At 35.2% G+C, this 144,179-nt stretch overlaps 2 protein-coding genes across 4 annotated transcripts; one reads left to right on the plus strand and one right to left on the minus strand.

Moving 5' to 3' along the window:
- The first annotated feature begins 13,277 nt into the window (after positions 1-13,277).
- Positions 13,278-103,945, plus strand: LOC149565782 (DUF21 domain-containing protein At2g14520-like). 3 transcript variants are annotated; one of them, XM_089819265.1, is made up of 12 exons: positions 13,472-13,995; positions 14,212-14,271; positions 29,415-29,491; positions 29,610-29,693; positions 29,883-29,996; positions 30,330-30,416; positions 31,053-31,192; positions 31,284-31,371; positions 66,623-66,696; positions 80,215-80,390; positions 80,723-80,991; positions 103,566-103,945. In XM_089819265.1, the coding sequence occupies exons 1-12, from the start codon at positions 13,866-13,868 to the stop codon at positions 103,596-103,598; spliced, it is 1,332 nt and encodes a 443-aa protein (XP_089675391.1). In that variant the 5' UTR covers positions 13,472-13,865; the 3' UTR covers positions 103,599-103,945. The 3 variants fall into 3 exon arrangements, with proteins under 3 accessions (XP_089675390.1, XP_089675391.1, XP_089675392.1); XM_089819264.1 differs by lacking the exon at positions 103,566-103,945 and having other exon boundaries at positions 13,278-13,995; positions 80,723-81,116; XM_089819266.1 differs by lacking the exon at positions 103,566-103,945 and having other exon boundaries at positions 13,545-13,995; positions 80,754-81,116.
- Positions 18,387-19,077, minus strand: LOC149565783 (uncharacterized). Its single transcript, XM_089823355.1, has 2 exons — positions 18,720-19,077; positions 18,387-18,609 (listed from the first exon to the last, which is right to left on the minus strand). The coding sequence occupies exons 1-2, from the start codon at positions 18,941-18,943 to the stop codon at positions 18,387-18,389; spliced, it is 447 nt and encodes a 148-aa protein (XP_089679481.1). The 5' UTR covers positions 18,944-19,077.
- Positions 103,946-144,179: the final 40,234 nt, after the last annotated feature.

Raw genomic sequence — 144,179 nt, forward strand, 5'->3', positions numbered from 1 at the left:
CATGGTTCATTGTTTCCAAATCTTACACTTCCACCATCATAGTGTTCCATATGTTCAAGCTTTGTTTTTGAAATTTACCTTTACTAATTTTGTATGATATTTCAAGCCTCTAATCAGATCTTTAAGATCAAACAACCAATCTTTCAAAGATCCACCAATTTCTCAATAAACCCCAAATTGGGTATGCCAGAAATAGTGCCAAAAACTTCACAGCTTCACATATTATTAGTAAATCTGAAAGTGGAATTTTTTATAGAAATTTCAACAGAATAACAGCCTACAAAATGACATTTTCAGATCTGTATAACATTTACACAACAGCTCCCAAACGGAGGATAAAAACAATGCTCATCGGGCTCTCGAAAACAACATAGAATAGCTCGAAAACACCACAAAAACACTAATAATCTATCACAGAAGTATAATCATGACCAAATACATATATTCAGCTCTATTTTAACATCTAAAAGTTTTAAATCCAGCAGCAACCCAAACTGATATGAAATACTCAACCGGAAACACCAAACTCTTACAAAAAAAACACACCCAAAAATCCACAAATCTGCACTGTTCAGCACAAAGGCAAACTCTGTATAAGCGTGCACATGGAATGGCTTCAAAATCCTATCCTTAGCCTTCTTGGAAACCTGAAAACTCTCATTTTTTGGTCTCCTTCTCCACAGGTTTGGCATCCTCTGAAGAACAACAAAGAAATGAGCAAAAATCAAGTTCTGGAATGAGCCCAAAATGCCTCCAAACTCCTTAAAAGAGGGCATAACCCTAACTCACATCCAATAGGGGTTAATAAAACATATTTTAATAATAATTTTCATTTATTAGTCCATTAGCTTCCAAAGATTATCCCCTTTTTCCGAAACTTCACCTTTTTGGGCCTGCCTGCCTTAGAAAAGATTATTATTTTTAATTATTTGAAAAGGGGACATGACAAGTCCTCCCCTTCCAAATATTTCTTGTCCTCAAGTAATGGCTGAACAATAAACCAACCAATCCACCTGGATCCCAAATGTAGTCATGAACTATACTATTGTCAATTAACACAGGCTCCTGCAATATCCTCTACAATATAACCAAGAGGAATCCATAATCAAACTGACAATTACTGCTCAACCAAACTCCAAAGTCACAACTTCCATAGTCAGAAACCCATGAGACATAAACTCTTAGAACACCGAAACCCAAGTAAAGTGGACAAATCAAACTACCAACACAGTAAATACCATGAACGCATTCCACTAGCCTATACGAAATGTACAATCCAACTCTACAACAATGGTGAATGCTTCCGAATGAAATTGTACCAAGTATGGAGAAACCACACACTGTACAACTCCTACAGTCAACACAACTCTGTAGATCATCGACCACTTTCTCATAACCATAACTCCCATACACCCCTAATGGTGAAAAGCCATCACAAGATAAACAACAAGAATTGGAACCCAAACCAAATTTGCCTGCCATCAACTCCTCAACACAAGGATCAAATGCTAACTGATGTACATACCTTGCAATATAATGTTGATAAAAAAAACCAACCTCAATCAACAGCTCACCATGAACAAGTGATACAACCCACTGTGACTGATCACCAGCTAAGTCAGGAGATGTCATAGCCAAAGGAGTAGAATCAATAACAACACCCGCTGAAGCATCACTCCGAAACTCCTGCTCTAAGTCACGTATTATCAAGCTGTCAACTGCAAAACCTATCGCTATGTCGTGCCCATCACAACTCTCATCTCGAGGCATTAAACTATCCCATAACTGATGATAAGCACTAGGAACCAAAGTACATCTCTGTATCATCATCTCATCAACATAGTCATCAAAGGTAAATTGATGAGCATACCTCACAATGTAATGTTGATAGAATGCGCCAATCTCAGTCAGTGGCTTAGACTGCAATCCAAATGTAACTAATTGCAATTGATCACTAAAAAAGTTGGAACTGACTACTACCTCTAAAGACATCGCCAAGGGAGTAGTATTACTAGCAGGAACCATGCCAACTATCAGCTCACCAACATCACACATGGTCTTTGATACAACATCTCTAGTCTTCGTGCCATTAGTGCTAGAGGTCACCACCATGTTAGGTATACCACAACAATCTACTATAGCACCCAACTCAACTGAACCCGACTCTAGTGGGGATGAACCCGATATGCCAATGTTAGTATCAAGGATGGATGCATCCCCATCTCCACTATCTTTGACAATCTCGACCATGGACATCCTCGGATCATCAGACACCATAGCTTGTGACTGTACAGAATCTAGTAAAGACTGTAGTTGCTCTAACCCCATGGTCACCTTAGCCAAATGAAACTGTGACTCCTTGAAAGCCAACTGTGTACTCTCAATAATGTCAGAAGTCACCTCAAGTTGCTCAGTAAGCTCACTCACCTCATCTTCCTTGGCCAACAATACATCATATGTTGTATTGCCCCACTCCATAAGATAATCTCTGTCGGCTACCAACTGCATATAATCTTGTCTCAGAATCTGGATAGCCTCCCATAAAGAGTGGAACTCTGTCAAGGAAAGATAACTGCCTCCCTGCTCATCACTAGTAGGAGAACCCCATCCATAAATTTCTAACAATTGATGAGCAACATCGAAATGTTGGCAAACTATAGCAATGTCTTGCTCACTAACTCTCAACTGATTAGACACATGATGGCACTGGCTTGACTGTCTCCTACAAACCTCCTCTGATGCACTGTCTAAAGGAGTATCCTCAAAGTTACTAGTCTCTAGAGTATTACCACCATATCCTGTGAATCAACTCTAAAGCTCATATCAAGATACAGAGTATCAAAAACTGTAGCACTGCTATCCAACTCCTTTGTACCCAAGGAAACTAAGTCTTCAAAAGTGCCCACTGCATCCCCCTAGATGTCATCAATGCCAATATGATCCTGGGACTCATCTGTACACACTGCCAAATATGAAATATCATCAACACATTCCAGCAAGTATGGTCGACTGGATATATGAAGAAAGCCCAACACCGGTGTATAAAAACTAATACCAACATCGGACAAGCTGCTAGCACAAGAAAAGACAACACCGTGTAATTTGCTAATCAAATCCATGATAGCACCCAAACAAACACTGCTACCAAATAGTGTTAAAGATCTCTAGTCAGCTGAATCCCAAATGCCAATATAACAATCTCGAGTCCATATCTATAAACTAGAATCAACTGGTAGCTCAAGAAAAATCCTCACTTGAGTAATATGACCAATACCAACTAACTCCACATACCTGTCATGATGAGATAATGAAGTCACAATATTGTCTTTGTTCACTTTCAGTTGGCTGGACAAATTGTGTGAAGTACTACCAGCCTCAACCTCATGTGACGAAGCATCTAACTATGCTTGGTACTCTTTCTCAACAAAGTCATGAATGCTCAATGTCTGCTCATCTCTACCAGGTATCTCACCATCATGCACAACAACATCCTCATAATCATCATCTAAACCCACTACGTTGTAGTCACTACCTGTTGTAACTATACCATCCTGAATACCTGTGATATCACCCTTTAACGACCTGTATATAATTATCTCAATTTGAGTATCAAGTTGACCATTACTATCAATCTGCGTAATATCCTTTCTCACTACCTCCTGTGGCGGAGTAGAATCTGAGACCTCTGCCTGGCTATAAGCTAGTTTCTCAAACTCCTCATGCAAGTTCTTGGTAATTGTGTCACCTGCCCTGTGAGAAAATTTGCCAAATAGAAATTTGGTCAACTTATCCAACTTAACTGGGTCGGACATGATGTCATTCATCATACTTTGGTGCTCAACCAACTGTTCAGACATGTCATGGCTTATTTTCCTAAGTTTATCTCGAATGTCTAAATAACCACCCTTTCTACTATTCTGACTCTGGATACCAATTGTCCAAGATCGTGTCCTGTGAGACTCTGTACTATACCTATCCATTCTGGATAAAGTAGAGTGTAACCCCAATAGGTTATAACTTCTTCAAACACCAAGAACTAACATGCAAATGATTAGAAGTAGCATGCAACCATAGATTTTGACATGCAACTGATTAGAAGCAACATGCAACCACCAAATTCACTAAGAACTAACATGCAAATGATTAGAAGTAGCATGCAACCATAAATTTTGACATGCAAGATTTGGGTAGTTGTCAAAACTAACATGCAAACTTCTACAAACCCTCAGGCTGGCAAGATCATAGCTCTGATATGACTGAAATGTCCCTTTACTAATTTTGTATGACATTTCAAGCCTCTAATCATATCTTTAAGATCAAACAACCAATCTTTCAAAGATCCACCAATTTCTCAATAAACCCCAAATCGGGTATGCCAGAAATAGTACCAAAAACTTCACAGCTTCACATATTATTAGTAAATCTGAAAGTGGACATTTTTATAGAAATTTCAGCAGCATAACAGCCTACAAAATGACATTTTCAGATCTGTATAACATTTACACAACAACTCCCAAACGGAGGATAAAAACAATGCTCATCGGGCTCCCGGAAACAACATAGAATAGCTCGGAAACACCACAAAAATACTAATAATCTATCACATAAGTATAATAATGACCAAATACATATATTCAGCTCTATTTTAACATCTAAAAGTCTAAAATACAGCAGCAACCCAAACTGATATGAAATACTCAACCGAAAACACCAAACTCTTACAAAAAAAGCACACCAGAAAATCCACAAATCTGCACTGTTCAGCATAAAGGTAAACTCTGTATGAGCATGCACATGGAATGGCTTCAAACTCCCATCCTTAGCCTTCCTAGAAACTTACAAACTCTCGTTCTTGGGTCTCCTTCTCCACAGGTTTGGCAGCCTCTGAAGAACAACAAAGAAATGAGCAAAAATCAAGTTCTGGAATGAGCCCAAAATGCCTCCAAATTCCTTAAAAGAGGGCATAAACCTAACTCACGTCCAAGAGGGGTTAATAAAATATATTTTAATAATAATTTTCATTTATTAGTCCATTAGCTTCCAAAGATTATCCCCTTTTTCCGAAACTTCACCTTTTTGGGCCTGCCTGCCTTAGAAAAGATTATTATTTTTAATTATTTGAAAAGGGGACATGACAGTTTTTTCACAAGTCATATGATGTGAACAACCACTATCAATAATCCATGTATTATTTTGCTAACATGAGATATAAGTGCCATTTTATCTTCTTCTTCATCAAATTCATCTTTTACAACAATATAAACCATTTCATTGTCATCGCTACTATCTGAACCTTTAGCCATTAAACAAGACTTCTTACCTTTATCCTTGTAGTCTTTGAAGTTTTTGAAATCCTTCGTGCCTTTGTATTTGATGTTCTTCTTTTCATCTTTTTCTTCTTTGTTTGAACACCTTGCAACAATGTGACCAACTTCTTCACAAGAAAAGCAGATTAAAGGACTTTTACCTTTATACTTTCCTTTGCCTTTTGGATTCCTTCTTACAAGTAACACTTCAATGGATTCAAGATCACTTTCAGAATTGTCTTCCTCTTCACTTTCATATTTTTTTCCTTTAGACCTTTTATCTTTCTTCTTGAGTGACAACTTGGTTTCAAATGCAAACTCAAGATTGCTAGAACTAGAAACGTAATTATCATAGTTATCTAGCTCAAATGCAGCGAATCTTCCAACTATTGCATCCAATGTTATATCATTCTTTGGATTTCATCTCATCTCTTGAGTTGCTAATACTTTGATTGCATATATAGGAATAAGTGTTCTAAGAAACTTTCTTACCACTATCTCATCTTCAATGTTTCCTCCTGAGGCTTTGATTGCACAAACATTGGCTTTGATTCTATGGTTGTACTTTGCAATCTTTTCATCTTCTCTCATCTTTATTTGATCAAATTTTCCTTTGATACTTTCAACTTTAGCTCTTCTTACATTATCATCTCCTCCATAGATGGATTTCAACTTGATCCACAACTTATAAGCAGTACCACAGTCTTTGACTTCATCAAAGTTGACATAGTTGAGAGTTGAAGCAATATCAATCATCATAATGTTATGATTCTTCTTCTCTACAATTTCTTCAACAATCATAGCTCCAATAGGTGCCACATACTTGGAGTTAAGATATTTCAGACTTAAATCACCGATGGTTACCAAATGCAACTTCATAAGTTCCTACCATGCATTGAAGTTATCTTTGTTCAACTTGGGGATCTCCCTTCTATAAGACATCATGAACTTTAGCTTAGATCCTTGAAACCTTCTTTGCAAGCACCAAAAGCTCTAATCCCAGTAACTGAGAGGGGAGGGGTGAATCAATTACCATAAAAATAAATCTCAGATCCCTTAGATCTTAATACAAAACATAAACTCTGATGAAACTGCTATTACTCGGTTAACACATAGGCACTCGATTAACACTAACAATATGTTGTAACTCGATAGCCATTGGAATAAAAACTATTACTCAACAAATACTGAACATGCAAAACTTAATATATTATCTGTGATTAACCTTAATTAACTTAGTTGTAGGTACATAAAAGAACTAGCATGAACACAAGTGACACTAAGATTTAACATGGAAACCTGGTTTGGGAAAAAACACCAATTGCAACTAGTTACTAATTTTCACTCTTTTGAAGTGATCCCTATTAGGAGCCAACCTTAATTTCTACTACAACTATATTGCTGATTTTAGATCTCAATTCTAGCTCGAATACTTGATCCTTCCTGATTGAATGTATCTTTGCAGCTCCTCAAGGATATTTTGCTTATCCTTTTAATTCACTTCCTTTAAGCATTTTCTATTTTTCCATCCACTTACACATTCAATCCTCAACTTGACCTTATACTTATATCATACATATTGTCAATTTGTCTTGAATACATCTTTGAATAATTAGTATTCATCTCCTTAGTTGACTAGAACGAACAAACAAATCAATTCAACTCAATATGCCAAAACAAGAAAATCCTTCATTAGCCGACCCTGCTCGGTAGACACTAACTCATAAATGATTTTCCTGTGTTAACTGAGTGAACTCAGTTAACAATGCATCTTTGTTAACTTCCTTTGGTAACCGAGTGAGCTTGATTAGCATTGATTCCATCCAAAATTCCTTCTTTAACTGAGTGACCTTGGTTAACACTCAACTTCTGCTAACTTCTCTTCGACGCCCGAATGAACTCAACATTCATTGTCTTCTAAACTTAGCAAACACCGAAATGTTTGATAGACACAAGAAATTATCTTCATCACCTGAGTGAGCTCGACAAACACTGAATGGTAAAGATATGACATTTTGTGTAACATCAAAGACAATATACAATATACAATTGTTTTCAACAAGAAATACTATTATTAGTTTCCAAGTGAGAGGTTATTGCTGTGGAGTTTGATTAATCTTCAAGTGGGAGATTGTTTTTATGTGGAGCCTAACCAGACTCAAAAGTTAAATTTTCCCTACTTCATTCGGTGTAGTTCCCCCCTAGATTTGTCAATAGGGGTTTGTTGGGGGGGGGGAGGGGGAGGTTTGTAGCACCTTGAAAGCTCAACTAACTTTATTATTGTAAAAGGTGCCAGTTACTATTTTTCTATTGGATGACTTATTTTAGTCCTAATTTTGTAAGCGACAAAAGCTTGTATGAAATGACTTAGGGTTAGAGATTTCATAATGTATGACGAGATTGTAGCTTCTTGCAACAATATTGTGATGCAAGGGATTATAGATTATAATCAGGTTGTAATAACTGATTAATAAGAATATTGGACTCGTTGTTTAGTGGACGTAGCCCTGGTATTGGGTGAACCATGTTAAATCTTTGTGTCTTGTGTTCTCTTGTGTGCGATTTATTATTTTATGATATTGATTATATTTGCATGTAATTGTTATTCTATCTTGTTAATCCTAAAAACTACCATATCGTCAAGCAAATTTATATCCCAAAAGATCTACCAAAAATAACCTATAGGTAACCAATTCAAGATCAAACATAAACATTCAATCTGTTCTTCATTTTCCTTCCTGTGATTCCTTCAATCGATCCAAAACGTGCCTTCATATAAATCAAGTCATGAATAATCATAGAATCATACACATAACTGAGTAAACATCATAAATATTGAATTTCATCTCTTGAAACATCATAGATTTAACTCACCAATAAAATCATTCACTATCTCTCATAAATTGTTCAGCCCAATTGTATTATTTTACTTCAATCAGTCACAACTCCCAAGTCTCCCATATCAATTGTATACTCTAACTCAACACACAAATCAACTACAAACTTGATTTGTAACCCACATAGTCTACATCATAACCATTCTAATAACCAATACTCTTCAACCTTTGAGTTTACATCAATGACAACACAATAACTAACCAAACAATCATAAAGCATATGCTCTTACCCCATGAGCTATTGTATTAATAAAAAAAGAGAATACAATAATATTTAAATATCTTTGTATGTAGTAAATTTAATTTAAGATAGGTATGAGAGTTGACTTGAAGTTGTGGATAGTTCTCCTTGGTTTTAGATTTGAATCCATGTCTAGAACTAAGAGGGCTACATCTTTTGTTTTTGAAATTAAAAGCGACCAAAAACAAGGGGGTCGGCCCTTAACAGTCAAAAGGCTGGTAACCAGCACATTACCAACCAGTAACAAAAATAGACAAAAAGAACAGGAGTACCAGCAGTCAGAGACAAAACCAAAAACCAGAGAGCTAGAACCAGAAAGGAACCCTACCAACTAACCAAAGTCCAACAAGGCACCCAGGCCTTATAAAAACTTAAATATAGCTGATAACCAACAAAACCATAATTGCCATAACAGTATATAAAGTCTTTGGATCCTTGGACCCCATAACTGAACAGAATTAAAAAAAGACTTAGATTTCTTTTTTCCCTTTTCCTCTTGCATGAAGAAGAATTTGGGCCTAGTCATTGGCAAGGAACTTAAAGAGTAATTTGTTGTCCTCCATGTCCAAGCCAACTTCCTCCTTCTCCTGTGTCAACAATTGGAGGGTAGTTGCAGCAGCATGAGTAACTTTAAGTCCAAACTTGGAGAAGGTGAAAAACCCCTCCTCCAAAGCTTTGACCCTTTCCTCCAGGTTCATGTAATGCTCCTCCACCGTCATAGTCTCCTCTTTATGCTCCTTGACCTTATTAGCAGCAACCTCCTTCATTTTCTGTCCCTGTGGTTTATCCTGCAGCACCCGTGGGTTAGAAGAAATCTTTGAATTTTCCTTAATAGGGGAAGAAATGGTAATTGGGGAATTGTCCTTTTTGCTCATCTCATCACAAAAAGTAAAGGGTTTAAGTGAGAAGCTAGTTGAAACATGGGTTGTCTCAGTATTCCTTTCTTTGTCGTCCGACACTTGAGTTTGAGTATCATCCATCAAAATGTTCCCAGAATTGAAATTTTTTCCCCCTCCTCATTACCATCATCCTTTTTAGAGTTGGAAATACTTTCCTCCTCCCTTCTGTCACTATTATTGTCTGAGCTATCTTCTTCAACTTCCTCAATCGGGTATTTGATTGACTTCTTCTTACCCCTAGCCTGGGACTGAGCTAACCTACCAGACCTTCTTCTTGCTTTTCCCCCAATATCTTCACCAAAATCCTCTCCAACAACCTCAACCACCTTATCATCTTTAAATTTCTTGTTTCCCTTTTGTTCTAGGGCTATGTCAAGTTTTTTCTTTTTCTTAGTATCCTTACTAGGAGATGGCCTAGGAGTATGGATTTTCGTCCCCGTATTGGAGCTTGGGGGGGAAATCCTACTATGGTAGGGGTTTTTCACAACAACCTCTATGGGGGGACACAAAGCTAAGTGGAACTGATACAGACGAAAAATTAACCCCTGGTGAATAATGGTGAAGTTTAAGCCTTTACTCTTTTTTTCCTTAATATCCTTAATCATATCCTCAAGTGAATGCAGAAGGAAAAATAGAATGGAAATGAAATCCCTATTTCTAAAGTGATTCAACAAAGGAAAATGATAGTATCACTCCAAACCTGCCTTCCAGGGTGAGATACTTCATCAGGACCAGACACACATCATCCCAGGGCTCATGTAGCTTATCCCTTTTAAACCCTCCTCTGTAATGAATCGGCTCCTCGTTCTCTACAAAGAAGTTTTTCATGCTAGTCTCATCCGAGACTTTAGTGACTTTCTTCCATTTTTTCCCCTTCATTGTGAGTCCTGTTGCCATGGCAATTACCTCCACCGTGACTTGAAAAGTAATGTCGTTGATTGTAACCTTCCTATCATCCCAATTATTCACAAATTGTAACGCACAATTTTCATCATGCCCAGCCATGGAAAACATATAGGGAAAAAAACCCCCTTCTTTCAGAAGATACCAGGTCACCATCCTGTCCTTAAAGTTCTCTAATCTCGTTGGTTCCAACCGATTAAAATCACCTCCCATTTCAATTCCTCCACTATCTTGCCTCTCTTCCTCATAAATACACATCAGAACTTTATCACTTTCAAATTCTCTGTGGCTGCTCTCTTGCTCTAATCCTTTGGGGGAATAGGGATCAAAATTACAGACCCAAATATGATGTGCACCAGAATCCCATAACATCTTATTATGAGATTCGTGGGTATTAAAAAACCTAATTTTCTCTCCCCGTCGATTTCTGACATCACAATCCATAATATCTATCGTACTTCCATTTGGGAAGTGATTCAAAGCTTGCCCCGAGTTTCCATAATTGCGAAAAGATAATTTCCTTAATTCGTAATTACTCCACTTGTCATTTGTATAGCCATGCCTGTCTCTTATTTCCAAAACGCTAAAGTTAAATTTAGTGAAAAAGTTCTCCATCTTGCCAAATTTGGCCTTACTTTTAAATTTAGTGATCATCATTTTGAATTCTGCCGCCTTTTTCCTTGGATATCAACATCCTTAGATTTTCGTTGATATCAACTAAATTTTCCTAGCACATGATTGCCCTAACGTTAAACCCCATGACAACCATAGCATTTGCCACTTGATTACCCTCCTAATAGATATGCTGCAGGTGGACTATTCTCATTTCCTCCAATATATTTTTAATATCCAGGATGATATTTCTAATCTTCCATCCCAATTTTGCCTCCCCCTTTACCCAATCGATCACTAGTTTGGAGTCCCCTTCTATAGTTAACTCTAAAATGTTTCTTTCCCTAGAGAGTTGAAGACCCCATAATAACACCATAGCTTCTGCCATATTATTGCTACCAATGCCCACCTGGCCTGCATAAACCAATATTACATCACCATTCCTGTCTCTTAGCACACCACCAGCCGCTCCCTATCCTCCTTTTGCAGCTCCGCCAAAATTCAGTTTATACTGTGTGATGGTGGGTGGTCTCCATATTGTCTGTTATCTCCTCCTCCTAGCGGAGTTATCAAAAAGGAAGAAGTCCTCTTGACAACCCTAATTCTCAGCCACAATGCCTTCAAGTCTTCTGGGTTCCTCCTTTGGCATCTTGTATTTAGCTACCCTTAGATTTTCCTTCAACAGTTTGTTCATCATTCCAAAAACCACTTCAACCATCCTATTTTCTACCCTGAATATCTTGTTATTCCTTTCTTTCCATATGTGCCAGCATACATATGGTGGGATAAACTCCTGTTCCCATTCAGAGTTAAATCCCAAGCCATGACATCTTCCTGTGGCAATATTGAAATCCTCTGTTCCTTTATTAGTTCTTCTAGTTCCTCTACGAGAATACCTATCTCCCGCGGATAGTCCTCCTTAAACAGCTTCTTCCATCTCCTCCCCTGATCAATGTAGTCTCCCACTCTAACCCCTATGTCCTCCTTAAGGAGTTCCATTAAACCACTATATTTACTTAAGGCCAGTGGTTTTCCATCCGTCCACCTGTCTTCCCAAAACCTTATATTGAAGCCATTGCCCATAATCCACCTCAATCCTTCTCTTAGCAGTCCTCTATTTCTAACAATGTTCTGCCAGATCTTTGAACCACCTGGGAGGTTATTATTATACAGGTTCCACCAAAAGGAGGTATTAGACAAATATTTAGCTTTCATAATGTTTCCCCACCCCGTGTTTCCTTCTGCCAGTCTCCATCCAATTTTTGTGAGGAGAGCTTTATTAAGGTCTTTCATTCTTCTAATCCCAAGCCCCCCTTTAGCTACATCTTTTGTTGATATTAGTGGGTTGCACTTTTTACCACTTTTTCCTATAAAAATATTATTTCCTTTCTTTGAAACCACATTCAATGAATTATTTTCTATTTTTTAATAATAGAAATTTAATTTGTTTTTTTGAAACTACATTTAATATTATATATTGAAATTTAATTTCTTTTTTTTTGAAACTACATTTAATATTATGTATTTTTAATTTTTTAATAATTATAATTTATGATCTTTCTTCATATTTTATATAATTTGATTTTGGCATAATACACTTTCTAATATTTAAGTTCTTAATGTTTCTTCAAATTTTTAATATATATTATATAAAATTTAGATTTATATATAATTAAATAGTTAATAATATGTGTTAAATTATATATATATATGCTATTTTTGTTATGATTTCAATTGTATACTTAGTTTGAAAAATATTTCCTACTTAAAATAGTAAATAATATATTTAATATAAAATATAATTATATTCTTGTTATGATTTCAATTGTATACTTTATTTGAAAATATCTCCTACTTAAAATTGATTATTTAACCTATATATATTTAACTTTAAAATTAAATTTAGTTAAAACTAGTTTACAAGTCAAATTAATTACAATTTACATATTTACAATTATTTATAATATTTAAAAATATTATTACAATTAACTTAATATATAATAATTAATCACAAGAAAAATAAATAAATAAAATATTATTACAATCATAATTATAAAAACAAATTCTAATATTTTAATAATAATTTATAATTAAGAATTTTACTTTACATTCAAATTAAAATTGATTTTTTTTATTATTAAATAATATACTAAGTTGATAAGTAGGAGATAATTTCCACAGCAAGTCAAATTAGGTTTTAACTATGTGATTTTGAGTCAAACTCTTTGACCCATGAAACATGACAGAATTTCATGGGTGAATGAGTTTGACTCAAAATCACACAGGATTTCATGGATCAATAACTCAAAATCACACAGGATTTCATGGATCAATGACTCAAAATCACACAATTAAATCCTGATAGCAATATCGCAATATACTAAATTACAATTAAAAAAAAGGACCGCCTAGATTCCAGGCGAAAGGATCATTTATTATTTTTGTCTTCACAATACGAGATCTCAAATATGTTCAAGGCGAAAGGATTATTTTTAGTTTTAGAATACGAGATATCCCTTCAATCGGTCAATCGGTACAACCCAGTTCTGAGATTTCAACATTGTCTAAAGTTTAAACAAATATGTGGGTATATGAAACTCTAATAAACCAAATAGGCTCTTAAAATTGAAAGCGATGAGAGCGATCTTTCTCGCATATAAATCCTCTCGGAATTCTTTTCATGATCAAATTAGATTTCTCGTGCGCTTTCAATATTTGGGCCTGTCCGTTTACCATTTGCGCTTTCCCTGCATTTGAATCTGAGTAAACAAAATTACAGAGTATGACAGACCATCCGAGAAAATCTTTCGTTTTTTTCGATGCCAAGTTACGCATTAGCTCGTGTAATTCAAAAATTTCTTCTGATTTTCCAAGACCCAATTGTAAAACCCGTTTGAGACATGGAGTAGATCGAATATGATGCCTGCCGGACTTTATGATAATGTTAGGCGTCAAGCGTGACAGAAATCGCTCCTGCGTTGTGACCTTTAACATCAGACATTGAAATATGCGCGGAATTTGGCTTTTTACGACACATTCTCGTTTGTCAGTTCTGTGCGGCGTATCCGACATAATATCACATTATGTTTTTTCAACTCACAAGTATAAAGACTGCAGCAGCCAAGTCTCTGGGAAACGTAATTCTCTACATACTCTTAAAACTTGTCTATTAAGCAAAAAATGCGATTGCTGTAGATCTCACACTTTAATTAGAGTGAGGAGTTCAAAAGCTAAAATGGACTCCAAGAAGCATTGCTGTGATGCAGAATTCTGGCTTTATGTGCTAGTTGTAGTGCTACTCGTTCTTTTCGCTGGTTTGATGTCAGGACTGACGCTGGCTCTTATATCTCTAGGTGTAGTCGATTTGGAAGTTATTGCCAAATCAGGGAAGCCGAATGACAGGAAGCATGCAGGTTTCAGTCTCCTACCATTAACTTTAAATTGCTGTGTTTTGTCGAAATAAAGTTCACCCCTTCCTCTGGTAAATTTTAGGCGGGATTATTATGGGTTGCATTTGAGAATACCTCATCAATCGATTTATAGATTGATAGCAAATTATAATTTGAGTTTGCTTCTAACTTCTATTAGGCCGCAGTGGTGGTTGGGCCGTCTAAAAATGTATCTGCTAGTGTACATTATTGTTGCAATTGGTGTTTTGATGCCCATTTTTTTGGTTGTAAAGAAATACAAATTCTCTTCAAAATCTTGATTAGGGCGAGATAATGCCTTCAATGCAGCAATGTGGGGTGAGGTGGGAACACATTACAATCAAATGCATCTTGTAATTGTTACAACCTCGCCACGTGCTTGGGTTATTGCTAACAGTTTTGAACATGGATTGCAGTTAACTGTACCCTGTCATAGTTACACCACTGCTGGTGCTATGGGCTGCCTTATAGTGCGATGCAGGCATTTTAACCGAGGTTGTGCTTTTAGGAGTGTTTTTGCATTACCCTTACAGGACAATCCCTCTGACTTGGATCATTAGTCACCAATGGATCGACAACACATTATAAGAAATAAGATGGCATTTGACGGTTTTTGTTGGGGAAAATTTCAAAATTGGTGTCTGGAGTTGGGTAGTTTATCTACTAGATTCTGATTCAATGGTTGTTGCTATTGTTTTGTCAGTGTCCAGCATTAAAATGAATTCTCCAAGTTCATTTGAGAATTTATGTACAGAATTCGTAAATATGTGTGCAAATGTGTCTTGTATAACTATAGGTTGTGATGGTGGATATTTGTGGCTGTTTTTCATGTCATTATATCGTGGGCAAATAAAAAGAAAGAGTTTCATGCATTCATTAGTTACATCCGTTGCAACTTTTCCATTTCTAAAGCGGGTGCTCTTGGTTGGCTTTATCAATTATATGCTTTCACTGTGTAGTTAATCTGGATTGGTTGCTTATTTTATAATCATATTTCTCTTGAAGGTTAAGAGTGAATATCGATGCATAAAAGTTCATAGAAAGCAATTGTGTTGCATGGATATAACCATAGGCTGAGTGTAAATATCCAGATATTTAAATTGGTACGAAGAACCAATGTCATCTGGAAGTGTCATTGCATTTTATTTAGAATGTAGATTGGAATGCAATCTGTAGAATTACTATAGATTGAAGTTCCTTTCATTCTATTAGTACAAATCAAAAGATGTTTTATTCTTAGGAATTAAATAAGTGGCTGCACATGTGTAGAGCCCCAGAATTAAGTCTTTTATAGCTTGCCTTGAAATTTTGAAATGGATTGATTTGACATGTCTGCATTAATATTACTGATATTACTTCCTTTTCTTGATTACTATTTTTACGAAACATGTTTGGATAAACCAACATCCCTTGTTTTGGCATGCCATGGCCTTCCATTTTCGAAGTATGGTAAGGTTTGGGAAAGAAAAGTGAGTGGATATATCTAATGGGCTTGGGATAGACGATTCTCTTCACACAGAGTAGAAATCAAATGGATGATGCCTTCAAAGAGTGGTTTAAATTAAATTTTGGTGGAGCATCCAAAGGCAGTCCTAGTGAGTGGGGAGTATGATGTATAATTAGAGATTCAAATGGAGTAGTAGTGAGTGCAGCTCCACAAAAAAAATCAACCAGGAACAAACAATGAGGCTGAGTTGTATGCTTTTCGGTCTTCAATCATGCATAAAAAGGAGTATACAGAGAATTGTGATCAAAAGTGACTCAAATATTATTGTCAATGCCATTAAGGACCAGATCTTCTCAAAATTGGAAGATTAGCACACTTATTTCACGGATTTCACAATTCCTCATGTTTACCAAGAGATCAATAGAGAGTCAGAATTCCGTTCTAAATTGGCTGTTGAAGCATAAGAGTTGATAGCTGTCAAAGGAGTTTACACATGGCCTCTATTTAAAAGATTTCTTGAATGCTTTGTGGGGGATGGAAAGTAATTAGGCGAGGACCTTATAATTATTTCATTATGATGGATTTGGCCTGTGGCTTGCTCAATCTATATTGGACTCTCCTCACATTTGTGCCAAAGAGAGATTATGGAAATGCGAGAACCTTAGGACTCAAATTAATAATGATTCACATGAGAAAAATGATTTTTTGCATTTTTGGCATCTCTTTGCAGTTAAATGGCTCTTTGTCATGGGTACTCTTGTAACACTTGTTTAGTTTAAGGCAAATGTTGTTCTTGGGGAAGGTTATTGAGTTGAGATTGAAATATTTTTTTAAAACTCATAGCTGCCTTCTCCTATTTGCCGCTTAATGGGTGTTAGAGGTGTTCTTGGTATAGGTTCTGAGTAAACACAAACATATCTTCTACATTTCTGGTGGTATTGCTGGATTTATGGAAGGGTTAAGGAAACAATTAGGGTAATGGTCACCTCTCTCATCAAAAGTGTTGTCCTCAATTTTGTATTCGCAAATTTGGGGGCAACCTTACAGAATTTTTTTCATAGGATAAACTCTCTAAGACATTTTCTTAGTTATTTTGTTTGATTTTGGTTTTGTTTTTACCCTAGGATTGTGACATTTTCAATTCTGCTGGTTTTGGGCTATCTTAGGCCTAAATCAGAGTTGTATTTCAATTGTTATTAAGGAATTAACTGCATTGCAAGTGGGAATTTTAAGCCCAACAACATATCTTCATTCCTTGATTAAAATCTTGCGCAAGTGGACTTTTTGTCAGTCATCACATGACATCTTGGGTACCATTTACATGCGATCTAGATTTAAAACTCCACCGTACATATTTGCCACAAAATATGTTAATTTTTATGAAGATTTTAATATGCGGTGGGCCTTTTAAACATCATTACATGTTTGATCTAGGATAAGTGCGTGTAAATGAACTTGAGAAACCTGTTTTCAAACTTATAGGTATTAATGGGCTTTTTGAGTTCACTTACAAGGTTTGAGTTTATGTTTGTTTTTGACTTCCAAATGCATTGTAACTTCCCATCTTTCACTTTAAAGAGAGAAAGGTGGCATTTTCGGAAGTCATTACACATTCCAAATCATAGTTGGAAAACTCGCCAAATGCAAAAACTCGCCAAGCCCCCCAAAAGTTTAATCGGGAAAAACTCAGCGATTTAAAAAAAAACTCGGGAACCTAAAAAACCGCTGAAATTTAATTAAAAATACATTTATTTTGCAAAATTTAATAAGAAGATGCATCTAATAAGTTAATTAAAGACAATACAAAAGAAAGAAACGAAGTTTAGATATATATAAATGTATAATGCGTACAAAATTGCATTCTCATGCAGAATGCTCATGGTAGGAAGCAAAATAGTAAATTACTAAATAGTTTCAATCTGTCAAACTAGAAGTAAATACTAAAAGTCTAAATACATCAATACAATTTGACAATGTCAATCACATCTTCCTCTTTCCACTTGCACTAGCAGGAAAGCGAGGGGGTCTAGTCTTAGAAGAAGTGCCCTGCACTGGGATAGGGCGTGAGCTGCGTGACTGTGAACTCTGTGGCTGTGCCCCCTCGCTTGACGTCCCTACTGACTGGCTCGACGTCCTACAAGAGGAGGCATCTCCTCCTAATGGTAATGCCCGATCCTCACCTGAATCATCATCATCCTCGTCCTCATCCTCAATGTCATCCATAGTGAACTGAAAATCAGCGTTAGCCTCCCCGTCCATGGCCTGCCTCTCCAAATCAGCGATCTCATCTGGTGTAAACAATGGACTTGGCTCCTGTGTTGTCCAATCAGAATAAGGATCTAGCTCATCTAGATCAAGCGGACCAGGTAGTTCTAAAGCTGTGCCTTTTTTATGCGCAACTTAAGATTATAGTGCACATAAACAAGGTCATTAAGCCGTTTTTGAGTCAATCTGTTTCTTTTCTTTGTATGGATGGACTCAAATAAGCTCCAATTGCGCTCACAATGGGATGAGCTACAAGGTTGGGATAGGACTCTGAGAGCAAATTTCCTTAAATTGGGGGTATTGCCACCCCAACTTGCCCACCAAGCATCTGCAAAACAAAATTAAAAAAGTTATAAAGCAATAAAAAAAAAATCAGAAGCACAACTTATCAATTAGCAAAAATTTTAAAGTTTGACGCTTTACCTGGTGCTTGAGTAGATCTTACTCTCTTTGCTAGCATAGAAGAGAACAAAGGACCCCTTGATTCCACATAGATTTGTTGTTCGGTCACAATAAGGTCTCTCTCCTCTTCACTTGATATCATTCTCTCAATGCATTTAGAGAGACCTTCCATGACCTCTCCATTAGGATCTGAGTAGGAATCATCAGCCCTAAAACAAATAGAAAATGATATCAAGTCTTACTACACAACCTTAAAAAGTAAAGTAAAATAAAGACTTATTAAAATCCCAACTTCAAGGACAATCAATTATCATAGTACCTGAATTTGGGATTGAGGAAGTAGCCTGCTGCATGAATAGGTTGGTGGAGCATATTGTTCCACCTCCTATCAATTATTTCCCAAATGGGATCAAATTTGAGACTATCCCCATGATAGTAACTTCTAACAGCCTCTTTCGCCCTATCCATGGCCTCATAAAGACCTCCCATTGGGGATTGCTGCCCATCACATGTGCGCAAGACTAGAACCAGGGGCAGAGACATCTACATTTGAAATTTGAAAAATACAAATTAGTTAATAACATAGTAAGTTATGAATTGATAATGAAACTTGAATACACTAAAAATATAATGAAGTTACCTCCACAATCTCCTTAGCCTTTGCAAAAAAGCTATCATCAAACACTATTCATGCCACAACCTCTCCTTCGGGCTTCTTTGAGTAAGGTGAAGCAACCCAATCAGCACACACAAACATTTGCTTCAAAGCCAATATGTGGTCAAGAATACTTTGCAACGTCAAGAAGACCGTTGCAAGCCTTGTCATAGCAGGTCTCATCAAATCTTTGCCTTTAGTGGCTTTTCTCATCAAATTGAGAACCCATGGGTGATTATAGATATATTTTGTGACTCGCCTAGCATCTTTCACAATTGGACTCACCCAATCAAGTTTTCCTATGTCCTCCAAAAGAAGGTCAAGGACGTGTGCTGCACAAGGTGACCAAAAAAGTGTGAGATGCCTCTCTTGGAGGATTCTACCTAAAAGATTAGCAAAAAATCAATAATCAATAACAAACTTTCCATATTTAGTATTTACAAATTACATCAAATCTAAATTGAATAATACCATTATCCATAGCATTACATTCATGATTCATATTGATTCAAATATAAAATATTAAATCTACCTGCTGCCACATATGCTGCTGCATTATCTGTGATTATTTGCACCATATTCTCTATTCCCACCTCCATGACAACATTCTCCAACATTAAAGCCAATGTGGCTGCATTTTTCACTTTGTTGGAGGCATCGACAGATTTCCAAAACACCACATCATCTTTGCAAGCAATCAAGAAGTTAATAATGGTTCTACTTCTTCCATCTGTCCACCCATCAGATAAAATGGTGCAGCCATACTTCTTCCACTCTTTCTTTTGGTCTTCTATCAACAATGTTGCCTTACCAACCGCTTTGTCAAGCAACCTACAAAATTTAGGTGTAATATTAAATAAAGTGTAAGTGTTAGTAAAAAATTAGGAAATAAGTTATAACAATTAAGATTTAAAATATAACAATGAGCTAAAGTGAATCACAATTATTTACAATTACTAAATAGTAAAATACTAACCTTCCACTCATATCCTTGCGATTAGGCGGCTTGTACCCATTGCCTGATATTGTCATTGCATTCACCATATTGACCCAATAGGGACTATCAGCGGCATTCATTGAGATATTGCTGAAAAACCAAAAATCAGCTGCTGCAATATCAGTTTGCTCATGCACCTCCTTAAACCATGCAGTGCCCTCTAATGATGGCTATGCTCTAGGTGTGTTCCTGGGCACAAAATAACCACCTATCCCTGATGGGGATCCGGATGGTGATGATGAAGAAGTAGGAGATGTAGAAGAAGTGGAACCGGTAAATGAGAAATTTTGTTTGCGGATCCGTGGGCCACGAAGAGATCCTGGTATGTTCTCAAGTGCTTCTTCTTCCTCTTGCATATCAAAAGGAGCTCCTTCTGATTCAGCTATGGCTGCCCTCATAGCTAATTTTGCCCTCTCCCTATTCAATTTTTTCTCTTCAGCAGCTGCAAGTAGGGCATGGATGAATCTTTTTTCTTCATCAGTTACCTTGAGACAAGGATTTGAGTCATGTTTCTTTATGCCTGCAAGGTGGTATTTGAGGCGGTTTATGCCTCCAGAAATAATTCTCTCACAGGGAATGCATATCACCTTCCCAATATCATTTGGATTTGGAGCTTCATAGGCATATCGCCATGCCTTATCTCTTGCATTTTTAGGCCAAGTGCCTATATATCCAGATGGGCATAGTGTTTGTGGCCACTCTTCTTGCGGGTTTGTCATTTTTTTAATGGTTGACAGCTGCCCTACACATAAATATATAGAAAAATGAATAAACAAAGTTAGAACTTAGAAGCTAGGGTTTCAAATGATTCAAAGTTTCAAACTTCAAACTTCAACCATATCCTTAGCAAACAACAAACTTCAACCATATCCTTAGAAGCTAGGGTTTCAAATCAAAATGATTCAAAATGATTTTAAATGATTTGAAAACATTTACAAACAAGTTAACAACAACAAAAACAAAAGAACATTTGTTATAAAACTATAAAAAGTTTTCAAACTATGATAAGATGAACATACCTGGAAAGAAATTTGTCTTCTAAAATCGGTTAGAATCCTCTACAATCCACTCAAATCCGCCTTGAATCACTTGCAATCAGCCAAGAATGCCTCCAAACCTTCTTCTCTTCACTCCTCAAGGCTCTAAACAATCCAAATACAAGAAAAAATGAGAAAAAAACACATTCACTGCTGCTTTAATCCGTCACAGGCCGCGGGTGAAAAACTCACCAGAAAATCGCGATTTTTTTTTAAAAACTCGCCGAGTTTTTTGCGATTACTCGCCGAGTATTCGGCGAGTTTTTACCAGTCCGTTGAGTTAATTGGTGAAAAACTCGCCGAGCTAGGAAACTCGGCGAGTTTTCCGACTATGCTCCAAATGACTTGCAAATGCTTAGAAAAAGTTCATCCATGACTAAAAGTGGTGATTTTTGCATGCAATGCATATTACAATGCCCATAAATGCTTCTTTTTGAAGTTATAACACTTGTAAATGACAAACATAAGCTCGTTATTGGCATTTTAAAGCAAAGGTGCCGTTTTTTATATGCATTACATATAAAACAATGCGTTTTAAAAGCCATGTGCATAACTCACAAACACTTCATGACTATGACTTGCGAGTCATTCTAAAAAAACTCATTGCTACTAAGGAATGATGTTTTAATGTCTTAGAAGCCCATAATATATGCATTTTGAAGTGAGAATCTTGTTTTTGATTAAAAACGACATTTAAAAGGCATGCATTGTGAGTTAGAAAGCCTGTATAGCATGAAAAGCTGCGTTTTTGTAAAACAAAGTCTCAACACTATTTTTTCCTCTTCAAAAGCCTGTTTTTTCTTTTCTTTTGGGAGAAAAATTTGTTGAGCATTACACCTTACTAAAGCAGTATTTTGTTTAAAACTTCATGTTATATGCTATTAGAAGACTGTTCCTCATTTTTGCAATTCACGCAAGGCATGCAGACTCTCTTCTAAAGACCGTCGTTACTTTTCTTTGCCTTTTCAAACTTGCATTGTTAATTTAAAAGCCTGCCTAGGGCCTAGGGCACAAATCACAGTCTTAAAGAAGAAGAGTGGCATTTTTACATGTAACTTCCTTCTCAAAGCTCGTATAGGGCATTATAGCCTCGCTTTTCAAAGAGGACGACATCTGAAGCTTGCAATAGTGGACACGAAACCTGTTTAGGGCATTGAGATGGAATTTCAGAGTTTGTGAAGGCATTTAAACTTGCTGCAGATGATCAAAAACCCGTTTAAATTCAAACACATTAATTTGCAGCCTGTCTTATTCAAACAAAAACAACTTCGTCTCTATAGGGCACCATTTTTGAATTCTTTTGCATCCTGCTTTGTAATCTCATCCAAAAACCGCATTTTCCAAGTTTGAATCAGTCATTGCAGTTGCTATTCTCAAGCAAGTTGTTTCTCATTCACGGCCATTTGTCGAGGAATCATCAAAGATTGCAACATTGTATTAATGGAGGAGAGTTCTAATGCATTTTGGCTTCATTCCAAAAATGTCTGTATAGATTTGCAAGTTGGAAGATCTTTATCTGGATTTAGAGCAATGGTTTTGGTTCCAAGTGGTGCAAGTTATTCTTGTTTCAGCTGTCTTGCTATCATGTTCTTGAGCAATTTTTTTACGTGGGTGGTGATTAAAAAGAGGATTTTTGGCTTCAGATGTTTGATTGTATTGTTCTCACAACAATACAAGTTCTTCACAAAATGATGCACAAAGAGATGCAAGTTCTTCCCACAAAGAAAAAGCCCAAGCATGTGTTTTTTCTTCATATGCAGTTGGGATTAAAAACCTTGTTTGTAGGCTTGTCTTGCATAACAAGAGCAAAATTTCCCCGCCTTATTTGTACTGCGAGTTAAATGCCTACCTACAAGTGTTTTCCAAGCACTTATTGACTCCTTTTCAAAGCTGCTAGTGGACTTCAAAAATCCGTTTGTAGGCAGCAAATACTGTCCAAAATGGCTAGTTATGGGACTAAAAAGCCCCATTTACAAGAGAAAAGTCTTCCCACTTATCTGTATATGCTTGTGCAAGGAGGCGTAAAAGTGAAAATGATTTAGAGCAAAGAATGCTTTCAAGATAGATAGAGGAAGATGTAATTATGATGCAGAGCAATCAAGGATATAGATTCGTATTCCAATTCGTGATGCCTTCACCAAACTTGAACACTTCAATCAAAAAGCATCTTGGAGCAGCATGAAGACCATACAAAGGATGATGTTGTAGAATTCATGTCTTGTTAGGCACTTAGTCATTTTCCTATGCTTTATAAAGAGGTGTAGTTTTGTTGACAAATTACATGCAATTGGGTAACAAACTGTAATTGCATGTGATAGTATCATGTGCTAAGCTGTAATTGTATGTGATCATATCATGTGCAAAATTGTAACATGTAATCACATTACAAGTGCATTAAGCTTTGTAATTTTGAATAAGCCAAAGGTAGTTAAGGGTTTTCCCTTCTTTCTTCACCTTTTCTCCACTCCTCTCCTATAAATAAAGGAGGGGCCTCATTGTAATTCTTATCTTTTGGCAATGCAAGAAAACTTGCCAGTTTGTATATGCACTCTAAGACTTTGAGCTTGGAAGTAAATTAGATTGCTTTCAATAAAAGAGCCAAGTTATTTTGAGACTTTGTGCCAATCTAGGCTGTTGCGTGATGACATTTTCTTGAGTTGATTGTATGTTTTGGTGCTTTGTTTGAGAGGGTTTTGGATTCAATCTTGTAGACTTTGAGCTGCATATTGCGTTCAGAGTTATAGTTCAATTTGAACTTTTTGAAGACTTTGTGCTGCAAAAGGTCAAATTGTTATAGTTGATTGTGGCTTCGAATACATAAGGCTGAAAGACTTTGTGCTTCAATGTTGTGTATTTTCAAGAAATAAATGAATATTTCGTAAGAGACTTTGCACCTTCTTGTTCATTTAGATTGTTGAATCTTCATTCAAAATAAGCGCATGAAGCTTTGGGTTCTTGTATCAATTCTACCAAATATAAAGTAGATCACTGTCTTTGGTGTTGTTGTTACGTCAACCCCCGAGCGACCGATATTATCATAAGAATAGGCACATTTTGTTAAGTTGGAAAGTTGAAGTTGTTTGTAAATCATTCTTGAAAAAAAAGGGAATTGATTAAAAGAACCGCTCTTTTTGTAATATCATTTAAGTTCCTGTTGAAGCCACCTACTGTAAGAAGGGAGCCTCTCGTATAGTTAAGATGAGCGAGAAATCTCATAAGACATTGCCTAAAGCGACAATTTTGTAAGTTGTGGTCATAATGACTTACAAAATTTTTAGCCAATAGTTTTTAGCGACTCCGTTGGGGACACGACTCGTATTCATAAGCCTCATGCTTTTGTTTAATGTATAACCATGTCCTATTCATTGTAAATATTCCACTATACTTTTATTCTTTTGTAGTTTTTCAAGCTTTTACCAAGGACATGTAAATGGCTGCCCAAGATCCTTGGGGAAATGCTTTTGGTCCTTTAAATTTTACTCTACCTTTACATGCTCTTCCTGATGGTTGACGGAACAATTTTCTACAGTTATTCAGTGATGTCCTACAACATCCTAATGAACATTTTTCTGCTTTTTACTTTGCACATGGTGTCCATGGTGTTGAACACAAGGACGTGTCTGTAAGGCTATTTATCAAAACACTTTAAGGTGTAAAAGCTAATTGGTTTAACCATCTACCACCATAAACTATCACAAATTGGGATACTCTCATAGCCATGTTTGAAGAAAGATTTAAGCCTCTTGAAGATGCTCACACCAACTTACTTAGTCGAAGACGACACCTCATGTGCCTATGCATGAATTTTTTGCTTAGCACAACAAGTTGATATGAAGAATTTTAACTGTTGCTCAACCTACAACTACTAATTTTACGTTTTCCTTTGTCAATGATCAAAATTTTTGAATTCAGTTTCCTGTTGAGAAGAGAAGCCCCAACTACTCTTGTAGTTGCATTGACAATTGAAATTGAAGATGATCTTATTCTTGTTGTGCAGATAAGAATTGAAGCAAATGGGTTTGAAGAGAGTTATCTTTGTTTTGATTCATTTTCTTCTATTACAAGGATGAATCTTGTGGTGCAGAGGTTGGCAAATGAGTTGCTTTCCTTAAAAAAGAAAGTAGCTCAAGATATGTTCTTTGTTCCTCACGAGGATGTACAAAGCACACCTCATCCAATTGTTGCTCCTAGTCTTGCTGGTGGAATCAACAAAGAGGTTTTCTATTGATGGACCATTAGTAAAGGTAACAACAAAGCACTCTGAATCTGAAGATAGTGATCTTCTCTTCACTTCCAAGAAAAGGAAGCAGACATAGTTGATGGCTCTTATTTTTGGTTCATGCTATCTTAGAACGCCAGTGATGATAAGTTGAGGAAGGAAAATCTGTCTTCCAATGTTCAAGATAATCATGTCATTAGAATGGACATGCATGCAAATCCTAAACAAGTTGGAAATGATGCACTTGTGTCTCAAGGTCATGAATTTGAATGCAGTTTGCATGAGTGTCCTACCCTAAAGCTCAAAAAGGAACTTCTCATAAATACTCAAGACTTTCCCAAGTCTGGAGTTTGTGAGCAAACATACTACAGTATGTAGTTTAGTCATGTCATCACCAAAATCACACGAGCAATGCTATCCCAATCAACAAGATGCCATAGTTGATGAACCAGTTACTCAAGTTGCAACTGGCAAGAAAAGATCCGTATTTGTTCAATCAAGGGGATGTCCCGTAAGATGTCTTGCTTGGTTGGAGGCCAATTGAAGGCTTGATATTTCACTTGTACTTGAGCATGAAGACACAATTGAAGAAGAGGCTAAACATACATTTGTAGTTCAGCAGGAAAAACTTGAATTCTTGGACATATTTTGGGGCAGTAGTACATACGATCCATTGCAAGAAGGTGAATTGTTCTTCTCTTCCATGAGCTGTTACATCAAGCATTGACATCATTGCTCCATCTATTCGTGGTTCATCTATATAAGGTTGTTTGTGAACATGTAAGGTACTGCAAGCTTTTGAACAAAGGTAGCTATTTTGCTAAACCGGTAAATGGTTTTATTTGAAAGGTTGTATTGTCGGCTAGTTTTAATTAGGTAGGTTTTCTTTGCTTTTAATAAGTGTCGTTGTACAAGCTTGCTTTTTTTTAAACTAGGTTTGCTTTGTGTCAATCAAATCATCCTTTTTGTTCTTTTGTGTTTTTTATGTTTGACTCTGTAGCCTAATGGATACTCAGGCCCTTGGAGATTCTGGACTCTGCATTCCTCGTTTCTAAGGAAAAACAAGCAACATTCCCCAATAAGAGCTAACTATTGTCCTCAATTTTGTGAATACAAAATTGAGGCAATCTTGCATAAAATTTTCGTAGGATAAACTCTTTAAGGAATTTTCTTAGTTGTTTTGTTTGATTTTGGTTTTGTTTTTACCCTAGAATTGTGCCATTTTCAATTCTACTTGTTTTGAACTATCTTAGGCCTAAATCAGAGTTGTATTTCAAGAGTTATTGAGGAATTAAGCGCACTGTAGGTGGGGTTTAAAGCCCGACAACATATCTTCATTCCTTGATTAAAATATTGTACAAGTGGGCTTTTGTTAGTCATTAAATGACATCTTGGGTACCATTTTTATGGGATCTAGATTTAAAACTCCACCATACATATTTGCAACAAAATATGTTCACGTTTATGAAGATTTTAATGTGGTGGGCTTTTTAAACCTCTGATGTAGGAGCGTTCTGGGTGTAAGGGCAATCTTGCATAACCCAAAAATATTTCTGATTTGTCTTTCAATAAGGCTATATTAGTGCACAGTGCATAGTTACTATTTCTAGAAGCTTACTATTTTTAGTAAGTTGGTCATTCAAGCTTAGAATGTTTTGATTTCTTCCCTGGAGGTTCATTTTTGATATATCAATTTGCTGGTAAAGTTTCATTGCAATATCAAGTCTATTTGTTAAGTTATTGAAAATTTTCAGTATTGGCAATAGGGCATAAAAACTTTGAACTTAGTTTTGAAGGATTTAGAGGCTTCAAAAGGGGCTAAAACCTCGATAAAGTAGAGCTTGCGCTGATTTGGTGTTGTAGAGAAATTCACAACATTTTCAAAATTGGGTCATAATAGTCAATCAGAGCAACTAGCGATGAGTTATGGTTTGCAGAAGTTGAGCCACCTAAAATGGGCAAAAATGAAATTCCTTCAAAATTTCTTTTGAGTTCCAAAAGTTGTTGGGACCAAATCTAATGTAATAAATATGAATAATAATAATATTTTAGGGTTGGTTGGCCTTAGGGTCTAGGGTTAAAATTTCTAGAACCTTCTTGGTCAGTGGAAATTTGCCTATATAAAGAAGGCCCGTACGATTGTCTAGGATAGTTTTGTGGATTTTTAGGGTGGCTTTGGCTTACATAATATTGTAAGGAAAATGCCCATGTAGCTATGCATGTTATATCTCTGAAATTTGTAATTCCATACTTTTGGAGATAATAAGAAGCTAACTTTCTGTTCTTGCAACTTGCTATTATTTCTCTATTTCTGTTGAGTGTTTGTGTTATTGAGGGCAATACCCTTCAGCGAGTGGTATTAGAGAAAAAGTTCTTGAGCGTGTAGACAGATCGCCGAACGTGAGGCGATTTGCACAGGATTGTGGTTATGGGTTTGAGTGATAAGTGAAAAAATACCTCCACGAAGGAATCGTGGTAGAAGATTAGGAGGTGTGACTGAAGAGGGTTTTAGAGTCCTCCAAAGAAAAGTGCACCCACTGCAAGAGGAGATTCATGGGGGAATGAATATTGCAGCAAGAGATGAAAGTGAGGATGAATTCAAAGAAGGGCATGTTAATAGGAAGGAGAAGAAGCGACTAGGGATCCTGAGGAAGATAGGTTTTTCAGGGCCATTTCAAGGATTGGAAAAAGACCTAAGATTGAAGTCCCCACATTGTGGAGGAACTGATCGACTAGATCAAAGACTTTGAGTAAGAAGAGATTGAAGACCCTGAGAGGGTCAAATTTGCGAAGGCCAAGCTGAAAGGGCATGTGGAAATTTGGTGGCAGGAGATTCAATTGGAGTGAAATGAGAAAATCACAAGATGGGATCATATGGTGGAGAAATTGAAGAGACAATACATTCCTATCGATTGTGAGCTCGATCTGCTGAAAAAAATGTAAGGGTTGAAGCAAATAGGAAGATCTATTTAGGAGTATACAAAAGAGTTCTATTGAGTGCTCATTAGAATAGGCCATTTATGATAGAAATAGATGAAGACTTACTTTCTTTAATCTAAGGTACTTTAGTTGTGATAAACCAAACTTTACATAACATCATTATATTGATGACTTTCAAACATGTGACTTGAATAACCATAAAGTCAAAAATTACTCGATATCTTTCAAGAGATATGGCACAAATCTACATAAAACAGCTGATGGTCATACTACCAGTTTATGGCACAGGAGTTCCCAAAATCTTCTTTTTTAATTTTTTTTTTTGCCAAAATTTGAATTTTTTGATTGGAACAGCCTTGTAATTATTTAGACATAATTTTAGTGACTAGCTAGTTAGATATTATAGGGGAATGGGTTTCTTTTCTTGAATTTTTTCCTTGATGCGAAATTGAACCTTCTTTATTACCTGGACCATTTCTTATCATTTGGCATGTCAATTGGCAACTGTAACTGTTTTCCTTTTCATTCTATGAAAGTAGTTTTCTGTATATTACAACTCTGTACTAGTCTGTCTGGAAGCTTAGAGCCATATACAGTATAATGCAACCATCCTATACGAATCTCTTTGACTAAGATAAAAAATGCATACATTGTAAATAAATGTTGGTAGTTCTTTCATGGTTGTTGAAAACTAGGTGTACATTTTTCTACTTCTTTTGGTCAGAGACAATAAAATTGGTTGTCTTTCTCTGCCATTGTCTGTCATAATCTATGATGCATGAAATATTAAATATGAATTTGCAAATCCTTGAGGTACAGTGTTTAGATAGATTAGTTCTATGTAAATTAATATCTTCTGCAATCTGTTTCCTCTTGATTCAGTGTTTGATAATAAATGTCTAGGAAATAACTTAACATGTGATGATAGTACAACAAACTGTTTTTTCACTTGTTAATTTTTGATGTACCTTTTTTGGAGTGGTTTCTTTCAGATTAATTTGTAAATTTTCATCATCTAGCCTTTTAACTTGTTAATATTTTGGAAGGGGCGGTCACTTGATGTGGCAGGCATACCTCAAGTGGTGATTTTTACTGTTTGAAAGTTACTGTCAGAGTATTGTCAAGTATATAAAGTATTTAATTTCTTTGTCTTTTACTTCTGGCAGCTAAAATTTTGCCTGTGGTAAGAAAACAACATTTACTGCTGTGTACTCTTCTCATATGCAATGCTATTGCGATGGAAGTATGTCACTCTTTCTTTCTTTTTTAATATTTTATCATGTCTCTGAGATACATATAATTACCATAAGTGGTACAGATACTACTAATTCATGTAAATTCATCCCACTTTATGCTTCCAGGCACTTCCTATTTTTTTGGACGCACTAATATCAGCCTGGGGTGCTATTCTTGTATCTGTGACTCTAATTCTTCTGTTTGGAGAAGTAAGTTAAGGTTCTAGCTTCTTGTTATTTTCTTTTGTTTTCATTGTAAGTTCTTTAAGTATCCCTGTCCTGCTGAACTTCATTCATGCTTTCTTTTCATTTATTCACTTTGTTATACTTGTCACTTGAATGGAAAACATTGGTTAATATCTACTAAAATGATAATCCACTATCTTTTGGGTGAATCAGATTATCCCACAATCTGTTTTTACTCGTTATGGTTTAGCGGTTGGGGCAGTAATGGCTCCAGTAGTTCGTATACTTATTTGGTTCTGCTTTCCAGTTGCATACCCTATTAGCAAGGTATGATTTCTGTATCGTCTATTTATCTTCTATCCAACACTGATACTGTGTTATTACACTGTTTTCCATTTTATCTGAAATAAAGCCATGCTAAGGACGAATATAATAGGCCATTGATTTCAATTCTCATGGAGTCAAACTATCAAATTGTACTGTCACAGTTTTTGATACCTATCAACTTGTTGCACCCAAGCTTTTTATGGTTTCCAGCTCCATAAGTGATTCTGGGTATTTATAGTGAGATAACTGTAATGATTGCTGTTGGAATGAAATAGATATCTGGAAATTCCTAAAGCACTCTGCTATCCAAACTAATGGACATATAAATTGCAGATTCTGGATTATTTATTGGGTGAAGGGCATGCTGCTCTTTTTCGCAGAGCCGAGTTGCAGGCTCTTGTGACAATGCATGGGAATGAGGTAAGTAATGCTTAGAGACTGGTGATCAGTATAGTTGCAGTGCCACTTTAAGGCTTATAGCCAGATTGATGGAATTGTGGCTCTTTTGAGTTTTCATACAACTGAAGCGAATTAAATTTGATCTAACAAGTGTTTTTCCATGCAAGTTGTGGTTGATTGGAGGGCTTATGATATCAGTTCTGTAATTCTAATCATTTAAACTGGTCACCTCTTTAGTTCTTGGAAAGATTAATGCTTCTTGTGTCTATATTGTCATTTTTGGACTTGGAACATGAAAGAGCCTAGAAGCAACTATTATGATTTAAGATTCCAAAAATGAAACAAACCTAGTAAGTAGTTGCAGCAATAGCAGAAAAATGTATGAACCATGGGCTTCTGTACGTGTGCCATTTAACAATATTTTCAAGAATTGAATTTGGTAAATTACAGTTTTACATTTTAACCTTTTGTTAATAAAATTTTTCATACACCACATTTTAACCAAGTTAATGATCTACTAGAAATCTGGCAAGGAGAAGTTGTTTTACTTGGGTGAATATCTTTCTTGGTAACATGATAATTGATTTTCATTATAAAATAATGCAATTTGGGAAGAGTGAAAGACAAAAGATTTGATTTCTTTTGTTAACGTTATAGGCTGGAAAAGGTGGAGAATTAACACATCATGAAACTGCCATTATTTCTGGAGCATTGGAATTAGCTGGAAAAACAGCATTTGATGCAATGACTCTAATTTCTGAAACATTCTCTCTTGATCTAGATGAAACTCTTAATAGGTATGATTGTTGTATCCAAATATTTCTATGGCTTAATTTACAAAGATTTTTATTCTGGGCATTTCTTCTCATGCTTCATCCTCTGATTCAGGGAAAAGATGATTATGTTACTAGAGAAAGGACACAGCAGAGTGCCTGTATTTTATGGACAACCAACAAATATCATTGGAATAATTTTGGTAACTGGGCCCTATCCATTGAGTTTTGTCAAATAGGATTGCTATTCTGAATTACTAGAATCCGCATCTGTGTATTTTTACCCGCATCTGCTTTCTTGTCTTTATATCAATATGAAGCAAAAAGGAATTAAAAAAAAAGTATATTGAAGCTTTTATATCATTATTTGTGAATCTTTCTATTAGATTTAACACTAGCAATGTGTTCTTTAGAAGGCTCACAAATGAATGTTTATTTGATGAAATACAAGCCTCTCATTTGTAAAATAGACTATGTTCCGTTACATCTTAGTGCTTCTGATGGAAATCCACAATTTGTGACAAACAATTCTTTTTCTTGCAAGTGGCTTTCCTTTTTACAAATCAGGGAAGAATTTTATTCTTGGCATGCAAGTTAAACCTAATCCCAACCTTGTTGAACAAATGCTTAAGCACACAATTATTTATGGTCATGCTTGTAGGGGAGACGCTATGGACATGCCAAACCTTCATTGAGATAGAGACCCTTTCTAACTGTTAGCACATCACTCAATTTGTTTGAGAATCTCTCTCTAAGCAACTCTATCCTTTTCTCACACTGCCTTGTGAACCAAAATATTAAGCCTAGTGCCTTGGAACCTTTTATGAAATGTCAATACTTGTTGGTTTCATTCTGACGAAGTCATTTTTCATCATTGCTGGAGCTCTACGCTACTCATACATTTCAAACATCATTTATTATTTTCTTATGCATTTAGTAGGCCTATTTATATGTACATGCCATTGTATTTATTAATTCATATCTTTTTGTAGACTATTAATAATAATTTCTTCCTATGTCCTTCAACCATCATTATAGTTTTTCCACGTCTCGTTAATATTTGTTATGATGCCAACTGCAATAGTCATCTCATCAGCAACGACAAAATTACCATACTCCTTGTTCTTGCTTTGTGCCAACTTCTGTTGGACAGTCACGAGAATGGTTCATCTTTGCTATTGTTTGGTTCTTTCTCTGCCATATTGTGGATTCAGGATAACCTATTGTTTCATTCTGACGAAGTCATTTTTCATCATTGCTGGAGCTCTACGCTACTCATACATTTCAAACATCATTTATTATTTTCTTATGCATTTAGTAGGCCTATTTATATGTACATGCCATTGTATTTATTAATTCATATCTTTTTGTAGACTATTAATAATAATTTCTTCCTATGTCCTTCAACCATCATTATAGTTTTTCCACGTCTCGTTAATATTTGTTATGATGCCAACTGCAATAGTCATCTCATCAGCAATGACAAAATTACCATACTCCTTGTTCTTGCTTTGTGCCAACTTCTGTTGGACAGTCACGAGAATGGTTCATCTTTGCTATTGTTTGGTTCTTTCTCTGCCATATTGTGGATTCAGGATAAATAGTATAAAAAAGAAACATTTTTTCAGAAGAGTATAAATGCGTGTGTTGAAAAGAATGTCACTGTTGGATTTTAGTCACTAAGTCACAATGTAATATGTCCAACAAAGAACACATCACTGTCCTCTTTCAGAATTTCTAATTGATTACACTTTTGTGGCACTTCAAGAATCATTGAGGTGTAAGTGGATAATATTAGCATTTTCTAAATCATAGGTTAATTGCGGCTTTTCCAAATCACATATTTATAAACTGTAAGTTCTATAGAGAACAAATTCTTGAATATCTGTTGTAATTCTTATCAAAGTGAGTCAAACTAAGTTCCTCTAAGTTTCGGTATGATGAAACATATTTTCAGTGCAGCAGAAATTATACCTAGATTATGGGACAATACAGGGGATGGAAACATGTATATCTAAAAATTAATAGAATACAAATTGGAAGAATTTTCATTTGCATGATTGAGCATAGTTAAGAATTAAAGAGAGCAGCAGTGCAAATATAAACACAATAAAGTCAAAACTTCTTTCTTCAATGAACTTGAATATTGAAAACTATGTTTGAAATATATGAGTAGGTAATGTTTAATGGTTTCTGTCGTGAAAATAACTGCACATCTCAAATAACAACATGGAAACAAGAAACTATTATAATCCTATCTGAGCCATCGTAAAATGCTAAGATGCAAGACTGGAACAAATAGCTCAGTAATTTGAGTTTTATCAGAAATAGCTTTCATAAGCTTTAGTAGCTTGCTAATTTCTGATTCTGAATGAGCTGGATGTTCAAGTGAAACCCTATCCATGATCGACTGTGCTGTCTGATCCTCACTTACTTGGCTCAACTCCACAGTCCATCATGTGACTAGACCCTCCATGTGTAAGCACTTGTCTTGCAGCCGTGGAGGTCCAAGGTACTATGTACAACAATTAGCTTCTCCACTGTTGTAGAGGTGATTGAACTCCTGTTGGCAGAGTGGATAAATTTTTAAGAGGACCAATGTCTTTTAGTTGTAGAGGATCTAGCAACAATTGAAAGGAATCATAGGGAGAGTTTATAGCATTGTCAAACCCCCATGTGGTTGACACTATCTTCTAGGGCCTTCCTATGATAGTCCATCCTCCCCAATGGCAATCTTGTAACGGATGAGGGTAGTGAATTCATTCCACCTAGCCTAATCCAAATTTATTTCCAGATTTTCTTAAGTGACTTAAGTAACACCTTGCCGTACTCATTGTCAATAGGATTTATTCTTCAAGGGATTTCCTCAAACCACTAAGGGTCGATTGAATGTGCCCTCATGTGTAGTTAGATGTTTATCTTCTCCCACCTTCTTTAACCAATGAGTTGTGTTGAATTCACTGGTTAGAGAATGCCAAAGTCATATCTCTCGCAAATTTTGGCTTTGTTCTAGCCAAGCATGTTATCAATGGTCTTGTCATTCATGTACCTATCTAAAGATTGGGGATTCAGTTTTTCCTTGGTAAATACTAGTAAAAACAACTGCTACAAAGGATGAAACACTCCTCACATCTCCAAAACTTATTTGTCACCATCACAACTCATGATCTTGTGGTCTCCACTCGCATAGTCTACTCATGAGTCATGATCATGACTTGCAAGGGATCTTGCAACTCAATTCTCCTCTCAACAATATGAAATAAGGGGTAATTTTCTTCTCCACAAGTCTAATATATTGTCCATTGTCCAGTCCTATTAGATATGGAACTGCTTTCTTTTAAACTCAATTGCAAAAGACTTTGATCTATCTAATGAGCATCATTACCCTTATGTCTTTCAACTAAAGAGTTCAATCAATTGTGATAAAGACTAGTCTGCAGGCTGTTAATAGTTCTGATCTGAATATTGAGGGATTTAGCAACTGGTAGCTAAACCAACCTTACATAAAAGGCAATAGAAATATGAATTATGTTTATGATATATACCTTTGAATTTATGCAGTCAATGTCTAGAAAGTTGCTGCTTAAACTTCAGTGATCTAAATATGGATGGAGAAAGGTTCAAGTTTTTCAAAGTTTGCTATCTTGTCTGCTATGAATGTAGAACAATACATTTGACATTGACAATACCACTCTTATTTCCTTGTGTATACGATTTTCTCATAAAACTGTCTTTAATATGTGTGGATATTTTCCTGTTATCTTTATTGATCTTCCCAATCTTCAGAGAATTCCTAAATGTTGTTATACCATCCTATTCCCCTTTGTGGAATGAAATGATGGCAAATATATATGTTCACAACCAATTGGTTGCACTTGTGGGAGTACAGGGACATGTTCATTTGTTATGCTATAATCACATTTAACCGATTTTGTCGTTCTTTATTGAATCAGCTAACATCCTTAATCAATATTGATACAGCATGGAGCTCAGTAATTAATGGTTCAATCTTTTCAAATGTAGCCTTTGAATGGATGCTTATATTAGTAATTATCAACTACTGAGGATATTGCCGTCAACCATTGTGGGAGTTAGGTCTTCATTTATGTCTCTAAATATACTCGGATAGAATGTTCGAATGACTCCCTATTGGGATCCTTTTACTGTTTGAATCCTCATTAGCTTGCATGAGTGATAAATCATATTGGAGCCATGGAAAGGTTCTAATCTTCTCCTTATGTGCTGAGTTGACTTTAATAATATCTTTTCTTCTAACCATATGTTTCTGCTTTTGACATCTGCCTCAATTCATACATAACTGTACGAATCACAATGGATTGTTGGCAGTCTTATTATCAGGTCTGCCTAATTGTTGATATGTAGTTGTTAGTGAACAGATTGTCCTCCAAGAAAATGCGTGCAAATGTAACCCTAAATGCCCAAGTAAAGGACTAATCGGCACCAACAATTGGACAGGTTATCATTGGATTGATAACCTTCCTCTGAATTTTATTGGGTACAGCTCCCCGTGTGAGATATACAATGAATTAATTATAGGTACTTTTAACTAGAAAGCACAAAAGGGTTACAGGCATCTATCCGTAAACATAGAGTAGATGTGGAAACCTAATAGCTAAAAGGAAAGAAAAACAAAGAGCAGCAGATGACACAAGGTTCATTTGCTGAATGCTGCATTACATAATGAAAACGAATATATGTCTTCCGTCCTCTTGAGAGAATTAAAAATTAGAGCTTTAAAAGATATTTTGAAATGATAGTGTAACAAGAAAACAATGATATTGGAAAGTATTTTAGAGAAAATTGAAAATGACGCAAAGATCATGATCAGTGGAAGGAAAATACCTCATAATGAAAGTTTTAATGTGATTAACCTCCAGTCTCCCTTCCCTAACTGTAAAAGATCACAAAGACCCTTTTACACATTACAACCAAACCATTATTTAAAGAAAAACAGGAACTTTTTTCACAATATTACATCAACCATCAAAATCTTATCTCTATCTCAGAGACACAGTTCAGAAAAAGAAATCAGCCCATGCTCTGCCTCTCACAATCTCTCAAGAAAATGGAATAAACTGGAAGATTTTCCCTCCTTGCTGTAGCACACAGTTTGCAGTTCGGAAGAAGAAAAAGAATTGGAACTCCTTTGTAATGTGAAAATCTTCAATAAATAAGCCCTCCTCTGTCTTTTCAATTTCCCAGCAGTTTAAAAATAACTGATTCTTGGTGTTCCCCTCACTTTTTATTGCTCGTGGAAGCCATTCCCTTTTATGACTTTATATGACCTGATGTTTATTTAAAATTAACTTTATAAAGATAATATGATTAAGTAGAATCATTTCCAAATTTTGAATTTCCACGTGTCTTCTTGTGCTTAAACCGAACTCAATTAGTCATAGAATAAACAAGTGTGACCCGTGCATAGTGACCAACAACATCAAAATCAAAATTTGCTTGCACCATTTCACCAAAATCAAGATCTGCAGAAATTAGAGCCTCCCCTTCAAAATTGGGCCCTGCCAAGACAGTACCCGATGGAGGTATAATAACACTGCCACCTGCGCATATAACACTCTGTGGACTGGGTTCCTCATCTGTTCCTCCAAGAACATAGTCTGATGGAGATGGATAGTCTTTTCTTCTGCAGAATTGATTAGATGAGAGCACAAAGCACACGCCTTCAGCAGCTATATAAGCCATTGAAGCTTGCCATAATTCCCTTGAATCTGCAGTGGGTGCACAGTAGAGTTCTATCCCATAAGTTGCCTCATGATGCCCATCATCACACACATGGTACCAAGTTATATTAAACCCTTGGCATATATAGCAGTTCTCAAAAGAGGCATTCAGTTTTCCCAGCATATGAGTATTTATCGAAGCACCATAATCCATATGCGTATGACTTGTCATCTGCATCTTTCTATCAGCTGTATTACAAACCAAGACGCCAAGGAACTCAACAAATTTAAGTGAAACATGGGTCCATGCAGCTTGGTACGATACCATGTGCTCTTTAGTCATTTTCTGTCCATATCCGATTTGAACATGCCGTCTTTTAATACTGAAATCTCTTACTTCTTTTAAATCCGTAGGCATTTCAGATATTAACGATGAGACTTGGTTTTTTTATCCAATTAGAAGCCGTCGCCTATGCTTGGATAGGTATTTTGTTAAACAATTCATAAACACATTGCCGGTATTCCCAACTATTTTCAAATGAAGAAACCTTTGCTTCTTAAGAGGCCACCGTGGACTTAAATTGAATACATATGATGCATTCGGCCTAACAAATCCATGCATGATCGGCTTTTTTTTCAAAATTTCCATGGGTATATTCTTGAATCTCTTCATATAATGACTGGGTTCAACATTTATTCCCATCGCACATAAACGTGTCTTGATATTTCCATAATAGAATTTCTGTTATGAGAGGGATAGACCGAGGGTTCTAATATCATTCCTCTACGATGGGAGTGCTTGATGTTGAGAAAGAAGCTCCCAAGCGTGCACGTTCATTGTATGCACGTTGGTTGCCTTTAAATCTCCATCCTATATTATCATTCAAAAAAATTGGGGTCGAGCCTTGGACGTTATTTCAAACAATCTGCAGTCACCATCATGCGTCCTCTTGCGATTTTAACTGCTTCGGTATTGTGTCAAACAATCCACGTGCCCATCGGATTCACTTTAGTAATATCAATCTCAATCCACTTCCTTTCGATTGAAGTCATAATTTGCTTTCTCCCCCGATTCGCATTTTGCGAGCAACATCTATTTCTAAAGAATTATTATCTGAGCTCTATGCCTTTTATTGGGCTCGAGCATGCAATCCATCACACAATTCATGTGCTTTGCTAGTTCCGGCGACATTCAAAAGGAACTTGGTCTCCATTTTAGCATATTGTTCTTTACTGTTAGTGCTTCAAAAACAAATTCCAATAATGGGGGTCGGGCTCCTTGTTTGGGATTTTATTTTTCCATGCTTTTGGTCTGCGGCCCAAGAACAATAGTTTCAGCTTCCTCAATGATTGCATATGTCATTATTGAACTTGCTCGAACCCCTTTTCTTAATATATTTGCAAAGGTATTTATAATACATTATCAAAATTCATTGCACGCTCAAAGGTTATTGACTGTTCATATGGGAGTTCGGCTTATTCACTGTCATGTATGACCCGATCATGGAGAACGCTTTGCTCATTAATATGCATATTTTCATCACCAATATCTTTTTCCACTTGAGCATCTAGGAGGTTTTGAGCTAGAGCAGTCAAGCTCCTTTACTTCAATCAGAAGAGGCCTTTGCTTTTCCAGTGCTAGCTCCATCATTCGAGCTACTGCTTGCAAGCTTGACACTATGTATCAAAACTAGAGGGCTTTCCATTTCACATTTTTGAGTCATTGGGTTGGTAGTAAATATGGAGATATATAACCCTTGTTAAGCTTCATTCCTTGCACCACTTCTAACTCATTATACAATGTTTTCACGGATACCATCTACACTAAATTCACTACTCATATGGTCCCGTGTCTCCAACTAGTGTAAATGTGACCATTATATATATGCCATGTTCTGTTTCATTATTTAGGTGTCCTGATATGCATAATACTGTCAACTTCCAGCTCTGACTAGGTTGGTGATTTGAAGATTGTGAACCATGTTTGAATTTTGTATTTGGACTTGGATCTAACTATTTAAGTTTGAACCCTCAAACGCTGTGAACTCTAGTCTTCGAGTCTTCCAACTTCTAGATCACCTTTTGAATAATTATGAATCAGAGTGGAGTATTGTTAAACTTTCCTGAATGTCCGAACTTAATCTTTTGAAAAAGGGTTTGCACTTTGATAATTCTGAATCCAATTTGAAATATTCTTCTGCAATAAAGAATTGAAACTTGAACTCTGAGTTGCTGAATTTCTGTACCAAACCTGCACTTTCTTGAAACCGTTGAACTGACAAAATTTGAACCTGAATTATGAATTGAGACAGGACTCAACTTTTCTGAACTAACAATTCTGCTTTTCGAACCACTTCGAACTATCGAACCACTTTGAACTGTTTTGAACTGAGTTTGAAGTACTTCAGAGAGGTTCAAAACCTGAAACTGAAAGTTTAAAATCTGGGTCCATATGTGTACTAACAGTAGGGAAAGATATTATTTAGTATTCGATCTTAACATGCTAGATTATGTCCATCGATGGGAATATTCAAGTTTGTGCCACATAGTTTACATTCGACCATTCGTCATTACTTTGGATTGATGTAATCAATCTATTGTTATATGTTGCCGGTTCAGATTCTAATTCGGATGCGGGTTCGACATTTATAATTCATCCATTCTTTTTTGGGTTGGGTTTGGGCTCATCCGTACAAGATTTTACACCACTATGCTAATATTAAAGTACTTAGCAAAATACACCTCCATATATATTAACGATTTAGTTCAAATGACATAACAAAAAGTCAAAATGCACCACCATATCATTGTTTCAGTTCAAAACAATAATCTCAACAGTAATAATCAGTCACATATCATCAAAAAAAGCGTCATCATTCTGCTGTTGCAGATTATAAGCACAAACAGTACCACTAGCATCAATACTAGCAGCCTCAGGCCCAATCTCAGGATCAACCCATCAATAACAAGTGCATCAAAGTATGCTTCCAACTTCGTAGGCTCTGGTTCAACATCCCAATGCTTTGCCTCGCCTTTTTGGTAAGTATATTCTTTGTGTGTCTTGAGCCTCAAGTTTTGAATGCACAAAGACCAAGTTATCTTCCTTCTTGGAGTTTTGTTAGTTGTGTTTTATTGAGTGGATGAAGGAGTATGTGCTCCAGTTCCTCTTAGATGATGATGAATTAGCAACCTATCAAGAGTTACAATTTTGAAATTAGAGAGTTAAGAGTTTTGAATAATTTTAAAAAATAAATTTATTCAATATTCATCAACAAGAATTTATAAATTAGAATTTTAAGAGTAAAGAACTTTTTTGTGATAAAATCTTGATGGCAATGGGTTGTAGTGCTGGTACATTTGTCCATAGAAGTATCTCGGACCACCATTTATGAGCATCAACATTGTTTTTGTCTTCAAGAGCTTCAAGACCACAATTGTCAGTGCTTATGAAGCTCATGAATTCAAATCTCACTGCAGCTCGTAGGTACTTAGGAAAGAGTCTTTAAAGAGCTTCCTTGTACCCTTGATCGACTTCAGGATCTTTGTATGGGGCAACTCTAGTGGTACTCCCTTCGAGGACTAACTAGTTGTAGAATCTAGGGCTCAATACAAAGGCAAGTAGATGCAAAGGGGTAGTGTTGATGGGTGTTTTATGACTCACCAAACAGTAGAACAAAATACCGAAGTATCTTATCCTCTCTTGATTGAAGTCTCGTGTATGTTAAGATTATGAGAAGATCATATGATGGCTCCAAGATTCCTTCTATGTCAGGTCATGAATAAGGATACGCTCGGTGGTTTTTTGATGATGACAAGAGGCCTTACGTATATTCATTTAGATTCATTTCAAGTCATGCTAGATGTGAGTTATCAAAAGGTTTTGCAGTGAAGTCCTTTAGGGATTTTCACAAAACATGTAGAAATGAAAGGGATAGGGTTAAAAATTCCATTCTACTCCTAAGGGTGGTGACAACAATAGATAGATACTTTGGTGGACAATTTCTTTAATTACTGAGCTCTGCTTTGCCAAGTTATACTACAACTATGCGTGAAGTAGTGCAATCTTCAAAGGTTATGCAAGATATTTTCATACCACCATGAACCCATCATAAAGAACAATGTAATCAAATGATAGAAGTTAAGCATATGCATCAATGAGGTGTAGACTAACTTTGCAAACGATTTTGAATCACTAAAAGGTCAAAAGTATGAACCAAAGGAACTCATCAAAACACCATCATATTTTCCATTGTAATCATCGCACTTTATCTAAGCTATCTTAATCTAAATGAGGGAATTAAGAGAACAAGTACAAACTAAAAGACATCAAGTATGCACCAAACTTCAATGAAAGCTTTATTGTCTTAGTAGGTCATAGAAAAAATCTCAAAAATCTTCCCCTACAAATGAGAAGTGAGGTATTTATATCGGTCTTCAATTACAACAGGTGGCCTTGATGAAAATAGTAATCGATGGCCCAGATCAATCCACGTCATCCATAATTAGGGTTAGGGCAACATAATGGAATCTACATTAATGCAAGATGGAATCCACTACTGTAGTGAGTAATAAATGCTCACTTCACATGCTTGCTCAAGAAGAGATGGGGTGCAATAAATGGCCACTACAAACACACCCACTATGCATTAAATGCATCTATCCTTGAATCCACTTCCTGAAAGCATTGAATTGATCCAATACCGTTTATAACTCTTTTATGTTGATGCTCGGTTCTGACTCCTACTTGAACTCCAAAATTGCCATTGCCCTTTCAACTTTTCCTAAATTTTCCTCCTAGTTTGGTAGCAAGTTTTGAGTGGTATGCATGGTGTTTGAGAAAATGGAAAGTTCTCAAAATCATCTCTCTCGAAAGCATTCAGCTGAAAGAATTCCTCCAAGTTACCTTTCAAGTTGTGGTCATTGCACTGCACCACCGGAGGAAGTTATAGACTTGCCCTTCACCAACATCACCATTGATCAATGCCTTCTTGGGAGTCACCATCAGATTTTGTATCTTTGAGATCACCTCATTGTGGTATATGTGCTCATCCTCCCATGATTCATCCATGCATTGGATCTTGCAGAGTACAACTAGCGCCCTACTATGAACTTGTACCAATTCTTATGCATGCTTGAATGCTTCTTCCTAAATTCCTTTTACCCAAACCTTTGCACCTTGAGAAATGCAGTTGATCTTGTCAATATCATCTACTACTTCAGCTAAAACACCCACATGAGGAACAAAAGACAAGCCTTCTTCCCTCAATGGACAAGGCAGTTGTTTATAACTTACACAAGGTCTTGATTTCCCTCTTCTATTTCTGGTACTCTTCTTCCAGCTTCTTCATCCTTTCTTTCAAAGCCCAAGTGGAATCATCAAGGTCCTTTATTATTTGTTCACGAGAGGCATGACGAAGATTGATTTCTATACATGGTACTCATCTAGAGTTACTTGTACCTCGGTCTTATCGATTGTAGTAGTCGCAATTTGCAAAATCCTGGATCTTGAATCTCCCCTTACAACTTTGGCGAAACTTTTAGCTTTCCCTTTTTCCCCAGATTGGTTGACTTGGTTTAAAATTTCTTGTAGTCCAACTGCTGGGTCAACCTCTTTTTGTTGACTTTTTTGAATCCTTTGCCTTAGCCGTACTGGAATACGTAAGTTTTGATCCCCTTGCACTATCAACTAATCATTCACTCGTACTGCTCAATTATTGATTTCTTCTTCATCCCCTAGATACTCTACTATTACTTAAGGATCTGCAACCTTGACAATTGGAATCTCTACCATTGTTGCAGAAACTTCTTCCTCTTCTGAATTAGCCTCGATTTCCATAATTTCTCTCTCCAAGATTGCAGCAAGGCTTTCCTTTGTGGAAATGTCTTGATCTTTACTTTTCCCTTGTGCAGATTTCATATATGCATTTATACTCAACCTTTCCTGTACTAGCCTAGCCATGCCATCTTCTTGCTCCGTTCTCCTTCCGCTTATCGCTTATCCCCACTTCCTGTCTCTCAAATGTCTCTATTTCTTGTACACTAGGAGTGCTACTAGGTGAAGAGGGGACAGTTTTAGACCTTTGCTTCTTTTATTGAGGTTCCTTAATGTGAATGTTTGACCTTCTACTTGGTTGCCTTTCTTGAGCTACTTCTTTTCCTTTCTACCGCTTTGCACTTCCAGATGGATTTTCTCCTTCCTCTATTTTGGGAAATTGCCAATTTGACCATTTAACTTCATTGTGAAGGTATATCTCGTTGCCTTTCTTTTTTTGAATATTTTGAATAAAATATATTAATAACTGAGAAAAAGTCACAATAATTAATGAATTTCAACTATTTCTTCAAGCAACATTTTCTCTTCATTTTTCATCCTTTTCCGCTTTTTTCCTCTTTTTCAATTTTGGATTAATCAATTAAATATTAATAAAATTAATATTTGAATATGAATCCAAACTTTTCTCATTACTTCTAAAACACAATTTTCAATATTTTCTTTTTTTGATCCTTCGAAAATTTTGAATTTTTCAAGATTTAGAAGTTTTGCAAAATTTTAACTTTCTCCCGAATTTTCAATTTTTTGGATTCCAAAATTTTAAGATTTTTTTCGAAAAAATAATACAAAAATTTTAAGATTTCCTCACCTTACAAGATTTTCAAATTTTCGGGATTTTTCTAGATGTGATTGATTTTGCGTTTTGAATCCTTTTCAAAACAATGGTCCAACTATGTTCAGTTTTACTTTTGCTAAGTTTTTTTTGAATTTTTACCATTGTATGCACTTCCAAAAGTGATTTTGCCCAATTTAGAATTAATTAATTATAAATTTCAATAAAATCAATATTAAATAAGTTTTAAATTTAAATCCATAAAATCACTTTTACATTCTTGAATTTGTGAGCACCTTCGGAAAAAGCAACGTGTTTTTCAACTTTGATCAATTTTGGATTTTTTATTGATTCTTTTCAAAAAGAATAATTAAACATTAATATTTCATTATTTTCTAAATTAATTTCACAAATTGCTTTGTTCTTAAATTAAACTTTTCTTTTCCATCTTTTGCTTGTATGTTCTCCCATGTATACTGCCTTTGGTGATCAAGATCAAAGTGCATGCAATGACTAATAACTAAAAGTATAGTTGCATGGGTACTTGTACCCGTACCCTTGGGACGCATACAAGGTACTGGTGCACTTACCCAAGTACTGGATACTCAATGGGTACTCAGTGGAGAGCATCATAGCCAAGTACATTGATTAAGATTTCTGATTTTTGTTTGCATATCAGCTTGTTGTTTATCAAGCTTAATTTAATATGTAATTAGTTTGAAACTTTGATACAATATTGATTAATAGTAAACTTTATCACTCTTCAAGTTAAAAGTTTATCATTTGCAATATGTCCTTGTTATATGATTTATGATCTTCTTGTTCATGTTTAAAGTGAACATTTAGCATATATTATTGTTTCACACATATTGCAAATCTGAAACTGAAAGCAATACATTACATCTGCAAACTTTATCACTGTTCTTGTTTTGAAAACTCATTATCATGACTCATATTTTTAGATTTTCTATAAACTTTTTTTTTGGATGGGTAATAGGCCGAAGCCAATGTTAATTATTATTTGTTCAGCTTAAGTAGATTCGAACCCAAGACCTCTTAGATAAGAGGCTCACAATTTTCCGAGTCCCATATTTTGAAAAATAGCCATACATGTACGTGTACCTGTATCCGAAGTCCCTATGCAACTTTGCTAATAAGTTAATATTGACAGTGGCTATCCCTTTTCTATATCTGATCTGATTTTTATCTCTTTCAGAATTCGATTCACTTTCCATGTGGTCAGTATTAATTATTTCAATACTTTCTGATTTGATGCTCCCTAGTAGCAGCAAAACTGTACAGTGATACATTCAAGCTCTCGGTAATTACAAGGAATCATACTGCAGTCTAGATTCCCTTCTAATCCAATTCATAGGTTGAATATTCACTACATAAATATACCACAGTAATTGCTATGATCCTCAATCTTTATTACCTCTATTATTAGCAATACCGGCTCCTAGGGAATGAATCATAATCTTGAATCAATATAATTGGCAGAGAGAATGTGGGTAAGATGTTTTGGTATATTCTTGTTCTGTGACTGATTCCAAATTAATGCTACTCAGTGTGACCAAGGCTAGATCTATTCAAAATCCACTTTGATGAGCCGTCCAATAGATATTCTCCCTTCTTCCACATGCAATTCACTTCTAACCAAGTTTGTCGAATAGAGATCATTAACACAATCTGATGTAACATGATTGCTCTTGTCTTGAACAAAATGGGATCTTGTAATGTTTCCAAATCAGATCTGCACTTATTTCCCTTTATAATTAAGCTGTAGACTCTTATAAATCTGTATATGTGTATATATATAATTCCTGCACAAAGTTCAATTCACGAGGCTTCACTAACAAGTCTCTTTAATTACTTATATATTTGCTTTGTTGTTGCAAGTCAATGTAATAATATATCATTAATGAAGCACCCATTTTTAAATAAGCATAGACCTTGTTTTCTCATCTCATTGTAATCCCTGAAACTTGATTGTTGAGTTTGGAAGTAGAATCACCAACGTAATATGATTTAGTAGCTATACCACACTTGCTTACACCATGCATATGACTGAAAGTTTTCTCTTTAGATGAAATTGCCTCCTTATGCACCCTACTATTAACATATGCAATTTTCTTTTCATATCGTGACCCATCTCTTCTTGCTAATAGATCGCCGACTATCCTATGATATTGTCTGTTTACCAAACCTATCTTATTGCTTAGCCTTGGATGAAGCCCATGAAATAAAAGAAAGATAAATCTTTCTTAACATATTGAGGGACAGTATTATATTCCTCAAGGATGCTAAGTAAGTACTTCATCCCTTTTTATTTCCACGAACGAACAACTACAAGAGTGCTGGTCACTCAAATATTAACTGCGAATTCTATGAAATTTTAATATCCGACCCTAGCAGGATGACAGGAAATTGCTGGGATACCACTGTAAGATCTTCAATAGGTTCTAACTTCACCAATCCTCTAATTTGCGATACAGATGATAGGTTTATCTCGAAATTTCATAGTTATATGAATTTTCTTGAATTTTTCCATATAGTTTGCAAGAAAAGAAATAATAACATTGGGAATATAAAATATTCTAGAAATGAAATAGTGCTGCAATGATTCTTATATAGTATTATACACACACACCCACACACACACACACACACACACACACACACACACACTCTTACAATCCTTTTTATTAACCATTCATACATGGAGGTCCTTAAACTTTTATTTAAAAAATCTAGAAATGTATGGTAGCAGTGTAAACTTGTAGATAACAACTAGTAATGAAAATTGACAAAAAGAGGGGTAAAAATTTATTAAGACAGAAAGGAATACAACAAGGAGAGCTCAACAAGGAGCTCGATCCTGAGCAACAAGATCATCAAATTCTTGCACCATCTCAAAGGACAGTTGCCTCCTATCCCTAATATTCCAACTCGGATCATGACTAGAAGCCCATTTGGCTAAACAATCAGCAGTTCTATTCCATTCACGAGGAATATACATGAACCTAATGAACTGAAAAGAGGAAGAGAAGAAAAGAATCTGCTTAACAATAGTGGCCAGCTGCCAACTAACATCCTCAAGCTCTTGCGAAGAAAGCATGTTCACCACCACCTGTGAATCAGACTCACAGATAATCTTACTCCATCCCCGCAAGCAACACTGTTCCACAGCATATAAAATAGCCTGAGGTTCCATGAGATTGTTAGTATAATCACCCTTATGAACTGAGAAGAAAAATTTAACATCCCCAGAACTACAACGAGCCACTCCGCCAATACCAGCCGGACCAGGATTCCCACGGGAAGAACCATCAGTGTTAATTTTCAGAACTCCACAGGGAGGAGGAGTCCAGTGCCCATCCCGGTTAACTCGACCCTTCCTCTGATGGTGAAGCTGCCTGGACATAGAAGGAAACCTATGAGCTGCAGCCCCATCCTACAGATGAAAATTGAGGCGATTACAGATAGCAAGATCAACCGGATCCATACCCCCATCAAGCTCACACTTCACAAGAATAGTTTCCTGAAGAGAATGTGATATTTTCCACCAAAGATGCAAAACACCAAGCCAAACATCTTGGAATATGCGACGATTCCTCTCCAACCAGTTATGCCAAAGCATGAAAGATGGGCCAGCAATCCAAGCAACACGGAGAGAAGAAGACTTGGAGGGAGCACTACCCAAGTGGGCCCAGAACTCAAGCAAAGAGGAAGCATGTCGACAAGAGCAACCCCAAGCGCTCCACCAAAGGTGCCATATCTGAGTAGAATAGGAGCAATGGAAGAACAGATGGGAGACAGACTCCTCTCCATTACCACACAAAACACAATAAGAGGGGCCCTGAAATCCATGTTTACAAAGATTATCCCAGGTAAGACAACGGTTGTGAGCCACTAGCCACATGAAAAAATTGCACTTGGACCAAGAAACTTTATTCCAAACTTGCTTCCACCAAGGGACCTCAACATCCCCAAATAATTGTCTAGTTATCTCCTGATACCCAGCAGAGACATGATATTTGCCAGACAAGGTACCACCCCAAGCCAAAACATCTGGACCAAGCAAAGAAGAACACTCTCTAGAGGCCAGAATTTGAGAAAGCTCCTGACAATCCATGTCTGTACCTCCAGGAGGCCAATCAGAAGAATGCTTCCATCTGTAACCATCAACAGGTCCCAATTGATAAGGAGTCTTGTAATGAGCCACTTTATCCCATCCAGTGGCAAGAAAAGAGTCACAAAGAGGCTGAAGATGAGGGTATATGGATAAAATGGAAGGGAATCCATCCCAAGCATCAGACCAAAACAAAGCCTGAGAACCTCCTTTACATATCCAGAACAGACCCCTCTTCACCAACATCGCATCTGTCTTCAAAGTATGCCAAACCATTGAGCCACGACCTTCAAGAGGAAGTGCAGAAACAGAGCAAGGATCAGCACCATGAAAATATTTATGAGTGATAATACAAGCCCAAATATACTTGAAACCTTTTATTAAACTTCACAAATCTGCTTATAAATGCTTGAAACCTAATTAATAATGGCTGCAATAACATATTTAGGATCTAAAATTGATAAACCTTCAGACACATGTGCAAGCCCTCGTCCAAAATCCTCAAAACTTCATCAATTAAGCTCAAATATGGCCAGAATATGTAGCCGACCCTATAAACAATCTTCAACTGATTTTCCACAACCTCTGATAATTGGAATCAACGAGGATGGCTAACACCCTAGACGGGTCCTCCAAGCGAGAACTCTAAAAAAACATAAGTCAAACTCTTGCTCTGTAATTGTTGGTCCAAAATAAAATGAAGAGGTATGGTAATCATTAGGAGTGATCTCATCCCCATTCTTGTCTCCTGTAGGAATGGCCAAATGCACGGTGCAAGACCCTGCCTCATCCCCTTTAATTCCCCCTTAATTCCTCAAACTCTTGCTCTGTAGTTGTTGGTCCAAAACAAAATGAAGAGGTATGGTAATCATTAGGAGTGATCTCATCCCCATTCTTGTCTCCTGTAGGAATGGCCAAATGCACAGTGCAAGACCCTGCCTCATCCCTGGTGATCATATGAATCTTCTTCGCTGGTTCAGTTTCCTTTGTTTTCCCAATTCTGCTTAAAAATGTGTCAATATCTTCAATAGTAGGAACCTTTTCTTCCCTTCTTTTCTTTATGCCTTCCTTCAGCCATTCATGAACCTTGGATAAGTCCATATTGTCATTCATTTTCTCAACCCTCCTCCTGAATGTTAGGATTAGGCGGCCTCGTGTCATCATCCAAATCTGCTACCGACTGGAATGTAGGGGAAGATGGCAATATCTCTATATCTTGCTGAACCGAATACATAGATGAGGCTGCCTCTTGACTACCTTGGGGTAGTATCTATGTATCTCTATCTTGCATTGAATCAAAACTTGAAACTTGTGTTTCTCCACCTAGTCGATGAAGAACTAGGAATAGGAGGCCTGGTGGGTTTGTGCCTAGGCTCCCAAATTCCGTACTAATTCTGCCACTTGATGCTTGTGATGGTTCTTCCCCTTCATTCTTTTCTTTTAGAACTTGTCTTGCTTTTTGAACGCATAATCTTGAAGTACTACTAGTTCCTTCATTTCCTTTGGGAGAAGAGTCCTCTTTTTGCATCTTTGCATAAGTGAAGGTGATATCTCGTCTCATCAACCTGCTTACTTGCTTGTCTACCCATGCCCTTGACTTATTAATTATTTCACTCATCAAGATCCTCAAATCCGAGGGTTCGTCCCTTTGTGACCAATTTGGTGGTTCAATTGCTTTGCTCTTCTCATGCTCATAGCTTGGATGAAGTATGTTCCCATCATCTTTAACTTGATCTAGAATGGGGGAAGACCCCACATTTTCTCATGAAATCAATTGACATCCTAGACCATCTCTTCCTCCACACGGCCTCTTCATCCATAAGATTCATCCAGTAATCCTCTATATCTATCTTGTGTTTGCATATCAATCCTTTGTGGGTTTGGATCTTTTGGAATGGATCAAAATCTTTCCTTGTAGGATATGTTCCCAATTGATAAGATTGTAGCTCTGAACTTCTTGTTCCCACTGCCTGTAATGAAGGGCAAGACTCGAGCATTTTCCCCAAAGTGATGGATGAGACTACCCCTTGTTTGTTTCTTTCCTTCTGTATAAAGTTGAATTTTGAAAGTTGCCTAATCACCTTCGACAAAATTATTTTTTTGGTAGGGTACCTTGGGAGTCTGTATGGTTTGGAGAAGAATCCCTTGATCCTAATATAAGTAAAGGTAGGGAATTGGATATACCAATTCCGATATTGCTGAACCAATTTAATTACCTCCTTGGATAATCTCCTATGTGATTCTCCTTGAAGTATGTGAGTGATGTTCATTTTGAAGATGTCATTTAGCCTCCTGTAACTCGCTTCTCCATGTAATTGCAACTCAGGATGGTAGTCATAGATTTTGAATTGTCCTTTTCCATTCCCAACTTTGCCTTGACATATAAGGCCTGGATATTTTATGTTCCTTGTCAATAGGTAGACTATATAAGAATTCATGTAGAATTACTTTGTTTTCCTCAGGTCTCATAATTGTGCATCTATGTTGTCACTTATCATCCTAGCCCAATATATCATTACTTCACTTGCGGCTATCTCCTCTAGGAAGTAGAACATCTAGGCATCAAAGAATACCATAATACTATATTCGTCCTTGAAATCTTCACTTACCAACTTCTTCAGAAATTTGGAATGGTGCTTCTTTGGCTCATTGACCCATTTCTTATTTATGATATCCTTGCAAGCATTTGGTCTTTCTTTGAATAGCGTCTTGGTCTACTCCTTAGTCCTGATCCACATTCCAGAGTGATATGGGGTTCCAAAAGTCTATCTTATTGCCTCCTCACTCAGGAATGCAAGCCCCTTTCCTTGAGCCCCGATTGTCCTAGTTTTTGGATCATAGTGCTTTGCACATTTGACCATGAGCTCACTGCACTGGATGGCTGGAGGAAATCCAGTTGCTTGGTAAAGTCCATTCTTTACTATAATTGGTAAATTCCATTCTTTACTATATTCACTGCTACCTGTGAAGGTAAGTAATCTTGGTGCCCGTTCATTCTCCTCGTTACCTTCTTCAAATCAAGGTGCTCCATGTTCATGTCTGTGACCTTTCCCCACTTGGATACTATTGAGGACTCTGGATAAAAGCCTTTGGATAGCCTCTTAACAAACACCATCCTTGCTGCAAATCCCTTTGGCTCTGCCATCCCTGTACAAAGCTTGAAGTTAGTAAGGGTTAAAGAAACAAACAAAATCATAAATTTCAAACTTTGCAATCCCTGAATTAGTCCATGAATTTTGTGCAAACTTAGTGATCCTATCCCTTGGAAGGTTGTGATTGAAGTAGGTATATAGATAAGAAAACTAACACAAAGTTTGGTCAAGACACAGCCTCAAAAAATAACAAAATTAGTCTTGCATCCAAATCTGATTTTCTGAGGACAAGTTGGATAAGTCCAAAGATTGGCTCTGGATTTGGTCCTCACAACTTGTTAAAAATATTATGTTTGTGAATCCACTAGTGACTAATCAACCCATTGATCACACATTAAAACTATGTTCACCATCCAAGCCAGCTTTGAAATGTCTGAGGACATACCTGCAACTGCTTCGTTGCGAATGAATTCAAGCACTAAACCTAGCATTTTGATGCCTAATAACCATCAGGAATAACAAGCAAAGTCAAATTGATGAGTCGGAAGGACTGAGAATTTATTGTGAATTTCAAAGGGAATTGCCTATGTTGTTTATATCTGCAGACCTGGGTCTGCAATTCAAGGTTTTTAGACTTCAAAGTGGCTCAGAATGAGCCTCAGGATGCCACCATAAAGTCTGCAACAAGTTCAAATCAAATGGCCATCACAAAACAAACTCATACCTAGGTGAGGAAATATCAATTTTCAGACCTGGGCTTCAGACATTTGCATGTAGAAACCCTACCTTAAACCCCAAGTGACCGCAATTGGTTGGAAATGGTCATTTTTGGTGTGGGGATTGATTTGTAAATAAGCTTGGATGCTTTGGGGACTTGGTGATTTTATAGAATTTTCTGAAAATCACCCCTGTTTGAGAATATTCAGAGCTTAGGCCTGCAACATAGTTCTATTTCAGACCTCTCATGGCTGCAAAATGGTGTTGAGAATAATGGGAGAAGTCTGCAATAACCTTTCGATCAGGATGAAAACAAAAGAAAACCCAAATTTTTTGACAGAAAACTAGATTTTCAGACCCTATCCTTAGACTTTTATTCACGGCAGCCTATGGTTGGAAATGATGAGCAATGGGCAGGGGAAGTCTCAGCAAATGAGTTTGGACAGGTTGGGCAAAAATGGTGATTTTTAGTGATTTTTTTTTGCCCAAATCGCCCCAGTTCATGAAATTTCAGATCTGGGCCTGTTTACCCCTGATTTGGCCCTCAAATGGTTTTCAAATTGATGCCTAAGGATGGGGAATGGGTCTAGAACGCGTACTTAGCATTTTTGGACACCTGAAAAAAATCTTGTGGGTTTCTAATTCTTTTTTACCAAACTCTGAAGTCTGTAGATCTGGACTGTAAAATCTGTCTTTGGCCTTCCAATGGCTTTTAATGTCTCAGAATATACACTCTACAAGTCTCAAACTTTAGCAATGTCAGGCCTCTTCCAATGGCAGCCACCTTCCTTCTTCACCTAGACTTCTATCACCAATGTTGGATCGTGCTTCACCTCGGTCGCTTGCTCCAGATTTTCAGGCAGTTAGCCTTTGCCTTTACAAATCCTTATGATTTCTTCTCTCAGTTCATGGCCTTTTAATGGGGTTCAGCTTGTTGATTTACCTCCCACAATCAATTTGGGATAAAAGTTTGATACCCTTCTAGAGGCTTCTTACTTTACTTTATCAATTTCCCTTTATTTACTTTATTTAATGGTACAAGAGGCCCTAAAAGGGAAAAAGGACCCAGGAATGGATCCCCCCCCCACAGCAAAAAAAGAAGAAGCTTAAGTCCACGTTTCCCTCTCCAACACATCATCCATGGATCCGAAAGTCACATCCACACTCTAATTCCATCCCTACAAAGTGGAAAAATCAATCAAGGTTTGGATAGGATTCATCCTGTACTTAGGAAAATTTGATCTTGTTTTGCTATCACAAGGGGGAAAATCCACCCTTGTATGGACATTTCCAACACTTAAAAAAATTTCCACCCTTCCAAACTCTCATTGAGGGAAAAGCATCTTAGTTAGGACAAATTTGACACTTCGAAATTTTTTGGACTCCATACTTGCACCTAGGGAAAAATGACCCTAGTCTGGGCAATTTCCAGACTTCGAAAAAATTTCATGTTCTGCTCTTGGACTTGAAGAAAAGACAACCCCTATCTGGATTTTCCCAGAATTAGAAAAGATTTGAGTTCCAAACTTCCTTCAAGGGAAAAATGACTATAGTTTGGACAATTTCAACACTTAGAAAATTTTCAAGCTCACACTTGGGGGAAAATCACTACTTGTCTGGATTTTTCAAACACTTCGAAAATTTTCAAGTCAAGATCCTCCAAAGGAGTGGAAATTCATGGTATGCTTGGATTTTGACTTCCAACACTTCTATTTTTTCTTGAAAATGCCAAAATAATAAGGGAATCTCGTGTGTAGTCCGAATTTTGGCCAATACATGAAGGGAAATTCATGTATAATCTGGAATTTGTGTACTTTTATAAAGAAAAATTGATTTTCTTAAGGGTTTTAGTCATTTTAAATGTGGATAATCAATTTTTATAGGGACTTTGAGGCCCTTATGTATGAAATATGCCTTTATATTGAATTTTGAACTAATTGACTAGCCAAAATTTAAATACACTCAGGATTTTACATTCAACCCATTATAACATGATCTCGACAGACTTCAATTTTAATGTTCCCACTTCAAAATCACTCTGTTTTAAAGCTTTCAACTGCACAATGCAATTTCAAAATTTGCCAAGCCTAACTACTAGGAGCAAAAAAAGGGCGGGGGGGGGGGGGGGGCTGTCCCCATTTGCAATTGGGTGATGGTGTGAAAAGGTCACAACAAGTCCCTCTCTTTTAACCACTGACTTACTATAATTAGTCAATCTTGAATACTCGATCCAACCAATGGTGCCAAAGGTTGTTGTTGCAACTGAGATTGGCCCAGGTGCCTCGTGAAATATAGAAATGCTATATAGATGACTAATTATAAATAGTAAGCGTACCAAACTGAACCAAACGAGACAATCTTGAACACTTCAATTCTTTGGAAGAGAAAAGTCTTCTACTCTACCAATTGGCATTCTTTAATAATCAATCTTAGCTTACAAGAGTCAATAATAGGCCAATCCGCTCATGAACCATATCAGCCCAAAAAGGGGACATTACGGGTTGCACAATTTGGTTCAGCTTGGACTCATTCCCTTCCAAATTTTATTTTCGAAAAAAAATTCTGTTAGGTAAGATATTCGTTATAACAATGATGTTTCCCTAATAATATATTCTTCTAGTATTACAAAAGTGAATTATTTTGGTTTGGGTTCAAGTTTATATTCAAGTTTGAGGAAATAGTTCATGGGCTTGGCTAAATTATTTTTGGGGTGTGGGTTTGTTAGTACAAGAAAATGTAAGAATTGAGTATATAGACACACACACACACACATATATACATATACATATATTTATATACAGTCTAGAAGATATATGCAGCATAGAAGCACGAGTTAAGATTAGAATAAACAACAAAACCACCATAAACTTGAATGTCATTTAAATTATAAAGTGTGCATGACAAATATAGAATATTATTCGTTCAAACTTCAATAACAAAATTATAATATCAAATCCAAGCTTCAACAATTGGTTTTAACTTTTAAGCTTTGATCATCAAATGGGCTCTCTAGATCATCACTATCATTGTCATCATGACATTAGATGATTTAAGAACATTTGATGAACTACAAGTAATCTTGGTGCCATTTGCACTTCCTCTTTGATATAGATGAAGTATCAACTTATGAATACAAAGAAAACAATTAAGTTATACATTTATTAATAGAATTTTAGAAAATGGGAAAACTCTACATAGAACATTAAATGCTAAGAAATTAATTTTCATTAATTATCAAATTTGTGATAAAATTTTGATTGCAAAGAGTTGTAGGTTTGGAAGAATTGAGCATGAAAGTAGCATCCTTTGTAAACCTATCACAAAGAACCTCCACACTTTCACCATTTGTGCACAAAATCTATGAATGAACTCGTAATTCTATCTCCCGATTCATCTTTAGTGGAGAGTTTGAGGAATGATGCCTTGTACCCTTAACCGCTTCAAAATCTATATATGGGGCAAACCTTCCTACCAAGGAAAACCTAATTGTTGTAGTATTTTGGAGACAAAGCCAAGAATATGTAATGGAGTGTCATTTTGTTCCATCTTTCTTCACAAATCAAATGCACTAGTTTGGAGAAGTCTCCTTAGGGTTTTGTTCATTTGCATTTATGATGCACTTCACAATCTCAAGCATTGAGTCGATGCATCATATATCTCTACAATACACAGCCTGTTCATGTTAGTATAGAGAATCATGCTCACAATGGTCTTCGTTTAATTGAGAAGATATGGTACATGATCCCACCATGAATCATCTAGTATCCTTTGCCTAATTTTTGTTGCCCTTTTAGTGCTAGACCAATTTCGGCTAATCACCATATTAGTAAGTTCCTCTCTAACTTTCACAAGTCATCTCAATTAGAGGCAAAATGGGTCTTTGTAACCTATCATAGAAATTAAAGCCAAAACAATTAGAATTTCAAAACAAACTTTAAAGAAGAATTAGAGGACACAATTAAATTATGAAAATCAGAAAATATAAAATTTCATACTACATTCGATAGCACCAATTCTTTTAAGTGATCTATAAATTCTCATTTTGAAATACATTTTCCAAACATCCCTTGGATTTTCTACATCAAGTGTGGCAAAATACGGTAGGTTTTCTACTTGAATATTGGGATGAGATGGGTATTGCATTCACTTTGATCTTATTTAATAGGTTGATTTATGTTAATCTTTAGAGTGTGTATCTTTTTATTCAATGTTACCATGGAGGAAGACTCATTCTTCCTTAATATATGTGGGTGGTGCCCCATCACCAAGGAACAACACTTTTTCATAATCAAATATATTATTATACTAGGTTGTAGGGTTCAGACCCTACTAGTCGAGTTAGGGTCTAGGACCTTCTCGGGTCCGAATTCGTGATGGGTCTATGGCAGGTCCGAGCAGGGTCTATGCCACAGATTGTGAGCCCTCATGGGTCTGTGAACCCAAAGTCTGTGGTGCCGACCCTACCCAGACCTACCATGGACCCACAGAGACCCGTGAGGATCACTAAGGACCCCGTGTGGACCCATGGCCCATGAGACCAAAAAGTATGTGAAAAACATAAAAAAGTATATTTATTATTGTTTTATTATGGTACAACTTATTATATATATATATATGAGTTGTACTATTTAATTTTAAATTATATCAAATAACAGTTTACTAATGGTATTGTTATACTATTTTGGCTGATTGCATCTTATATTATTTTCTAGTAGAATTGTTGTTGTTATCTTTCCTTTCCTGTATAGACTCATTAGCTTTTCGTACCAAAATAATATAAGGTTCAATCAGCCAAAATGGTATAACAGTACCATTAGTAAATTGCAATTTGATATAATTTAAAATTAAATGGTACAACTCATACGTGTGTGTGTATATATATATATTTTCAAGCCAACCATTAATAAAATAAAATGTGACACTAAATATCAATAGCAATTGAATTAATCCAAATCCAACAAAGCTGATTTAAAATATTACACTGAATTGAAATATATATTGAATAACTGGAAACCACATTGATAGTCAAGCCTAGTCCTAAATATTGTTTCTCTTATATATATATATATATATATATATATATATATATATATATATATATATATATATATATATATATATATATATTCACAAACTCCCCCACGAACCCAAATGGAATTTTATTTTTTCCGAACCTACGAACTTGTACTCAAATTTGAGTCTATCCCCAAATCTGAACCGACAACTTAGCTATTATAATAATTATTAATTATATAGTTATTATGATAATATAATAACTATTATATTATTATATAATACAATATAATATAATTATTTAATTTTCAATTAATATAATATAGAATAAAATTATTGTATTGACAATAATTTTATTATTAGTTATATCATCACAACCTATATATCATCTTGAAGGAATCTGACCATAGCTACAATAACATCAACACTCCGTCTCAAATAGGGAGGAATCCATTTAGGTTGTGTCACAATGACTGTCCTTGAATAGGCAGATTGAATAGATTCTTTAATAATGGAGTAGTGTTGCATAAGTCAATAAAATAATTGGTTGATTAATTAATTTATTAATGTCTCAAATAATACTTTATTTGAGACATCATTGTGAATTAGATATGTAAGTCTTCTAGAGCTAACTTCAACCCTCCCTCTTAGCTACAGAGGGGCCCATGTTAGGTTAAATCATAATGAATTTATCATTAAGATTTACCATAAACATCACAATGAATTTTAGATACCTCCATATGACATCCTTGGATATCACCTCATGCGATTTGATAATTTTGGATATATCTAGTACCACATGACATATCCTTAGATATCACCTTATGTGATATTCACCATAGTAGATTTTAAAATATCTACCATTATAGTAGGGGTCACCCAACCCAATCTATATCCTCCCACTCGGGCAAGACTACACCATCCCCCCTACTATTCTAAGGGGCCTTGGGGCTCCTCTTACTATTTTATGGTTCTATGGCCCCTACTATTCTAATGGGGCCCACCCACCCACCCCAATCGAGAATTGTAGGGGCGGGGGCGATTCGGTTAGACCAGGGAGACACTAATAGATGGAGAAAACATCAAGAGCAGATGGGAAGTGTGGAGTTGCCGCATTGCTGGTTCACCCCCACCCGCAGGACTATTGGGGGGAGGAGTGAACTCCTATCCACTTCGCTTGGGCCCCATAAAATTATAGGCCATAAAAGCCCCATTATTTTGCCCTTTTAGATTATTCGACCCCCCCCCCCCCCCCCCCCCCGCCCCCCCCCCCCCCCCCCCCAAAAGAAAAAGAAGTAGATTATTGGCTAGGGCCCATAAAATTATAGGGGGGGGCGGGCTCCCTAGCCATTTTATGGGCTATAATTTTAGGTTAGCCCCATCCCTCATAAAATTATAGGCCACTGTGAATAAGGCATCTAGACGTAATACCACTGCCTATAGCTTTTGGCCCTACCTCTATAGTCCCACTTTCTATAGCCTTTGGCCATGTATAGCCTAAGTTCAGGAGAGATGAATGGGAATATAGAGAATAGAAGATTATGTTGGCCTATAGGAACTTGAACCAGCTCTTCAATCGGAGCCCATAGCCCATGAATTTTAGGGTAGGGCATCTAGATATGCTCAAACTGGATCTGCTACTACTTTTGCTCGGCCAATTGTTTATGATCAAGCCGTCGCTCTGCATGCATCCTGATCGATTCATTCCAATGCAGAGTGGCCCCGGGAAATGAAAGGTGGGTGGGCAATCAGAAGACTGCCTATCTTCTCCTATAGCTGGCCAGTTCAAGGCTTCCCGCTTCCGAGATTATGTCCTTGAATACCACTCTGTGCATTATCCTCCATAAAGGTTTTTAAGGTATCTACCACCATGTCCTTAGATACCACCATATGTGCTATCCTCCATAATGGATTTATGATATCTATCATTATGGCATGCCCTTGGGTATCACCACGTGCTAGCCACCATAATGGATTTAAAAAATCAGTTCCCTTTAGGATATATTCTTGGATACCACCATATGTGCTATCCACCTTAAAGGGTTTTAAGATGTCTACCATTATGTCCTTGGATACCACCATATGGGCTATCCTCCATAATAGATTAATGATATCTACCATTATGGCATGTCCTCGTGTACGACTACATGCACTACCCACCATAATGGATCTTAAAATATCTACATGTGTAATGAATATCCATTACTTTATGAGGTATCAATCATCATATAGTAAATAGATTCTTTAATAATAGGGTAATATTTGTTAGAATCTGAAAAGATTAATAACTCAGAAAACTAGTGCAAAGAATAAATATCTAAACTATGAATGCAAATGATACAAAATCAAAATAGCAACATAGAGTTAGTCTCCAAGAGAGTAATGCAAATGCTGGAAGCAAAATAGCATTAAGAGGATGCAAAAACAAGAGATGCAAATACAAGCCAGGTAGCATGCTTATATAGGCTAGGAAGAGGGAGGAGGTGGCAACACCAACCAATGAGGAGCAACCATCTATCGGACTAAAGATAGCAAAGTATCTTCCCAAGATAGCTAATGGATGCTCACATGTAGGAAGGTGACACCTCACAACCATTCACCTAATAAGACATGCTTTATTAACCTAAGTGAGATTATTAAAAAGTGTAGGAAAAACCTAGCAAAATAAGAAAAAAAAAAACTACACTAACACCCCCCCATAAGCGAAGCTTAGGTGGATGTAAAAATGGGTCCCGACAAGTCAAGCCTGATGAGGTACCAATGTACATAAGATTTCCCAAAAGAGAGAGAAAAAATACCCCCCAAAAAAAAAGTCAGGACTCCGAGTGAGAGGAAGAGGCCCCCCCAAAAGATGAAGCATCCCGCACCCCCAACAAAGCTTGCAAATGAAGGAACTTGCTCTCAGTGAAGGGTTTGGTGAAGATATCAGCAACTTGCTCGGGAGTCGGACAATAGCGAAGGTCAATGACATTGACCATGGATGAGCTCCCGGATGTAGTGCATGTGGACCTCTATGTGTTTGGTCCGTTGATGATGAACCGGATTCCGTGAGATCTGAATGGCAGTCTAGTTGTCACAAAATATGACTGATGGCCGTCTAATCTGGCTACCAAACTCAGTGAGAAGATGTTGAAGCTAAATGGCCTCAGTGGCGGCATTTACAGCCTCCCGATACTCAGCCTTAGTAGAAGATAGAGCAATAGCAGACTGCTTTTTGCTCGACCAACAAACAGGACCTGACCCAAGTGAGAAGGTATACTCTGAAGTAGACTTGCGATCCTCAGAATCACCTGCCCAATCTGAATCTGTGTAGCCCACCAAATCAAGCTCAATACCTACTACGTAGTGAATCCCACAACTATGAGAACCCTGAATGTAGTGAAGGATCCACTTGGCTGCTTTCCAGTGCAACTCATGGGGCTCCTGCATGAATCGAGAGACCGTGCCTACAGCATAGGAGATGTCAAGTCTCATATGAGTCAGATAAATGAGACTCCCAACAAGTCGGCAGTACAAAGTGCCATCAACAAGTGGTGAAGAACATTGAGCCTCAAGTTTGACTCCAGAAAGGAAGGGAGTCGGAGCAGGCTTACAGTCAGCCATATGAAACCTTGAGAGTAAATCTAGAGCATACTTGGATTGTGTGATGGTGATCCCAGAAGGAGACTGAAGATCTCAATCCCGAGAAAGTAATGCAAAAAGCCCAAGTCAGTCATCAAAAAACTGTCCTGAAGGGCCACTTTGATAGCCTTAATGGTGGGTGAAGAACTTCCTGTGATCAGCAAGTCATCAACATACAAAACCAAAAATAGAAGTGAATCACCCTGTTGTAAAATGTAGACATTAGGATTAGAATGGCACCGAGTGAACCCAACTGATAGAAGGAAGGAGTCCATTTTGGCATACCAGGCCCGAGGAGCCTGTTTGAGGCCATAGAGAGACTTCCGAAGACGGCACACAAGTGAAGAATCCTTAAGGAAGCCCTGTGGCTGCTCCATGTAGATCTCCTCATGAAAGTCACCATGAAGAAAAGCACTCTTCACATCCATCTGATGTACTTCCCAACGATTAGCTGCAACAATGGCAAGAACAATTCGAATAGAATTCATTCGGGCAACTGGTGCAAAAGTCTCAGAGTAGTCAATCCCAGGAACCTGGGAGAATCCTTTGGCGACCAAGCGAGCCTTGTGTTTGTCAACTGACCCATCTGCTGCAAATTTTGTTCGATAGATCCACTTACATCAAACAAGTTTTCTTCCTTTAGGAAGAGGGACAAGATCCCAAGTGTGGTTCCTCATCAAAGAACTATACTCTTCCTGCATAGCTATATCCCACTCAGGAATACCAGAAGCCTCATGAAAGGACAGTGGATCTGAGGTAGTAGCAATGAAAACATGTGGAGCATCCTGGAATTGTGAACGAGTTCGCTTGGTGTCTAATGGATCCCCAACCCAATCACCTGCAGACTGCAAGGTCTGTCTAGCCCAAAGTGGACAGGAAGATGGAGAATCTGGAGGGGAATCATTGACCTCTGAATGATGACTAGGAGAGGAAGGAGGTGAGTTCTCTGAATCACTTTCTGCATCAGAAGTAGAGGTAGAAGATTGTTCAGGTAAATCAGATTCATTAGAAGATCTGTCATGTATTCCAAGTGACTCTAATGTCAAGGTAGAAGGAGTTGGAGAAGTGACAGAAAGCGAGCTTGAAGATCCCTCCTCAAACTGAACACTCCTCTCAATGAATAACTCATGTGTAGTAGGGTGGAGCAATCAATAACCCTTCACACCATCAGGATAACCTACAAATATGCAAGGTCTGCTTTGCGGATCCAAAGCCTTACGTTTCTCTGTAGGAATGTGGGCCCATGCAAGGGAGCCAAAAACTCGAAAGTGCTTAACTGATGGTTTCTGACCGCTCCAAGCTTCAAAAGGAGTAACTCCCTTCAAGGCTCGATGAGGAACACGGTTCTGGATATAACAAGCACAGTTAATGGCTTCTGCCCAATACTGTGGTGCAAGAGATCTAGAGTGAAGCATACAGTTTGCCATTTTCTTCAAGGATCTATTCTTCCGTTTTGCAACACCATTTTGTTGAGGATTGTATGGAACTAAATGTTGTAAATCAATCCCCTCTGAAGTGCAAAATCTTTCAAACCGATGGTTGACATACTCACCACCATTGTCTGTGTGTAAAACCTTGATGGCTTTCCCAGATTGTTTTTCTACAAAATTTTTGAAGTCTTGAAAATGATCAAATACCTCTGACTTCTGTTTGAGAAAGTACACCCATGTATATCGAGAAAGGTCATCAATGAATGTGAGGACATATCGGGCCCTGCTAAAAGAAGGATGTTGAAATGGACCAGCCAAATCACTGTGAACTAACTCTAGTATCTGTGAAGCTCTCCATGCCTTACTTTTGTCAAACTTTTCCTTAGGATGCTTACCAAGAATGCAACCTTGGAAAACACCTCCTGAGAATTGAACCGTAGGAAACCCTGTAACCATGCTCTGTTGGTTGAGTTGATGCAAATAGCGGAAGTTAAGATGGCCAACCCGCTCATGCCATAATTTACTCAGATCATTAGAGTGAGTGAGCAAAATAGATGAAGAAGGATCAGGAACAAAGTGAGAAAACAGATAGAGTCATGACTGATGATCTGCTCTCCCAACTACAACTACAGAATCACTATGCAACTCATGTATCTCCACTGAATCAGGAGTGAACTCAACCCGCTTGCCTGAACCTGTGTGAGTGATCTGGTATATTGATAGGAGATTAGTTGATAATGAGGGTACACAAAGAACATCATGGAATGTGCCATCCCCCACATCAACAGTCCCTCTCCCACACATCTCAACAGGAGTATCATCACCCATCAAAATAGAAGGCATAGTACATGGCTCCAAGGATGCAAGTTCTTCCTTAGATGAAGCCATGTGGTGTGAAGCACCCGAATCAAGAACCCAAGTGGATGATCTGCTCTCCCAGCTGCAACTACAAAATCACTATGCAACTCATGTATCTCCACTGAATCAGGAGTGAACTCAACCCACTTGCCTGAACCTGTGTGAGTGATCTGGTATATTGATAGGAGATTAGTTGATAATGAAGGTACACAAAGAACATCATGGAATGTGCCATCCCCCACATCAACAGACCCTCTCCCACACACCTCAACAGGAGTGTCATCACCCATCAAAATAAAAGGCATAGTACATGGCTCCAAGGATGCAAGTTATTCCTTAGATGAAGCCATGTGGTGCGAAGCACCTGAATCAAGAACCCAAGTGGATGGTGAGGAAGCAACTGCAACAAGAGCCTTGCCCTTTCCTTTCCCCTTGTTGTTTTCTTTTGCCTTGTTAGACTCTTCATTAGAACTTTGTTTGATAGACTCAGGAACACTAATATTATTCTTCTCAAGAATGTATGTCAAGTGATCAATTTGTTTCTTCAAACATTTATGTTCATCATGACCGGGTCTTTTACAATAGACACATTTAACCTTTTCTTTCTTAGGCTTATCGCCCTTAGAGGATAAGGTATCAATAGTTGCTTTTGAAGCAATTGGTATCTGATCCTTCTTTTCCTCACTATTATTTTGTTTCTCATCCTTACTATTGTTGTTACTACTTTATCCTTTTTGTTCTTTTGTGCCTTGGTTGGCAGCTAAGGCATGTGACGTAGAGGACTTAAGAGTGCCCATCTGGATTAGCATCTAGAGATGGCATGGTGAATTGAGTACCAAGTGCACCCTTAGTAGCATAGAAGGTAGAGACAAACACAAAATATTCTGAACTTAGCTTAGAGAGAATACTAAGAATCAGTTGTTCATCTTTCTTTTCAATTCCACATTGTTTTAACTGCAGCCTTAGTGATTTCAATTTGGTGAAGAAATCTTGGATTGTGTTGAAATTGCCTGGACTTAAACTAATTAATTCATTTTTCAACATATGACCCCTCATTGAATCTTGTGTGCCAAATAGTGTTTTTAGCTTTGTCCATACTTCATTTGGTGTATCCAAAGACTCAATGTGAAATAGCAAGTCAAGAGAAACAGACAAACACAATGTTCCATATGCCTCATCACATTTGTTAAACCACTTAGGCTTATCTTCATCTTTATTAGGTTCAGTTTCAAGTCCCATAGTTATCCTATTTAATCCAGCTTTCCTTAAGTTAATTGTCATGCGTGATTTTCACTCAAAGTAATTGTATGGAGTTAGGATGGGCATATTTGTTTGATCCATGATGAAGGAATGTAGAGAAGAAATGCTAAAAAGAAGAGAACCCAGCCATGACAATGCCCCTCCCCTTTTTACTCAATCAAAGAACCCCCCCAAAGAAATATGATTTGACACTTTATTTTAGTGCGTTTACAACTACCACTAGAAAGAAATACTTAGTGGTCTTGATTTCAATGCATTACAAACCCTCATGAAGAGCATATGCTGAAAGTGAAACTTGGGCACAATAATCAAGAAAACAAATAGCACCACTGAGATCTACTCGAAAAATATGCACTTTCAAAAAAAGAATCGCCTCGATACGAGGTCATATGAGAAAGTTATGATCCTCTGAAGTTTCAAAAACGAGAACTATACACAGTTAAGGCCAAGAATCTGTGATTTTTGAAAAATTTATGCATGAAAATCAAAAAACAACTCCACTAGTGGATAGAGCACAAAAAAAAAATGCCAAGGTCATAACAAGAATCATCAAAATCGGAGTCTGTATGAGCAAGAACGAGACATTTGAAAACTGCGTTCAAATTTGCGAATGCCAACGGAGAGGGATACGGCTGTAGCTTTCCGCGCTCGATCCTGCAAAATATATAGATTGCATGCAAAATCTAAAAGATACTCAGATGGTTTTTCGGGGCTACGAACAAAACCCAGAAAGCATTTTTCTTGCTGATGTACAAAAGATGTTGCTGTAGTGTAAATTAGATGCCTTTAACAGTAAAAAACGGCTCCAAAAATCAAGAAACGACCCCAGCAACTAAAATATGACATGCAAATGCTGGATCAGCTTCCTAAGTCCATCAATGACATCCTGGAATCTGCAATATTGATTGAAAACTCCAAATATGCAAGTTGGTTGTCAGATTTGAGATTGAAACCCCAGAGAAAAACCGTTTTTGACAAAACTTTTTTGATTCTCAAGATCATCCAAAGATGCAAGAGAAGAGCATACTTCGTTTTTCAAAAAACTACAATAAAATTTATTAGCCACCCCCGAATCTCTCAAATAAGGAAACTAAAATCTACTCTTGCACATAGAAAAACTCTGATACTCTGTTAGAATTTGAAAAGATTAATAACCTAGAAAACTAGTGCAAAGAATAAATATCTAAACTATGAATGCAAATGATACAAAATCAAAATAGCAACATAGAGTTAGTCTCCAAGAGAGTAATGCAAATGCTGGAAGCAAAATAGCATTAAGAGGATGCAAAAACAAGAGATGTAAATACAAGCCAGGTAGCATGCTTATATAGGCTAGGAAGAGGGAGGAGGTGGCAACACCAACCAATGAGGAGCAACCATCTATCGGACTAAAGATAGCAAAGTATCTTCCCAAGATAGCTAATGGATGCTCACATGTAGAAAGGTGACACCTCACAACCATTCACCTAATAAGACATGCTTTATTAACCTAAGCGAGATTATTAAAAAGTGTAGGAAAAACTTAGCAAAATAGGAAAAATAAAAAACTACACTAACAATATTGGATAAGTCATAATAAAATAATTGATAAATTAATTAATTTATTTTTGTCTCAAATAATACTTAATTTGAGACATCATTGTGAATTGGATATGTAAGCCTCCTAAAGATAACTTCAACAATTTAACCCATGTTCTTTTTGTTCATCTTCTCCTCCTTGTTCCATAATATATTTTTACATGGTACTCTATTTTTTCTAGGTCAAGATTTGATCCTTTTTTCAGTGTTCCACACAAATGGGCTCACCTGAAAAATATGAGCTAGAATGTTTATCACATCCCCAACATTTCCAAATGTATCCCCACCTCCTAGAATTGGTTGAATCATATTATCATATTTCCATAGAGAATAATTTGAATTCTTTTAAAATTTAGGTTGACTTGTGGAGGTAGAAGTAGTTGCCAGTATGATTCCTACGATAAGAAATTTTGTGAACACATTCAAAACAAAAAAATATTAAACACAAAAAATAGATGTAGAAAACCTAGCTGTTCTGAATCTTTCATACATTCATTAAAGAATGTAAAAAAAAAGATAAACAAAACAAATAAGATTTATGTTTGTAAAACAAAATGGAGAAAATTATTGAAAGGAATCCTACTTCTTTGCAAAAATCCTTCTACGATTGTCTCAACATTTAGTAGAATGTTGATTCAATAAGAAAAATAAAATATTAAGTCTATATGAATGAACTTCACTGTTTCCAAAAGAAATGAGAAAAACTTAAGTTGATTTAGTGTTGCAAGTGTTTTAGAGGTCACTTTTAGGGTTAAATTCAGTGTCTAGTCAGAGTGAACTTATTTTTTTAAAAAAATATGCAAAAACTTTGTTGAAACTTGTCATTGGGCATACGAGTTTGACCTGGGTCCATTCCCAGGACAATTGATATTGTTTTCTATGCATCTTGTCTACTCCCATAGGCAAACTAGATCTGGTAGGCCAAGGGATGGGCCTCGCTATTAGAAAATTTATGTAGCACCAAATGTGTATATCACTTTTTAACTATGATGACTTCAAAGTTTTGGCTCCTTTTGAGATAAAGTACATTTTCTAAATTGAGAATATTGTGTTTAGATTACTTTGTCGCATCCATGCGTATTGAGGGATTACATCTGTAGAAATAATTCAAAATACTTTTCAGCTTTTAACTTTCATGAAATGTAATAATATTTATGACCCTAGAGAATGGATTTAAAATGTTTTTTACGAGCTACCATTCAATGCCATAAATCAATAAGTTGTCAATCATACAGTCCTATCTTCTCCAAAGATTTATACAATTCCATGTAGAATTTTCAATTTGCATCCTTGTACCTCAAACTAGAACCCATTTTGTGTAACTATGTACTCTTGTGGGAGGACATGCTCTTTTCGTTAGTTTAGTGTTACTTAAAAAACATTTGTGATTAATTGCTGATTTGTTTATTTTAATGTATTTAATATTATTTCTCAATTAAAAAATCTTAGGTAAAGAACTTGTTGGTGTTGGATCTTACAAAGAAAGTGCACATCAAAGACATCACCATTCGAAAAATTCCTAGGTATGCTTTTCTTTTTACTAAAATCAATAGTACTTTTATAATAACACATAGTAAGATATCATGGGTAGCTAGACATAATTTCTTGGTTGCCTTGGTAATCAAGAGTATAATGTTTTTGTTCATGAAAAAATAGGATATCCATAAGAAGTATTGAGAATCATGATTGATGAGAATACAATTACACCATCTATTATGTCCATATTCTATTGATGAAAATGCAGCTACACGTTTTATTAAAGGTAGAAGTCCCCATAATTGTCATACATTTATCAAGGATTACACTTAAGTTGGTTCATGGATTATTGCTATCATCCCATAAGCCCTCATGGCTTGAGATAAGTCCTTCACACAAAATCAAGAAAGAGTTAATTTACATTATTGAGGAATAAAATTTATTTTTAATAATATCAAGGGGCATGCGAAGAGTTATGCCTATTAGATATTTAAGACAAACCAAGCAAGGAGAATGAGCATCACTGAAAAATATTTTATTGTTTGATTTCTACTCCGTGCGGAGCATTGAACTATGCTTCAATTAATTTTAGGATGAAACCCCTCTAGTTCCAATATTGGAGGACAAAACCCACAGTTCCTTAAGAGTGGCATAACACAAAGATCAACATTGTGCAAATTTAATTACTTTCAGTTTGAATTAAAATATCCGTCCAAAAAATGTGGTAAAATTTTATTCAAGATTCAACAAGGAATACATAATAAAAAGCCTTAGGCCCACTAAAAGAAAAATAACATACTTAGTCAAAAGAAGTTCCAAAGGAACAACCCACAAACATACTGCTACTAATTCCTATCCTCCATAATTAACTTTACCAAAGTGTCCGAATACTCTGCAGGTAGTAACCCCAGCCATCAACATACCATCATTCTATGTTCTTAGAAGCCCACCATGCCAGGCAATCTCCCACTTCCTAGGAATATGACACAGATAAATATATCAAGCAAACTCGTGGATGCATCATAATGCATCCTCAATCCTTTTTGACAGGTCCCTGTTTTTGAGACGTCCTGGGGATGAGGGATGGGTCAGGGATGTTCCCTAGTTGTCCCCAAAATATGAAAATTTGTAGGACATGTCCCAGAAACTTGGGTAAGGCAGCGATTTGTAGAGGGGACATCCCATGCCCCTAAGCTGGTTGGGGATGTCTGTGATGCACCCTAACTGTTCCAAGGATAGCTAACCATCCCCCTTTTGCCAACACATTAAAAAACAAAAACACTTAAATTGTCTTAAAAAGTATTTTTTTATTTCTTTCTGTTAGCTCCTGCACCACAGGAACAGTGCAGAACTGTTTGATAAATTATATAAATGTTGAATTACATATATTGGTTCTAACAAGTGGTTTGTAGGTCTGCAATATTGGACTTCTTTCTGATATGAAACATAAACGACTCTGAATCATAGCCAAAAGAACTCATAAATACAAATAACAACTTGGTAATCAATTTCACAAACACCTATAACCTTCTAGTGCATAAATAACTGGTTGTAGGTTATAATAATAGTAGAATACTATTAAAATATCCCCCAATCATAAAGAAACACTGAACTACTTGTAAACAAGTGCTGGAATGATCAATGGCAAGTCTTTATATCACTGTGCAAAGCTCAAACTTAATTGCAGGTCTAATAATCACCTCTTTGCAGATTGAGACTTGAAACAACTACAAAATTCATCAAACACCTTCCCTGCACACTAGAAAACACCTCCCAACATTGCCCAACACCAAAATACACAACCAGCATCATCAAACATCAACAAAGGGACCAAGCAATGCAAGGAATGACACACAACAGATCACGCTGGATCTACAAGAGGTACAAACTTTATATGGTTGTACAATTGAGGTTGGAAACCACAAAGACACACAACAGATCACGCTGGATCTACAAGAGGTACAAACTTTATATGGTTGTACTATTGAGGTTGGAAACCACACATACTCTTTCAAACTCATGTTCTTGGGCTGGAAATGAACATCAATGTGAACAACTATCATAGACTAATCAATACCATTAATATCGGTGGTCAAACAATGACATCAATTGAACACAAATGTTATACGGTAAGGTTCTATAATGTATATATACATGCTTTATCCATGTATATATATATATATATATATATATATATACATATTGTCATATGAATACTTAAACTTCACTATATATTTTAAATTATCACCCGATATTATACATATACACCCACTTTGTCATCCTCAAAATTGGCAAAAAAGAAAAAGAAAATTCTGTCCCAAAAATGCATCCTCCCATCCTTTGTTGTCTTTGACTTGGAAAGTCGAGGTAACATAGAAATATATTCCAAAGAACAACATAGATTCAGGATTTTCTTAGCCACTAAGGCAAATTGCCAACCTTTGTTCATTTAGGATAACCAACACAATCTGTAAATCAGCCTCACAAAGAATCCCCTTCCAACCAAGGAATGCCCTCTTTCTACTACTACGAAACAGAAAGAACCTACATCAAATTATTAGAGTGTTATCCTTTATCAATAGAGAAATAGAACACAAAACCACCATCACTAACTCTGCCACTACCACCAATGCCCGCATATCCAGGATTATGTTGGGAAGATCCATCAGTATTAACCTTCCAATTGCCTACAAGAGCAGGGAGCCATTTGCCACACGATGAACCTTTTGTTTAGCTTGTCATAGTCTCCTACCAGGGGAGACAACGAACTTGTAATCCCTCAAATCCAAATTCCTGATAAGGTCCATGTCATTAGGAATCCCTGTCATTGAAAGGTCACAATTTGCAGAAAGTCTTGTGAAGCCTACTGATAATGTTATGCCACAAATGGACCCCCACCATTTTGAAGTCTTCAAAGGTTTTGCGATTCATTTCCAGCCAAAGGTTCCGAGTAATAAAAGCTGGGTGATGTCCTGGGCAACTTGAAGAAAATAAGTTTTAACTTGAGATCTACCTAGACTTTCCCAAAATTCACTTAAAGAAATGGCGTGAACACAAGTGTGATGCCAATTCTGCTACCAACATTGCTAGATCTTCTTAGAGTATTGACATTGAAAGAAGACATGAGAAGAACATTCTTCACTATTATAACAAAGGACATAGATAGAAGGATGTCATGTCCTCTTTTGAAACCTTACTTGATTTTCTCTAAATTCTTAATTAGGGTTTAGGTTATGTTTGGGGATGGAAATTTTTAATGTTTCTTACTAAGAAAATGCCTATTCCCAATCACCATCATATTTAGAAACAATTGCTGATTTATAATACACACTTAAACCTTAATTCCTTACTCTTCTCCTAATCACTAACCCTAAGGCAGATGGTAGAATTACCATGAGCAAGGTACAGAAACAACCTACAAGCGGGCTCACTTAAAGTTTCTACCATGTTGACACCCTTCCAACATGTGACCAAATTACTCTTCCACTCTCCCTAGCAAACTCCCTATCCCCTTAGTTGTATTAGAGAACAATTAAGAAATTGACTTAGTATATATTAATATCTTTATATCCCAAATATAAGTATAGATATAATGAAATGCAAACAAGTAATTCACTAAGCATCCTAGATTTGTTAAATGAAAAGGAGGAAAAGGAAACTGCAACTTATGAGGACAACCTTTTACTTCTTGAACTTTGAGATGGATTTCGCAAGGAGTTACTAGTACTATCACCAAAAAGGGAATTTGATTTTTCAATAGAATTGTTTCCAGGAACAACACCTGTATCAAAGGCCCCATTTAAGATGAATACTAATGAGCTCTAGGAATTAAAAATACAATTGCAAGAGCTGTGAAGTAAGGACTGGTCAGAGATAGTGTCTCCCCTTGGGGCGCTACAATATTTCTATCAAAAAGAACAACTTTGAGGCTGTATATTGACTATACAATGTTGAACGAGGTAACCATTGGAAACTAGTATCCTTTATCCCAAATTGATGACTTATTTGACCAATTGATGTGAGCAACAATGTTTACTTAGATTGACCTTCGATTAGGATACCATTAATTAAGAAGAAAGGATAAAGACATCCTATAATTAGCATTTGAGCTAGGTATGGTCATTATGAGTTCATAATGGTACCTTTGGGCTAATCAATGCCCCAACTAATTTAATGAAATTAATGAATTTGTATTCCATGACTATCTAGACAAGTTTGTGATAGTATTTTTGGACAACATCCCGATCTACTCTAAGAATGAAGAACATTTAGCTCACCTTCAGTTGGTGATGCAAAGGCTTCGGAAGCACAAACTATTTGGAAAATTGTCCAAATTGTTCTTCTTTGGAAGACAAATTCTTTATTTAGGACATTGTCTCAACTGAAGCCATAGCCATGCACTCAAATAGGATGAAGGCAATAGCGCAGCAGCCTATACCTAAAAATGTGTTTGAGGTATGAAGTTTTATGGGAATAGTGGGATATTATAGAAGATTGTTTGAGGACTTCTCAAGGATAGTTAGCCCCATTACCACCTTACAAAGGAAAAACAAAAAGTTTGTTACAATAGAACAATGTGATAAGGCTTTTCAAATTTTAAAGGCAAAGATGACATCATCTCCTATATTAAGCTTGCCTGATCCTAATGGTCATTTTACCTAGTTAGAGATCCGAACGCATCCATAGAAGGTCTAGGAGGGGTCATCTTACATGATGAAGTTGCAGTTGCAAATGAGTACTGAAAGTTAAAAACTCATGAGGTTAATTATGCCCCTCATGATCTTGAACTAGCTGCCATCGTTTATGTCTTATGAAAATGAAGACATTTTCCATTGGGAAAACCTTTTGAGTTAAAAGATAGACCATCAAGGATTGAAATACATCCTTACCCAACTGCATTTAAATGCAAGACAAAGGATGTGTTCTAAGTGAATACAACTTTGAGATTGAATACATCAAAGGGAGAGAAAATAGAGTAGAAGATGCTCTTAGTAGGAGGCATATTATGGCGTTATCTAGTTCTCAAGTAAATTTGAAGCAAATTTGTTTTGCCGATTTTTGCTTAATAGTTTGTTTCTTTTGCTAACTTGGCTTTACATTGACTCTAGATGCCCAAAATGTGAGGAAACAAAAGGATGTTACCAAAAAATGGGTTAGTGTATGTGTTATATCACTGCCCTATGAATTGTAAGGTACAACTCCCTTATATGCAATATATATAATGAATTGTGTTTTTATTAGATCATTGGGATGGGGTATGCGCTTAACCTGAGAGCAGAAAAGGATAAACCAAGATGTTCATAACTACAAACACCCCAGGCAGAAATAGCTTTGGGCAACTTATAACACCTAGTGGAATGGATATCACAAGCTACCTTGAAGTTCTTCTAACATTTTCTCCTACTTCTAATTGCATATTTACCATCTAAATGCATAAGAGGAATGAAGAGATAACCACATGACGGAAAATGGAATTGCTTTCACTATCAACGTTGAATAAAATGGAATCCAACCAATAGCTAATAGATTCATATACATTTATGTTTCATTTCCCAATGAAACTATCTAACATGATATGAAATGAACAAGAGAGGAAGCAAAATCATATATGAGGAAAGTAAATGGAATCACTTTCATTGCAAACATCAAAATGAAATGGAATCCACCTGATTATCATAGGTTCACATACAATTGTCCTTCAACTCTTTATGCAGAACTAATCTAAGAATGGGCAACAAAACATGCCTAGTAAACAGAAAGTAAATGGAATTACAGACTCATTCACCATCAAGTTTTCCGAACTTTGTATTATCAAATGAGGTTACATTTATAGCTAATTGTTACCCTTTGTAATTCTGGCAGAGCAACAGTTACAGAATAAAAAGAAAATCAAATAAGAAATTGTCTAGTCATACGAACACGTGACATCTTCTCTATTGTCGATTCTGAATCCATTATGTTCTTGAAAACACACCATGACTATTCATCTTCATGCAATCTCATAAAATCCTATGAAAATCGTTTATTCTTAATCCTCTGTTTTTTCCCACCAAATACATATCTTTCATATTCTAACAGTCATCGCATTTTCAAATTCTGACCATCGATGTTAAATCAACGATTGTGATTTAAACATTGAGACTTTCCTTTATGTTTTCTACTGTGGGTCCGTCTTGTCGCTTTGTCGCTAAGACTAATTTCTACGCATCTCTCCATAGCGACATAGCGAGAAGCGTTGATCTTTTAAGATCTGACGGCGCTTGCAAAATTGACCCACCTCTGTCATTGTCAGAGAATCTATCCAATCACAGTACGCCAATCTAGAACCTATTTACCTTTTGCAGCTCACAAACTGAATTTGGCCCCATAGTTCCACGCGTCAAATTGTCGCTATGTCGCATAGAATAATGATCGAGCAACTTTGTATAGCGAGATAGCGACAACCATGAATCTCTTTCCAATCTGATAGTGATAACAAAATGATGTTAGGTTTCCTTACTTTGCGGCGTGGGTCCCTCTTTTTAGCTGGGTACACCATAGCAGTTAGATGACAGAATTTTATTGTGTGATGTCGAATTGTTTTGCCTCATTGGCACTTTGTGACTAGACTCTGACTGTGTTTCGTGAAATGTGATGGCCCACCAAACACGTGCCTTCATGTCGCTATGTCGCATGAACTAATGAATGAACATCTTTATATAGTGACATTACGACCTCCGTAGATCTTCTTTGATCAAACGGCTGAAGGCATCTAACTTGCGTTTAATATTTGAACGGGACCCAATATGATAGGTAAGCATTTGACTTTCAACTAGCCAATAGAATGCATTCTTTAGTTCAATTGACTTTTCAACTTAGTGATGTGGATAATTAGATGTGTTTAATTTGTCGAATTAATTCCAACCTCGGTCTTTACCATCTTTGACCTGATTCTTTCACCATTTTTGCATTTTTGAGTGCTTCACTTTGCATCAAATTCAACTGATTTCTCTTGTATCTCATTCTCATGATCTGCATTTTGTCTTTAAGCCTCAGTCCTCGATATTCTCTGTCGTCTTTTCCTCTGAATATGTCTGTGATATCTTCATTCTACCTGTGTTATGTCTTTAATGGACACTTGATCATAGAATTAGGGTTTCTCAGAAATTTGTAGGAATGCTTTCATGAAGAATTGCTTCTCAACATGGATCTTTGCCTTCAACATTAATAGGAACAAGAAAATATGAATAAATAGAATATCCAGACCTTCTTCTCATTGGGATAAAGCATAACAAAAACCCTCCAAAACCCTAATCACCTAGCTTTGGATTGATGCATTGCTTATATGATTCCCGCATTAGTTAACTCAAAGGAATGATGAGAAGCAAGATCATCCTATAGGAAATCTAGACTCAAACTCATTACTTTGACACTTGACTTGACTCAAAACCTTAAGGCAAAAGATATGAAGACCAATGGTACATACAAGTTAAGGCTGCTCTTGAAGACTCCTCCAATGAACCAAAGTGCAAGGAATTCACTTTTGAACTTGAAGGCTTAATGAAATATCATGGCTGTAATAGTTGTGTCTGGTGTCATGGAGTTAAGAAGTACCATCTTAACAAAAGCCCATTGTGAACCTTATTCAGAACACCTTAGAGTACATAAGTTGTATACCAATTTTAAGAAACTATAAATTTGGCTAGGAATGAAAAAGCTATAGTCAACATAGTAGCTAAGTGTCTTGAATGTCAAAGAATAAAAGTAGAACATATGCTTCTTGCAGGTTAATCTATCGACATTAAATGTTGTTCCATCTTTGATGTTGGATGAGTTCAAGATAGCCTCTTCATTTAGTTTAAAGAAAGGGTTGTCATAAATGTTGTTTTCTTCCATTCCACACAGGGTTATGGGTAAGTTGAAGTACATATCTCTGTTCCTAAAACCCAACTTATCTTCTCCCAACCTTTCTTTATCTAATTGCCTTGGATAACACTTCAAGTCATCATCAACTCTTTCTTTCTTCTCGGTTCCATTACCCTACCTTTTTTTCTTGATGGCAATGTCTTTTCTATACTTCTTATCTTGTCCACATGTTTGTAATGACTTGTAGACTTTCTTCTAATTTGGATTTCATCTTTCGATTTCTTTTATGTTAATTTCCTTGGTTTACTAGCCTCAAGAAGATAAAGTGGAATACACAAAGTTACTGATTTAGAAGCATTAATTCTCTCGTTATCAATCATGAATGCAAAGTGTTCTTTAGAAGGTTAAAGAGAATTCTGCTTGGCAACCTTTACATAAGCTGAAATTGCTCCAACCTTTGTTATGTCATCTCCCATGCATGATCCTTGCAATGATGTTGGGTCAATCTCATCATACTCATGAATCCACAAGCTTAATTCATTTGTGATAGCTGATGAGTCAAAAATCTCTTTTTCCTTTCCTTGCATGTGTGGTGCTTGATGATCATCTCTAGCTTTGACTACTTCAACAACTGATACCTTCATAATCCATTGATGTTATTATACTACCTTCGATGATGCTTGGACAAGCCTCATTTCCTTAACAGTGATAGATTACTCTAAACATAGATTAGAATTGATAAGTAGGAGATAATTTCCACAGTAAGTCAAATTGTGATATTACTATCAGGATTTAACTGTGTGATTTTGAGTCAAACTCATTGACCCTTGTTTCATGAGTAGTGATTCAACATGAATCCATCTCTCATGAGAATAAATGGAACACTTAGCACTCATTGGATCTAGGTGATGCTCACAGGGGTGAAGCACTGGGACTTCCTAGGAGGTCATCCATCATAGATTAGAATTGATAAGTAGGAGATAATTTCCATAGTAAGTCAAATTGTGATATTACTATCAGGATTTAACTGTGTGATTTTGAGTCAAAATCATTGACCCATGTTTCATGAGTAGTGATTCAACATGAATCCATCTCTCATGAGAATAAATGGAACACTTAGCACTCATTGGATCTAGGTGATGCTCACAGGTGTGAAGCCCCTGGACTTCCCGGGAGGTCATGTAGAATTGACAAGTAGGAGATGGATTCATGTACTGGGATGGGTGATCTCCCGGGAAGTCCGGGTGCTTCACCCTTGTGAGCATCACCTAGATCCAATGAGTGCTAAGTGTTCCATTTATTCTCATAAGGGATAGATTCATGTTGAATCACTACTCATGAAACATGGGTCAATGAGTTTGACTCAAAATCACACTGTTAAATCCTAATAGTAATATCACAATTTGGCTTACTGTGGAAATTATCTCCTACTTATCAATTGATGAGCTTAAGGGGCTTCCTAATGAATGGTTCATAAGGCATGATACTTGGTGAAGGTTTTGCAAATGGGGTTGCAAGCTTTGGGTTTAACCATGGAGGAAACTCTGTAGTTAAGCGTGCTTAGGCTGGAGTAGTACTGGGATGAGTGACCTCCTGGGAAGTCCTAGTGCTTCACCCCTGTGAGCATCACCTAGATCCAATTAGTGCTAAGTGTTCCATTTATTCTCATGAGAGATGGATTCATGTTGATCACTACTCATGAAACATGGGTCAATGAGTTTGACTCAAAATCACACAGTTAAATCCTAATAGTAATATCACAATTTGACTTATTGTGGAAATTATCTCCTACTTATCAATTGATGAGCTTAAGGGGCTTCCTAATGAATGGTTCATAAGGCACAATACTTGGTGAAGGTTTTGCAAATGGGGTTGCAAGCATTGGGTTTAACCATGGAGGAAACTCTATAGTTAAGCGTGCTTAGCCTGGAGTAGTACTGGGATAAGTGACCTCCTGGGAAGTCCCAGTACTTCACCCCTGTGAGCATCACCTAGATCCAATTAGTGCTAAGTGTTCCATTTATTCTCATGAGAGATGGATTCATGTTGATCACTACTCATGAAACATGGGTCAATGAGTTTGACTCAAAATCACACAGTTAAATCCTGATAGTAATATCACAGTTTGACTTACTGTGGAAATTATCTCCTACTTATCAATTGATGAGCTTAAGGGGCTTCCTAATGAATGGTTCATAAGGCACAATAGTTGGTGAAGGTTTTGCAAATGGGGTTGTAAGCTTTGGGTTTAACCTTGGAGGAAACTCCGTAGTTAAGTGCGCTCAGGCTGAAGTAGTACTGGAATGGGTGACCTCCCGAGAAGTCCGGTGCTTCACCCCTATGAGCATCACCTAGATCCAATGAGTGCTAAGTGTTCCATTTATTCTCATGAGAGATGGATTCATGTTGAATCACTACTCATGAAACATGGGTCAATGAGTTTGACTCAAAATCGCACAGTTAAATCCTAATAGTAATATCACAATTTGACTTGCTGTGGAAATTATCTCCTACTTATCAATTGACGAGCTTAAGGGGCTTCCAAATGAATGGTTCATAAGGCACAATACTTGGTGAAGGTTTTGCAAATGGGGTTGCAAGCTTTGGGTTTAACCATGGAGGAAACTCTGTAGTTAAGCACGCTCAGGCTGGAGTAGTATTGGGATGGGTGACCTCCTGGGAAGTCCCGGTGCTTCACCCTTGTGAGCATCACCTAGATCCAATGAGTGCTAAGTGTTCCATTTATTCTCATGAGAGATGGATTCATGTTGAATCACTACTCATGAAACATGGGTCAATGAGTTTGACTCAAAATCACACAGTTAAATCCTAATAGTAATATCACAAATAGATTAGAATTGGCATCATTTGTTGATGCCCTAGTTGATTGATATTAATATGAACCATATCTTGATTTCTTGTATGCTTCCTTTGCTATCAATTATTCACAACTACGATCTTTTTCTCTGACAACTATTTTCTCTGACAACTATTTTATTTGGTCATTAATTTTCAAGCCACCATTAATTCTTCACTTTTGACTTTTCCCCATTTACTATCATCAAGCTTGCCTATTATTACATGATTCATTGTTATCTACAAATGATGTCATTACTTCAAAACACAAGTTGAGAGTTCTTTTTGTCCAATCAAGCCACTATTATTTCTCGACTTCCATATCGATTGCATAGTTGATATTTCTTTATAGTTGCTAAGAAAATATATATTGTGGACTCACGAGGCTCATATAAGTTTCAATCTTTAATTAAAACCAAGGTTGCATGGGTACGTGGTTACGGGAACGGGTACGGGTATGGGTACACATATTTTTCATAATAGGGGACAGGGGTACGTGTGTATGCCTATTGTTTTCTATATAATTAATATTTTATAGAAAATATGAAAATCAAAATATGTCATGAGTCATGACATTGAGCATTCAAAACAAGAAATTTGAAAATATGAGCCATAAATCATATATATATATATATGCTATTGCTGAATGTTTAAAGTATTTTTCATAATAGGGGACGTAGGTACTTGGGTATGTCAAACTTATTTAAAAATTATACTTTTATATTTATAAAAAATCTGAAATTATGAGTCATGACAATGGTTTTTCAAAACAAGAACAGTGATAAAGTTTGCAAATGTAATGTACTGTTTTCAGTTTCAGATTTGCTATATGTTTCAAATAATAATACATGATAAATGCTTAGATGCATAACAAAGAAGGCAGACTTTAAACATGAACAAGAAGATCCTAAACCATATGACAATGACATATTGCAAATGATAAACTTATGACTTGAACAGTGATAAAGTTTATTGTTAATGAGTATCAAAGTTTCGGACTGATTTGGTATTGAATTAAGTTTGATAAACAAGAAGCTAATACAAAAAGAAAAACCCAAAAAAAAAATCAGAATCTTAATCAGGGTCCTTAGCTATGATGCTCTCCAACGAGTACCCAGTAAGTGGGATATGTGTACCCAGTACTTGGGTACGTGGGTACAAGTACCCATGCAACCTTGATTAAAACTTATAAAACTGTACATGGGTTTGTTGGTCTTGAATTTGGGGAAATTACAACATATTATGACAGCACACCAACTTATCTAAATTTCATAAAATTCCCAGCTAGAGGTGTGTATAGCAGATGATATACTCTCTTTTCTATGATACTCAGTTATGAATGTATATTTATGGATTCCGGGCATAGGACTAGTTAATGAATAACTTTAGGGAGCTCATGGTAATTGAAGTGATCTTGACCCATTTGTCGCATATTGCTAGGTGGCCATGAGGACAAAATAAATGACAACTTCCATTTTATTTATTAAGTGACGAATTTCAGAGGGATATTTAAGCATATATTAATTAGTTTTTAAAATAGATTTGTTTGGATCTAAATATATGATTTCATAAATAGATGAGTAATATTAATAATAGTAACTAACTTATATTTTCTTTTTTAGTCTAGTAGGAACTGGAAACTATGAAATTCCTTTCCATAAGTTTCTTGCATAATCAATTTCCAGGTCCTTGTAAATTTTGAAGAGTTTTACTCAAATTATACTTAATGGCGTAAGAGATTGCAATTATTAAATGTTGCCATAATTTGATTTAAAATTCAGACGCAACAACTACATACTTTTTTATTAGTATCAATGAATTGGGTATCCACATACAATGTCATGTAGCATAATATAGAACTATGCGATTGTGTGCAAGGGTTTCAAGCATGTTATCCTCAAGAGTAAAAGAGTGTCAACATTTTTCCTGTAGTACAAGACACAATTGTAATTAGTCCTTTCTGAATTCAAGATATAATTTACATTATTGCAATTTTAATATCAACAAAGAAAAATAGCTTTACCTAGCTTATACTATTTTGTAATGTCAAATGCCTGACATGTTTAATAATAATTAAGCACTTAGTAACTTATCCACGAATCAACAAAATGATTAAGGTATTCATTTCAAACTCGAACTGCATATACAATATTTTATTTAATAGTGAAAATCAAGATTGTGATATTTTCAACCCCCCAATTCCCCCTGCCCACCCCTGCCACCCCCTGCCACCGCAGTCCATTTTAGAAGCTTAGAAACATATCAGTGTGAAGAATTTGAAAAATAAATAAATTCATGGATCGTACAATTGCAAATCTTTGTATCTATTGATCCCCTATAAGAACTTTCTGGGCAATGAACTTGGATTTAACAACTATTATGGGAGTCCATCCCTAAAATTTACAATATATGAACAAACTGACTTTATTACCGATCATGATTACTAACTAATTTCATTCCAATTTTACTTTTGTACGGACATTGAAATTTCTATCTGGTTTTAATGTTGTTTTTTCTTTGTCATAATATGATGTATAATACATGTTGGCGTTGTGACTTCTTACAATCTTGTTAGACAGCTTTTAGTGACATTTTTACAATTTGTGATTTATTCAGTAATCTAAAGTTCTGCTATCTATTTTAATTTTAATTTTACTTCTTGCTATTTCTTAAATTCTTGAAATGAGTTCTGGACGGTTTCTATTTAAGAATTTTGTTCTATAAGTTGGTATTCGAGAATCTATACAGGTTGAAGGTTCCATATTTTTCATAAAGACTTATAATATGAAAATAGTTATCACATATTTGTATTGTTTGGAAATATAAGAGTTAATATGTTGTGAAATTCTGGTATTGAGTTTCAGGATTTCATCCAACATGCCTTTGTATGATTTATTGAATGAGTTTCGAAAAGGTCATAGCCACATGGCTGTGGTTGTGGAATTTTCTGAAAAAAAGGAGCAAGATTCAGAAAGAGCAAGAAATGTAGAGGCTAACATTAACACAAATGCAAGAATAGATCGGGAAGCAGTACAGAAAGGTAAAATTCATTTCCTTGGAAGGAAACCCGACTTAGTGTTTGGTTCTTTCAATCTTTACCACTGAAAGCATTCAGATCAATACCTATTCTAGTTATAAGCAGACATAATGGAATTTGCTTTCTAATATTATTGATGCTCAACGTTTGTGGAATTTTGATATAGTTCTGTTATTTTATGTAGCTTTTCTCCTTACGCACATGCAATTGTTTCTGAAGTTCTATTAGTTTTTCTCCACACACAGAGAAACCTAATTAGTGAATTTACAGTTTAAAAGAGCAGAATATTGGTTGCAACTGTTCATTCAGGATATCTAACTTGCTTTATCATCCAGAAAAACATGTGATACTTGATGTTATGGACAGTGACTATTTGCAAGACTTTCATGACCATTCGACTGCAGACGAGTCAACAGGATTTGCATGCAAAATTAGATCCAATTCCTTTCCGCGTGATGGAAAAACACAAAGATCAAGGAGATGGCCAGGAACTGTATCAGAGGATATCCTTCAAATTAACAATGCACCACTTCCAACATTTGCAGAAGATGAGACGGTTGTGGGCATAATTACTTTGGAGGATGTTATTGAGGAGATTCTACAGGTCCATACTATGTCCTTTCTTTGTGCGGTTTTATTTCTTGAAAATGGCTAGTTGAACTCTGTTCATTACAAAATTTAAACGATATAGAATAGGAGGATCTAATCAGAAATTAAGTTTCCATATAATTGTGTGTTCTTCTCTAATTCATTTTTTTAACAAGTTCAAAGAATCTAGTGCCCCACCATATGAATGTTAGGCCAGTGCTTGTAATAAATTTAAAAATCATTGCTTTTCTCTGGAAAATCAATGCATTGATCATGTCATAATATTTGTAGCATATTTTAATTTGAGACTCAATAATTCCTTAAACATAGCAAGATATGTCATGGATACCATTAATTCCTGTCTATCTATCTATCTATCTATTCAGTATTGGATCATGTTATCATTTGTCATTTAATGAATGGAAATATATTTACAAACATCAATTCAAGCTTCAGTTAAGAAGTCACAGCCTGTGCAAGATAAGTATCTATTGTTGTAGTTTTAATAATAGAAATGTCATCTAAGACTCTTTGTAAGCGAGTCATCTTAGGGAGAATTGGTCATCTATCTATTTTATACTTGACTTACACAAGCTGTTAACTTCTTAACTTTATTCATATATTTTGCATTCATTAAATGCCAAATGAATATATGAATGACAAGTATATATGTTTAGAAGATGAATGTCTTGTTGCACCAACTCAATGTGGGGCATGCATGTGAAATGCCAAAGTCATTAGGAACAACTAAAGATGAAGATGATTGTGATGGGATCTAAATGTGACGAGTAGGAACATTAAGACAAGCCTTTAATTTTTTTAAAAATAAATACTTGTGATAGACTCAAACTCCTCTAAAGATCATTATCAAAGGGCATACAATTTGCATGCACAAGGGGATTAAGATGATTTGCTGCAAGATCCTCTCAGACAATCAATGTCCTATATAACACTCATAGTATCATGGTTAACACTAGACATGTTCATTCCTGTAATGACTTATAATAATAACTCAAGATATGTTATCTCTTAATGTGGTTGGTTTAGGTATGAGTCCATACAAATAAGGAAAAATATCTAGTCAATTGAGATGTGTCAAGATGCCATTTCACTGAGACTCATAATTGCACCTTTCTAGGATGACAACATGATGAATAGAAAAACCCATGATAACTCCTTGAATGAAACAATCAATCCCCATAAACCTTAGTGTATGTAATGTAGATCAAACATATATCTCTCCTTACAAATAAATCCATTCTATGCACCAGATAGACTCAAACTCCTATAAAGATCAATATCAAAGGGCATACAATTTGCACATACAAGGGGATTAAGATGATCTACTGCAAGATCCTCTAAAACAATCAATGTCCTATATAACACTCATAGTATCATAGTTAACACCAGACATATTCATTCTTGCAATGACCTATGATAATAACTCAAGATATGTTATCTCCTAATGTGGTTGGATTAGGTATAAGTCCATACAAATAAGGCAAAATATCTAGTCAATTGAGATGTGTGAAGTTGCCATTTTGCCGACTCATAATTGCACCCTTTTTAGGATGACAACATGATGAATAGAAAAACCCATGATAACTCCTTGAATGAAACAATCAAACCCCATAAACCATTGTGTATGTAATGTACATCAAACAAATATCTCTCCTTACAAACAAATCCATTCCATGCGCTAGATAGACTCAAACTCCTCTAAAGATCAGTATCAAAGGGCAACAATTTGAACACACAAGGGGATTAAGATGATTTGTTGCAAGATCCTCTCAGACAATCAATGTCCTATATAACGTTCATGGTATCATGGTTAACACCAGACATATTCATTCTTGCAATGGCCTATGATAATAACTCAAGCTATGTTATCTCCTAATGTAGTTGGTTTGGTACGAGTCCATACAAATAAGGCAAAATATCTAGTCAATTGAGATGTGTCAAGATGCCATGTCGCCGAGACTCATAATTGCACCCTTTTTAGGATGACAACACGATGAATAGAAAAACCCATGATAATTTCTTGAATGAAACAATCAAACCCCATAAACCTTAGTGTGTGTAATGTAAATCAAACAAATATCTCTCCTTACAAACAAATCCATTCCATGTGCCAAAACGTCCAAGCAATTAATTAAATAGGGAAAGCACAAAAGTTTGAATAAAATATAACTAAAGAAAAATATAGAAAAAGTGCATGCGTAGATATGAAGGTCTTTGAATCATCTTTTCAATGTTGCGAGAATGACAAAAAATAGAGATACTCGTGAAAAGACACTAGCTTAGGAGTTAGGATTGTAGATATGATTTTGATTGATTATAGATTATTTTTATTGGAATATTAAGATGAGACCACCACCAATGGGAAACTCTTAGAGATGTCTTTCCAAAAATATCTCATTTGCCCAATTTCTACTTGTATGAAAAGTTTATGACATAAGATAAAATAGACTAAATTTAATTGGTTGATAATCAACAAACAAAATCTTTTTGATATGATTTATGGAAAAATTATTTATTACATGTAAAATTTGACAAATATTCAAATGTTTTTTTGTGTCAAGGAACAAAACCTAAAAGTATTATTTTCTCAAAAATTGGTAGAGAAAAAGATGGCCAAACCTTGGTTTTTTCCCTTTTTGTGCTATTTTAAGCTTCCTTTTTAATATTCATTTAAAAAAAATTTCTTGTAAAAGTTAATGAGTTTTGGAAAAATAAGTGATCTAGGAGGTTTTTAATTGCCATGAAGAAAATCCAGATATTATTTTTTCCAAGAAGAGTTGTTTTTTTCAAGGTTGGACAGGAACTTAGCAATTCTAGAGCTCTGATACCATGACTGAGTTATTTGTTCAATTCAACCAGCTCATGAATCACTTGTAAGAAAAATATCACATTTGAATTGTAAAAGACATGATTGGTACTATGCGACCTTGAGATAGAATTGATCCAACATGAATCTAAGTTTGAGATTGGCATACAAATCAATTGGATAAACTACAATGAATGCTTATAAAAGCATAAAGATAAATCTCCCATATTGTCCCAAAAATCCTTTCCATGAGTTCTATATTACATATTTCCTTTCTTCCTTGGCAAAGCCCGTATTATCCATCTCAAATTTTATGATAATTTTCAATGGGTTATTATGTTGGTCCAAAATGTATTGTGACACCAAGTTTCTACGTCACCTATGATGATGTTGACATCCAAATGGAATGAACTTATAATTCATTGCATGCCTAATTCTTCTCCATTCAAGATAATGATTTCATGCAAATTGTAGCCTATAATTTGTCTTTGATCATTTAAAAAAGGAAAATAGGGCTGTAGGCCCTTCACAACATAGAGAAAATGTCAAAATATTATAATAGTAGCAACATAAGATAGATATAGTGCTCAAAGAAAACTAGAGAAACATACTATCACATGGAAGATGTTAGACCACCAAAACAAAGATAGAGAAACCAACACCAAAAAGGCTAACAATATAAGAGTTGTAGAAAAACTACCTTTAGTAGTAGAACACTTAAGCTCCACATCCTTCATGATCCTTAATCACATCCCAAAGATATCCCTAAACTTGGGAATGGGTGTTCAAAATTGATTTATAAATATCTTTCTCCCTTGTTTGAATGATCATCCAAGATCCAACATACTTAAATTCATTAGATTGGAAAGAAAGAAGAGAAAAGTCCCTTATTGGCACCACTACACAAGTCACTTCTATCAATGAGGAAAAAAAATTGATTGAAGATGCTTGGAGTTACATTAAATATGTAGGTAGAGAATGATCAAGACCTCCTGTGATTTTTTAAGAATGAAAAGGTTTCTGATGATGAAGCTGACACAATGCAAGGTAGAGTGAACCACCAAAGAAGGCGACCACGCCCCTAGCAAACAACCACACAATGGAAACACAACAAAAGATACAAGAGCTAATGATGTAGAGTAAGCACAAGGAAGCAAAGGTTACTTCAAACCTTCTACCCAAACCTCCAAACTTCACAAAGGGTTACTCAAGGGCTTGACAATCTTCCCAATAGACCATACTCTGATTTTACAAACTCTTCAACAAGCTTACAATCCCAACTCTTCAATCAGGACATAAAATGAACTACTTCCTACTTGGAGCAATAAGGCTCACTACCCCCAACTTGGCAAAAAGTGGTTTTTTTGATGTTCCCAACCTTCCTAACACCAAACAAGGCTTGAGACAATTCCAACAGGATCAAAACAAAGAAAATCCATGATTGGATCCACTCCCAACAACCCAAAAGGCAAGATGCTGCATTTGACCTGGTAGCCCAATCAGGCCTCCTAATTCAATTTTTCAACAATAACTCAAAAACCTTCCAAAGGACTTGGCAAACAAAGTACAGTTTGAATACCCTTTTTCAAGTATTGGAAGACTTCAAAGTTACAAGGCTTCACTCCACTCTAGCATGCCTTAACCCAAACCATGCACTTAGGCCTAATTAGCTACTTTAAGTGTGGTCTACAAGGAAATGGACAGAGATGAGTTCATGAAAACAAACCTTTAACTTCAAAGTGTTCTCCTAACCCAAACAAAGATGTTTTGTTCTTACACCAAGTCCACAACTTCCTTCCTTCTCTTTATCTAACCAAATTGCACAAAAACAAGCTCTAATACATAGGGATATTAGACGTAGGGCTTGCTCCCATAATTCACTATTGCAAACTCCTACTCTGAGACTTTGAAAATATGAAAGTAAATCACCCTAACTTGCTCCATGCCCATTTGGAACAAATTCCAATGGTGGAGTTTCAAGTTAGGGCCATTACTTTGGCCAAACCCTGATTTTAAGGGTTTCACAAGGCAGTGACAAAAAAAAATCAATAACTTGAATATCTTGATTGATAAACACTTGAAGTCAAAACCAAAACTTCATAAATAAATTGGGCCATCAAATCAATGTAGAGTTTTCACCCTCCAGACATTCAATGATATACTGTACGAAAAAATCCAGTGAAAACTGTCCAGAAACAACAGATTTTATTGATTGAAAGAGAAAATACAATCAGTATTATCATCCATCAGATGCTTAGAGCCTTTATAGGTCATACTAGGCAGGTAGAACCACCCTATGGTAGTTTTAGCTGTTGGGGATGGTTGTTTGAAAAAGTTGTCAAAATATTGCAAAAGTTGCTAATGCAACTTTTTGCAATTTTTGCAATTTTTGTCATATTATCAAATCTTCTTCCTAATTGACTTCCAACCATTGCTAAATGTTATCCTAAAGCTCTAAACACTTAAACTACCCTAGCAAGCATAAAACAAACCAAAATCCACCTTATTTGGACCAAATAATGCTTAGGTTTATAATTGCACCCTGGGGTCTTGTATCCATTACATGGGTGGATGGTCTTAGGGAGATCACATGACCAATCCCTAGACCTTATTACATTAAACAAAACAAACTTGTGCTTAGGTGCTCTGCACCAGCTAATAGAAAATCCAACTCTATTCATCGACAATTACATGCAATGTGTCGGGCTGTAAGGCCTTCCCAGTTATGGCCAAATACAAAAGCGATTGCAGTAATAGTTCTGCAAGACCTTGTGAGATCCAAATACTCCCAACCCTAGCTAGCCCATATTTGTTACATCACAACAATATGGAGGAACACTAAGCAAGATCTAAACTTTTTCTTGGAAGACACCAAGAAACATTCTTGTTTCCTAAGCCCACACTCTGCTACTAGCTTTAGTAAACTTCGTTGCTCTCAGCTACACCTCCCTAGCTAACTTCCAACTCACTCACTGACACTCTACTACCTAAAACACTACCCAAACCCCTCGTTTATACTTGCATGACCATAAGTCAGCTTGTTACACATAGAATCATCTTGAGCCCAAACAAACATAACTTGCCTTAAGTCAGCTTACAACAATCATTAAATGCTCATAGGAAAAATAAACAAGACCCCAAATAGGTCTTCACACATTACACATTTGATCTACATCACGATCACATACTATGCATATTAAATGCACATGTTGACTGATCAAATCTCTCAAGAACACTCAATGGATGAGCCAAACCATTGAGCATCATCAACAACCACCAAGCACACCTAGTAAGCACATCCATTGAGCTCCCACAATCATCACCAAACACTAGTTCCACTGAGCAGTTTATCAACCAAGCACCATAAGCATTATCGAGCTACTTCAGTTTTTGAGTTCCTCAAGAAAAGCTACAACAAAGAACTACCCAAGTATTGACTGAGCATACCACCTTTCAACCGAGTTCTCCAACTCCAAGGTCAAAAGCACTCTAACGTACAAGATTGCCAACTACCCCAGGATGCTCCTACATTAGACACCCCATGTGCGAAAAGATGTTTTTAATAGCTAGAAGAACATCTTTTGGGATTCAACACATAAACCTCGAACTGGTTCTTCACATAAATGTCCTCCAAGTTATCAACTTGTACACTCTTTCCTTTGTTCCACTTTTGCAAGTCCTTTCCTAGAATAGACAACTATTTATTTTGTCTCTTCACATTCTTCCTTGGTGTACCACATGTCTATTTTCCACGCTAATCTCTAACCCCTTGAGAATCCTTCAACTCACGTTGCCTACCAAAACTCAGGTTCCTCCTACCAAGTTCTGCATTCTACAAAGGAATCATTGAAAACTTCTTGTCACCCTTCTCAATAGTAAATATATTCTTGACACAATCATGTACTACCCCACAATCATACTGCCAAAGTCTACCAAGCAATATGTTACAACTACTCATGTCCACAATATCACACAATAATTGATCCTTACACTACCCAATATGAAAATCAACAAGACATTACTCCCTCACTTCTAAAACATGTTCATGTTACAACCAACTAATCCTATAAGGACATGGAAGTCTCGCTCTCTTTATACCACGTTTCTGAACCATCTCCTTAGCTACTAGGTTATCTTGACTACCACTATCCACAATCACATTCCAACAATTACCTCAAGACTTACATCGAGTCTTGAAAAAAATTCTCCTTTGACAAGGTTCCAACTTCTTCTTACCAAACAATACTCGTTGAGCCAACAAGTTATCTTCCACCTCGGGCTCATTCAACAAGTCCTCATTTTCATTTAGCATAATATCTCTTCTTTCACCAACCTTTTTGTTAGCATTGAGATATTCAAAAGATCTATGTTCTTCACCACATCTGTAGCAAGTACATTTAAATCCATCTCGACCTATTCTTCTCCATTGTTCAACATGTTTTTGTTCATCTTCAACAATTGAATTATCCTTCACCGAGTGATCCTGTTTCTCCTTCCCTCAGGAATTACCTTGATGTCTTCTCTTCAACTTATCTTTTGCCTTTAGATCATATTGATAAGCATCCTCAACCAAATCAATCTTCAACATACCAATCTCATCCTAGATATTGAATCTCAAATGATTAATATATCTAGCCACCTTTTCCTTAAAAAATTCTCTATGCCCGACCAAATAGTTAACTTGTAAAATTCCTTGGTATAATCCTTCATAGTCATATCCTTTGTTTTAGATTCTTCAACCTCTTAAACTACTCAAGTTCATAATCAACAGGAATGAACTTAGCCTTGAATTTTGTCACCATCAATCCCGCTCTAGTGATTTTCAATTCACCTTCCTCTTCTCTATTTTGATGCAATTCTTTCCACCATAAAGCATCACTTCCTATCAGCTTAGTCTGTGCCAACCTCACTGTGCGTGGATCTCCAATATCCTCTAATGCAAACTAGTCTTCCAGCCAATCCAATTAGGTAGGTCTTCAAGATTCAAAGTACCGGAGAAATTAGAAACATCCATCTTATGCTTCAATTTCAATCGAGCTTTAGATCTATCCAACTGACCAGTTCTGTCTTCCACAAATCTCTCCATGCAATCGATCCTATATTCTCCACTAGATCCAACAACCTCAAAGTATTCAACAACTTCCTCATAACCATCTTGTGTACCCACGTTCCTTGGTACACTAGCTATAGCTCTCATGACCTCAACGACCATATCATTCTTCATCAACTCCATCTCAAACTTGAAGTCCAATCTAACCTTGTCTAAAATTTTAGTCTCCACAACATCACAGAGATAAACAATCACCCTAGGGTCTAATCTTCCTGGAGGCATCTTCTAAGATCTTTAAAAACCCAAAGAAACAAATCACCAACCAGATCAAACCTTCTCTCTAATACCACTTGTTGTAGTGCAAGATTGAGTGAACCCCCAAGGGACACGACCAAGCCTCCAACAAACAATCACACACCAGAAACACAACACAAGGCACAAGATTTGATAGAAAATCCAAGTCTTTTTTCATCAACAACTAATTACATGCAATGTGTCGGGCGTAAGGCCTTTCCGTTAGAACCAAATAAAAGCAATTACCGTAACAATTTTGCAAGATCCAAATGCTCCCAACCCTAGCTAACCCAGATTTGTAACAACACAACAATATGGAGGAAACACCAAGCAAGATCTAAACTTGTGCTCGCAAGCCACCAAACAACCTTCTTGTTTCCCAAGCACACACTCAATTACTAGCTCTACTAAACTTCGATCCTCTCAGCTATACCTCTCTAGCTAACTTCCAACTCGTTCGCTAACTCTATACTACCTAAAAAATTACCCAAACCCCTCTTTTATACTTGCATGACCACAAATTGGTCTATTACAAATAGAATTATCTAGAACCATTAACATAACATGCCTTAAGTCAGCTTACAATAATCATTAAATGCACATAGGAGAAGAGCCAAGATCCTAAATAGGTCCTCACATATCCCACAATCGATCCACCTCATGATCACACACTATAGATTAAATGCACAGGTTGGTTGATGAAATCTCCCAAGAATAACCATTTGATGGGCCAAATCACCGAGTGTCAACAACAACTATTGAGCACACTGAGTATCATCAAGCACAACTAGCTAGCATGTCCACCGAGCTCCCACAAGCATCACCCAACATTAGTTCCATCAAGAAGAATATCACCCAAGCACCATAAGCATCACTGAGCTACTTTTGTCACTGAGCTCTTGGGCAAAAATACAATCAAGAACTACCATAGTAGTGATTGAGCTTCACCTCCTTTCAATCGAGTTCTCCAAATCCAAGGTCAAAACCACTCCAATGTACATGATTATGAACTAACCAGGATGCTCTTGCATTAGAAGCTAATTGAACTCGATGAGAAGAATGATTCCTTGCAAGAACTAGGGATGAAACAAGATAAATGGCTCAATAAATCCCTTAGTGATAGTCTTCTACAATTTAGCTACCCATTGATGCAAATTCAAAAGAGAAGTTGACAAGTTACTAAACCTTCCAATAAAGCCTTGACGAGCATAAAAGTTTTCCTCTCCAAATTCTTACCCTCGAACCACCATTGGAGGGTTTGAGCATAGAACATGGATTGAGATTTAGCAAGAAGGGAATACCCATCCCAACTACGTTGACATAGGACATACTCAAGAACTCTCAATATCTTTATTAATTTTGAAACATTTAAACAATAGAAAGATAACCATGCACAATAAAACCAAATATGTTAGCTAGGGAAACCCTTGATCAGAGGGAAAACCCTGGTGGGAATGATGCCCACAAGATGATGTACTAATATCAAAATTCCTTGTGAAAGTATCGACTCTATTAGGAGTCAATGAAGTACACTCGCTACATATGAATCCCTATTAGGAGACTTTGAATCACTATTAGGAGATTCAAATGATGTTAGGAATTGTGCCAACTCTGTTAGGAGTTGAAAGGAGGACAACTGAACCCACTCTCCAAATAGCAAGTTAGAAATAATCTTCCGGATAAGCATATCCAAAATCTCTAAGTTGACTAAACAACAACTCCTTTGCCAATATAGTCCCTTTGAAGCTCACAACACATCAATCCTCATCAATCCCCGCTCTGATAAGAATATATTCACATTGAAGTTCGCTTATACGATAACTATCCATACTGGATCCCACTTTCAAGTTCACATAACAAAAATGATCTCACTAATTATTACAACCCAGGAAACAACATTTCCTTTATACCAAGTCCTAAAGAAAGTTATTGAGTTGACCTTGAGGCTTTCCCAATTTACAATAATAATATAGGGCATTCTTAAGATATTACAATACATGTTTCATTATGATGATACACCTTATCAAGATTATTTGAAACTGTCAGCTCACAATCTTCATAACTTTGCACATGTTGATCATCTGATTATGCAATCTTAACCAAGACATCTTTGTCATGTCTTCCACCTCTGTCTAAGTTCACTTAAACCAATTCCATCCCTGTAAGAGAGAATGAAAACACCAGCACTTGCTTTCCAAAAATGTTGCCTGAAAAACTGCCTTTGGTAAATCCTTCATAACTCAAACTCATCTTCGTATTTCTGAATGCGCTTGTAGCTATAGCATCTAGACGTACTAATGAAGATATCCTCAACTACGCAAAAACTGATATTTAATCCTCAAACCACACTATAAACTTCTTCCTTTGTAACTATGTCAATCTTCTTGGAATAACAAGTATGTTGACATTAATGACAAACACTGTCATGAATGCAACACATGAGCTTTGAATTATGTCTCTAACATTGCTAACATACTCCGCTATAGGAATGTCATCAGCGTTCGCTAACAATATCAATTATGTGCTTAAAAAAACTCTCAATATCTTTATTAATTCTGAAACATGTAAACAATAGAAAGATAACCATGCACAATAGAACCAAATATGTTAACTAGGAACCTTGATCAGAGGGAATACCTTAGTGGGAATGATTCCCACAAGATGATGTACTAATATAAAAGTTCCTTGTAAAAGGATAGACCCTATTAGGAGTCAATGAAATACAATCCTTACATGTGAATCCTTGTTAGGAGATTCCAACCCTGTTAGGAGTTGAAAGAAGGACAACTAAACCCACTATCCAAATAGCCTTCGAAATAGTCTTCACTAAACAATCTTCCCGATAAGCATATCCAATATCTCTGAACTGACTAAACAATAACTCCTTCCGCAATACAGTTCCTTTGAAACTGAGAACACATCAATCCTCATCAATCTTTGCTTTGATCAAAAGATATTCCCATTCAAGTTCGCTTATACAATAACTATCCTCACTGGATCCCACTTTTAAGTTCGCATAACAAAAATGATCTCACTAGTAGGATATGAGTTATATGATTTCCAGCACTCCGGGACAACAACTTAATGTAGTCTATAATATAACAAGAAATTATAATGTCATGGTCTCTGGCACTCCGAAGCAACAACTATCATGATCTCTGGCACTCCGAGGCAACAACTTAATGAGGTATGATCATGATACATTTGTTATCATGACTTTCAACACTCTAGGACAACAAATTAATGAAGTCTGTCATGACAACATGTCAAACTATTGATAAGAGGGTCACCTTACAACTACCTTCCATATGTGTGTGTGTGTGTGTGTGTGTATCCACATATGCAAAATAGTAACCACCATAAACTAAGTCAGAGGGTGGAACAAGGGCTTTCACCTTGAATTCTCTCTCACAGAGAGGAATGCATTACAAAGAATTTCACTCCGATCTTTTCCCTTATAGAGAAGAGATCACACTTCAAAATTCTCTCTCTAAGTTCAACAATCTTGGGAAGTCAAGTCATCTAGTTACTCTCTTCACCTAAGGATTCCTGTTGAACTCCCTCTGAAACTGAGATCAATCTTCTTTCTTTCTAGTGATAAGTCGTTATTTCCTCATGATGTACACAAGGCTAGGCCCATCAAAATCATGCATTCATACTCGTGTTTTTAGACTCCCTCTAAGTATCAATCTTCTAAGCTCCTACGTTGCCTTTGAAGAAGTGCCAGACTCCCTCTTAATGAAAGAATACTCATAATCTCAATCATCAAGAATATTTAATTTCAAGAACCTCACTGATCATCAGATGACTAATGAATTCTAGATTATAGCTTCTTTCGAGGTACTATCTTAAGATTGAGTTTACACAGTATTTGGTAGCATGTGTAAAGTACCAACCTTCTTTTCCTGAAAGATCATCTTCATGTACAAAGGAAAAGATCAAGGAAAATAGCTTATATAGTACATATAGAAATACAAATAAGAGAGAGACTATAATGAGTAGATAAATGTAATACATAAAAATGCTTATCTGTACATCAACATTCTTGATACTAATTCCTCCAATGAAGCTCCATATGTATCAAATCAGAAAATGCCTCCAATAGGAATAAAACATTGAGCTAAGGTAATTATTCTCCCCCCCACAATGTAAAATACCCACATATTTTATTTTTATAGAGTTTTCAATCAATATTAAGTCTAATGCGAGATAATACAACATTGAGCTAAGGTAATTATTCTCCCCCCCACAATGTAAAATACCCACATATTTTATTTTTATAGAGTAAAACATTGAGTAAATGGGAAAAAAACATTGAGCTAAGGTAATTATTCTCCCCTCCCACAATGTAAAATACCCACATATTTTTATTTTTATAGAGTTTTCAATCAATATTAAGTCTAATGAGAGATAATCATCCAAAATGATATTAACATCTATCTCTGTTAGTAACTTCTTCTTTCTAGTTTGATGCTTTCATCTAATGAAGATCCAAACATCCATTGAGCTTATCAATAGAGGCAAATGAGTATTGACATTTCTCTAAACACATCCACCATATACCAATATTTTGATTTAGAGTGATAATGAATCTATTACTCATTTTAGAGCTTTGGTCATCAAGTGGATAACAATTGAGGGTTCAAATTCTTTGGTAACCATAACTATACGATTTGGATAGTTTGGCCATTCTAATTTAATTAATGTTATCCATCATATGATAAATTCATGATATTGGAGCTTTGGTTGACATTGACGTAAGCTTCTTGAATCAACCTCTCAAGTTTGCCACAAAAATTTCTTCACAAGCGTGCTAGAATGGTAGTGGACTTATATAACATTCGAATTTTCCTATGGAACCTTTCACAATCTTGAAATGTTCTATTTACTTCTTAACCTTTCTACCCATCTATTTTTCATGGATTTAGTGTATGTGTTGGATTACTTTTCACATAAGTCTTATATATCTGCTCAAGAATTATTTGTATATCTATCCATCTAACTCTTCGTAGTTCATCGTTACATATGCAATATTCTCCATATCAAGTAATCTATGTGGGGGTCTCCAAATGATGATTATACATTAATATTGTAATTAGATTACTACAACTTGGCGTGGAGAATTGTCTAGATACTTGGTCACTAAAATTGGAAATGATTCTTCCACACTTTGCATCTTGTTTTATGAGGGTTGAATACTGATCTCCCCTAACACTTCAGTGGTAACCACACTGCAAGAGAGTAGTTTATATGCCACCATCAATGACAAGGTACTAGTTTTAGTTTACAATTGAGCTTTTCAATTACAATTATTAATTGGGTATGTCCAATGTATTTTCCCTTGTTTTCATATAATTCACAAACTCTCTTCATTGTTGGTTTTGATTAACATATTTGATAAGAAATTTAACATTACTTGATAAAAGCATTTTGTGCTTCATTCTTATATTGGATACCAAGTTATCTCCTTCTACGATGATGACACTATATGTAATAAATAATGTAAATGGTCAATATTGACCATTGAATTCCTTTTAAATGTTCTATTGATTATAAAGGGGAGGAGAGTCCATGTCAAGTAGTGTAAGTCATGAGATGAGTTTCTTATTCCCCTTGTCTGAGGAGTTGGGGTGATACCCATTGAAATGTCCCCTTTGTGATTTTATATGATATTTAAAGTCTCTTATCAGATTTTTAAAATCAAACAATCAATATTTCAAAGATCCGCCAATTTCTCAAATAAACCCAAATTGGGTATGCCTAAAATAGTGTAAAAAACTTCACAACTTCACATATTATTAATAAATCTGAAAGTGGACATTTTTACAGAAATTTCATCAACATAACAGCCTACAAAATGACATTTCCAAATCTGTATAGAGTTTATAAAACAGCTTCCAAACGGAGGACAAAACAATGCTCATCGGGCTCCCAAAAATAACACCAAATAGCTCAGAAACACCACAAAAACACTAATAATCTATCACAGAAGTATAACCACGACCCAATACATATATTCAGCTCTATTTTAACATCTAAATATCTGAAATATAGCAGCAACCCAAACTGATATGAAATACTCAACTGGAAACACCAAACTCTTACAAAAAACACACTCGAAAATCCACAAATTTGCACTGTTCAGCACAAGGGCAAACTCTGCATGAGCTTGCACATGGAATGACTTTAAACTCCCATCCTTAGCCTTCCTGAAAATCTGCAAACTCCCGTCCTTGGGTCTCCTTCTCCACAGGTTTGGTAGCCTCTGAAGAACAACAAAGCAATGAGCAAAATCAAGTTCTGGAATCAGCCCAAAATGCCTCCAAATCTCTTAAAAGAGGGCATAACCCTAACTCACGTCCAAGAGGGGTTAATAAAACATATTTTAATAATAATGTTCATTTATTAGTCCATTGGTTTCCAAAGATTAGCCCCTTTTGCTGAAACTTCACCTTTTTGGGCCTGCCTGCCTTAGCAAAGATTATTATTTTTAATTATTTGAAAAGGGGACATGACAAGTCCTCCCCTCCCAAATATTGCTTGTCCTCAAGCAATGAAGGTTGGAATGCTCAAGAATATGTGCTCCTTCCCAAGTTGCATCCTCCAGTGGTAATCCTTTCCATTTGACCAAATGCTTTATGATGCTCTTATTTCTCAATCTTTTCTCTCTTGTATCCAAAATATCTTCTGGTATCAAAACTAATTTCCCTTCATCATCAAGAAGTGGTAATTCTATAGATACTATGGTTTACTAGCCTAGAACCTTCTTCAGGCAAGATACATGGAAAACATTATGTATTTTTCTATTTGGTGGGAGCTCCAATTCATAAGCTACCTCTCCTACCTTCTTGGTGATCTTATAAGGCCCATATAACCTTGGCTTGAGTTTCTCTGCCCCACTCCTCTTCAAGGTGCTTTTCTTATATGGCTGCAACCTAACAAATACCAAATCTCCCACCTCAAAAGATCTTTCGGTCCTTTTCCTATCAGCATACAACTTCTGTTGGTTCTGTGCATGTTGTAGATTATTCTTGAGGGACCTTATTATGTCTTGGCTTTGCTTGACGAAATCACTTGCTGCAGGTACTCTGCTATCTGAAAGTACTAGATCAACAAAGGAAAGGGCATCATAACCATAAAGAGCACGAAAAGGAGGCATACCAATAGACATGTGATGAGATGTATTGTAACAATACTCCCCTAGGTGCAACCATTTCACCCAAGCATGTTGTTAATTTGAAACGTAGTTCCTCAAATACCCCTCTATCCATTTATTAACTATCTCTGTTTGTCCATCTGTTTGAGGGTGATAGCTAGTACTTAGAGTGAGTTCAGTTCCTACCAAATGAAAGAGCTCCTTCCAAAAAGAGCTGAGGAATCTATTGTCCCGGTCATTGACAATGTTTCTAGGCAAGCCATGTAATCTAAACATTTCCTTGAAAAACAATTCGACCACTTGTGATGCCTTGAAATCAAATGTGATAGGAAAGAAATGTGCATACTTAGTCTATCTACCACCACATATATGCAATCCTTACCTTGAACCTTGGGCAACTCAGTGATGAAGTCCATGGAAATACTTTCCCATTTTTGTTCAGGAATAGGAAGTGGCTGCAACAACCTTGCAGGAAAATTTTGCTCACTCTTGCTTTGTTGGCATACCATACATTCCTTAATGTGTTTAAGGACATCCTCCTTCATACCCTTCCATGAAAATCACTCTCAAATTTGTCTGTATGTCTTGAAGTATCCCTGATGACCAGCCAAAGGTGTGTCATGAAAGGCCCTCAATATCCTCTCCTTAGTTTTTGATCCTGGCACTAAGAAGATCCTGTTCTTGTAATAAATCAATTCATCAACAACCTTGTACCTGTTATCATCCACTAACTTATCCAAAATCTTGGTGGCAAAGGAATCTTTAGCATACTCTAAAACTATGGAGACTTTCCAATTAGCAGAGAGGGATGTTAAGGAACACAGAGTGGGCTTTCTTGAGAGAGCATCAACAACCACATTATTCTTTCCTTTCATGTATTCAATATCAAAATCATAAGTTTGCAATTTGCTTACCCATTTTTGTTGACGATCATTCAAATCCCTTTGGTTCAAGAAGAACTTGAGGCTATTATGGTCTGTCTTTACAATGAATCTCCCACATACCAAATATTGTCTAGACTTATGAAGTGCATGCATGATTGCCAACATTTTCTTATCATAGATGGAGTAACCTTTCTCTGATTGATTTAGTTTTCTACTCTCAAATGCTATTGGATATCCCCTTTGAGTTAGGACATCTCCTATACCTTCTCTAGAAGCATCACATTCAACAACAAAAGGTAAAGAGAAATCTGAAATTGCAAGCACAGGGCATGAACTCATTACCTTCTTAAGCTTATCAAATGTTTTTTGTGCCTCTTCTATCCAAACAAAAGCTCCTTTCTTTGTCAAATCAGTCAAGGGGGCAACAAGCTGAGAAAATCCCTTGGCAAATCTCCTATAGTAGCTACACAACCCAAAAAAACTCTCAACTGTGTAAGATTAGTGGGTGGAGGCCAATCCAAAATTGCTTGGATTTTTTTTTGATCAACTTGTACTCCTTTAGAACTTATAATATGTCCCAAATATAGGATCTCTGTAAAACCAAACTCACATTTAGATAGCTTAGCATAGAAGGATTGCTGCTCCAAGATTCCCAAAACAGTGTCTATGTGCTTTAGATGCTCTTCCCATGTTTTACTGTAAATCAAGATATCATCAAAAAATACCAAAACAAATTTTTGAAGATGCTGGCTGAATACCTTATTCATACAAGACTGGAATTTTGCAGGTGCATTAGTGAGGCTAAATGGCATAACAAGAAATTCAAAGAGCCCATAGTGACATCTAAAAACAGTCTTTTCCACATCTTCACTCCTCATTCGGATTTGATGGTACCCTGATCTTAAGTCAATTTTTGAGAAGTATACAACACCATGTAACTCATCAATGAGTTCATCTATGCGTGGTATGGGATACCTATTTTTTATGGTCTTCTTGTTTAGAGCCCTGTAGTCTATACACATTCTCATTGTACCATCCTTTTTCTTGACAAGTACCACAGATGATGCAAATGGACTAGAGCTAGGCCTTATGAATCCCATGTCCAGGAGTTCCTTAATAGTTTTTTCAATTTCTTCCTTATAACCTCTTGGATGGCGGTATGGGATTGTTATAACTGGTTTGGCACCCTGTTCTAACTCTATAACATGCTCAAAACCTCTATCTGGTGGTAATCCTGGAGGCAAGTCATTGAAAACTATACTATGCTTATCAAAAATATTTCGAATTTCAAAATGGAAATCACTTTGATTCTTTGAAGAGCTTGTTGGATGGATTATGACTCCTACTGCCCATGCTACTTGTCCTCTTCGAAAAGTCCTCTCCATCCTCTTTGCAGAGACCGCCTTAAGTGCTCCATTCGATAAGCCTCTCAATAAGACTTCTTTCCCATTGGAATGAAATTTAAACTCCATAGTTTGATAGTTCATGTAATAGCCTCCAATAGAGTGCAACCATTGAACACCTAATACAAGATTTGTCTCCCCAATGCCAACAACATAGAAGTCATCACACAACTCATAATCTCCTAAGTTCATCTTGAGTTGTTTCACCACCCGTGTGCAAGGCATAATGAATCCATCAGCTACAGTAACATTGAATCCCTCAAAATCTTATGCTTTAAGCCCTCTTTTCATGACAAATCCCTCATCAATAAAATTGTGAGTTGCCCCACTATCAAGAAGAACTGTCAACCTTTGCCCTGCTAGTACCCCTCGAATTCGAAAGGGATGGTATCTTGGGACTCCTGATAATGCTGCTAAAGTGCCATCTTTGCTGATTTCTTTTTCTTTCTCTTCTTCTTCCTCCTCCTTAGTGTCATGAAATTTCTCGTGCTCATCTGAATCAGATTCTGAAACAACTTCAATACAGTGCACTTGACCTTTCCTCAAACATCTGTGTCTTGGAACCCATGGTTCTCTACACGTGAAACAAAGCTTTTTCCTTCGTAATTCACTCCTAGTCTCTTCATCTACCTTCTTTTTTGCCACATTTATCACATCTTTTGGTGGTAGTGTTGGAAAAGTCTTTTTCTGAAAATTCCCCTTATGTTGCCAAAGATTTGGGGGTTTTTGATTAGTGACTAGTCTCATAGGCATGCAAGTTTCAAGTTGCAAGCTTCTTTTGATAACTTCCTGTAAGGTTGAGGGTGAGAAAGCCTTAACCAAACCCTTAACAGAATCTTCCAAACCATCAAGAAAAAGATAAACAATCCTCTTTTCACTCATATCAGGTACCATAACAGCGACTTTTTGAAACTCTTCTATATACTCATTAACTGATTTGGTTTGCTTCAACTTTGACAATTCTTTAAAATACTCTTCATCATCCTTGAGGTCAAATCTATCTATCACTCTTTGACTGAAATCATCAAATGTAGTTACCTGATCATGACCTTGAGTAGTCATTCCATGATACCACCAATCATAGGCTGCATCTTCCAAGTGTAGACTTGCAAATTGAACAACATCACTCTCCTTCATGGGGTTAAGTGTGAAGAAAGTCTGTAATTTTTGTAGCCATGCTCTAGCTGAAATTTTATTTGTTCCATCAAAAGTAGGTGCTGTAAACTTTCTTATTTTATTTTTGAGCTCTCTTCCACTTATTTCATGCTCCCTCCTGTACTCTTTCTTGGGCATCAAAGTGTTCATCATGTCCACATATTATCTAAAAGGAACCGAACTGCGAGAGTCGTCATCTAAGACATTGTAAGTAGCTCTTAATGCAATCAAGTTACCTGTAACCTCTTCCACGAGATTAAGGGCTAGATTTGGCATTGGTGGCTCATCTGTAGGTAGAAAAATAATTTTTGTTGATTTAGAGGGTGTGGGTTTCAGATTTCTTGGCTCCTCTAAAGTGCTCCCTTTTTCATTAATAGATGCAACTCCTTGCAGTTTTTCTGTCAATATTTGCAAAGCCTCTCTAGTTTCTGCCAAACTATCCACTATTTGCTTCTGAGTATTTTGGATGTCTTGGAAGTATTTGTTTGCCATCTCATCTGGATCAGCCATACTTTTTCCTTCCTTGGATTTTGCACTTTTACTTTCAACTGGAGGTTTGATCAAAATTCCTTTATTCTTTTCTCGCTGCAAATATCTCTTTTCTCTTTCACTTAGTTGCATGCAAACTTCTACAAACCCTCAAGTTGGCAAGATCATAGCTCTGATACCACTAAAATATCCCCTTTGTGATTTTATATGATATTTAAAGTCTCTAATCATATTTTTAAAATCAAACAACCAATATTTCAAAGATCCGCCAATTTCTCAAATAAACCCAAATCGGGTATGCTCGAAATAGTGCAAAAAACTTCACAGCTTCACATATTATTAATAAATCTGAAAGTGGACATTTTTACATAAATTTCACCAGCATAACAGCCTACAAAATGACATTTCCAGATCTGTATAGAGTTTACAAAACAACTCCCAAATGGAGGACAAAACAATGCTCATTAGGCTCCCAAAAATAACACCAAATAGCTCGGAAAAACCACAAAAACACTAATAATCTATCACAGAAGTATAATCACGACCCAATACATATATTCAACTCTATTTTAACATCTAAATATTTGAAATACAACAACAACCCAAACTGATATAAAATACTCAACCAGAAACACCAAACTCTTACAAAAAACACACTCGAAAACCCACAAATTTGCACTATTCAGCACAAGGGAAAATTTTGCATGAGCTTGCACATGGAATAGCTTTAAACTCCTGTCCTTAGCCTTCCTGGAAACTTGCAAACTCCCGTCCTTGGGTCTCCTTCTCCACAGGTTTGGTAGCCTCTGAAGAACAACAAAGCAATGAGCAAAATCAAGTTCTGAAATCAGCCCAAAATGCCCCCAAATCCCTTAAAAGAGGGCATAACCCTAACTCACGTCCAAGAGGGGTTACTAAAACATATTTTAATAATAATTTTCATTTATTAGTCCATTGGTTTTCAAAGATTAGCCCATTTTGCCGAAACTTCACCTTTTTGGGCTTGCCTGCCTTAGCAAAGATTATTATTTTTAATTATTTGAAAAGGGGACATGACACCTATGTTTTCATATGTAAATGTGTCATTTCCCCCCTCTAGCTCTTCATATCCCGATGATGGATCATTGAGTGTGATCTGAAATGTTGATGCAAAAATATGACACACAATCAAATCCAGAATATGCATCTCTCTACTATGAATGATTGTGGAAATTTGTTCATGTTAATGATTAACTTCTTCAATATATCTCTACCCATTTGTTTGTTCTTCCTATTTATATTATAATGGTTGTTTAAAATATTAGTCGTTGACCATTGAATCTGTCCAATTCGTGCCTCTTGAATGTTGGTATATCTCATTTATCATTGACTGACGTCAAACATATCTGTCATGCTAAGGACATGATCAGGTCATATTTGCAATTATATTTGACACTCCTTCCATTTCTTGTTGACATGTGATTTATTGCTTAAATGTTTACTTGCGCTGACTCCCCTATGTCCTTACTCATTCCCAAATGTTTTGCTGCCTTCGAGTTGTCTTAAGAGTGAATCTCTAAATTTCATTCTAAATTGTATAAAGAAGAGATGATTGCCATCGCTATTCCTGCTTTCTTGATGTTTACCATGTTGGATTATAGTCTCTACTTATTTGTTCCTTCCCTAGATGTTCGATGATGAATGTTTGCAGCTTTTGGATTATCAATGTTGATTGTATCAATTGCAAACTTCTATTGTCAACTTCTTCTCCTTGTTTGTGTTGTCCCGACTGTGTCTCTTCCTTATATTCGGTTCCCTTAAATGGTTATTTGATTTTCCACTTTAATATCTGAAATTGATATCTATCTATCATGTCTTTAAACACTTTCTTACATTTGCAATCTGGCTCTAATACCATGTTGTTGTAGTAAAGATCGTTTTATGCAAAAGTAATAACATTGTCATTTTTATTAGCGTGTTCCAAATGCAGATTTGAAGACTTATAAATATGAAAGGAGACATGTCTCTACAATTAATCATCATTAGATAACATAATATATTAACAATAATATAAATAACCATTTATACATATTATATATATATATATAATATGTATTATAACATGTGTGTGTGTGTGTGTAAGAATATTTCTATAAATAATGATTTACCATCAACAATGAATCTCATAATCGAATCAATCTAATTGAAGCTACCAACTTAACAGTAAACACTATAAATGAGACATTCATAGAGTGGGATGGGTTTTTCCCTTGATTTTTTTTATTCTCTACCATTTCTTTAACATAACATTCTAGAGAATTTAGGATAAATAAAGGAAAGGAGATAAGACTACAACTCCTAAAGTGGTTTAATAGAGCAATATAGTAAAAGTAATAAACTCTAAACCTTTCCTCAAGAGTGAAATACTTTAATATTATCATTCAACATACTTGGTTCCATGGAGGCAGTAATTGTTCTCTCTTGAAACCACCATACAACTTAAGTGAGCCCTTGTTTACCTTAAAAAATTGTTGAAGTTTTTTTATTGTCAGTTACACACAATGATTTCTTCCAATTTTGGTCCATGGTTGACAAACCAATAGATCGGGTAATGACTTCTTCATACAGTTCAAAAGAGATTTTGCCAAAAGTGACCTTGCTATCCAACCACAAGATTGCAAATTGCAATAATGTTTTTTTTTTGTCAATAACTTATTAATTTTCAACAAAATAAAATATTTTATAGTGATAATACGCAACGCAACAATAAGCTGCAAGCCTCCCATTTAAGAGGTCCTAGGCTCTAGTCTACTTAATCTTTGCATTGTTCTCAACTTCACCCATTATCAATAGAAAAATAAAAATAAAAATAAAAAATATTATAGATTTAAATGACGTAAATATTATTATTTTTGTAGTGTTTAGAGCTTTGCAACTTCAAGATTAAAGAACTGTAAAATACATAAATCATGAATATATATTCTTTTTAAAATTAATTATTTTAAATAACATTGTAATTAGCTTATAACAAAATTTTGAAATATCAATTTAAGGTAAATATGCCTTTGATACATAAATATTAGATTATATATTACAAAAATTTTCTTATTCTTAATTCAGTTTATAAAGAGGGATTTTGTAATAAAAAAATATTAGAATTATTTTATTTTATTTTATGCTCTAGTATAGAATTAAACTAAATTAAGTATTGTTGCAACTTGCATTTATTAATAATCATCATAAAATATAAAATATTTTATTATTATTTTTCAATAATATAAAATTGTTATTTATAAATGATATTAAATTCTAATTTTTTTTAAAATATTGATTAGTGTTTTTTTGTAAAACAGGGTGAGATTTTGGATGAGACAGATGTACAATGATGATATCCCATATCAATAGTTGTGTCTTTAATTGAGGTTATGCATGAGCTTTGCTATGTATTCCTCTAATTGAAGATGTGGTGTTCTCCAAAAACATAATATTTGTATTATATGAGACTGATTAGTCCATTCCCTTTATGTTAGAATATCCATATTTAGATTTTTAGTAGGTCTATGGAATCATTAAAAATCACATGTGAAAGTGGAATGATAAGTATTATTATGCGGCATGCCTTTCAAGCTTGTCTTTTCAACATTGTAATATAAGATAAATGCCTACATAGATGTGTCCATAAAAACATATAAAATGCCACTTGTGATCTTCTCATCTATCATAATTAATTTAACCATTATTATTATTTTCAAGCTTATATCTTCTCAAGATTTTAACATAAGATAAATGTCTACATGGATGTGTACATATGTATTATTTACAATAAAATATTTAAAAAGCCTTTATTTACTTAAAATTTTAGACTACAATGAATGTTTTACATAAGCTATTATATAGTATATGATAAATACATATGAAGCTTTGACAAAGTAAGTTAATTTAAATACATTTTTGTCATTTGGCTGACATTTATGGTAAAGAGGGGGTTGGAGATTGGTTGTTCTTGTTGACACCTGATCCTATATAGAAATTATCAAAGGGGTTCACATGAATGCTCATATGACGAATAAAAAAGGGGATGATAAATATCATAACAATCTTTAATATTAGCATGAAATATGAAATAATTATATGGTGAAAATTGCATAATTTATACTTATCTTTCATTTTGGGAACATTGGTTTGTTGTGATTTCTTGCAATTGATACAAAACTTGTGTTTTACTCCATCTCACACGTTCTTTTTCAGAGAGATTCATTTTTATTTTTATTTGTGCACCTTTAACCTAAGTTCCAATTTTTTATTTAAAGATTGTCTTGGGTCAATTATGTATGTTGTAGAAATAAAATTGTAATAAAAAAAAATTCAAATTTAAGTTTAGGTCCATTTCCTTCCCCACAACTAGTTCTAATTGTGGTATCTTGAATTGTCAAGCATTTGTTTAGCCACCTTTGAAGTTGCATTTGAAGGGTAACTTTAATTTATAATAATTAACTAACTTACATTCCTTTATGCCTAATCATTCAAATAACATAGTTAACAAATCCATAGTGCCTCACTCAATTGCATCAACATTTGGGCCATACTTTGCATGACTACTTATCATCTTCAAATTTGTTCAAATCCAAAGGAGATTATTTCATGTCTAGTAATCTCCTAAACAATGTCTATTAACACTATCGCATCGGGAAAATGTTCTAGATATTAAGGTCAATAAATTGTTAGTGACAAATTCTACATAGATCATTTTCACTTACACAATTCAAATCTACAAATTCAATTTAAGTTCATACTTGTGAATCTGTAGCAATTCACTTATGCACTCATGGATTTAAGCTCAATTTTAAAAATTACCTAGTTTAAATTTCCTAATTTGTTCTTTGATGCATCCCTGAATATGGGATTTCTAATATTGGTTTAATATTTACTATTAAATAACAAAATGTATCTATTGATTATCAAAATTAGTTTAAGTGCTTTAATTCCTTTTAATTTCCAATTACACATGAACTTCATTGAATGATCCATTTCAACTAAAAATTAGGTTAATCGGATTATATGACTAGTGATATTCCTTAATATTTTTACATATATAGGAGATTAATTCATTTCTTTACATTTTGATGAGTGTGACATTTGAACTTCTCTACCAGTTTGACTTTCTTTATATCTCTAGTTCTTTTGTCAAATAACTTTGATTTTTGTATTCAATTTTAACTAGGGACTTGGTCATTTATTGTTTGTCTTGAAGTGCATCCTTTACAAACTTTTTGTTGAACTTCATTTTCATATAATTTACCATGGTATCCTATGATTAACTAGTTTGGGACTCCCATCATACCCACATCATGTATTATGAGCCATTGCATTATTTGTTGATTCTTGTCATTTTATATTTGATGATATTACCTTCTTTTATGATATAGATGATCTTACATGTTCATGAATAAGATTGCAAAGAATTTGAAAAACATTTCATCATTTATGAACTTAATTCACGTGTTTCCATTTATCTCACAAGATTTTACTTTGCTTGTCTCCACATATCTTCATGCTTCAATGTCTTGTGAGACAAATGATTATAACAATTTAGCCATAATACATTTTAAAAAAATTCCTTGATGTAGTGTTGTTTCACATACCATTCCTATTCTTTCCACATCAAATGATAATAGTCATCTGTGTATGTTAGTTGATTAATTCTTCCATAAGAAGCCTTGTTGTAGCATAGGCAAATTGGGCAACAACAATTGCTGTTTAGGTTTTAGTACTAATAGTACTTGGAACTATACTATTCTTGTGTCTAGTTGTAACATAGACAAATTGGACAACAAGAATTGTTGTTTTAGGTTTTAGTAGTAATAGTTGTTGGAACTATACTATTCTTGTGCCTAGTTGTAAACTAGACAAATTGCGCAACCACAATTATTGTTTTAGATTTTAGCAGTGATAGTTCTTAGAACTATACAATATAATCTCATTATACACACACACACACACACACACACACACACACACACACACACACACACACACACACACATACCATCTTTACTATTATAAATAAAAGATTTTATATCACTTGTTATAATTCCAATCAAATTGTTTTAAGCCTGAAAGGGCGTGTTGTTCTTGTCCGCTTCTTAGTTAATTGGTAACTGGGTGGGCCCCATCTTCATGGTACTTGATGTCACCCTCATATGACCTGTCCAACATGCCTTCCCTTGACCAGTCATTTTTATTTATTCACCATGATGGATTGTGAGCGGGTTCTTTGGATTAGTTTACTTGCCCAGTGGTTTAAGTGAATAGTCAAGCAGTGTCTATAGGGTCTCACCCCTTACACCTTTGCATATATTATGAGTTAAAAGATCTCTTTAAAATATCGAACATCAAAAAGTTAATACATATCTCAATCGCACTTTATGTCCTTGCTGCTGAAGGTTTTGGCTATGTACTAGCTCATTCTGTGTCTTCAGGGCTGGTTCGTGGCATTTCCTTTCCAAAATCTTCCTCCCAGTTAGTCAATGGTCATTTTGCTGATGATTCTTTTCTTACGCTTCTTGAGGATGAATAAAACATCAAAAATGCTTTAAATTGTCTGGACACCTTTTGTCAAGCCTCTGGCTCTCCCATCCAATGGCATAAAACGCTCTGCTACCCCCAATCTTTTTTGCCAGCTCCACCTTGGCTCAGCCAGTTCCAGTGGAAATGGGTTACTCACAGGGAAATCTTCTATTTTCTTGGCATTCCCTTTGCCTTCTAGGCCTCTACTGTGGAGCTTTGGAATGTTGTGCTTGCGAAGATTAGCAAAAAGCTCGACTATTGGATCACCAAGACGCTTTCTCTTGCTGGTAAATTCCAAATTTGTTCTAAGATTCTGGCCGCCACTCATGTGTACTATTCTTCCTGTTGGGCGCCCTCCAAAGCTTCCTATCTCAAGTTGGAATGTTTGCTTAGAGATTTTCTTTGGGCTTCTGGTTTTGACCATCATGGTTTTCACAGAGTTGCTTGGGATTTTTGTTGTCTCCCAAGGAAGTTTGGTGGTCTTGACCTGCTTTCCACTCGAAAACAGGGACTTGCTCTCTGTGCAAAATGGATTATCCGAGCTATTTTTGGGGACGAAGCCTGGAAGATTATGGTAAGGCACTGCATTTCTTCCGGCTTCCCTATTAACAGGCTTGCGTGGAAGGGGATTGGTTTTCAAACCCTTCTCATCATGCGTGAACCAATGGTCATTCAAGGCTCATTTGTTATTAAGAGTATCTAGAAAGCCTAGGAAGCTCTTAAGCCGTGGCTTCGTTGGGCTCGAGATGAGTTTCGCAATGGGCTCTCCTTGAATCAACAGAACATTTGGTGGTCTCCCCTTTTTGCAATTCAGGGTACTCCTCTTTCCAAGATTCAAGGTGCAGTGCTCTGCGATTTTTCTTATGTGGCATCCGAACTCCTAAGGATCTCTTTTCAAGAGTCACCATGAGTTTCAGGTCATGGGAAGATATGCAAGTTCACTACTACTTTGTTAGTACGGATCAATAGACTTTTGACCTTCTGTTGTCTTCCATCCCTGTTCACCTAGTTCATAAGGTGGGGATTCAGTCTGTTCGGCCTTGGTGGCATGATTGGAAGTGGTCCATTTGCCAATTATAAGCCCAATATGGGGTACAAATGGCTCTCACCCCATCTTTCGATGGTTGACACGTTTAACCAGCAGTGGCATTCGCAATCTTTGCTTTCTCAATGGAGAAAACGTTTTGACACCATTTGGATTGATATTATAGAACCCAAGATTGCCCACTTTGCTTGGTGCCTTGCCTTCCAAGGTCTTCCCTCGGGGCCTCGGTTCAAACACATTGGGGTTCCTGATCCCAGATGCCCCTTCTGTGGTCAACCTAAATCCATTTTGCATATTTTCTGGTTTTGTAAGCGTGCTCAAAATTATTGGCACTAGATTCATGATTTTTTCAAGCCTTTCAGGCCCGAACCATTTTCATGGCACATGATCCTGTTGGGTGATTCCCCTAGAATTCCTCGAAAATTCACTCAGATTTGGCATACCTTTAGGATGGAAATTTTATTTTCTTTGTGGAAAGATAGGAATATTGTTCTATTCACTCACAGTTTTTTGGATGTTAACATTGCTATGTACACTAAGGCATGCATTTGTAACAATGCGATTATGCAGATCCAAGTGCAAGCTAATGCTCCTTGCACCATTTCCAGAGTTCCTCCTGATGCCTTGGGTAATGCCTGTATGCCTTATGGTCGTCGTTCTCGCCGCCAATCCTCAGGTTGCCACTCACACACGCTGCGCTCCCAAGCTTCCCGCCACCGCTCTCCCAGTGGCGGTGATGGTGGATGGAGGCGCCACTCTGCTTCCCCACCCTGTGGTGGTTATGGCTGGTCCTCGGATCCTCCTCATGGGTCTCGGCGGGCGTAATCTGGGAAATTTCCTCGCCTGGCTTTGGCAATTTCTCCTCCATAGCTAGAGGTTAAGGATGCGGAGGCTGCCCCTGATCCTGCTGTTGCTGATGATGGCTGGAATGTTCCCAGTCCACCCCACAATCCCACTGATACATGGGGATTTCCTGATAAAGATGATCCTCCTCCCTTGGCTGGCATTGCCTTGGCAGCCTGAGGTTGTTTATTCTATTTTTTTTTGATGAATAGTTGTTGTTTCTGGCTGAGGCCAGGTTTTTAAGTTTAGCTTCGGCCGTGTGAACTCTTTTGCGGGGTGATCTTGTATCCCTCGGCCTCTTTTTTGTGAATTGTATTCTTAGTATATTTTATTAATAAAAAAGGACTATTCATCAAAAATAAAGATCTCAATTAGTAGCTACATCACATCATTTTGAGTTGAACAAGGACCCTATTTCAACATTGAACCTTGAATTGCTTGTCTTATTTGAGAAGACACATTTCATTTTTAAAAGTGGTCATTAATGATATATAATTTGCTACCTCATATTAAAGTAAGTAGCACTTGTACCCCAGAGGTCCAAGAATTAAGCCGATTGTCAAATTTAAAAAAAAATGTTAATTTTTCCATGATAAGGACAAACTATCCATATACTCCAAAATAATTGTATTTGTAATTCTTCTTCTAGAATTAGTTGTGTGCATTTTATAGTATCAAGCCAAAAATAAATAGATAATACATGTATTGCAAGTAAATACTAGTATAATTTAGGACACATTGCCCAAATGTTTTGTATGTCTCCAAAACAATTGTATTTGTAAATATTCTACTCGAACCAGTTGTGTGTATTTTACAATACTCAATAAACAACATGTAGAAAATCTATATGATCATATTATATCACGACTATTGCAAGTAAATATTGGAATAATTTTGAACTAATTTCCCAAGTCTCTTGGATGAATCAACTTGTCTTTTTCAGTTTTGACCATTTGTATATGTCTTTTAAATTTGTGTACAAGTATGGCAAATCATGTTGTTGTCCTCCAAGAACCATTCTAAGACTTCTTTGTGTTTGTGAAGTGGGCTACAAAACATAATAGGGATTTGAGACAACAAGAAGTATTAGTAAAATAGGAAATTAAACCAAAGTAATGTACATATTCATTCTGGGTAAAATTATGCAGATTGTAAAGCATAGTATACATACCACAATTATAACATCCAATTTGTAAAATAGAACTTGAAAAAATTGCACTTGACTCAGATGATTTGTGATGAAATATGAATAAATGAGTAGCTCACTGCCAATTATCAAACAATATATGCTTTCTCAGACATGACATTGGGTATAAACAACAATAAAATATGAAGCAATTTGTTCACCTTACCAAATGATCTCGAAACATCCATTGAAATAACTTCCAGTCATTGAATTATTGAAATGGAGGCCTCTATATAAGTAGTAGGATTTTATTAGTGGGAACATAATTATCTAATAATTTTGAGAAGAGCATAATTGTACACATATTTCATAATAAGAGTAAGATTTTGTCAAATTGTTGCATACCTTGATTGTTGAGAGGACAATTTGATGTAATTGAGCTTCTCTTTTCCTTATGATTGTGTATGGATTGTTTTCCATTTTGGAGAACCTTTCAAGGGTGAAAATTGGTTGAATGCGAAGGTCTTTTAGTGATTTTACTATGGATATTGCTGTGAATGTGAGCCCTTGCCTTCTATTTTGCTAATGTCAATTGTTGCTTTGTCTAGTATAAGCCCTTGGAATTTGTGAATGCTTAAAGCCCATGCCATTGTTAGGGACATTTTCCTTCGTGTGCCCAAGGTCAAAGGAATTATTGATACTACTCTGAATCATTTTTATCCCATGGTGGACCACTATGATTATCAATTCTTGGAAGTTATGGGGGTTTGGAACCATCGCTATAAAAAATCTCAACTATTTCACCTAATGCTCCATTTATGAGGCTTGCTTGTGTCCATATATTTGTCATGAGCATGATATGTTTCCCTTTGCACAATAGGATTTCCTTCTCAAGCTGTTCTTCAACAACAACATATTCTAGTGTTGCATGTAATGCTTATTGCTATACTTATTGCAATTGGACAATCCAATATTTTCAACATTTTTTAATTGTGTACTTTGGTAAGATCATTTGTAGCAAATAGGAGTATTGATTTCTCAAATTCATCCCCTTTCATTTGATGCATTTTTTTGGTTTGTGCATGTGAGTAGGAGCTCCCAGTCCTCTTTTGTTGATTTTGCATTTTGTATGTTTTGTAGAAGTTGATGAAACTGTGCTTGCTCTGTATCATTGCCTTGTTGGTGAAATATTGTATCTAATTTGATGACTGTTTTAAATTGCTCCCACAATGTTCTTGTAGTAGAGTGTGATGTGTATAGAGGCTTGTCCAACATGGGGGGGTAGTTGGGTGAGGCCACTGACCAGGATGATGGAAAGGCCACCAAAGAAAAGTTGTTGATTTTGTGGAAATGCTTGTTGTAGTCTACTGTCTATTTTCAACAATAACTTTGGGCCCATGAAGCTCAATTCATCAATACGAATGTATCTTATTTCTTTTAATTCATCTTGCAATGTAGTTAATGCTTGCCCTTGTGGTTGCATTTGTTTAATGGGTATCTTAAGCACCGTATGTATACTAGATGCATGTATGTTGAATGCAACAACACCTATAGGAGCTAGTGCTAGTAGTTATCCTTTATGTTGTTGAACATTATTGTTTAGTGCATTTCTTATGCAATGAATCAAGTATATTTTTCATGTACCAACTGTTCCTTGAATAATCATGTAAAGAGGTTGGCTAGGTGGATATTTGTTATGTTCCATAATTATTGTGAGCGTTTTCTGTTGACTTGTTGACAATGGATAACTTGGTATATGGTATTTTGATAGGACATTCTCACCTTGTGCAATTTTTATACTTGTACTTATGAACTGTGTTGCAATTTCATGTAGATGTTGGAGAATGATATTTCGATCCCATTTATTGTTGTTATCAAAATCACGCCTTCCAAGCATATCAAGTTCATCGAAAGTAATATTATGTGAGGTGCTCATTTGTGGCAACATTTGCCATTCATTCATTTGCACTATTTCTTGCTCCTCTTCTTCTTCCTCTTCTTCTTGTAAGTTTGGTTTACATTCTGGTATGTGATTGACATGACAAGCATGATATCCATTTGCATTCATGTTAGTCCAATTTGTAATAATTCTTTCTTTCATCAAGCCAATGCCATTTTATATAATACAAAATATGTTTGTATAAGAGAAGCTCACTCCAACAAAATATTTCAAAATGGTCTGAGTCAACATGTGGAATATTGTTGAACTTTGGGTAAACATTGACAATTGCTTGCAACTTTCTTTTCTTCCACTCGTCATTTCTATGGTTTGTAGAATAAGTGTATGATCGTGTAGATTCAAGAAGTGTCAGCATCTCAAGCTTTGGAGGACATTGATTGTATGCTTGCAAGTATGTGGATTGTATTTGGTTTGTGCATGGCATGTCTATTATCCTCTAGAACATTTTTCCCCCAACATTCAAGGATGCGAAAGGATGACTGCACATGACAAGAAGCAATTTTTGAAGCATGTGACATGTTTCTTGCGCCCCTATATCATTCTTGGCTACAACTTCTATCATAAATTTCTTGTATGTCGTAAGAGCTGGGCTATTAGGTTGTTGGGTCGAAGATATTCTTTTCAACATATTAGTATATATCTCATATGCTCTTTTTGCCTTAGATGCATATTTAGCAATATATTCGAGAACAAGCTCCTACGAGATAACTAGTTGACAATCAATGTTTTCTCTCCAAATTATCAACATTACTCGATTGTGAATGTTAAGTCTCTCATCATTACTTGCACGTTAATAAATTCTTTTTCCATCTGCATCACATGATAAAGTAGATATAGTTTGTTTTTTCCATGGAGCTTTGTAGCGATAGTCTAGTTTTGTACCCTTTTTCCTTAAGGATGTGCCTTGTCTGCATTTTATATGTCTTTGAACCCAATTTATCAATTCTTCATAGTCATGGGCAGGCTCTTCTACTAATATTTCATATGTGTTGAGCAAGCATGAATCATCTAGAGAACTGTGGAAGAGTGTGTTATTTCTTTGTGAAGCCTCGCGAGGGTTCCAAGCTGTAACATACTTGTCTTTCAAGTTCTACAACATTGTTCCATTCAAGTTTATCCATATTTGGTGCATTTTTTCATCTAGATAACTCCATGCACATGTGCACTTCCTCTGTTTTTCCACTCAGATCTATACCAATAGTTTTCTGCACCAAAAAGTTTTTCAATGAATTCCTCCTAAAATATTGTAAAAGGATGATGCATGTATAATGCTACTGTATGAAGTTCATTGATGATGTTGTCCATGCGTTGTTTATTTTATAACATCCTTGGGGAAGTGTCATTTATGAACAATCTATGTAAATCTGGCTATCTGTGTCTATTGCACTCAGTGTGAAGAAAATTGTAGGTGATCCTATTTGGTTGATCAAGTTTATCAACTTTGTTTTCTGTCTATTCCAACAAGGTCACGTTCCTCGCATGGAAGAACCATAGTGCACCACTTCTTTTGCAAGTTGGTTATCTGGTAGATTTATAAGGTGTGCATGAAGATTTTCTATAGTAGCAGGCATATTTTCTTCTGCATTTCTTTTAATGAATATCGTCGCAACTTCCTAGCTAAATGCCTAGCCATGACATTAAGGATGAAATATCGGAAGTGGGGATGCCTTCCAAATCAGTTGTCATGGAACTTCATTAAGTGTTGTGCAAATTCATGAATGTGAACTTCCTTTATATGGGATTGCATGTAGAGTGCAGATCCATTTGGGAAGAGTGTGGGAAATGCCATATCCAACAAGCCCTCTGTGTTGTATTCATTTATTGGAGGTGAATTGTTCACTGACCAATCGATAACATTGTTTGCATTATCTCCAAGTTGTAATTTTTTCTTAAGGATTTCTAGCTCATGTGTTGTTTTTGGGTGCCGAGACATAAAAACATGATTTGTACACTGTGCTATTTCCATTAATCTCTTCATCAATATCCATTTCATGATTTGGCATTGATATGTCTTCAACTATTTCAATGGTTTTTAACATACTTGAAATATCTATTTTTTTTCTTTAGTGATGTTGGTTAGATGTTCAACATAAATTGTGACATCCTTATAGTATGGGTCATATTTCACCTTGTATTACAATGCATCTATAATGTGACTTCTCTTTACATAACAATCATAGGATTGACCTATTGAATGTAATCTCTGAACAATGAATATATCTAGGTCTTGTATCCTATGTAGGAGAATGTTTGCAATGTTGTTTATGTCCTGTGTGAAGCTTATCGTGTGTCCACGATATTCATATTAACCTCCAAAATTTTGAGTCACTTGTAATATTGGGTTGACTCTAGCAATCAACATCTCTTCAACCTGAGCCAACCTCTTGAGTATAGTAGGTTGTTCTCCTAGATCCATATTGTTTAAGAATGAGAACTGGTGTATTCCTTTCTTATGGAAGCATCTCTTGCATGTGGAAGTCATGTTTGATAGTTGCAAGTGTATCCCTAGGTAACATTCTTGGCATATAGTGCAACATTGTAGGTTCCAAGATAGTGCATTGATTCATTGGTGAAAATTTCTGAGTGTCACTGTATAATAATTTCTTTGCCTAATCCTTGCTAGTTCATTCCTTTCTTTTGGCAATGGTGTTTGATAAACTTCAAGTGGTTCCTCTTGTAATGTTGGATCTATTTGTTGTGTGCTTGTGTTCTCAACACTCCGTGTCTCTATTTGTTGCAAGGGATTTAAGTTTTTCTCCAATATGTTAGCATGTCTTCGTGTAACTATTTGATCTTTATGTTGGGAATAGTATTCTTGATTTCTCTGTCCTTTGTTGTCATTGAAGATCATGAAGTGCAATTTCTAGAAGGTAGGCACATTGCTTTTTTAGCAGAGCTTGTTGACTCTGTAATTCATGGAATTGTAAATGTTGAAGGTCTTGCTCTGTCACATCTTCTAGAGTAGTCTTTGTTTGTATGTGTTCAAGGTTACTTGAAACTCTTTGTAATCTTTTAGCATGTCTGTGGATAGCTATCACATCTTTGTTGCATGCATAATATTCTCTATTTCTTTTTCTATTTTCTTGTCTTTGTAGTACAAAAGGTGGTAATAGATGGAACAACTGTTGAAAGCCTTGTTTTGTGGTTGCTTCTGAAGTACTATATGTTTATATTTGTTTAGGAGTAGTTGAAACTCTTTGTAATCTTTGAGCATGTCTGCATGCAACTATCACATCTTTGTTATGTGCATAATATTCTCTATTTCTTTTTCTAGAAGATGGATTTCTTGGGGGATTTCTACTTGTCAAAGGTTCGATTTCTTCAAAACTATAAGTAGGATATATTATTTGGTTAGAAAATTCATGAGAAGAAGGTAGACATGCAATAAATGAAGAATGCAATTAATTGGGAGGAAAGGATAAACATGTTTTATAGATGGAATATCACCCCTTCTACTAGGTCATTCTAGAGTAAGCATAGAAAGAAAAATGTGACCCTTTCAAAGTTGATTCTTAGTATAAGTAGTCATACTTGAACTATTTGTAAGCATCATCTATTAGTATTTATAGATAAGATTTGAACAAAGGATTTTCCTGATCTAAAAGTTAACAAGTTTTTAAATCATAGTGGATGTCAAGATCTTTTTTGATGTAATTAATTAGCACTTGTGTACACCACATAGTAGTTCCCATACAATAGATTACAATTTGTAGTACAAATTCAATTGTACTCGATGTTCACTAATGAATGACATTATGTAAAGCAATACCCTTGCAATATACATTAGACAAGACCTTAAAGAGAAGCCAAAAAAGTTCCCAAGATAAATGAAATCTACACAAGAGAATTTTAGAAGGATCTTGCTAGGGTTTGTCACTTTTTCCTTTTAGTATATATTTTTTCTTATTTTTGATGCTTTGGATTTCAACAAATAATCAAAGTTTCCCTTTATAGTTGCCTAGTTCATGATGTTGTAGGAGAGTCCATTTTGGTACAAGGTGAGAAAACACTACAAGTCTATCAATGCTATTTTCTAAACATCTAGGGCTTTCCTTCCTTTGCAATATTGTTTTCCCATCATTTTGAATGGACACATTAATTGGTGATTTCCTCATTGCATACTAATCTATTTTTATTTTCTAAAATCTTGAATATACCATATCTAATTATAATTCACACCCAAATCTGCAAACACTTTGAAGTGTAGAGTTAAATACCAATTATTTGATTGGCATTGTCCTCAACATAAACAAACACACATGATATACTATTCTATACAAGAACATAGACTTACAATATAGTGCTATTAGTAAGTGCAGGGCTTTCTTGAGTTTTTGAAAATTTCCTAATGTTTTTAATCAAGATATTAAATAAAAAGTTTCAAATGGAGAAAAATCTGTTTTAGTGTTGTTTTTGAAACTTAGTCTTAGTCCCTAGGACTTCGTGAAAATCCCTTTTAGATTGGGGACCATCTTTGATTTAGTTTGGCTTCTTCACCAGCTCCAGAGCTTTGTTGATTCCTCCGATGATCGTCATAGATATTCCTACTTGGCTTACTTTTCTTCTATGGAGGTTGCGGGTTCAGAATCTAGTCATAGGTCTCATTGTTGGTACACCCAGGTCTCTACTCTCTTGGCTCGATTGGTATTAGCTTGGATCATCTTCCCCCCTTCCAATTTTCTCTTGACACTCTAGCCCATCTTCTTCCACTTTAGTGGGAGTTGAATGAGCATGTTAGACTTGACATCTATAGACAATATGTTATCACGACCTGGAAGAATCCCCCAGGTGGGCTCCATCTGCGCATGGCCTTCTATTTTGAGCACTTTCTTGATATCCAGGATATGATCATCTTACGTCCCTGGTACCTCACTCATCATTGGACTCATGCTCTTTACATCTTCTTGGGATCTTTTAGGGTGGGATCTCACTAGCTACGTATTCAGACTGATCACTAGATTGGTAGGGAGGATAGGGTTTGTCGGCTTTGTCACCTCGGGGAGGTCGAGACGGAGTCTCACTTTATTTTTTGTTATCCCATTTACTATTAGATCCGAGGGAGATTCTACTGCTTGTTTAGAGAGTGCCAATCTCTTCCCTCATTCTTTGGATATATTGACTAGCACTATCTTGCAGTCTACCTTTAGGAAACCATGTAGCTTCACGAGTACACTATACAACTTCAACTTTTCTTGACATCGACCCCTACGCAGCTCATCACCTCTTTCTTCAGTCCTACAGTTCCTGCTTGAGGATCAAAGTGGCCTCTCTACACTTTCTCAGTTCATACCAGATCTGTGAGAGCTCACAGAGATTACACTTGGAAATGTCCCTCTAGTAGACCTCAAAGGTGACCTTCAAGAGGACTTGATTTCTCTAATGTCCACCTTTCCATTCTGGACTACTTGTCACCTGTGAGGAGTTCTTAGCTGTTGTTATTTCTTTTTCTTGGTTCTTTTTTTTGTTTTTCTTTCACGTTCTTTCTGCGGACACCATTTGGCACTCCCCTTGCTAGCATTTTCTCGTTGTATTGTTTCTAGTCCATTACACCCTTGTTGGTCTCTTGTTGGACATTAATAAATTTATTTTATCTTATCTTATCTTATCTTCATTAATTCAATGAATCCAAAAAAACCCATTTGTAGTAGCTAAATAACTGCTATGTAAATATGAAATCCATAGTTATAGGATTATTGTGAAGACATATTTTGACTATTACATGCTATTGAAAAACTAGGCTATATAGTTTTGTGGTAACCTATAATCAATATATATGCTAAAACAACACAATATAAAATGGGGCAAAAAAACAAACAAACAAAGAGCTTTAATTGACTTCCTTTTTTTGAATTTACATTGTGAGTAAATACAATAGCTAAGAAAAATATTTTAAAGTTCTAATTCAAGAAGAGATCAATGCAATTGAAACTACATAGAACCACGAGTTCATTGTGGTAAGAAGAATCAACGAATGTACACATACTTGTCTATTTTTTTGATAGTTTGGTAATTCTCTGCAAGTTTATGATTTGCTCTGAATTGTAGTCTTCACAATGTTACTGATTTGTTGATTTCTTGGCTCTACTAGTGATGCTTTTTAATGTTCTCTCTCAAACCCCTCATCTACAAAAATGGGCATCACATAAAACCCCAATGAAGCAAAATCATCCCATGAATATTATGGTTATAATGGATCAATTCCATTATGTGAATCCAATGTAGTTGCAAAGGGCAGAAATTTCTAAGGTAATTATAGACACCATCGGACACCTCTATGAAAAGTAATCTGCATTAGCATGCAAGCTCCTTCGTGATCCCCCAAACAACTCTATGGCAAGGTTCAGGGCAAGTAGGATGGGCCCATTTTTTTTGTTGTCTAACAAATTTTATGGCATAAGACTTTTTACTGACATACGACATCTTAATGATAAATGACAATTTTTTGTCTGTGGGTGTTGCCCACAGTGAAAAGCCTATCGGCTTAAATATATATAAAATATATGTTGAGTTCAAGTGATTTCAAGGATTAATATAGTGAAGATCTCATATATATATAATATATTCAGTAAATTAAAAAATAAGAATCTAATCTAAATATTAACATGGCATCAAGGTATGGAGAAAATATCAGATCAGATTATTAAAGATCATCATATTTAATACTGAAATAATCTCACTATTTCAAAATTGCAAACAACATGAGACTTGAAGACATACTTGAAGGCACTTTTGATTTTGAAGCTTGGAAATTATGAATGATGCTAGTTTTGAAAAAGCATGACCTAATAACTATAGTGAGTTCTCCTAAACCTTTGAAAGACAACACAAATAATCAATGAGAAAAGGACAACACAAGGACAATGGAGTTATTGGTGGATGGAGTGAAATATCATTTACTACCTATTATCACCAAGTTGGACATTGTATATGATATGCTAAAATCACAAGAAGACATGTTTGAAATTAATGACATTAGCAAGCGTCCTACTCCAAAGAACCAACTTCCTACTATAAAAATGAATAAATGAGAAACTATCATCTCATAATTTATGAGGATAATAGAATTAAGGAACTAGCTTTTAACAATTGGTCAAATCTATGATTGTATAGAGTTAACAATGGTAACATTAAATGGACTCCCTGCTTCATGGGAAAATTTTAGTCAAGGATTATGTGCTCATTCCAAACTTCTTAAATTTTATCGACTAAAGGCTGACTAAATTCAAGAATAATGTAATCTAATATCTAGAGGAATCAACAATGGATCCAAAAAATGAAGACATTCTGACTCTCACAACTAAATTGAAAAGGAGGAAGGGAAAGTACTCTAACAATAAACCTTCACCAAGAGACATAGAGACTACTCCAAAGTACAATGTTACAGATGCAACAACTATGGGCACACTACAACAAAATGTCCTAACATAATTAAACATCAAGCTTTGTTTGTTGAAGCAAAAAATCCAAACTTGGATTCAAAGAGTTCTCCATTTTAAAGAAATATCCTTAAAATTAACGTAATATTGGATTAAGAGGGAGTTCAAAATCATTTACTATCCACACCAAGCCTCTAAAAGTGGAACACTGTCAATGTAAAACTTGGCATGCTATAATTATTGAGAAGAGTCTTAGAATATTTGATTAGTGTACTAATGACTTATTATTTGTTTCATATGGGCCCTGTGTACATCATGAGGAAGTGATGACTTCCAAATAATTATGACTTTTATTTGCATAAGTTATTGGAAGGTGACGGTCTTACAATAACTTAATTTCTATTATGATAGATTATATCTGATATGGTGGATTGAGTTCCTTAAATAGACCATGACCTTCTATTGTGTTGGTGCCCAAATTAGCAGATTAGGTTTCCTATGGAATGATAATCCAATTATAGGAAATCCTAATAGCAATTTTCCTATTAACAGGTTCCACTCAAAATGAATGCGAACCTCTACAATTTTGGGTTTGCAAAACCATGGTTCGTAGGTCTATAGCTCACACCTTAGAGGTTTTTAGAGCATACAATTTGTGAGACTTGGGTGTCTTAATAATTTAATTAAAAAATTTGATATGTATTTTTTGGTGTGATATGTGAGTATATGATGGATTGAGTTCAAGGGGTTTAGCTTAGTTGGTTGAAGCAATGAGTTCTCATTGTGGAGACCCTAGTTCAAATCCCAAGAGGACATCTTTTTGAAATTCTAAGTTGTGACTCTTGGTCTTCTATTGGTTGTATTTGTCTCATTGTAAAAGGTGGATTCTAAGTTGTGACTTTTGGTCTTCCAATTGTTGTTTCTAGTGTGGTTGTTAGTAAGGAGCTTGAATAAGCTTGAAAGTCTCATGTTGTTGCTTGAATAAGCACAAGATTTGTAAAAGAATTCAATATAATGTATGATGGATTGGGGTGATCTCACAATAGTAGGTGCCACTTTTTGACCAATTTTGACATTGAAATCAATATTTTTGAACAAACCTCACATTCAAGTAACTATATCTCTAAAAATAAGAATAATTTAAAGATGACATAAACTAATTATTTCTAGTACTCTATTCCTACATTGTAACCATATTTTTTAATTTAAAAAAATAAATTATTTAAGTTAAATTTTTCTTCTCCCTCGAAAAGAGGTACATACAAAAAATCAATATTTTTAAAGAGTGACAGTCATTTTGAAAAGCATAACCTTTTTATCTAGAAATGATAATGAGGTAATCCTTTCGGTGTTAGATTTGTAACATCAATATCTAGAGGATGCATTTGGTTTGATTCAAATTGGTTGAATATTGTATAGTTTATGAAGTTTTGAAGTAACATCAATCGTAATTTAGACATACATTCATTTTGACATGGATAACTTGAACTCAGTTTATCATAAATAAAATTTTCTTTTTTTAATAGAAAGCTATCTCAACAACTTATTTCGTAGATATTTTAAAATTTTTTTTTGACCTAACTTACAAATTTTTTCGAAGTGTTGAAGTTAGTTGATGTTCAATCGTTATTGAACCTATAATGAGTTAAACTCATATTTGAAAGTCTTAATGAATATAATATGTATTAGAGTTATAGTCATTAGAAAGATTGATTTGAGCATCACAAATTGGCATTTTTTATTTTACAGTAAGAGATCATTTGGTCTCAATTTTGGGGGTCAAAACAACCAATTTCAATTATTTTTTAAGAAAACAACCTCAAAATTTTGTAATTTCATGCCTTTGTGCGACCATAATGCTCGTGCAAACATATTAAACATGTTCATGCAAGCATACAAGGAAAAAAATTCCGACAGCCAGAAATTCAATTTGATAGGTTCGTGCGAACATTTAAAAAAGATTATGTTTGCGCGAACATGTCAAAAAACAAATGTTGATGTTAACTGGCTAGTGAGGACAAAAGTTTGAAAGTGAAGCCAAATTTTATAAAGTTACTATGAAAATTTTATAAGTTTATTGAGAATTTTTGAAGGTAATGAAAAATTTTTTATTTTTTATATTTTTTGATGGGAAATAATAAAGGAAGACAAAACAAAAATGCAAGGAAGAGATCTCATGAAGCAAAACAATTTTTTTTTCAGAAAACTTTGGCATGTTATCATCAAATTAAACAAGGTTTGTAATTATATATATATATTTCATGGTCTTAAATTTAATTATGTATCAATCTTATTTTTTAACTAATTTGATTCATTTATAAACTTGCTGTAGACAATCAACAAGGTGAAGGTGAAGAAAATGTTGAAGGAGGCTCAACATAAGTAGAAGAGGTGCATATGGGAGAAGGGTCACGATCGCTCCCTATAGAATCTCAAATAATGAATGTTGAAGAAGGTTCAAGATCACTACCTATAGAAGTTTAATTAACAGAAGTTAGAGAAGGGTCATAATCTTTCCTTGCAGAATCTCAAACAATGAATGTTGGAGAAAGCTCAAGATTGCTCTTTATAGAAATTTCAGTAACAAAAGTCAGAGAAGGGTTGGGATCAGGTGCAGGAACTAGTATGGACAAACTCATAAATATTGCCCAATCTGTAAAGAATGTAATTTCTCATAAAAATTTAGATCATTTACTTAAAATGGATGTGGATAAATTGAGAACACTTGCAGCTACTATTCAACCCTTAAGTTTGTCTATGAAAATGTCAATGAATAAGAAGCTAAGAGAAATAATGACTAAATTTGATAACATTGAAATACTTGAACAAGCTCAGTTGCTTTCACTTTTGCTTACACAAAAGAAGTTGCAAGAGACATTAAAAATTCTTAGGTGTAGACACAACATCAAAGAAGAGAAGATTTTCTAACATGCAAACTGATGTGGTTGAAAATGTTAAACAAGGTTTGAGAAATATATGAAAGTAATCTTGGACTAAAGATTAGTCCATGGCAAGAAAAGTTATGTTGATGTCTCTTGTAAATAAGAATATGACCCAAAATAGGCAAATATCTTTAATTTCGTATAAAATGGGTTTTAGTAGGAAAACAATGAGAGAATATGTTAAGAAAAGATTAATTCTGAATGACAGTACTATGAAAGAAAATTGGGAAATCATGTGTAGAACACCTCATTCTGATAGGATTGATCAGGGATTCAAAATTTTTATCCATATCATTTTGGATTGATAACACTCATCCTTCATAAAATAGTAGAGATGTTATTAGACATAGGATTGCATCTGGTCAATATGAACATCATACAAAATATTTGTTGGACACAACACATCATGAGTTATATGTGTCATTTTGTAGTGAACATCCTAATGTAAAAATTGGGCAAACGTTGTTTGAAAAATTGAAGCCATACTTTGTGAGATCAAAAAAAGTGTTTGAAACATGTTGTTGTTGTCATCATATTGAGTTTGATCTCCAATATTAGGTATTTCGGAAGTTTTTAGAAGACACATGGTTTTCATGCTGCTCCTCCTAATAGGAGAAGTGAGTTTATATCATCCATTCTATGTGACAAAACAAATGATCCAACTAGTCAAATAAATTGCATTAAAGGATTATGTGAAACATGTGGTGAATTGGCTCTATTTCCTTTGGAAATTGAAAATATTGATGTAACAAAAAAATTGAATTGTAAAAGTTACAAGTATGTGAAGAATGAAACTAAGTTTGGAAAAAAGACAAAAATGTTGGAATATGTTGAAGATGAGTTACCTATTGTAACACTTATGGATAGATTTAAGAATTTGATTCAACCTTATATTTATCACACATTTTTTGCAAAGTGACAAGCACAATAGTTTCAAACTTTGAGAGATAATTTTTTGCTTGGAACGATTGTATCAATCGTTGATTTTGCAAAGAACTATTTCTTTGTTCATCATAAAACAATTCAATTAGATTATTTCTTTTCTAAGTAGGTCACTATTATGGTACATGTTTGTTATAGACATGCACAGTTAGATTTGGATGGTGTTCAGAGTACACTTGAAGCATGAGTCATTAAAAAGGAATATCACTTTTATATAAGTGATAATAAAGAACATGACATTCACTATGTAGAACATTTCTTCAATATGTTCTTTTCTTATTTGAAAGAAAGAGACATAAATGTTGATAAACATTATGTTTGGTTTGATAGATGTGTCATACAATTTAAATCATCTAGACCATTTTATGCATTATGTAGATATCATCGTAATAAGAATATAAAATACATATGTAATTTCTTCGAGAGTGGGTATGGAAAAGGTGAACATGATGGTGTTGGATCTTGCATCAAACGTGCTCTACAAGAGTATCAAATAAATTATTAAGGAGTTCGTATAAATGATGCACATGATGTTGTTGAATGGTGTAAGACACATTTTGCATTAGACAAGGTCGAGACATCATCAAGAATGAGTCGACATGTACCATATAGAGTCTTTTGGGAGATAACAGGTATGGATGTGTACATTTGTTTAAATTTTATGCAATTAACCTTTACAATTTCATTTTTAAGTTTTATCTTGATTCGTTGAAGTTTAAATTTAATTTGTCCATATTTTCAATGTAATGAACTTTCAGGTGTTAATAGAAAAAACATGCATACCTGCAAGAAGATAGAAAAGATGCGTTCCTTACATTCGGTTATGAGTACAGATAATCACAACTGGGCATTGAAGACAAGAGAATACTCATGTTCTTGTGACAGTTGCATTAAAGAATATTTTTCTGACAATTGCATTGATGAAGACTATCAAGAATGCATTAATCAAACACGTGGATATACAGGTGCATGGATTTCGGTACCACTTGATGTTACTGATACATTTGATAAAGATGATAGAAATTTTGATGATATTCCATTGATTTTTGATGATTATAATCATATCTTTGGATTGGTAAAAGGGGGTAAATATCATAAAAATTAATCTCAACTTGTTATTTAATTATCAATGAATTGTCTTTTATATTGTACATGCATGTATAATTGTTCTATAGGAGATGTCTTTGCAGTGATTGCTGAGCTTGGAAATCATGAAGGTGTTAGTTATTATTTATTGCGATGTACTACAGAGAGGACAAAGTTATATGATTTGAAGAAAGTGATTAACTGTTGTTCCCCATAGGTACTATACATACATGCGCACATACATATATGAATTTATATATATCTAGGTAACTTTATATCTATCAAATTTTAAAATATTTAAATTTGTGGTGCAGGTTCTATTGTGATACAGGGAACATATTTCAAACAAGATAAAATAGTCCAACATGGAATACACTTTGTTGATTATCAACCTGACAACAAGGTTTTACAATACAACCATCTCATTGTTGCTACCAGACTTTGTCTACATCCAGTCAAATTTAAGTGTATACATCGCAAGTGGAGACTAGACAGTGAAGATCATGAGATGATATTATATGCTATAAGTGTACATCATGGTTGAACTGACCTTTGAGATGGTAGATAATTTAATTAAAATCAAATTTTAAGACCTTTAAATGTAGACAACTCGAAGGGATGAATGTTATATTAATTTAATAATATCATTTTAACTAGATATTTGTTCTTCTTAAGATTTATTTTATAATAATTTGTAGTAATTTAAAGTTTTTTTCCTTGATATATCAAATTCTAGAACCTTTATATTTTAATAATATTAATTACCATGGATGAAGGTTGTTAAGAATATTATACTTTGTAAAAGTTTTTTAAAATAATGTATTGGCTTGCCTAGTTAGCATATTTTTATCAACATAAAACAAATATTTATCTTTAGTCCTACAAATTTATTTAATAAATATGTATCTTTTGTCCTACTAATTGATTTAACAAATTTGTATCTTTAGTCCTACTAGTTGATTATTTTATAATGATTACAAATAAATATAATGTTTTTTTGTAATCTAAATCATTTGGGTTAATTTAGTGTTTTAAGCACCTACATAAATATAATTGGCATGAAAAATAATTCAATCACTTACATAAAATGGGCACATAGTTTGGACTTAAGCTAGTGATGATAACAATACAACATTAATTAGATGTCAGTTGATGTTAAACATAACAAGTAATGAATTCAATTCAATTATCCTATATTATTATTTTTCAAAATTATAAATTAGTTTCATAGATCGATTTGGAACTTCTACATATTTAACTATTGAAGTAGGTAAAGAGAAGTTAATTTGATTATTTATAATGATCACAAACAAATCTAAAGTTTAAAATCTATAATCTAATTCATGAAGAATGTTCTACTAAAATACAAAAATATACACATATATATGTCTCAAGAATGAACATCTACATCTAATATCTCTATTGAAATGCATTATGCAAATTGTAAGTCTCGAATAAACATGTATGTAGTAAAATATAAATAGTCAAATACATGTCATCTAACTATTGAAGTACTAAATAGTCAAATAAATAGTGAAATGTACATGTCATTGAGGTACTAAAATACACATGTATGTAAGTCTCCAGAATATACAAAGGCTCCAATATATAAATGCATCAATATATATATAAATCTACTACTACTGGAGGGACCCCTCAAGACGCATACAAATAGAATGACCCTCTAATCGAGTCTCTTGTACATCCTATGGTTGAGGCGCAACAATCGAGCCCTACAAATATATATACATTAGAACTATCTAAATATATACATACACATGTATATGAATACGAGTGCATATAGTTTGAAACATAAATAACTTTACAACACTATTGGGTGTCTTAAAAGAATCCTCTCTTTGATGTACATGCCCTAACCCAACACTAGATGTAATGATGTGCTTGGCAACCTGTGCCTGCATGATTTATTATAACTTTTAAATATATATCTTAACTATTTTTAAATTTTAAATATTTAAATTTAAAAATATTATATATATGTAGTTGGGTCTTGGGAGTTGGAGGATGATCATCAAACTCCATTGTATCATCTATCAATGCACCTCTAGTGTCAACATCCCATCTTAATACACTAGCATCATCTCCTAAAACTCCAACACTTACTGAACCACCCTGAGTGCCATAATCTCCTAAAGCACCCTTAGTGCCACCATCTCCAACTGCTAGTAATGATGAGTGAAATGGCATGTGTAACTGGTTGGGTAATGGTTTAGAATCAGTGTCGGATCAAAATAAAATGTCCATGTACAATGAAATTCCCATGCTTTGACTAGTATCAATCTCAGATAGCCCTTGTAACTGCTCACCAAAATCATCAAGGCCCTCAATTGTGATCCTGACATCTCCAACTTGTATGCTCAACCATCTATAGAGTGTTGTGAGCCTGGTGAAGAATGTTGTGAGCTATGCTATTTGAAGACTATCACCGGTGTGGTTTGTGCCTATGGAACTATGGGGCTCTGATGCTATCTAGTGGTGTCCATCATTGAGTGAATTGGTATCCCCTATGTATTAGAAATATAATTGATACCCTGCAACAGATCCTCCAAAAAATAAATTGCTAGATCCATATGTGTGTGTTGTCTAGAAAGAGCATGAACATCACTTGGCACTGGTAGTCCAACAACTCTATATGCCTCATTGGGGGAGGTTCCTGAGGTGCTACTCGATGCCTATGAAGATGGTCAACTCGAACAACTCTGTCGAGTGTGACTATAGCGACCAAGAGAGTCAGATGTGATACTAGCAACTACAAATGCAATGTGTCCAATATTGTTAATTACTCCCCTTTGGGAAGCAATAACAACTCTATCTGCAATAGGAGTTAGTGTTGGAGTCATTGGAACAAACTATCTGACATCTGGATGTGGCAAACACTATGTACTGCGATACTGGTCACAATCTACGATTTGACCATGCCCATTTTCCTAATAGTCTGGAATATTTAAGTAGTTGATGTTGAGCCCCACATGGAACTCAACATATAACCACTATTCAAAATAAAAAGGTATTTGATCATTATTAGGATAACGACCATGTGTGGTTAAGAAACGAAGATAGATCATATTAGCGACAATAGGATCTCTGCAATATATCACTTGATAGCCTCTCACCCTATCTTGTGTACCCTCATATGATGGAAACAAATCTTGTTTGATGAGGTCTTTGGGGGCCACCCTCTTGTCATCATCAAAAGATGCATCTCCTCAAATCTCAGTTCTAAGTTCCCTAGATATGGCAGCTAATACATTAGGGGTAAATGAATGATAAGCTCTAAATCTAGTAGTGAGATCTTGTAAACTCCTACATATGGTCTCACATATGTCTCTATTGAAACCATCATCAGAGGACAACATAGATTGCTCTAATCTAATAACCTCCTACTCTGAAAATGCAAATAATGCATCAATATCAATGCGTACAGGTGTTGTAGTGGGAGCTGTAGTAGGACCTCCAGCAGGAGCCGCACGAGGAGCCACAATAGGACCTACACCAGGAGCCGCACCAGGAGCTATAGAAGGAGCCACACTAGGAGTCGTAGCACAAGCCCCAGAATGAGCTGTAGCATGAGCCCCACCAAGAGTCGCACCACAAGCCCCACCACTAGTGCCACCACAAGTAGCACCACAAACTGCACCATGAGCTACAACTGGAGCCACAATAGGAGCTATAGTAGGAGGAGTCACAATAGGAGCCTCATCACCCTCAGGTTGATGAGCAGGCTGATCATGTGAAGTCATATCTATAATGATGGAGCTAATATATATTGTAAATACACATATACATACATGCACTCTTGCACACAAATTTTTATTTAAAAGATATGTAATCGTACATCATGTAATCTATACATCAATATATCATACATGAGAGTTAGAGTTAGGGTTAGATTAGGGTTTGATTTTGAGGGTTACAATTCTAGTGTTAGATTAGGGTTTGAGTTAGGGTTAGGGTTAGGGTTTGAGTTCTAAGGTTACAGTTAGATTAGGGTTACGAATAGATTAAGTTACGGTTATCGTCTTAGATTAGGGTTACAAATTAGGGTTTGAGTTTGAATTAGGGTTAGATTAGGGTTTGAGTTAGGGTTAGGGTTAGAAATTAGGGTTAGGGTTAGATTTTTCAAGTTAGGGTTAGATTAAGGTTGCAGTTCTAGGGTTAGATTAGGGTTTCAATTATGGTTACCTGGTTAGATTAGGGTTAGAGTTTTCAAGTTAGGGTTAGATTAGGATTATAGTTCTAGGGTTAGATTAGGGTTAGAGTTTTTAAGTTAGGGTTAGAGTTAGAAATTAGGGTTTGAGTTTGAGTTAGGGTTAGATTAATGTTTGAGTTAGGGTTAGGGTTAAAGATCAGGGTTAAAGATCAGGGTTTGAGTTCTAGGTTTACGATTAGATTAGGGTTATAGTTCTAGGGCTAGATTAGGGTTTTAGTTAGGGTTAGATTAGGGTTAGGGTTAGAGTTTTCAAGTTAGGGTTAGATTAGGGCCAGAGTTTGAGTTAGGGTTAGAAATTAGGGTTTGAGTTTGAGTTAGGGTTAGATTAGGGTTTAAGTTAGGGTTAAAGATTAGGGTTATAGTTCTAAGGTTAGATTAGGGTTTTAGTTAGGGTTAAAATTTTCAAGTTAGGGTTAGATTATGATTATGACTCTAGCATTAGATTTGGGTTTCAGTTAGGGTTAGTGTTAAATTAGGGTTTGAGTTTGAGTTAGGGTTAGAGTAGGGTTTCAGTTAGGGTTAGTGTTAGATTAGTGTTACAGTTCTAGGGTTAGATTAGGGTTTTAGTTACAATTAGTGTTAGATTAGGGTTAGAGTTGGATTAGGGTTATAGTTATAGGGTTAGATTAGGGTTTCAATTAGGGTTAGTGTTAGATTACCTAGTTTGAATTTGAGTTAGGGTTAGATTAGGGTTAGAGTTTAAGTTAGCATTAGAAATTATTGTTTGAATTTGAGTTAGGGTTAGATTAGAGTTTGAGGTAGGGTTAGGGTTAAAGATTAAGGTTTGAGTTTTAAGGTTACAGTTAGATTAGGGTTATAGTTGTAGGGTTACATTAGGGTTACATTAGGGTTTCAATTACAGTTAGGGAACTAGATTAGGTTTAGAGTTTTCAAGTTAGGGTTATATTAGGGTTACAATTCTAGGGTTGGATTAGGGTTTCAGTTAGGATTAGTGTTAGATTAGGGTTTGAGTTCTAGGGTTACTGTTAGATTAGGGTTATTGTTCTAGGGTTAGATTAGGATTTTAGTTACAGTTAGGGTTAGATTAAAGGGTTGGAGTTTTCAAGTTAGGGTTAGATTAGGGTTATGATTCTAGGGTTAGATTAGGGTTTTAGTTAGGGTTAGTGTTAGATTAGAGTTAGAGTTTTCAAGTTAGGGTTAGAGTTTGAGTTAGGGTTAAAAATTAGGGTTTGAGTTTGAGTTAGGTTTAGATTAGAGTTTAAGTTAGGGTTAGGATTGGAGATAGAGTTCTAATATTTTCTAATTTTCTAGACTAATATTTTTTTTCTTTTTTCTAATTTTTTCTAATATCTTGTAATATTTTTTCTAATATTTTGTAATATTTTTCTCAAATATTTTTCTAAATTTGTTTCTAGAGTAATGTTTTTAAAAATATTTTATAATATTTTTCTAATATTTTGTAATATTTTTATAATATTTTATAATGTTATACTAAATTATTTTTCTAATATTGTAGATTAATGTTTTCTTAATATTTCAAGTAATGTTTTTCTAATATTCTACTCTGTTGTTTTTTTAATATTTTGTAATTTATTTTTCTACTATTTTGTAATGTTTTTCTAATATTTTCTAATTTTCTAGACTAATATTTTTCTAATATTTTGTAATTTTTTTTCTAATTATTCCTAATATTTTTCTAATAAGACTAATATTTTCTAAATTTGTTTCGTTATATGTTATATTAATATTTTCAATTTTTAATATTTTGTAATGTTTTTCTAATATTTTGCACTATTATTTTTTTAATATTTTGTAATATTTTTGTAATATTTTCTAGAATAATATTTTTAAAAATATTTCTAATGTTTTTCTAATATAAATGTAATATTTTTTCTAATAAAAGTAATATTTTTCTAAATTTATTTCCTAATGTTATACTAATATTTTTCTAATATTCTAGATTAACATTTTGTAATGTTTTTCTAATATTTTGTAATATTTTTCTAATATTTTCTTATATTTTTCTAATATTTTCTAGACTAATATTTTTAAAAATATTTTGAAATATTTTTCTAATATAAATGTAATATTTTTTCAAGAAAACTAATAATTTTCTAATTTTATTTCCTAATGTTATACTAATATTTTTCTAATATTCTAGATTAACATTTTTAAATATTTTTCTAATTTAACACTAATTTTTTTCTAAATTTGTTTCCTATTATGCTAAATTAATATTTTTCTAATATTCTAGACTAATGTTTTTAATAATTTGTAATGTATTTTCTAATAACACTCATGGATATAACTAACAAATACAAATTTTTTTATAAATGATAAATTAATAGAATTAACTAACATAAATAAACAATAAAAATATTAAATTAACGTGAAAATATTCTTTGAAAACATAAACAACATAAAAAACATTCAAATAATAACATATAAACATTCTCAAAATAGCACAGCGACCAAAATCTGGATCAGAATGATGCAAAGTGATGCAACTCGCTCAACAATCCAATATGTTCACTCCAACGTCCAAAGAAAATTCATCGTGCCATAAAAATGAGCATGAAAAATGCAAAACAGGGGTTTTAATCTCAAAATCGCCATAATTTTATGTTCGCATGAACATATTTGTTGGTCATGTTCATGCAAACATACCTTATTTCAACCAAATATATTCACGTGAACATAGGTAAAATGGAATTTGGAAATTGTCCATCGTTTTGCAATTTTCTTCATGCCACAAAAGTGGTACCCAGTATTGTGGGATCATCCATTGATGATTTTCATCACTTGGACATGTGTCCTTTCTACAATCAACATGAAAACTCAAAACAATAATCAAAGATAGTTGCCTTAACTGATGGAGTCGTTGTCATTATTTGATCAACTATTCAAAATGTTTAAAGTAACCCTTAGAGATAGACAATAAATCCCTTCAAGATAAATTGCTATCACTTAAACGAAGTATAAATTGTTGAATACTAAATTATATTCCAATATTAAGTTCTATTGAATTTAACTCTCCTGAAGAGCCCAATAAGGCAACAATAAAGATTGAGCAATCAATGGAAAATTATTGTTTAGCAAATATTGAAATAACTTGTAGCATTCAATCAATTGAACAGTCAATTAAAGCAAATGTAAGATTTGATATGAGGAAACAAAATATATGAGACATAAATGATATCACCAAAAGATACATCGAACACATGAAACCCTTATATTGAATTTGAGATCTTTTACCACAAATGCATGTGTTGCTGGTACATATAGATAACATAGTTTGAAATAGACAAAAAAGGATTGACTCCCTATACAATATACATATGAAGTATATGGTAATATTTCATCTCCAAATTCAATCCTTATAATTATAGACAATGAATTGGTTACAAAATGAAAAGGTATGACCCTTTGTTTACAAAGTTGATCTTAATTGACCAACTAATAACCATCTATTATATGTTGATTGATAAAAATAAATGCACAAGTAAAAATAGGTTCAATGGGATTAATATGATGTTTATTTCTCAATAAAATCATCACACTGTTTAATGTGCTCCTAATACTTGCCATTCTCGAGAAAGTTTTCATCAACGATCACCTCACAAGCCTTGATCTCCATCTCGATCATCTGTTCAATCTACTCATTGGTCCTTGTCGAATAAAATTTCTAAAAACTCTTTGCACTAATAGAAAGCTTTATAGCTTATATGAAATTCTCCGAGTTTGGAATGCAGAATGATTACCCCTTTAGTACACTGCTCCTTATATGTTTGTGCATCTATTTCCTTGCATGAATCGATGTTATAAAGATTTTGATCATTGTAATACAACACATATTGTCAGTGGTCATTTTGTTTCATTACTTCCATGCTTTATAAAATATATTTAAATATTTGATCGCTACAACTCTTGACGAAAAATACCTAACATCTTTGATCACTATGTCTCAGCCCCTGAATAGCGATATATTTTACTTTTCACACATATAACTACAGCAATGGCGATAACCCTATCACTCATCACTATATAAGAAATCCCCTTTCTATGACCTTTGATAGGTGTTTTTTCTATAGAGTATAGCGATCACAAGTTTTAGTCTTCATTGTGAGTCTACATCTTATCGCTATAATATAGAATGATACACAAATGCACTTTGCTCATCGCTCATCGCCATGTCCATTATTCTCCAAATGCGATCCATGATCAGTTATGATCCATTGCTATAAGTAGTAGCGACCTCTCTTGAAAATCTCACTACTCTATTGCTGTAACATATGGCGATCAACCAAATTATCACTAATTGTTGCAACACAAAATTCTTTGATCACTGAAAGCACTTATCTCTATATCATATAGCGATATAACTAACCCAATTCATCGTTGATCACCAAAATCAAAACCTTATCTCCCTACTTGTCAATAATTGTGGAAAGTTATGGCGATACACTAATTTTTATCACTCATTGCTATATTGACAATATGTCTTCTCTACATAGCGATATACTTAATCATTATATGTTAAAGTGATATCTCACCCATCTTTAAAAATGACCTTGCTACTATCACCATAATACATACTAATACTTGATGCTTCATCACTGTGGCTATAGTGATATATGAAAAACTCATATATATCACTAAATTTCAAGAAAATCAGAACCAAGATCCATAGAAAGGGATTGCCATGTGATGAGTAAGCCTTGGGAATGCATTTTGAGATAGACACCTTTGATTTAGATGGAAAATCATGAATTCCTACAAACAAAAATAAATACAGTAAGTAATTATTTTATTTGATCACAATCATATAATCGACCTAGGCTAAGAAGAATATCCTCGAAATAATAAATAATTAGCAACATGAAAATAAGTCAATAAGATCAACTATAATCAAAGCAATAATACTTGTGAAAAATATTTATAAAATATTAAGTTCCACCATATTCTAATGGACATCTCATAATGTTTCTATAGTTCATAATAAAAGATACCTTACATGTTGGATTAAGTTCCTTAAATAGACCATGACTTTATATTATGATATACATCTCATGATGTTTGTGCATATCACAATAGAAGATATCTTGCATGGTGGATTAAGTTCCTTAAACATACCAGTGATGAATATCTTTTATATCCTTAAATTTTGTATTTGTAATATTATAGTGAGGTAATATTTAGTCTTTTTTTAATCCTCCCTAGCTAAGAGGGAGTGTTAATATTTTATAGCTTCAGTCAGATAAAAAGATAAAGTTTAAACCTAAAAGATATTTCCTTGATTATATATATATATATAAGCAATACTAGTGTTGGCTTCGAAGCTCATATTGTTGAAGGTGATGAAGAGGAAGATGTTTCTGGTGAACCATTAGAAGGATCAGATGGAGTTGATCCTAATGTTGTAAAGGATATATTGAATGATAAAGAGTATGACATGATTGGAAGTCTACATGTTAAATGTTCTCCAACCGATAAGGTTAATCTTTTGTGGAGATTGTTGATCACTTGATTGGAAATGGTATAATAGTTTTCAATATTTTTGGTGTGTTTCCTAGTGATTTGGTTTCTAATGTTGAGAAGTGGTTGCTACAATATGGTACTAGTTATCAGTGCATTAAGAAAGAAATGCAGAAGAAGTGTAACATTGAGTCACATGTATTGTCCCTTATTATCAATCATACCAAAGATATTTTGGAATATATTAATGTCATCTACCAATATTATCTACGGTGGCCTACTGCAGTAGACAACTTGTAGGGATAGTTTGAGAAGATAGAGAACAAGTTGAATGAAATTGATAAAGCATAAAGAGTTCTTGAGGATGTGGATGATTGTTAGAAAATGAGCGTCAATGAGTTGCAAGTTGAGTCACTTTCTCAAAAAAGGAAAAGAGAAGACCTTCTTAAGAATTTTTGGCTTGTAAAGGACATGATAAAAGTGAGGATGGATTATATTTTTGATCTTGTGACCAAGGTTGAGAGCTTTGTGTGGAGATTCTCTGTCTTTAACTGGATAGGATCTCTTGACAAGATGGTGGAGTGTAATAGTTTGAGTTCTTAACTAGGTGCAAACGTTACCAATTGAAAGAAGATCCTTTCAAAGCTATGTAAATGGTATAATAAATTGTTTGAATTTAAATATGCTATTTTTCTGTAAAATTTATTTGTTTATACTATTTTACATTTTGGAGGTTTTTGACCCTTTTGCCACTATGACAAGGGGGAGAAGTTTTATTTAGGATTTTTTTTTCATCCACTTAAGGAGAGTTTTATACATTTTGTTTTGTAGTTATTTCCTTTTTGTTTATGGAGTTTTTCCATCATTTCAAAGGGGGATATTGTTAGAATTGACATATTTATGTTGACATCTATTGCCATTGATGTTAAAACATCCATACTGACACTCTATTTTTGTGTGTGTTAGTTAGTTGAGTGATAGTGTTATCAAAAAATCTATGGAAGCATTACTCAAAATAAAGCCATCTTACATCTTCTATTTAATTGGTTAATGCGTATTCAGTTTCTTATATCAGTTCACTTCATGTAGATTCTCTATACAACTTTTTGGTCATTGAAACAAGTGTATCTAACATGGAACATATTTCATTTCCTTTATTGATGAACATGTGTACCTAGTTATTTTGGTTTTGCATATTAGTGCATTTGTTAGTTGTTGGATGGTTGATTAGATTCTCATGTTTGGGATCAGTGTGATCAAAAGTTTTTTCTTGGTGCTTGGCTACAATTATTTTGGTTCTTGGCTTCATTATATGATACCTAGAGTCATTGGTTTATCTAATGATCACAGGTTTCCATCTTTTGAACTTGGTTGTGGCATTCCTATGATGTTAGTGGTTGTGCTAAATCTCATTGTACCCTATTTGTGACCTATTTTGTCATAACATGATTTTATGATGAATTTTCTAGATTTAGGTGCAATGCTTGTACTTAAATGTGACAATTGAAATTGTGCATTTGCAGTATCACATGTCTTGTTACTTTGGATAAAAGATGAAATCTAAAATACCAGTGTAAATAAATAAAACTTTTTTGTATTCAAAGAGTGTGCAATTTAAGTTAGCATTTAAATACATAATAGTGACTAGATTGTGGATGCATATATGTGAATATGTGTTGATTATGTAGTGAAAATGTGAATTTACTCAAATAGATGATCAAGGAGGTGAAGTCAATTCTTAACTGAAATTATAGAGGCTTGACACAATATTCTATTTCATTTTTAATTTCATCCTATTGGTAGTGAATCTTATTATATTGGTAGTGAGCCTTTTTGTATTTAGGCTATAGCTACTTAGGCAATTAACCTATTTACAGTACCCCTTATTTAGGTAGTTAGCCTTGTACTAAATCATGTAATCAATGCCACATTAACTGATGTTATCATTTCATGAGAAATTAGTTTTTCCACAATTTTCCAAGTTGGTTTTTTGATGTATAATATTGTTAGAAAATTAATCTTTCCTTGGATGTATATATTATAAGGATCCCTACAAGTTGTTTGTCCTCTTGTGCCATTGTAAGGACAAGTCATATTTAATAATTCCCTTGATAAGGAAATTAGCTAATCCTCCATAACTAGAGGATGTTTACACTTTGCACACACCTATTTTGAATGGTGGCATTCATAGAATTGGGGGTTGCACATGCAACTCCTCTCCTCATCTCTAGTTAAGAGACTCTCATTCTTTAATGTAACACAAATAGATGTTATTGCAAATGAGGTTCATGCTCTCTCTCTCTCTCTCTCTCTCACACACACACACACACACACACACACACACACACACACACACACACACACACACACACACACACACACACACAAATGTGCACACGAGTGCGCGCGTGCACACATGCAAACACACACACATAACCTTTGCCTCATTCATAACAGCACAAGGTGTTTTTTCTTTTCTCCTTTCAAATTCTTGTGTCTCCTTGTTGGCTCTTTTGGGTGCAAGCTCCTCATTTATAGTTTTCTCAAAGTATCATTTTCTTCATCATCTAGCTCTCTTGTATTATTATTTTTGCTTCCTTTCTCCATTTATTTTTTCTTTCATAGTATCAGCGCAGGTTACTAATCCTTATTTTGAGAAAAAGGTGTTGAAGGTTGCTATTCTCTGGATCTCACTTGTTTGGGAGACATTCTTGATGAGAGAGACACAATATCTTACTCTAACTCATTCTGTGTTGTTGTTCCTATTTGCATTTTTTTGATTTGGATGTTTTTTCACCAAATACATTTAATTTTATCTTAACTCTCTTTGGAAGGCTTGTTGCTAGAGAGTTATTTTATCTTTCACTAAAGATTACTTACCGGTTTCATTATGATTTAAATATTGATGTTATCATATCTCTCTTTTTAGACTAATCTTCTTGAAAAAGTTTTTTTTTTGTTTGGCTAGTGTGCCACCAAACCTACTTTTTCAACTTGTTTGAGAGGGCTTGCTAATCATATACATGATTAATATGCATATTTTCACATCTCATTTATTTTAATATGTTATGTGCATGTTTAAATATCTATATTTAAAAAAAGGTTCTATATATATTTCTATATTTATAATTGAGAAATAAGTTTTTAAAATTCTTTGTTGTGATTTATAGGTTTAAATAATAATTTTTTTAGCATGTCATTTTTATTTAATAAATCAACAACTATAGATTTTGGAAATTTTTATTCTTAGTTTTCATATTAATTTTCTCTATAGATTTAAATAAAAATGTGTTATTTCTCAACAATTTTTTCATATATCTCTATTATACTAATCATTCAAAAGAACATTTGAATGTTTGATCAACATTTTGATCTGTAGGTTTTTTAGAGGTATTTTTCACATCTATTTATCCAAACATTCAAACTTCACCACTCTTTTCATAGACCCCTTTGCTTTGCATTCTCTCGAGAAGCATCTAGCATAAAGCATTAAAAAGAGGGTTTTGAATTTCAAACCAATTTGTACCACAAATTATGTTAGTAGGAAAAGACTAGACTTGTGAAAAGTTAAATAAAGATGAAATTGATCTTATTTTTGAACACTTAGATAACAACAATACTATACAATAGATTCAAGACCAATTGCACCTAGTTAAATAAGAATAAATTTAATTAGCTATGATAATATAAAAGATCAAAAAATATAGATAACTTTAAAATTGATTATTAACATTCTCTCTATAATATTATAAACAAAAGCACAACAAACCATTACACACACCATCTTCAAATTAGAGGTTCTAATCAAAATTTTCTCTTTTTTCCATAAGTCTATTTATGTGATTTTAACACCAATAGGTTTGATGAGGACACAATCCAAGACAAATTGAACACAATAGGAAAGGATACTTTTATTATCAGGAATGATATGCTATTACATTTATTACAACAAAAAACGGATTCATCTACATGCCCTATGGGCTTACAATATTACGAGTTTCTTGACAAAAACTCTTCTTACACTACCTTCTCTCAAACTCCACAAAAACTTCTTATACATCACTAGAATTGACCTTAAGTAACATGAATTAGGTTTAGGGTTAGGAATACATTTTAGATTATTCCATTTGGTATCCACCACCAAAATAGAAGGTTCTAGAATGCACTTTAGAAGTCAGTGAAAATTTAGAAGATTTCAAAAATGGTAGTCCAACTTTTGGGAGGCATAACATTTGATCTGGGACATTGATTGATGAACCATTTACATTTCTAGAAAGATCTCTAAGCAATCTATATGTTGGTGGATGCATTTTTCCCATCCCGCACTTTTTGGGCCTGTACAAGGCCAATGAGTGCCTCGAATTTGACATTGGAGCTTTCTTAGGAAGTTTCTAGGCAACTTAGAACTCTAATAAATTTCAAAAATTTAAACTATTTGACCTAATTCTTTATTTGGAGTGCTTGAAATTATGATTACAATCATTCCTCCAACTTACACCCTCTAACTCATCATAATGATGGCTCTATTACAAAATAACCCATTATATGCACTAGCGAGGATGGGAATCTCTGTTTGGCCCAAATTGGTATCTAGAAATATAAACAAATTAAACAAAAATTAACACTAAGCATATCTTTGGGTGATATAAGATTTCCCTTACACTACTAGATGCTCTTGCATTAAGGTTCAATGCTACAATAGTTCATGGACTACTAGAGGTTTGAAATGGCATACTCTGACACATCTAATGGCATCTCCAATGCTTCAATCTCCACCATATAATCTCATTTGTTGATCAACTATAATACCTCACCCAGACATCCTTCAGATAAGGATAAAATATGCACTAAATGTTTTTTTTCTTAAGAAAGCTATTTAACAATAACATAAGGTAGCCAAGTGCAATAATGAAATAACTAGACAAGATAATAAAATAGGGAACATGGCTAAGCTCTCATGTTCACTTACACTAGCAGAAGTCTTCCAAGCACTTTCAAAGATCTCCAAGCACAAAACCAAAACTTACAAACAAACAATCACACAAATCATGAGAATAAACCAAGGGGTGATGTTCTTTTTAAGCACTAAAGAATAAGCTCTTAGCATGGTTAAACATATAAGTCCATTTCCAACTAACCATAACATAATCAAGAATTACAAGCAGAGACCAAAAATGACCACACACAAGATAAGGACTCAATGTTACAACCACTGATCTACTGGACACCATGCTGAAAGATAAATGTTGAATCTTAAAGTTTGGCTAAGTTTGAAATCCTGAAGCCCTGAAATTTGGCTAAGTCAGAATTTTTGAAGCCCTAAAATTTCCTGGAATCTTTATCTTAACTTGGAGAGGTCTAAAACCTATCTCAAATGAACCGTCACATATATTAAAATATAGCTTAAATATAAGGAATTACATGTACATCAACTTATACTTAAATGATATTTTTAAAACCCCATAGAAAATATGTTTGAACTAGGAAGGTGTGAAATCCATTAGGCTGCTCGAAACTAACCTTCAAACTTTCCTAGGCCAAGCCTAAATGCCCATTGTCTCTTGCATGAGGAAGTGAATTGGTCTCTAGTCTCGTGTGAGACTTTGCATCATTGCACATGAGAAAGTGCAATGCATTACCCTGTGCGAGGATTTGCATCATGCCACGCAAAAAAGTATACACTCTGTGCAAGGAAGTACTTTCTCACGCAGGAAGTACATGCTCGCATGAGGGAGAATATATGGCCATGCGAGATAATACATACTCGTGCGAGGAACTTCCCTTCCTGTGTGAAGAATTCCAATAGTGTATCAACGAGGCAAGACTAAAATGTATAAAAACATGAAACCTCCACACTAGAGAGTACTAGATTCATGTAAATTGAGGAATGATCACTCGAGAGCATAAGAGACAAGACACCATGCAACAGGAAGGAGAAAACATCTATCCATCTAATCCATAAAAACATATGAAAGAACATGTAGAAAGAAACATCACAATGTACATACATGGTTCATAAAAAAAACATCATATGAAGGAAGCATAAACATCTAAGCACCAACACAACTAAAAATCATGCACGGTTCCTCCCAACCATAATAACATCATGAGACCTCAAAGGCACTAGTCATCCCCTGTGCGTAACATCCCAAAATGCCAACTAGATTGTCAGAGCTATCTTATGAGGGTGTTACTACTACAATGTAAGTAACATCATAAGAACAAGAAGATATAACATGCTAATCCAACAAAGCATAGATACTCCGACTAGTAGTGAATCAAATCATCTAACCATATGCTAAAACATCATAATAAAGGAATGCATCAATGAAACTAACATCATCTAAACATGATATCCATATATTCCAATTAAAGCATAAATCATAAGGAAACATAATCTGAAAACCCAAAATACTAAGTGAACATCAAACATTAGTCTCAACTGGAAATAGACCGTCTCTATACATAGGTCCCCAATAGTGGTACAGGTAGCTATGCCTCCCAACCATATGGAACTTGTAGGTCCACTCCCATTGTGTTGATGGAGATAATGATCCAACCACAAACACAAATAAAGAAAATATACATGGCTAACACTCACACTAGATAGTAAAGAGGACTGAAACCAAGATCATGAGACAATGCAAGTACAATAGGTCCTAGTCGGGCACTCTATAGGTCAACTATGTAGGGACTCTAGTGGAGTGTAAGTCACTTGGCATCGAAAAGCCTAAGCTAAAATTAGTGCGAAATGAATCCCTCAGGAAACTGTCACACCGACATGGAATGAATCCCTTAGGAAACCATCATGCCATGCCTTCAGAGATACCGTACATGCATTCACTTATTTGAGTTAAATTTTATTACCAATTTATTAATTTAGTTATCACTTGTTAGAACTTCCTCACCCTACATTGTCAAAAAATAACCAGGGTAATGAGAGAAGCCACTCCACATGCCTAATCTACATACCCATGCTCATATCACAATGAGTGCCCAAAGGCAACACAAGTTCCCAACCCAACCTCAATGAGCAATCCCTCAACCGATGTACATCTAGGAGTTTGGGTCTCAGAAGATCCCATCAAACACACGTGCACATGCTCATGTGTAAGCATAACCAATTTCACGACATAATCAAGACTAACAAGCATTGGATGAGAAACAAAAGATACAAGTAAAAAAATCACTCAATCATCCCATATCCAGGAGTAGAGATTTAACATGAATCCCAAAACAACAAAATGCCATGTAATAAGAACACACTCTACCAACCTCAATTTGGGAGTGTGGATTTTACATGCATCCCAATGCAAACAAAAAGATACAACAATGGTTGGACAGAAATCCTATGAATAATCTAAATCTATTGACCAACACCATGGCAAGAAAACTCAAGAAAAATGAGTGACACATAAATCAAGGAAAAAACCTCAAAAAAAACAAATGTTGATGAAAATCCATGAAAATAAAACCCATTCTATCCTTGGGTAAATGGGCCACATAAATCTAATAAAAATTGGGTTTGAACCTTGTATGCAAAAATGACCGACATAATAGTAAAAAACCCCAAAACCCCATCCCAAAAAATAGGGAAATGCTCATACCTGCCCAACCAGGTAGAGCTAGCACACAAAAATAGAGGGGAGCACTAGTTCTTAACCTCCAACCAAATGGCTATCAAAAGTAGAAGAGAAATGGAGCTGAAATAGTAAAATAGGAGAGCCCTACCATACAACCATAAGGGCAAAAAATGAGAATCTAAACAGTAAAATAAAGCCCCCATAAAAACTGCCAAAAATCATGACAATCCAAGGGATCCTCGAGTTGGATCCAATGAGACCGACCCTGCGACGATCCCTCACATGTAGCTCCCATAATAAAAGGAACAATATTTCCTCTTGAAGAGGATTTGTAATTTCCTCTCAAATTTGTATTTCAAAAATTGATAAGTGAGGAATAAAATTCTTTTTTTGGATACTTATTCACTTTTTGAGTGAATAAAAGATTAGGGTAATTAACCAGATCACCTAGTTAAACCTAAATCCACCCAAACAAAAATAGGCTATTCCAAGTAATTGGAATTCAACTATGACAAAGCTATTGGAAATTAAATTAACTTAAATAAAGCCTAAAGCCCAAAATTCCCTTAACCAATAAATCACAATAGTTAGATAACTTCCATAACCACTCTAGATTTCTAAATGCACAGAAACACTCACGTGTGTAATCACATAATGCATTATGAATATGGATTACCAATTACTAGAGGATTAAAATAAAAATAAAAGATACATTTTCCATACTAGGATGACATTATCTTAACATGAAAGGTCTGATCACTAACTCCATATGCCACTACAAGGGATATAAGTCCTACATAATAAAAAAATACAATCAATTGTAGATGCACAATATATAATGGATGAAGCAACAATCATACAAAATTGTATAATTAAATCATATAATTAATTTCATTAAAATAATCCATTTAAATCATTCATTTGTACCATAGTAAATGATTACTACAAGAATGATGTAAATACTCATAGCACAATCACATCACAAAGAAAGATCATCAGGGTTGCGTCCATCAAGATGACTTATAGAAATCCATTGGGAGAGGCACTACATCAACCCTCTTTACATTGAGCTCACCATTGGATCCATCTCAAATAATTTTTTTTTGCCTTGCATTGAGCAACAACATCGTAATATGATGAGGCAGGACATGAAGCATTGCTAAATCTCTTTCTTTGAAATTGCTCACACTATAATCTCTTGCTTCTTCCTTTTTATATTATCATTAAAACCTCTGTTATGAGTCATTTCTTCTTATTATAATGCATTCTTTTGGATATTTTATACTTGAAATCCTTAACCATTATTTCTTCGTCATTTTTTGCACCATTTTTCCTCAACAAAGAATAATCTCACAACGTTAATAATTATTTGACAATTATTAAATTTATTTTCTTATTTTATACTTTAACTTTTATAATGCTCAGTCTACATTTGAGTTTTTTTTCTATCTATTTTATTCTTTTCTTATGTAACATGGGTGGAGGGTTTTTTTTTTTTTTTTTTTTGTATGAAGAATTTCTTTATAGTAATTTAAATATAAAGCTACATATTTACAAAATAAGGTTGGGGCATATTGGCTCACCCTTAGAGAGTTCACACACATGGAGGCTGAAAATAACTACTATTATTCATAAAAAAATAGTATATAAACCCTCAGGTTACAAGAGCAATATAAGTCAAGGGGTGGATCATGGAGATCATCAAAACTCCATACATCAACATGGTTGGTTGGTGGGTTAGGGAGCTGAGACCAACCATCATCATTATTTTCTTTTTCTTCTTCCTCCCTATTAGGAGCTAAAATGGAAAGCACTAGGGGCATAAACCACTTGTTATTGGTGGTAGAGGGCCACCTAGTAGTAGGAGTAGTAGTAGAATCAGGGGACCAACTAGAGTTACATCAAGGAGGAGAGGCGAAGCGGAGCTACCCTCCATATGAGGAGTGGCAAAGGGCTTGAGATAGTGGGGTCTTTGAATGGTAGGAAAAGGAGCTATGCTTGAAGTGACATCCATGGCACCGAGCTTGGTTAGTGAAGGAGGAGGTTGGAAACACTTGAGCTACCATACACAAGGCATTTCCCTAATGTTGTAAGAACTCCTGAAGTTGGGCCATCTCTAGAGCCAATTTATTTTCTTGCACTTGGATCTACATATAACATTATTATAAATAAATGATTTAGTGTACATGGAAACATTGATATTGAAGTGGTTGTGATTGAAAATAACATCATTTCCATCTACCAAATCTGGGACAACTTGTGAAGAAGCCTAGGAGAATCTCCTAGTAAAACCATGTATCAAGAAGAGGCTCAGGTTTGAGGGGTTTAAAAAAATCATGAATCCAACTCCAAAAATGTTGAGCTCTAAAATAAAACTTGAAAATATGCATGGAGGTCTCTAGTACGCCACAAAAAAGGCATTTGGGATCACAAAATCCCAAATATATTAGCCATGACCCCAAGGGAAAGCCTTGATAGAGAAAACACCAAGAAAAATGAGTAATTTTAGGTTCTATGGTAGAAAACCACACATTAAGGAAGCTATGACACACTTTTGAAAAGATTACAAATGCCAACACTGATTGAGAATGGTAACTATAGGTAAGTGAGGAACAATTCAATGGTATCCTAATTTGGGCTTGTAGCTAGAAAGAGGATTATGCGGATACCATTTTCAATCCTTCCACCAAGGCTTACCAAAAGTAATACCCAATTTGTGAGTTAACTGTGCAGTGACAAGGCAGAGACTAGTAAGTCGAAAGTCTGTCAATCTAGATGAGACTAGAAATATTAGACCTACATATCATCCTAGGAAAAAAGGCTCATAGTA

This window comes from Cupressus sempervirens, chromosome 3, assembly GCF_028749045.1.
Source record: "Cupressus sempervirens isolate cs-2001-9-10 chromosome 3, ASM2874904v1, whole genome shotgun sequence".
Classification (NCBI taxonomy): domain Eukaryota; kingdom Viridiplantae; phylum Streptophyta; class Pinopsida; order Cupressales; family Cupressaceae; genus Cupressus; species Cupressus sempervirens.

Excerpts from the sequence above, each read along its gene's own strand:
- LOC149565782 (XM_089819264.1), top strand. The coding sequence starts at position 13,866 with ATGCGCGGAATTTGGCTTTTTACGACACATTCTCGTTTGTCAGTTCTG. Across the intron at positions 14,272-29,414 it reads GAATGACAGGAAGCATGCAG|CTAAAATTTTGCCTGTGGTA; the intron begins GTTTCAGTCTCC and ends TACTTCTGGCAG. Across the intron at positions 29,694-29,882 it reads TAATTCTTCTGTTTGGAGAA|ATTATCCCACAATCTGTTTT; the intron begins GTAAGTTAAGGT and ends TGGGTGAATCAG.
- LOC149565783 (XM_089823355.1), bottom strand. The coding sequence starts at position 18,943 with ATGTCTCTGCCCCTGGTTCTAGTCTTGCGCACATGTGATGGGCAGCAA. Across the intron at positions 18,610-18,719 it reads TTCCTCAATCCCAAATTCAG|GGCTGATGATTCCTACTCAG; the intron begins GTACTATGATAA and ends TATTTGTTTTAG.